General features: G+C 42.3%; 4 protein-coding genes across 10 annotated transcripts in view; 2 read left to right on the top strand and 2 right to left on the bottom strand.

Moving 5' to 3' along the window:
• Positions 1-7,183: 7,183 nt before the first annotated feature.
• NDUFS8 (NADH:ubiquinone oxidoreductase core subunit S8) lies at positions 7,184-14,381 on the bottom strand. Of its 2 annotated transcripts, none has more exons than XM_020806053.3 (7): positions 14,243-14,381; positions 13,070-13,133; positions 10,299-10,361; positions 9,860-9,949; positions 8,390-8,562; positions 7,580-7,708; positions 7,184-7,397 (listed from the first exon to the last, which is right to left on the bottom strand). In XM_020806053.3, the coding sequence occupies exons 2-7, from the start codon at positions 13,107-13,109 to the stop codon at positions 7,266-7,268; spliced, it is 627 nt and encodes a 208-aa protein (XP_020661712.2). In that variant the 5' UTR covers positions 13,110-13,133; positions 14,243-14,381; the 3' UTR covers positions 7,184-7,265. The 2 variants fall into 2 exon arrangements, with proteins under 2 accessions (XP_020661712.2, XP_072841477.1); XM_072985376.2 differs by lacking the exon at positions 14,243-14,381 and adding an exon at positions 13,963-14,222.
• A 3,841-nt stretch (positions 14,382-18,222) lies between these two features.
• On the bottom strand, positions 18,223-88,536 carry ALDH3B1 (aldehyde dehydrogenase 3 family member B1). Its single transcript, XM_072985369.2, has 12 exons — positions 88,382-88,536; positions 87,298-87,388; positions 47,049-47,535; positions 37,737-37,899; positions 37,478-37,588; positions 33,602-33,722; positions 33,346-33,431; positions 31,781-31,862; positions 28,964-29,350; positions 27,545-27,711; positions 21,661-21,760; positions 18,223-19,557 (listed from the first exon to the last, which is right to left on the bottom strand). The coding sequence occupies exons 3-12, from the start codon at positions 47,255-47,257 to the stop codon at positions 19,364-19,366; spliced, it is 1,620 nt and encodes a 539-aa protein (XP_072841470.2). The 5' UTR covers positions 47,258-47,535; positions 87,298-87,388; positions 88,382-88,536; the 3' UTR covers positions 18,223-19,363.
• Positions 87,448-101,435, top strand: UNC93B1 (unc-93B1 regulator of TLR signaling). 3 transcript variants are annotated; one of them, XM_072985367.2, is made up of 12 exons: positions 88,093-88,229; positions 88,713-88,819; positions 91,200-91,341; positions 95,320-95,473; positions 95,725-95,886; positions 96,177-96,306; positions 96,522-96,615; positions 96,818-96,942; positions 98,645-98,827; positions 98,921-99,194; positions 100,231-100,349; positions 100,701-101,435. In XM_072985367.2, exons 1-12 carry the CDS (start codon positions 88,220-88,222, stop codon positions 101,010-101,012), a joined length of 1,812 nt encoding a protein of 603 aa, XP_072841468.1. In that variant the 5' UTR covers positions 88,093-88,219; the 3' UTR covers positions 101,013-101,435. The 3 variants fall into 3 exon arrangements, with proteins under 3 accessions (XP_078239612.1, XP_072841468.1, XP_072841467.1); XM_078383486.1 differs by lacking the exon at positions 91,200-91,341 and having other exon boundaries at positions 87,448-88,229; XM_072985366.2 differs by lacking the exon at positions 88,093-88,229 and having other exon boundaries at positions 88,548-88,819.
• A 10,500-nt stretch (positions 101,436-111,935) lies between these two features.
• Positions 111,936-121,673, top strand: part of MAX (MYC associated transcriptional regulator X) — a 23,139-nt gene continuing 13,401 nt past the window's right edge. For 2 of the 4 annotated variants that reach the window (XM_072985373.2, XM_072985372.2), the window contains exons 1-2: positions 111,936-112,119; positions 112,434-112,460. In XM_072985373.2, coding sequence (XP_072841474.1) covers positions 112,084-112,119; positions 112,434-112,460 — 63 coding nt within the window. In that variant the 5' untranslated portion in view covers positions 111,936-112,083. The remainder of the gene's footprint in view (positions 112,120-112,433; positions 112,461-121,673) is intronic. The other 2 variants (XM_020806010.3, XM_020806008.3) reach the window with 1 other exon arrangement.

The raw sequence follows: 121,673 nt of genomic DNA, 5'->3' as shown, positions 1-121,673 counted from the left end.
CTACACAAGTTTACATTTTGAAGCTACTATCAGAACCCTGCAATTATGTGAGAAGAAGAGTGATTAGGAACATAGTGGGTTTTTTTTAAATTTATTTATTTTTGACAACTAAGAATAAGGTAAGGAATATAGAAGGTAAAAAAGGGGATATGGGGGGAAGGAGGGGAAGAACACAAAATGTACAATCATCCAATCTATTCATGTTGCAATATCAAATCAACTTTCTACCTTCCTACAATTTGATTGTCCTACAGTTACATCTTAGTAGGAACATAGTTGTTAAGGCACAGGATGCACCCTGAATTCTCAGAAGAGCTCAAACAGCACAAATCATCTCCATTCACTTTCAGCTCATTGGAATCTAGCATGACCTAATGGCAGATGTGCACACACACACACATTATTTTGAAGATCTGAAGCTAAATGCATGCAGCAAAACTGGGATAAAGCTAGCCTGGTATATTTATATACAAAAAGCCTGGAAAGGACCCCTGCTTTACAAGAATGGGGTAGCCCCAACTGATGAAGCATATTAGCCCCTTTACATGGTGTTCAGGTGAGCAGAGGTGAGAGTTAAGCACCTGTGTAGCTCAAGTAAAGGGACAGTCAATCCTCCTATCCTTTTGTTCTTTCTTAACTTTACGTACTTTCCAAGTACTGTAAATAAGTCACAATTACAAGAGCAGAAACCCAACAGGACTGCTCAAGGCCGTTCAATATATTCTACAGAACTCATCAAATTATATAGATGTGGAACAGCATTCAAGATTTGAAGAACTCATTAATCAAGTTGGTGGGAAATTAGGGGAAAGCACAAAAAATTCATGTACAGTATGTCTCTCCAGGGACATTCACAAGTCTCTGGGGCCAGGAACCGTGCCCGAGTCCCTATTTTAAAAGCAGTTCTCTTCCTGAGAAAAAAAGGTAGGGGTGGGTGAGTTGCATCTTGAGTCCGAGTCACTGGAAAAGAAAATGAGTCAAGTCACTGGTGTAAGTTTAGTCCAACTTCACAGCGAGTCCCCATCCTTGTGCTTCTCCATAGTTGTAAGATGTAGAATGTAGTCTTAGTGAAGAGGTGCCAAAGCTTTATAGCTGTACATTGACAGCTTGTGAGATACAGTACAGTTAATGGTTTCTCTCCAACCGTTGCAGAACAAGAGCTAAGGGCAACTGCTCATTTGTCTCCTACAAAGATCAAAGGCTTTTCCCTTGCTTTAGAGTAGAAACATCACATGTCCCATCTAAATTTGATTTCCCAACTCAGCTGATAAAGACTGAAATTAGTCATTAGAAAGACAAGGCGTTTTCAATAGTCATGGAAAATTAACTGATGATTTATTTGCATAGTAAGGATGGCACTTTGTGTGTAGATATTTTTGTAGACAATGCTGGAGAAAGGCTAGTAGTCATTGTACAGTATATGGTGGAAGTAATGGCATGCAGAAATGCAGTCATGAGGTCCTGAAAGCAAAACTATCTGCTAAGTAGGAAGTTGAAATTCAGAACTTCCAAGTCACATTCTCAGACACAGCTAGACACTGAAATGTTGGTGTGGAGAATCAACTTATAGATGAGATGGTGGCAATTGGTGTTTGAATTTGCATAAATAGCAGGAACTGCTTAAACCAAAGGAATACCAACTGTTTATACTTAATATGAAAATAACTGTAGAACAGGGCAAATTTTAAGCTGACTCTTGAAAAATTAGCTGGGGATTGGAAGAATCTTTTTTGAAAATCTTTTTAGGGAATAGGAGTGAACGTAGTTCTTATTATGTAGAGATGGAACAGAATGTTGCATCCTATAGGAGAACAAGCCAAAATACTGCAGTTATATACCTTGGAAACATCTGGACTACAGCAATGTGTTTGTGTTATACACTAATGCTAGAAAGCCTCCAAGTCAAGATGGGACAAGCTGGAATGTTTAATGTCCAAGGAAAACCTGTAATAGGTATAACCAAACTCTAGTTGAGTGAAGAAAAGTAGTGGGACAAGAATCTCTCTGGATACAAAACTGGATATCAAGGGGCAAAATGTGATATGGGTTGCATCACGATGTAGTCAAGAGAGGGTACTGTCCAAAAATTTAGAAGTCCTCCCAAGAGAGGCTTCTACAGCAATTCCTCTAGGAGGCCATAACAACTCCACCAAAGTACTCTTGCCCTGCTCTACGCATGAATTCAGAGGATCCTTCCTTGATAATAGCAAGAGACATATCTTATTAATAACAACTGTTATGCAGGAAGCTGTATTCAACTTACAGTGACACTTCAAGAGCTTTCTGGATATGAAGTACTCAGTGGTGCCTCGCTTAATGAGTGCACCATACAACGAAATCGCATAGCGATCCCTTTTTTGGGATCACTAATGCGATCGCTCAACGAGTTTTAGATAGGGCGAAACTCGCTCTACGAAGGTCGGTAAGCGGTTCGCTTACTGACCTTCACTTTGCGACCTGCCGATCAGCTGTTCGGTGGGTCCAAAATGGCCGCCGGAAGCCCCAAAATGGCCGTGCGCAGCGTTTTCGCGCCCTCGTTAAGCGAGGGGAGGGCGCGAAAATGGCTGCCGGCCATCCTCGAACATCGCTGAACGGTGAGTAAAGGAGCCTTTTGGAACGCATTAAACGATGTTTAATGCGTTCCAATAGCTTTTCCTGCCCTGTTCAGCGATGTGTGTTTTTTTAATTATTATTTTTATTTTCAAAACTATTGGGTAATGGGGAAGGAATACAAAAGGCAAAGGGCAGTGGGGGGATGGAAAGGGGATTTTGAGAATAAGAAAACATCAAATGCATAATCATTCAATCTTTCATATCAAGTATATAAACATCTAATCTATTCATGTTCTAATAAAGGTTCATCTTCTTTTTCTTCTTCTTCTTTTGACTATTTTGTCTATGTATTAACCTCTTTAGCTTTCAACTTATACGTGTAATACAGCTTAAATCTATGTTAGCGATGTTTTGTTATAGCGAAGGTTAATCCGGAACGGATTAACCTCGCTATGCGAGGCACCACTTTACCCAGAAGTGGATTGATTATTCATCCCTCCTTCTGTTGGTGCTTTGGGACCACAGTTTGCCGAAGGCTATACACGAGTGACAGGGCATGTAACTCCATCAGCCATACACACTCCAGGTGATCCCACCTGACTCCTTGTGGGAAGCATAACAGGGATTTCAAAACTCAGCCTCTGGCTCTGCAGGCATATGCTTCAACCAAGCTATACCAGATCAAATATGAGTTTTACTCCTCTTGCATATACTGGATCAATGCACGTCATAACAAAGAGGTAAAAATTCTCAGTATCTTAAAATTACAGATGTATGGAACAAGTGACCATAGTACTGGCCAAAGGGGAGAGAGAAACAGACTCAATCATTAAAAAACAAACATGAATTTGTGTAAGGTGCATTACTGAGTCAAAAGGAAGCATTGGCCAAAATCTCCTTGCATAGCTACAAAAATGGCACAACTTTTAGAGGCAAAGTGCCCTAAGAAATCACAAGAGACATCAGTAGTATGAGTGACACAACTCAGTACACAACAGATGATATCCATAGTGATTTCATAACTTAAACACAATTTGTCTTCAGAAGTTACACCAGTGTTATCAAGGAAGAGGATTCATACTTGTGACATTAATGTAGCCAAAATGAATATACAGTTATGTGAATAAGAAAGTACATTCTCTTTGAATTCTATGGTTTTATGTATCAGGACATAATAAAAAATTATCATGTTTTTAGTAGGATAATTAGGTAAAATACAACCTCAGATGAACAACATATATACCATGTCATGACTTATTTTACAAAAATGAAGGCAAAACTAAGCATATCCCTTACTGCTTCCATAGGAATTAAGAGGCTAAGTAGCAGCCAGGTTTGCGTTAGGGGCTGTTTGGTTAGGGGCTGCTAACCAAATACCCTTGAGTAACTGATAATCAGTAAGTGTGACCACCTCTATAAAATCCAAAGTTTTAGCACTTTACTGGTTTGGAGCATTCAGGTGTGTGCTAACAAAATGCCAAGGCAAATCAGCAATGATTGCAGAGTAGCAATTGTTGCTGCCTGTCAATCTGAGAAGGGTTATAAGGCAATTTCCAAACAATTTAAAGTCCGTCTTTCTACAATGGTGATGATTATTTACAAGCGGAAAACATTCAAAACAGTTGCCAATCTTCCCAGGTCCATCTCAAGGTAGGCTGGGCAATGCTCAGGTGAACTGCAAAACCCCCAAAAGTTACATCTCAGATTCAAAAGGTCTTAGTTAGCATGTAAAATGTTAAAGTCCATGACAGTACAAGTAGAAAAAGACTGAACAAGTATGGTTTGTTTGTAAGAGTTGCCAGGAGAAAGCCTCTTCTCTCTAAAAAGGAAATGGCAGCATGGCTTAGGTTTGCCAAGTTGTATCTGAACAAAGCTGAAGACTTCTGGAACGTAGTCACGTGGCCAGCGTGACTAGACACAGAATGTCGTTACCTTCCCAAAGTAGTGTTACCTATTTATCTACTCACATTTTTGCATTTTGCATGCTTTCAAACTGCTAGGTTGGTGGGAGCTGGGACAAGTGAGGGGGGCTCACTCCGTTGCGTGGATTCGATCTTATGACTGCAGGTTTTCTGACTGCACAACAGAGGCTTCTGTGGTTTAACCCGCAGCACCACCACATCCCCTTGGTGGTTACTCAAAAGCAATTTTAACAGCAAATTTAACTAGAAAAATAAATCTGATCAGAAAAAGGACCATGAAGTCCAAGAGGTCACCAGAATAGCTGCCGGGTAATGCCAACAGAACTTAAAGAAAAGAAGCTTTTTAGACTTCATCCTCCTCTTTTATGCTGGAGCGTTTTATGCACGTTAACCCAAATTGGTTTGGACATTACTCTGATTGCAGCTCAGATACTATTTATTTTTTATTTATTTAAAATATTTTTATCCCACTTTTCTTCTCAAAACGACCCATACTATACATGTGAATATATGTACAGCCACAACAGTGTTCTTTGGAGACGAATTGCGTGTTTGCAAGTGTCTTCCTCTCCAGCTCAAAATCCCCAGCAGTTTGACTTCTTCTTTTCCCACCCTCAGATATTAGTTCAAGCAAGACTGATTTAGTCACACTAAAATATATATAGGAAGGGAATACACAGGTGTTGACAAAACCTAACTAAAGGGAACCAAGAAGTACAGACTCATTATCTTAAAAGGAAGTCTCCTCTGTCTAGCTCTTTTTGTCTAGAATATGATGGCTTTGCTACATACCCCACCCTTTCAAGTTTCTCCCTCCAGTCTATCTTCAGTGAAGTTATCTTTTGTGTACCAAACAAAATGGGCATACCAGGAAGAGAGCAACTGTTTAGAAAAATAACTGTGAGCTTTGCAGTTTACTAGAGTTCATGAACTATATGAACATGATTGAAGCCTCCCTAAAGCCTTTGTACAACTGACAAACCGCAGTCACTCCTGTGACTCAGGGTTATAGGAAGCTGCCTTATACTAAGTCAGGCCATTGGTCCATCTATTCCACTCTTATCGACTAGGAACATCACCCTAAAGTTTCAGGCAAGATTCCTTCCTCACTCTACTTGGAGGTCCCTAGTGTTGCGTGGTGGTTTCCCATCCAGGTACTATAACCAGGCCCCATCCTGCTTAGCTTCTATGATCAGAGTAGATCAGGCATGTTCAGGGTGCTATGGCTATAGGCACCACATCTGCAGGAACCAGTACTGTAGTCAGAAAAATCATCACTATAAACAAAGTTTTATCTTTCTAGTAAGAACTTACTGTTGGTAAGAGTTTAAAATAAAAGTATCCTGAGACATGCATACAATGTTTCTTCTTTCATCAGAAATCCTTTATTCTGATCTTCCTCGTTCCCGCTCTAATTCATTATCTTGTTTTCTGAGAGCAGATGCTTTGAACTCCAAAGAAAGGAGATAAGCACTATATCCCTTTAGAACCAGTGACTTCTAGCACTCTGTAACTTTCCACAGTGTAGAACAAATAGTCTGTTAAAGCAGCTAATAAACATCAAACCCTGGTATAACACAAGAGCGACTGATAGACTATGGTTTCAAGTGTCAACACAGCTACTCACATTCTAAAGAAATTAACTCTATCACATCTTTTATTGTGGAGCTGTTCCTCTTTTAAGGATGCTTACATTGTCAGAATTCAGAGACAGTGCAGCCAGTCTCCAGAAAGACCTCCTGGTATCTCCAGTGAATAACTGAATAGCATGACCAACATGAAGATATCATCTTGCCTGCTGAATCAAGAGGTGGATTTTGTGTGATCCAACAGAAGACAGCATGCAAGAGGCAGATAACCAATCTCCCCTCTGGTGGGCCTTGAGTGGTTAGACAGCTAAAGAAGAGGAGCTCTGCCAATGTATCAAACCAGGACTTCTGCAGAACCTGAATGCAAGTCTCTCCATGTCAGATATATTATACACAAACGTACACACACATACTGCTGAGCAAAACTTTCACTGCAGAATATACAAGATTCTTACCTTGTTTCCAAGGAATGCTTATCATAGTGCTGAAGCAGCTCTTTCAGCTCTATTCAAAGCCAATTTAAACATTCTGGAAGAAAAGCTACGTGGCAAAACTTTCTCATGGCCATATCAACAATAACTGCAAGTGTGTGAACGAGGTGGTGGTGAAGGCTTGCATCTTTGAGATGCCAAAAATATACTATATGAACATTACTGTATCTATGAAAAAGCTTAGCTTTCTCCACAGCAATCCAGCTTTGCATTGATATCATATTTTTGATACTTTCTAAATCCATACCTTCTAAATAGTATTAATCCTGGGAAGACACTAATATTTTGCTGACTCTTCAAACTGATTCTCTAGCAGAAGACAATAAAGGAGGAATTAGATCTGCAGAAGTCCTCTTCATAAAAAGCCTAATCAACAAAAAGAAGAAACAGAAGAACAAATCTGGGTTCTTAAGTCTCTCTCCCTCTAATGGTCACATCTTCCCAGACTTAGCAGCCTCATATTGTAAGACTAGATGTGTGGCATTAGAAGAAGAAAAGGATGGGGGGGAGGATACTTGCTTCCACCTTCTCTCTACTCACAAACACACAACTACATCCTACAATAACCCAAGGATTTCTGTACATTACTACTTCATTCTCAAAACACAGCAAAAACCAAAAAGAAACAATGAGTGCATGCCCTTTATTGCAGGCTTGGTTTCAGTTCAGCTGGCTGGTGAGAATGTGGGATGGGTGAAATAAGTATTCCATCATCGGTACAAATAGTCAGCTTGTATGTTAGCAGCAATCTCTGCTTCCCACTTGTCACCATTATTGAGCAGCTTCTCTTTGTTGTACAGAAGTTCTTCGTGTGTCTCAGTTGAATATTCAAAATTGGGACCCTGAAGAACACAAGCAAAATATGTAGTCAGATCAAGTCTTCCACATACTTTTCACACCAAAAACTAGACACTTTGCTCATTTTTTGCTCATTTTCTTTTTCAGTAGCTCCATCTTCCAGATACAAATCTAGAATTGGCAGACAAAACGGTATCCTGTTACTGAAAATATCCATTCCATTCACCTCCACAATGGCGTCAACAGGACAGGCTTCCTGGCAGAATCCGCAATAGATGCACTTGGTCATGTCAATGTCATAACGCGTAGTCCTACGGCTGCCGTCAGCACGGGGCTCAGCCTCAATAGTAATTGCCTGCAAGAAAGAAAAAGACATTCTCTCACTAGCAGGTGGCATCCTAGAAGTTCTGGCTTCATAAACCTGGATAATCCATGCTGAAGCAGAGGAACAGCAAAACCACATTCGTCAATGCTGAAGTGAAAGCAATCTTTTGTTTGGAAAAAGGAGGGCTTGGGAACTGGACACACTGATTTAACAGAACTACAAAGACTAGAATGGAGCAGTAAGTGAGGAGGTCACAAGGCTACAGAGGAGAAGAGTTCATCAACAAGAACTGAACCCTTCCCCGTCCCAAGGGAGAGGGCCATTCCAAGGAATGGATAGGAAGGCAGAACAGAACTAAGAATCTCCCCACAACAATACAACTCGTGCTGGAGCTTGGTACCAAACAGAAACAAAATACTGCACTAAACAACTGCATATGGACAGCAGCTTGCAGATCAGTTCAGAAGACATGCACTCTCACTGCTCAGGAGGAAAGTCCTATGGAGAGTCCAACCCAAGCAGGGCTGCACCGAGAAATGTTATTTGGGCCACAGTGAACTTCACTAACCCCAGAGAAGCAAATGAGAATGTGCCTCTCAGGTGATATGCCAGCGTCCAACTTTCACTTCCGGTATGCACTACTTGGAGAAATGTCTGCCAGAAAGATACTATATCAGGGAGGAAGGAAACAAGTGACCATAAGGGCCTCACCTGAGCAGGGCATACTGCTTCACACAGCTTGCAGGCAATGCATCGCTCCTCTCCAGATGGGTATCTGCGCAGGGCATGTTCCCCACGGAAGCGGGGACTCAGGGGACCCTTCTCAAAAGGGTAGTTGATAGTGGCAGTCTCCTTAAATATGTAGCTTACAGCCACAGTGAAACCTGTGAGTAGGGAAGAAAAAGCAAAAAAAAAAATTTGTTTAAATGCTTAATTTATTCCTTCCCAGGTTCATAATAGGTAAGTAATAGAAAGAAGCCAAGTCAAGGATACCATTGTCCAAAATAATATCCAGATAGAGTCAGAGTTGAGCAGATTTAATATCACAGCTTTTTAGTACCATGCTACAAATTTGCTAATTGTCTGTTATCCTAGTACTATAAACATCAATTACAACCAAATTATGAAGTTAACATATATGCCCCTCTCGGTCACCAGCAGTAAAATATAGCCTGCATATATTCCCCTCTTGGTCACCATTTGTGTTTTTCTCTGGCTTCTGTCCAGGCTAAGGTGGAACTATAGCAGTTGCCTTCTTGACAATTTTTTTGTTGCCCAAGTTTTAAGAAACATTTAACTGCACATATATAACTAATATAGCATTATATAATGGCTGCTGGTTCAGAATCTTTTAGAGAGAAACTGGTCAAAAGAGCCAAGAGAATTGTTCCTGTCCATTTTTAAAAGGTTCCTGGAATATTTCTGCAGTGGCAGATGAAGAACAACAGAGGCAAAGAACTCTGGCTACTAAGTAGACTGCTAGTAGAGTATGGTATCCTATTTACTGTGGGTGGAGGGCAACGCTCCACGCAGTGTGCTTCCGAACTCTTCACCAACACTGCCTCTTCCTCCCTCTATACACAATGGTGAGGGAGGGGCTACCAGTTTTGCCTCCTCCACCATGGCTATGGCAGGGGGCTGTATACAGTGCACACTTTTGCTCGTGCAAGTGATGCAAGGCAGCGGCATTAACTGAATGAGACCTTTGAGTGGTTCTGAAGAGATTGTCCATTTTGTTGTCACTGCAGCATGATCTATGCTGATGTAACCTTGCACATGCTCTGAAAAAGCCTCCTGCTTTACATGCAACAGACTGCTGCACAAGTGGAAGGGGATGACAGGCTTCTAGCCCATAATTAAGAAATAAAGCAGCAGCAGGAAGGGGTCAGCAGGATAATGGAGTACACAGTCAACTGCCTGTATTGCTATTTCCAAGAATATTGCAGGACATAAGATAAAAATGGCACTCAAAAATGTTATGTGTGGCCAGCCATAGCGTACCCTTTATCATGGTTTGGGAGAGAAGCAAGAATAAGAGAAGCCTGTCAACTTTCTCTGGGTAATTCAGTCTATGGCTTATCTATTGCATTCTCCCCCTTCATACTCACTCAGGCCACCTACTCAGTGTCCCTCTTTGCCCAAGCACTGCAGTCATTACCCTGATCGCACCAGTGCCCTCACCTCGGATAAGTTCTGTCCAGAGGAGGGTCTCTGCAGCCTTGTCAGTCGCCGACTTAAAGTCTGTTGGTTCCTCCTTTAGGTTTACATATTCTTAAGCAAAAAAGAAAAATATGAGTTTTTGCTATCTAGAAATCTCAAGATTCAATTCTACAATAGAAAATTACTGTAATGAAAAGCTCCTAATTAAAGACATCAATGAAAAGCCCAATAAGCAACTGGCAACCAGTACAGGTCTTTCAGCAGCAGGGTCATAGGATTATGATATGATGCACCAGTTAGCAGCCCAGCTGTTGCATATTGCACCAACTGAGGACCCCTCTCCAAGGGAAGCCCCATATAGATTCTGTTGCAATAACCAAGGTGCAATATAACTCAGGCATGGGTTATTGGTGCTAAGTCTAGTTGACTCAGACTTACTTAGAATTAATTTTGTACTTACTGTAGGAAGCTACAGGGGTTGTGTTGCTGAGGCATCGGGCAAGGTTCAGGCACACTGGAGCCCCTGAAGAGTAACAGGGAAAAAATGGTGCAACATGCCAGAGAGAAGCACACAAAAAAGTCACACAGTGAACACAGACATCTGACCCATGACATCCTGCCAGTTTCTTGAATCTTGACTTGAATTCATCCCAAGAGCAGCCTAAAGCATTAACCTGCCAACCATAGGGAACAAGAAACAGCATGCAACTGAATGCATGAGCCGCTCAGAGTGGTCGCATAGACCAGATGGGCAGGATACAAATCAAACAAACAAACAAACAAACAAACAAACAAACAAGGTAAGGAACCTTTCCCAGTATGGTCAATAGGAGCTGTAACCAGAACATTTGGAGGATGCTTGACAGAAATTTTGATACAAATAAATAAATGGGCTGCTAGGCAAATGAGCATGCATGCACACACTCACATGCACGCACACACAGAACATTGAAAATCAAGGAAGGACAAAATTCTCCATCCCTCTTTTGCCAGACCCAAGCAGAATAGAAATATATCCAAGAATAGCAAAAAAAAAAAAAAAATTATTGTAAAACTGTTCTGGAGGATCCATACCAAACAATTAATATGAGGGACTACTACACACCATCCAAAAGTACACTAAACTCTTTGAAGGAAGTGCGGCCAGCATAGCCGGGGAATGGAAGGTGGTGCACAGCCTTGAGTATAAAATGGAAGAGAGAAGAGCCCTATGTCCAAGACATATCTATCAGTAGGACACAGCCCCATGTTAAATCAGATCCCCAGCAACTCTGTGACAGAGATAAGAGACTAGTGCAAATTGAGAGTCTTATCTGCCCAACTCTCTTTCAAAGTCACATAGGCTGATGACCTGCACTTTGTTGAAATTAAGGCAAAGCGTGCTGCTTATATACCACCCCATGGTGCTTTAAGCACTCTCTAGGCAGTTTACAAGTTAATTACGCAGGCTACACATCCCCCCCCCGCCCAGCGAGCCAGATACTAATTTTACTGACCTTGGAAGGATAGAAGGCTGAGTCAACCTGGAGCCGGCTACCTAGGATTGAACCCCAGGTTGTGAGCACAGTTTTGGCTGCAGTACAGCAGTTTAACCACTGTGCCACAAGGCTCTTTAGTAATTCCATAATTTAACTTAATACTTTTTATCTCTTCTGAATCTCACATTATTTAGCTTCCTAGGATCTAACAATATGAGAAATAATCACAATAAAAATCCCATATCCTCTTTCTCTACACTATGCATATTTTGCACACCCCTTATCAGGTTCTCACATTTACACACACAAGTTAGAATGAAACAATGAAACTGTGAAAGCAAGAAGAACATCCTGATAACAAGAAGAAATGCCTTTTATGTAGGTGATTGTTATGAATTAGCCAAAGCATTTCAGTGGTGACTATGAGAACAGTATTGGGAAAGTATTACAAACAAACTCCAAATTCATTTTTCTAACCTTGCATAAGGCAAGTGGCTTCCATAATGCAAAATACAGACAAAATTCAATAATTCAGTTTCCTCTGTCATCCCTAAGTTGAACAAGCAGGTGTCAACTAGGACACTGAAGAAGTACTCTAAAATACTGTTTCAAAACAATGATAACTCCATATGTCCCTTTTCAGGAACTGTTCAAAGTTCATCCAAAAGATTTCAAACTCTATTGCCCCTAGTCAACAGACAAATTTCAACCTGTTTTTTCCAACACCCCCAAACAACTGGAAGCATCTATTACTGTACTGTATAGGCTCCTCTCTGAATAAAAATAATTCCATCGTGGATTCATATCTTAGATTCCATAGGAAAGAAAACCTGTGAGTGTGGTGGAACAAAGCTTGCAAAGAAAGATGCATCTTTACTGCAGGCAGATGCAAACAACAAAAAGTATACAATCATAACAAGCAGTCCATTCCTAGCCAGCAAAGAATGACTCCCTGCTATAACTTTTGAGGGTGCCCCCCCACAACTTACACTTAGCATGCCTATACACTTTCTAGTAAGACCTGCCTCTCAGTTGCAAAATCACTACCTAATTTGATTGCATCTCTTCCATGCTAAACCATCTGCTCAGAATAATGATCTAGAGAGGGCCTTCCAATATGAAACCTCATCCTGTACATGGGCCCTCTGAAGTTGGTACCATCTGGTTCAACAAGTGTCCCTCCCAAACTGGCATGCATAGGCTACTAGCCTTCTCACTTCCTTTTTCATATTATCATTTAATATTCTGGGGGCTCTTTGAAGGGCTACAGAAAGAGTTTGATAGCTCAGTGGTTTAGGCATCTGGCTGTGGAGCCAGAGGTTGGGAGTTCAATTCCTCACTGTGCCTTCTTGAGAGAGACAACTCAATCCATAGGGTTCCTTCGAGCTCTGTAATTCTAAGATTATTATTGTTGTTTAATGTGTTACAATTTTTATTTATTTAAACATCACATAAATCATCCACTTTTCTAAGATGCTATTCAAGCTTTATGGAGCAGCCAGTACTTGAATCCGAATCTTCCGCATATGAAGTGTCCATGTTATAATGACTACCATCTTTCAGCATAAAATGCATTTTAAAAGCCTTCATCCTAAGCCTCAGAAATACAATTTAGGATATTCCCCTTTCACAAAGAGCAGCTGAAAAGTAACAACTTGTGATGGACCTGCAAAGGAAGCCCTTAAACTGAATTTCAACCAGAAAACAGGTGAAGGACAATACTGAACCCAGCTGTGTTTTTGCTGCAGTCTACCTGTTCGGGAAGCTTGCCGTACGATCCACAGGATACGCATTTTCAATTTGAAACCAGGCTCCCTCTGTAAAAGAAAACAGTAACAATAATAAAATGCTGCTAGCTCCATTGGTTTTGCTATAAAAGTAAAAAAGCAGCATTGAAACTGATCAGCGAAACCATCATAAAACAACATGCAAACTTTCAAGTTCATCATACCTCAATCAGGCTGGATATTAAGAAAAATAAAAACAGAGACTGGGGAAGGATATTGTTTGCTATGATGAAAAAATCTGCAATTTGTAATAATCATGACGACAATAATCACCATCATGAGAGTCAGTGTGGTGTTGGGGACAGACTTGATGGAATAGGACTCCAGAGACCTGCGCTCAAATCCCTGCTTACAAAGGGGAAACTCACTGGGAAGTAGCAATCGCAAACCAATCCTTGAATATCTCACATACCTCAGAAACGCCATAAGTTGCAAGCAAAATAACAGCATAAAAACATGACATACAGTACTTATGATTCCTTAAACTGGAGTAAACCTTGCCGTACTGAATACAGTGGGCCTTATTGCTCATTGTACACAAACACGTATAAATGACAGCAAAGCTTTGCACCTTAGCTCTATTTAACCGATAGAAAGGAAATGTTAAAAAGCGACTTCAAGTTATCCCAAAAAATTTTCCGAAGAAATCGTGGCTGGTCCATCAGCGACTCCCTGGACAGCGGCACCAGCCCACACTCCTTCTAGTGTCCCACCCACCCCCAGACCTAAGCGAACACATATGCAGACATCGCAGGATCCTATCAAAATGTATGCTGGAGATTGCCTTGCGGGGCGCTTACATTCAGCGATGCCACCAAGGGAACAACAACGTGTGATGAAGGGAAACTCAAGGACCAACCTGACCCCACTGCTGAAGGAGCAACAACGCGCAAGCGCACATTCAACCACCTCTCCTCGCTCGGCTTCAAAACCCTCGGATGCGCTTGCGCTGCCAGCGCTCCCCCTTCGTCTAACGCATGCGCAGTTCTACGTCCTCTGAAACCCTCGTGAAGGTCTCGGAGATGAGACGCCGGTTCCAGCCTCTGCCCTTGCGCGGAAAGACTTCCCGAGCGTCCGGAGAAACGCCTGCGTACCCAACATGGCGTCACCCCGAATCCAGAAGGACAAAAAAGACTCACCCGCTGAAAAGCGTAACAGGAGGGCACCGCTCTGCTCCGAGCCGCCGGCGAGCGGGAGGGAGGGAGGGATCAAACGCTGCTAAAGCTGAATGGTCATTGGTTGGCGTTGTCCCACTTTTTCCTCTGATGGGATAGAGCGGCAGGAAAGGGCGGGATGTTTTGGGGGAAAGGGTGGGGTGTGAATGGCTGACATTGACAGTAGCAGTCGATGATTGGTTATGAGGGGGGCTTCGATTTCACGGTGATTGGCTCAAAACATTTGCCGGCGAGAATGTGGGGGGGGGGGTTTCCTGTGAAAGGCGCTCCTAGTTATGCTCTTCTCTTTCTTGGGGGTCGGTGGGAGTCTTAAGACTGGTAAAACGTGGGGCGCGGCTAAACACAAGCCCCCTCAACGCTGTTGTTGTTTTGTGCTGGCCCTCCGCATGGAGTGGACGGTTAGGGGCTGTCCTGCTCGTGTTCCTGCTTTGGTTCCTGCTAAGTGGGGTTGACTCCTGGGCGTCTGAATGAGCCACCACAGACTTAGTAATAGGAAGCCTTCTTGAAGCCCCCTAACAAGGTCGCATGGCACGTTGCTCTCCAGAGGGGGTTACTTTACACGTCAAACTGAGAGTCCTCAAGTGTTGGGTCATGTCCGCACGAGTAAACTGGAGGGAGAGCGTTCAGACGACACCCCCGCTTTCAGTGAATGGCAGAGAGAGTATGAATACGCCCTGGGAATATGATACCCAGTGAAGGGTAGTAGCGGATAGAGTGATGGTCTTGTTAGGGGGCCAGGATGAAAGCTTTTTTTAACAAGCAATATTATGCTTCATTCTTATATTTTCTATGATAGATTTTTCTGTAATAAGTCTTAAGCATTGTATGGGCTATGTAGTCTGTAATCAAAATACCTTGTAACCTTTGTAACAGAACTCTAACAAACTCATGTAACTTTCCATGCTATAAGATTACATTTAGAACATCTTTCTGCATTCCTGCATACCACAATTGCCTTGATCCTTGCCAGACCAGCAATAAGAGAAATCAACATAATGAGATAAGAGGGGAAAAAGGAAAATATCTCTTCAGACATTTAGGCAACATTTTTGCACACCCTGGGTACATTCTGACTTTAGGTCAAGGGAACCTGGGGGCACAACACATATTTACGCATAACCAATGGTTGGAGTTAATTGCCATTTTTAGTCCAATTAGAAGCAGGATCCAAACTTGGGGTTCAGGGAACCAATAAGGGAATGTTTTGCTTTATTGCTCTTTGTGTAAAACTCTGTAAAATCCATATGCAATTTCTAATCGGGGCTCTTCTCTGCATTTAAGATGAAGAGTCCAGCTGCACTTTCTAAATAAAGATTGGCTTTAGTATCAGCTGTGCGTCTTAGCCTGTTTTCCTTGCTGGAGATTCCGAACTTTAATTTCAAAGGTAACAGTCGTGGAAATGCGGGAGCAAGGGTGGGGTGGCGGGTTAACATGGCCAATCCAGCTGCAAGTGTCTCAGTTTCTGAGAGCAATGTTTCCTAACCTGGGAGTCACGACGTGTATTGAGGGGGGTTGCGGGTCACCTTACATGTGTTGTAGCCCACTAAATAATTTCTTCCTTGCCCTTTTGGAGCAGAATATTAAAGTTAGTCTGTATGTATGTGAAACAAGTCCTTTAGGGTAGTGGTCCCCAACCTTGGGCCTCCAGATGTTCTTGGACTACAACTCCAAGAAGCCTTCACCACCTCTGCTAGCAGGATTTCTGGGAGTGGAACATCTGGAGGCCCACGGTTGGGGACCACTGCTTTAGGGGAGAAAGAAGCCTCTACTTTCTGAGAAGAGATGACTTTTCCCCATTAAAATGCTTTTTATGCAGACATGGTGAAGGGTGTGTGTGTCGCAAGTTACTTGGCTATTATACAAGGGGGTTGCAACTTGGAAAAAATTGGGAACCACAGCCTAGAGGAACAGTCCCCACTCACGTGATAAGCCCAAGCTTCTGTTTCTTTGTTAGGCCACTGTTCACTTTCTTTAATGGGGCAGTTGGAGCTTTCTGTTTGTCACCATCATGGATTGATACCAGGGCACCATGTTTCCCATTTTTCACAGGAGAAACTGAGTTTATGATGATGCTCATTAAAGCCTGCTTCAGTAAATGGTGATTTACTATTATAAATAGTAACTGCCATCGATAAATGGCTAATTCTCTACCACTCTCCTTTTTCTCCATCCCATGATCCTCCAGGAAAAACAGTGGGGAAGTGTACACCAGATATGAGAATGAGTAAATTGAAGCAAGGTAGCAAGAGTAATGGGCAGGAGGATAAAGAGTTAGGTGGAAAATAGACCTGAATCTTCTTGGTGTTCACATAAGGTTTGTGTAACATGCCACAGGTCATTGCAGCTAACTGATGAGGTGCTGGGTGTCTCTCAGTTGTGTGCCTCGCTATACATCTGATTGTGCAACTAAGATGTACCTGAGTAAGATATAGGGAAAGGTTCCCCTTGACATTTTTAGTCCAGTTGTCTGACTCTAGGGGGCGGCGTTCATCCCGCTTTTCAAGCCATAGAGCCAGCGCCTGTCCGAAGACAGTTTCCCTTGTCACGTGGCCAGCGTTTTACCTTCCCACCGAGATGGTACAGTACTTATTTATCTACTTGCATTTACATGCTTTTGAACTGCTAGGTTGGCGAGGAGCTGGGATAAAGCGATGGGAGCTCACTCTGTTGCGTGGATTCGATCTTACAACTGCTGGTCTTCTGACCCTGCAGTACAGGCTTCTGCGGTTTAGCCCACAGTGCCACCACATCACTATATGTACCTGAGTAATTAGCAGCAATTAGCCAGACCAAGTTATACAGACCTTGCGTGAACACTAGTAAGATTCCCACCATTGTATGAATCCGTGGGAGCAGTAAATTGCAGAAGGACATGGAAACTTAAGAAAGGAGCGTCTTGACACTAAAAGTGAAATGAAGCGTTACAGTTGATCATGAATAGATAAGGGCACTAAAAAAACACCATCTACTTTTGCCTGATTTCACCCTAGTCTGTCATTATGTTTCAGGACAGTCTGTTTTTAACTGTTTTGACTGTGTGGCAGCAGCATAAGGCACTTTACTGTTTCTATCAGATGGTGCATTTCATGAACGAAAAAAGTAAATCTCAGGATTTTTCTGCAGAACTTGATTGCATACCAAGAAACGGGGGTTAATTCTCCATAGAGTACACGAGGTAATTAGTGTATGATCAGTCCTCTGTGAATGTTGTGTGATTAATGGGGTGACTTAGCAGCAGTACGGGTATTGGTTCAAGTCTTCCAAACTAGTATGGCTTTTCATTTTTTCCACTGCAGCTGGCTTGCCTCTGCAAAGTGTCCATACAAAGGCAATTAAATAGAAAGGCAACAACTAGCTATGCTGGAAGGTTCCCAGTACTTTGTTTCTGTATAGCCAGATATCCTGTGCAGTGTGGTCCAATGTGCATGTTCATTTGGAAGTAAGTCCCAGTGCATCTAGTGGGGTTTGTTCCCAACACATGAATAGTCAAGTTTGCATGGGGGAAAATGTTAGTTTATTAAAATACCTTTATACATACTCTATATTGCAGCATTTGGCTCTTCCTCATCCCACTTTGGGACGTTTGCCCAAGTCTTCCACCTCACTCTCTTCCTCTGCCTTCCAATGGACCACCCCCACCTCCAGCTCTTCCTCAGCTTCTCCTTTATCCTCCTTTTGGTGGGGGTTTCCTTTGGCAGGCTTTTCTCCACCTTTCTAATTTTCCCACCACTGGCTCTCTCTAGTCTCTTGGTCCTAGCGGAGAGTTCACTCAGGTTATGCCCTAGAGAAGGGATCTACCCTGTGCCTGCCAGATATCCTTGGCAGGACAGTGGTATGTGGGAACAGACCCTTCCTAAGTGCCCAAACTCATTTGCTCACAACCATGCAATGCACTCTGTTGACTAATAACACTACATAAATGATAAATAATATACACCAGGAAGTGCTAGACTATAATGCAAGATCTTTATTACAGAAGGAAAACACTGACTGGCAAAACACAGGATTGCACAGGAAATGTCAGTAAGTCAGCAATCTTAACAAATTGCTAGAAACTCCCTTTGAATTGATAGGACTTACTTCTGAGTAAACACAACTAAGATTGCATAGTGTAGAGGTTATTGTTATGTCAAGGAATCTAGCAATGCATGATCCACTTAGGGGGACATCTCATCCCACCTTTTCAGATCAAAGAACTGCCCTTACGTATGGAGTTAAGAATATGACTACTGTACAGAAGCTGATATTGGAAGAATTGCTATTTGCTAAAAAGGGCATGTTGGAGAGACAGGTCAACTGCATCACTGATAAACAGTCTGTATGTTATTTGATATAGGTATGTTTTTTTGAATTGGTTTAACCTCAATATATTCAGCCATGAATAGTTTCATCACTCTTTAGAGTCCATTCAGTACCCTGCATTTCTTGCACTGATGAGGGAGATCACTCTAGTGTACAGGTAGAGCACTTTTAATCAGTCTTTACAAAAATATTCTAAAACTACAAAAATATAGTGCTCATGGACATTAAATCAGAATTCACTTCATAAAACTGTTAAGAGGGTAATTAAGCTCTGGGCAGAAGCCACCTGTTCAGTTAAATTAAAGTAGGTGGTTCTAAGTGTAGGAACAGTGTGTGTGTGTTCTGCAGCCAACCTCTTGGCAAAGAGTTACAGAGCAACACAAAATTGTTCTGATAAAACTACCCAATCACAGCAGAGGAACATGTGTCCATCCATATGTTACTGGACCCCAGTAACCCTCATCCCCAGGCAGAACAGCCAGTGCTGAAGGATGATGGGAACACATTCATTAAAGGTTAGATGGACACACATTCCCTGCTTTTGATCTAAATTTTCAGCATAGGTGGGTACTGTCATGGTTTATGGTAAAGAGAGCAAGACATGGGGTGAGGAACTAAAATTATGAAGCACGTCTTTTTCAGAAGGAAGAATTCTTTGAAGGGCTTTCTAAGAAGTATGTCAAGATCCCAGGGTCAACACATAAAGAAACAAGCCTCCTCCTCAGCAGGCCTGCTCTTCATAGCTGCTCCTGGACCACAAGAGGCCTGCGCAAGGCAAAAGGCTCACATCAGTGAGCACATGCCCTTGCGCTTGACCTCAAGAGCAGACAGGAGCCGCCCCAGGTTGCGCTCAGCATAGGGTGGGTAGCGGATGGTGTTGAGTACCTCCAGGCCGATGAAGCGTGATAGGCAGCCACGATGGTGAGTGAAGGTGTCAAAGCTGAACTTGCCGTGGTATTTGCCAAAGCCACTGCATCCTACCAACGTAAGAAGAAAAATGCAAATTAAAAACATGCTCACTGCTCAGATCATTCAGCTTGCCACACAGCCTGCGCAGCCCTTCTCTTTATTCTTTTCATCCAGGGAGATTTGCAGGCATGCCCATACAACCTCTCTCTTCACATTGGTGTTTACATTGGTGATGTAAGCGTGGCCAGCAAACTGTAAGATTTATCAAATAAATGCCTTTTTTTACAAACTCAAGCATAGACTTGTTGCGTCAGTCATTTATTAAGTACTCTGTGCTGTGGGTGTTTGGTTTCAGTCTTGCTGGTCCTTATCAGGATGTGTTCTTACCAGCTGAATTACGAGGGATATGGATTTTTCAAAGAGCTGGACAAGTCTGTACCATACTCTGCATTGTATCCCTCTTTAGGGCTTGACCTCTAGGACCTGTCATTGTCAAGTGGTACTTGCTTCTCCCACAGTAATCTTTATGATGTTGGTGCAGATGCTACATTAGGAAACCTGGCCCCATTAGGCCTGAAGCATGAAACAGAAAAATAAGACAGCGACTCCGAAATAGTTCTCCACACAAGCCACGACCCCACATACCCTTTCAAGCAGCAAATTATTTGAAGGCTTCCACAATAGTGGATACATTGTTGTGAGAAGACAGAGGGAGATAACTCAAACCTGTTACTGTGACAGTCTTCCATCTGCAACAATTTTGGTCTACTTGGTGCCAGCTCTAAATTTTAAAAATGGAGGCAACTCCTGATCTGAGCTAGTATAGCTCAGTGGGTTGGAGTGTGTTGCCAGGAGTTTGAATGACCAAATTCCCCCAGAGCATTTATGGCTGATGGGATTGCCTGCTTTGCCCCCTTGGACAGGGAGCATAATCCCACAGCAATTCCAGAAGGAGGGAGAAGTACACCATGTCTGAGTTCTTTCTGTCCATAAAACATTGGGAGGGTCACCCTAAGTTGGAATCAATTTGATGGCACATGATTATCAAATATTATTTCTGTTCCTCCTCTTTAATCATGGCATTAACTGACAGAGGGACAACTACACTGACCATTGACCCTACAATCTGCAATGGCTTAGGTGCAGAAAAAATTATTCATTTAATTTATTTATTTAAAATATTTCTATGCTGCCTTTCTTCCCAAAAGTACCCAAGGTGGCATAGAAATATTTTAAATAAATAAATAAAATGAATTCTTCTGTACCTAACCCATTGCAAATTGTAGGGTCACCAAAAGGACCCAATGTGAATTAAAACCCAGTGACTACACAACCTAAATCTCAGTGTTGGGAAGCCCAATGTGGAATCATCTCTTTTTAGTGAGGAATAATCTTTTTTGTTGTTTAGCCAACAGGGGAGGTTTAAATGTGTTCCAATTGGGTTGAAATTGTTTTGGTCTGCTTTCTGCCCTGTGTGACTCCCTGATCGAAAGGCAAAGGGGTGCTCGCAGGTGTGATTCCCCTCAACCAAGCACCTGCTGTACGCAAACAGAGTGGTTTTTTAAAAAAAGTCTTCAAGGCAACACTGAAACACCAATTTTCTAGATCACTTGAAAAAAGGTATTTTTTTTTTTAAAAAAAGAGATGGAAATTGACAATTGGCACCTTGTCAAAGCAGCCCCTGCTGTGCAAACATGGCTCTCTGCCTCTGCCCCTGCTGATTCCTATGGATCGATTGATATCTGGACAGCTCTAGCTATTTTACCCTCAAAACCCTGACTTATGTAGATCACAGTGGATCCGAGCGTACGTATTTTTTCCGCTGTGTAGTCAACACTCTCAGCCAGAAAATTGCACCAAGGGAGCTCTTAGCCTACTGTACTGAGCAGAAGAACCTGCCAAAAGATCTCCTCATAAGTATGTAAATTAGTCTGCAGCCTGACATGACCCAAGGGAGCGCTTCCTTACAATTACTCCATTCATTGCCTGTGATCTGTAAACATGCCAAGAATTGTATAGAACAGAACTTTACAAAGAACTTGGCTTGTCCCTGGAAATTCTGAATCACAGCTGATGCAGATGATACAACCTTGCATATTACGAGACTGGGAGGAAAGATAAACACAAAAAGAGAAGAAAAAGATAGTAAAAGGATAGAAACCTAGTCTTACCAATGCCACCAAATGGTAGAGAGGGCAGTACTGTGTGCATCAAGGTATCATTGCCACAAAAGCCACCACTGCTGGTACAAGCCAATACATGGTTCACAACCTATAAAGTTTAAAGAAGAACAAAAGATGATCAGGAGCCGTGATTTCCCCACTCTCCCACCCCCCCTCCCAAAAAATCTAAGAGTTTCCATTTTGTAACGTGGGATGATATGATGTAGTTATTCCCAGGAATATCCTTCTAACAATGTCTATTCTACAGAACATGATGCTTCAGAATAAAAGAAAATAAAGAGTGAGGATGGTGGGATCCTTTACCAGCAATACCTAGTCATTTGTATTTCCAAGCTCGCTCACATACCCAAAGCACTTGAAAAGAGGATGGTGTGTTTGTTTCAGATTTTGGTGGGACGGGGAGGAAGAGGTGGACAAAATGATGTGGCATATTAAAGTTCACAAAGAAACAAATTTGATAATATTTTTGTTGTTGTTTAGTCATTAAGTCATGTCCGACTCTTCATGACCCCATGGACCAGAGCACACCAGGCCCTCCTCTCTTCCACTGCCTCCCAGAGTTGGGTCAAATTCATGTTGGTACCTTCAATGACACAGTCCAGCCATCTCGTCCTCTGTTGTCCTCTTCTCCTCTTGCCCTCACACTTTCCTAACATCAGGGTCTTTTCCAGGGAGTCTTCTCTTCTCATGAGATGGCCAAAATATTGGGGCCTCAGCTTCAGGATCTGTCCTTCCAGTGAGCACTCAGGGTTGATTTCCTTTAGAATTGATAGGTTTGTTCTCTTTGCAGTCCAGGGGACTCTCAAGAGTCTCCTCCAGCACCACAATTCAAAAGCATAAATTCTTAGGCGGTCAGTCTTCTTTATGGCCCAGCTCTCACTTCCATACATCACTACTGGAAAAACCATAGCTTTGATTATGCGGATCGTTGTCGGCAAGGTGATGCCTCTGCTTTTTAAGATGCTGTCTAGGTTTGTCATCTCTTTCCTCCCAAGAAGCAGGCGTCTTTTAATTCCATGGCTGCTGTCTCCATCTACAGTGATCATGGAGCCCAAGAAAGTAAAATCTGTCACTGCCTCCATATCTCCCTCTTCTATGTCCCAGGAGGTGATAGGACCAGTGGCCATGATCTTAGTTTTTTTGATGTTGAGCTTCAGACCATTTTCTGCACTCTCCTCTTTCACCCTCATTAAGAGTTTCTTTAATTCCTCCTCACTTTCTCCCATCAGACTGGTATCATCTACATATCCGAGGTTGTTGATATTTCTTCCAGCAATCTTAATTCTGGTTTGGGATTTATCCAGCGTGCCTTTCTCATTATGTATTCTGAATATAAATACGCAGGGAGACAATATACAACCTTGTTGTATTTCTTTCCCAATTTTGAACCAATCAGTTGTTCCATATCCAGTTCTAACTGTTGCTTCCTGTCCCACATATATATTTCTCAGGAGGTAGATAAGGTGATCAGGCACTCCCATTTCTTTAAGAACTTGCCATAGTTTGTTGTGGTGCAAACAGTCAAAGGCTTTCACATAGTCAGTGAAGCAGAAGTAGATGTTTTTCTGGAACTCTCTGGCTTTCTCCATAATCCAGCGCATGTTAGCAATTTGGTCTCTAGTTCCTCTGCCCCTTCGAAATCCAGCTTGTACTTCTGGGAGATCTCAGTCCACATACTGCTGAAGCCTACCTTGTAGGATTTTGAGCATAACCTTGCTAGTGTGTGAAATGAGTGCAATTGTATGCTAGTTAGAGCATTCTCTTTTTTTAAAAAAATATTTTTCAATTTCTAAAACAAAAACAAATAAAAGAATGCAAAATACTCACTATTACAATCTAAACCACAGTGCACCCCCATACTCATGGGACCCCTTGGAGCAATACTTTTAATACAAACCTCTTTTCCAAAATTGTATTGATTGTTGTTTAGAGGCTTTCCCCTTTCCTTTCACTAATACAAATTCAATAAATCTACCCCAAGTAGCATAAAAATATTTGAAATTATTTCACCTGTAACTTCCCCCATCTCCTTTGCATTTTGTTTCTCTTCTCTGCTATTTATAAGGCCTTGTTGGACAGCCACTTTGCTTTCTTGCATTTCCTTTCTTTGGGATGGTTTTTGTTGCTGCCTCCTGGACAATGTTACGAGCCTCTGTCCAAAGTTCTTTAGGCACTCTGTCCACCAAATCAAATTCCTTAAATCTGTTCTTCACTTCCACTGTGTATTCATAAGGGATTTGGTTTAGATTATACCTGATTAGCCCAGTGGTTTTTCCTACTTTCTCCAGTTTAAGCTTGAGTTTTGCTATAAGAAGCTGATGATCAGAGCCACCATCAGATCCAGGTCTTCTTTTTGCTTACTGCATAGAGCTTCACCATCTTTGGCAGCAGAGAATATAATCAATCTGATTTCAGTATTGCCCATCTGGTGATGTCCATGTGTAGAGTCACTTCTTGTATTGTTGGAAAAGAGTGTTTGTGATGACCAGCTTGTTCTCTTGATAAAACTCTATTAGCCTTTGCCCTGATGCGTTTTGAACTCCAAGGCAAACTTACCTGTTGTTCCTTTTACCTCTTGACTCCCTACTTTAGCATTCCAGTCCCCTATAATGACAAGAACATCTTTCTTTGATGTCAGTTCTAGCAGGTGTTCTAAGTCTTCATAGAATTGGTCAGTTTCAGCCTCTTCAGCATCGGTAGCTGGTGTATAAACATGGATTACTGTGATGTTGAAAGGTCTGCCTTGGATTTGTATTGAAATCATTCTATCATTTTTGAGATTGTATCCCAGCTTTTCCCATTCTTTTGTTGACTATGAGGGCTACTGCATTTCTTCTACAGGATTCTTGCCCACAATAATAGATATGATAATCATCTGAGTTGAATTCACCCATTCCTGTCCATTTTAGTTCACTGATGCCCAGGATGTCAATGTTTATTTTTGCCATCTCCTGTTTGACCACCTCCAGCTTCCCAAGGTTCATAGATCTTACATTCCAGGTTCCTATGCAGTATTTTTCTTTGCAGCATTGGACTTTCCTTTCACTTCCAGGCACGTCCACAGCTGAGTGTCTTTTCAGCTTTGGCCCAACCACTTCATTAGCTCTGGAGCTACTCGTACTTGTCCTCCGCTCTTCCTCAGTAGCATGTTGGACACCTTCCAACCTGAGTGGCTCATCTTCCGGCATCATATCTTTTAGCTTTTTGTTTCTCTCCATGGAGTTTTCTTGGCAAAGATACTGGAGTGGCATTGCCAATTCCTACTCCAGGTGGATTGCATTTAGTCGGAACTCTCCACTATGACCTCTCTGTCTTGGGTGTCCCTGCATGGCATATTCCATAGCTTCTCTGAATTACTCAAGCCCCTTCACCACGACAAAGCAGCAATTCATGAAGGGGTGATAATCTTTAAAATGCCACAATATTGTTTTTTCTTTTCTTCTCTCCCTGTTTTCTTTCCTTGTCTTTTTCCCCCTTTAGCTAGTTTTCCCAAAGCTAAGTGGATAAGTTATCCAAACCAAAATGATACTCACTGAAATGGTACTACCATGACATCACCCTTATTAAAATGATGAGAAAATGTAAAGTTCATGTGAAATCAAATAATTCACATTAGCAAAAACAAAAAGATGATTCTCTAATACTTCTGATTGTCTCCCACTGACATATCAACAACAAAGGTTCCTGCCTACCTTAAGTAATCTTCTAGTAGACTCTTAAAAGACAATCCTTTATATATTATTGTGTACACACACCCTGGGTTCTGTTCCTCTAAAAATGTGTAAATGCTTGAGTTACACAGAACTCTGCATCTAGCAGTATTCTGTATAAATTAAGAGCTGCACCTAAAAATATTTTAGGTCCAGCAAATAGGTATTAATTAACATATTTTGCATCTCAAAACTCAAATCAAAGGTCCAGTCCTAAACACATGTATTGCATTACCAAATGAGGAAGTTTTCAACTAAATGTTTCTTAAATCGGTCAGTTACTTTCCCTTGTATAATTGCATCTGTCTTTGCATTCATGTAGTTCTTTCTAAAAAAAAAAAATAGCACCTAAAGCAGGGCTGTTACAATGCTTCTGCTGGAGGTATCAATTCTGCAGCCAATCAGCCCTGCCCAGACTGGAAATGAAAGTGAGCCATTTCTTCCAATGTTCTGCACTGTCTCTGGATCCTCAATGAGGGAGGTGGTGAAAGATGAAATATGTGAAACTCTTTCACATATCAAAGATGGCTCAGATTACAGTACATATATGAAAAGTACTCCTACTCATGATGACCAGAGCCAGAAAGAGTCATATATGCCTTGGTTCTTACATTTTGAAGCTATGAGATTAAGTAGTAAAGATAATTTACGGTACGAATGAGCATAGATTCATTTCCAGACCTTAGAGGTTGCGCCCCTCACATTATCCCCACCATACGTTCTTTTCTCACATAAATGGGTTTTAAAATTGAAAATGCCCCTTGTGCCCTCTAGTGGCCACAAATATATTTTTTAAAACTTTGCCCCACCCCATTGCCTCACTTAGGAGACAAAGGAACTCTTTGAACATTTCCCCTCAATATTTTGGCCGTGTGTTTGTGTATGTGTGTGTGTGTGTGTTGAGTGCCAGCAGGCCTTAAGGGTTTTGGCAGACGTCTTTTCATTCATGGGGCGGTTCCACGTTGCCCGTTTCCATTGCACAGATACATTGGTGGAAGCTAAAGGAGATACAGAGAATATGTGTATATGGAGCTGATGCAGTGTATCAACATCACATATTCCCAGAGGCTGAATTCTTTTAAAAATGTCATGCGATATGGGCTTTTGGCAGATAATTTGGAAAACCTCTGGGCAAACAGGTTTATAAAGGAGGTTATGGTCACAATTTGATGAGTGCTACGTCAGCACCATCTACTGGCCACTGTTTGCAGGTGAGGCAGAAACGTCTTAATCTGGGAGGTAATTTGATTAACCAAATTTTCTCCAACTGGATCATTCTAAACTTGTCACTTTGGGGTCTGGTATATACTGTAATTTGAGACAATCCTGGCATCCGTATGCTAGGATCAGGTGGTTTCAGGACAGAAAACCACACTGTACCTCAAGGAAACCTATTTAGGCTGTCCCTCCCTTTAAAGGGAAAGAAAAGGGAGGAATCTTTCAATTTTGTTCTAATTATTTTCCAATAGCATGCTCTGAATTGGCTTGCCAATCAACCAGTTCATTGATGGATTACAACAGACTTTTTAAAAAAACACACAAACCTTTGCATCCTCTTCTGTCTCCCTCTCCACAGGAGGAAGCTTTCAATTTGTTAATAACAGATTAGATCCTGTAGCAGCTAAGCAAAGTGACAGCCAGCCATCTGCTTTGGTTTGATCAATCACACATTCCAGTGCAGAACCAAAACCAACCAATCCTACCCACACTAACAGGAAAAAAATAATGCCTGGCAGGGACCAACAATGCCATGTGGTCACTGGAAAAAGGAGTAGATGATGATCACCCCATTCCTAAAGTGGGCCAAACCGTGAGACAAAGTTTCATCTTGTCACACCCTAAGTCACCTCAAGCAGAAAGCAAACAGATACCAAGGACTTCCATACAAATCATCAAAGCGCTTTGATTCCTGCTTTCCCCCTCCATTTTTTGTGAAGCACTTTCCTCACAAGAAAGTGGAAGGGGAAAGCAGGAATCAAAGTGCTTTGATTCCCTTCCCCTCCTTACTTCTGTGTATAAGAGAACAATACATTTTTATCTATATATTTTAGACAAAAGTATTGTCTTATACACTGAAAAACACAGTAAGCCAAACCAATAATAACAGCATGCGAGTGGCAGTATCATAGGCACTGTTCATGCCTATGACTCTGAAAACATACCTTGCAATTACAGGAGAAGGCATAGACGGCCAGTGGGCGGTCCCTGCAGTTTATGAATCGGATGGCCTCGTGTACGTCATCCACAGTGATAATAGGCAAGATGGGCCCAAAGATCTCCTCTTGCATGACAGGCTCCCATTCCTTTACATCAGCTAACACTGTTGGGGCTGTGGGCAAAAGATCACAGTAAGATAGGTTATACTTGTACACCCTACCCATACAACCATGATCTTTGTTTTCTCTATGGCTATCAATGCAGAGGTCCACCAATGCATCACATTCTGTCTAAAGTGTCTCTCCTGCCATACTCACTCATCATTACTGTGCTGGGAATGGGGGGGCACACTTATAGCACAATGTGGAAAGTTCTTTTAAAAAAAGGAGTCCCATTACTTCTTACTGTGCTTGAAAAAGAACTGTAACTCATTGCAGTGTTGAGAAAGTACCTCATTACTTTGCTTGCTTGTTATTTTGCATTAATTTTTTCAAACCCTTAGGATTGATAATCCTGTCGTCAACAGAGTGATAGACTAGGACTCAGGAGACCTGGGTGTAAATTCCTGCTTAGTTATGGAGAGAAGCTGGTAAAACCACTCCTTGAATATTTCATAGACTTTGAAAACCCTACTAGGTAGGTTGAATGTGACTTCATGACATGCAGCATGTACAAAATGAGAAAACATCTCTCAAAATGGCCCATAAAAGGTTAACTAGAAAACATTACTTGTTACTCCAGTGAAGTACAGTGGTGCCCCACTAGATGCGTAACCCGCATGACGTTGAAATCGCTTGACGATGACTTTTTTGTGATGGCAAATGCAATCACAAAACGATGTTTCCGACGGGGGATGTTCACTTTATGTTGATTAGGTCCTTGCTTCGCAAACCGTTTGTTTGCAAAACAATGATTTTTCCAGCTCTGCAAAATGGCTTCCCTTCGCAAAATGGCTGGCTTCCCTTCGCAAAATGGCTGTTTTCCGGACAGAAGCTTCGCAAAACAGTGATTTTAAACAGCTGATCGGCGGTTCTCTATGGGTGATCTTCACTGGACAATGAGGTATTTCCCCATTGGAACGCATTAAACGGTTTTCAATGAATTCCAATGGGTTTTTTCACATGATGACATTTCGTTGTACAGCGGTTTTAACGAACGGATTATTGTCGTCATGTGGGGCACCACTGTACCTTCATTCCTACTTGTTGCATTACTTCTGAAATGTAACTTTGTTATACCCTCATTGCCCCCATCCCAATAAATGGTTTTGATAAATACATTACTTGCAACGTTTTTCCTTCTTTGGAAGGCCATGTATTCGCCATCTGTGATCTAAATCCCCACTTAGCACACTTCCTAAGTAACAGGATTTCCTTGTCTTTCTGCCCACATCCCAACTTCTGGATATCAGTGCACTGGCTCACCAATGTAACGATCACACTCATCTGTCTCTCCACCGATGGCCACCCGACCACACTCCAGCAAGGCTCGGACACGTTGAAATTCCTTGTCGTTGATCATGCGCCCGAAGTCAGGAGAATCTCTGGGGTTGCAGCCGTAGAACTCACGGATGGCCTGGCGCAGGCAGGGCATGAGCCTCTCCTGTGTTTCAATGGTACAGATCACGTAGTCTGGTGCAATGCAAGTTTGGCCAGCATTGAAAAACTTTCCCCATACTATCCGGTTGGCAGCATTCTGGAAACTGCAGCACTGGTCCACATAGCAAGGATTTTTGCCCCCTAGTTCCAGAGTCAGCGGTGTCAGGTTTTGGGTGGCTGCACACATGATGATCTTTCCCACACGAGGACTCCCTGTAGAAGTACAGCAAGAGCTGAGGCATTCACGGAGAGGGACACAGCCTGCTTCACCCCAACCCTCCCACCCCACCCCAGTTGTGCATCAAAGAGATATTAAATCTGTGTTCATGAAAGAATTATAGACCAACACACACACACACACACACAGAGAGAGAGAGAGAGAGAGAGAGAGAGAGAGAGAGAGAGAGCTGCCTTAATTCATTCAGATTATCAGCATCTAGTCATTGCTTACACAGGAACATAGAAAACTGCTTTGTACTAAATCAAATCAGTGGTCCATCTTGTCCAGTACTGACTGCTCTGAGCATGAGGCAACTCTCTGAGGGTTCAGGCAAGATTCTTTCCTGGCAGTACCAAGGCATGCTGGAGTCTTTCTGTGTGCAGAGCATATGGTCCATATGAGCCCTTCCTCAATACAGTACCTATTGTTTTCTGATATTCTCCCACTGAAGTACTAATGAGACATTACCTTACTTAGCTTCTAAACTTATGTGTCTTCAGGATGGTATGGTACTCTTACACTGTACTAATACTTTTGTTTCCAATTATTGGCAGTACAATCCCTCTCCGGTAGATTTTATGCATCACAGTGGTGCTCTTTTCATATATGCAAATGCTTTGGTGGACAGTCTTAGGTCATGACTGTTAGATGACATGACATGATCTTTCATTTGACTGAAAGATACATTTGCTGGGATGTTCAAAAGTAAAATCTAAAACTATTGATTTAGAACTGTTTAAATTAATTTTTTCTACAAGAATATATGTACGTAGGAGGAAATGGCAAACCTGTTCAAATGTCTTTAATTTCAGGTTGGTTAAAAACAATCTAAAAAAGTACAGTGCTAAGAAAACTGACTTATTTTTATAAGAATATTCAGGGGGACATTTCAATAGAACATACTAACACATTTCTTGAAATATTATCTCTTTTATGCATTTTTCAAAGAATCATTTTCAAGATGGAAGTACAGATTTTTTTAATATGCTGAAATACTGATTGTGTTTATTTTTTATTTTAGCTTGTTTTCTATTTTCTCTCTTTTTGATCATTTGTGAACAATAAATATTACATTTTAAGTGCTTATCTTTCCAGTGGGTTGCTATATGTCTGTTGTAACAAAAATAACAAAGAGCTCTGTGGCAATGTAAAGACTAACAGGTCATTAAACATATGTTTTCAAAGAGTAGAGCCTACCACAGCATCTGATGAAACAGGCAGCGGTCCATGAAAGCTTACACCTGATTAAACTGATGTGATAAGACTTCTTTGATTTTCCCCCTACTTGTTGCTAATTATGAGAGTTCAATAGCAATGTACAGTATATTTGAGTGATTTGTTTCTCTCCTGGATTTATCTATAATATAAGATTATAATAAAAATATTAAGTTTAATGGAAATGAAATACTGTTCACTTTGGAAAGTAAACTAGCATGTTTATATTTTGATCTATTAAACTTCTAAGATTAAGGCTTTGTGGGGGGCAGATGAAACACACACACACACACACACACAAATATACAGACAGGACATATAATGTTCTAGAAGAGACAACTGGGGTGAGAAAAGACAGAGTTTCTGAGTTCACTTGAACCTTGAAGGCCTAATACCCAAACACCTGGAATCTTGTAAAACTTCCTTCTTGTTCCTAAAACAGTACTGAACATTGAGAATACTGTATATCTTCAACCTCTACCACCATGAGCACTATGAAATTACCCTTTTGTGGAAAAGGAGACAAGAGATTCAGGATATTGTATTCCACACTGCATAATGCAATATGCCTACAGAAATTTTCAGAATACAGTACATATAGACGTGCATGTGCTCCATGCAATATTAGGTACACATAAGCATAGAAATATTAAGAACAAGGCAACCAAAGCCAGGGAACTTAATGGGGCTTGAAGATTGGCATGGGTTTGGCTTGCTGGTCACTTTCTAAAATAAGATGTAACTACATTGAAGCCCCCTTATAATTAGCACCATAAACCATCATCCCAGGTACCATTGATCCCATATTTCCTGACCATCAGTCATACTGACTGGAGTTTATAGGATTTGTAATCTAAAGTATGTGAAGAAACAAGGTTGCCTACACTGACTAGGCCTTGACCGTTAAGTCACACCAGCCCATCCAGGTATAATAGAAAGAGAGCTGCACTGGACGTGGGATTCAAACCCAGCTCCAACCAGGGCACTACTGAGTTGCTATCAGCCTTAGTATCTTCAGATAAAGGATATTTAATAAATAAAACATCCTATCTAGAAAATCTGAACGATTAATTATTTCACAGTTATAGGTGCATATATAAAGTTCAAAGCACTCTGTTTTACAATGACCTTATTAATTTTTATTATGTATGTTTTCTTATATAAGATTATTCTATAACAACAATGCAAATTTTAAAAGAAGAGTTCACCTGTAAAAAAGATGTAATCAAATTTGTTCTCCAGCAATTTAGTTGTCTCTTCAGGGCCACCTGTTACCACAGCAAAAGTTTCCTGTGAAATAATGAAGGAAGTTAATTTCCTGTCAGATTCTAAGAAAAAGCTCTTTGGAGTACACGATGGGGCAGAGAAATAGGAGGTGAAGAAAAGACCAACACACCTTGGCCTACCTCTTCTTCTTTCTAAGGGTCTACCTTCTCCCCTACAGTTTCCAGTTTTAAAAAAACAGCAAGACTAGACTTCTACAGTGGACCCTTGACTTACAGACAGCTTGACTTACAGACTTTTTGAGTTACAGACTTCTCTGGCCGCAAAATTTAGGTTTGACTTGCAGCCTGAGAATTGACTTACAGACCAGAAAAAAACCAAAATGGAACAAAAACGGCCTGTTACGGGATTAATCGGTTTTCAATGCACTGTAGGTCAATGGAGACTTGACTTACAGACTTTTTGACTTGAGAACTGCCTTCCAATACGGATTAAGTTCTCAAGTCAAGACCCCACTGTACTGCATTAAAGTCTCGTCAGCCCTTTAGAGCACTCTCACATTTTAGAAAGAAAGAGAACACAATGCCAGTATTATATCTAAGATAACAGGAGGGATCGACTGATGGTCCAGAGATGGTCTCCACCCTGTTTTTAAAGGCACCCCTGTACATCAGTGGGCTACAGCCTTTCCCCCTCTTTTCCCCTGAAATCAGAAGTGACCAAAAAATTATTTCCACTTTTTAGCAGGAGGAAGGAAATATTTTGGGCTTCAAACAAGTGTGGCCAGGTGAACAATATAATAGTCTTAAATGCCCAGGAGCACATCCTGAAGGCTTCTGGTAGCACAACTGGTCATGTTTAGGACATTTTTTTTCCACTAGGAGCCTGGAGAGGAGCTGCACAATTCCCACCCCAATCTTTAAAAAAAACCCAAAAAGTAAATTGCTGCATCCCAGAACAAAATCTTCTCTACACATAATTTGCCTATCACTAATTTTTTTTTGCAGAATTTCATCAAGGAAGTGAGACAGACTTTTAAACTCCAGAAAAATGAATTGGTGACCAGTACTTGAATTCACTGTGGTTTAAAAGGCCTACTTCATCTTTAAACACACTAAATGGACTTAAAATGTGTTTGTGCGGAACAATTTTTCCATAAACATTCTTGTGCATGTGAACCAGCTCCAGGGGTCAGATGTACATCCAAAACTGCAGAGCTCCCTCCCTGCCCACCACCAGCTTCCTCATGTGACAAGAGATCAGTGCTGACCTCTACACATCTCATCTCTTTTTTTTAAATTCCACCACATAGCAAGTCTCTGTGGCACCTTAAAGACTAAGCCATTTATTGAAGCATGAGCTATGGTGGACAACAGCCCACTTCATTAAATGCCTGAAGGAATTAGCCTGATGTTTAGGTACACACAGATTTTTATACAGTACCCATAGATGAAGGAGGGTGGGTTGTGGAAAGTGAGGTTGGGGGGAGATGAGCCCTTGTGATGAAAAAAAAAAAAAGCAAGGCAGTCAACCTCACAAGGGAACTCACCGGATCAAGATAGCAAGGCAGTGCGTCAGCGAGAAGCCTCTCTGTGCAGGTGCTTAGCTCTGAAGGTTTGAGAATCACACAATTCCCTGATGAGAGAGAAGAACACATTGCCCTAATAAGAGAGAGAAATTCATGCCAGTCCTGGAACCGATCAGGCCACAAGAGGTACGGTCAAAAGACCAGCAAGGGAAATGGATGTTGGGACTGATTTTGCAGTAGCGTCTTAGATGGCAACTCTCAGGGGCTTCTCACTCACCAGCTGCAATGGCCCCCACCAGAGGCACTAAGGAGAGGTTGATGGGGTAGTTATAGGTTGAAATGATGAGCACAACACCGAAGGGGTCCTTGCGGATGAAGGCACAGTCCATTGTGGTGGCCTACAAGGAGAGGAACGTAGAAGACAGTCCATGGTAGAAATGAAAACTTTTCTTTCACTTGAAATTACAGGTCCATTCACATTTTACTTTTCCTTTAATAAATGATTCCCCCCACTCTCTTTCAGCCCCTTTCCCAAAGATTCTGCAAGGTCCCAACAACGCTGGAAATGAAAAGTTATACAGTACTGCTGTCATGCCACATGTGCTTGTATTCTTGTATTTATACATTTGAGTGATCAAGAAAACAGAAATATCAAAATATTACAGCAAGACATTTAGACTTCTGCCTTCTTGTAGATGTTTGCCTTCTTCAAGCAGCCTGTACCCAAGGTAGCCACTATGGAATAAAGAAGATGTAACGTTCCTAAGAGGATGAATGATGATGATAGGAGTTCCTTTCCAGGCTGAGGTCATGTGATGCTGGGGTGTGGATCGATATATCTATAAGTTCTCTCCTGTTTCCAGCATTCCTCAGCCTGGTTGTGTTTCCTTTCTAATAAGGAGCAGACAAATCAGATAGGCTGTGATGTTCTCATTTGAAGTGAGTTGCCACTACAGTATTTTGTTTGTGTTTTGGTCCCAGTTGCAGACTTACGGTTTCTAAAACATGTACAGCGGTTGTTATATTAGGGTGAGACAACATTGCAGCTCACTTCATGGTTTGCATTTGTGTCAGAGGTGATACAGTTAAAATCAATTTCCCAATGGCTACAGGACATAAAGCTGAGCATGGGCATCTTTTTCAATGGGCATTTGTCCCTTTTTGTTCAGCCAGAAGGGGGGGTGGCTTATTTTGTACCAATTCAACTGGCATCTCTTTTCTACATTTTCTGACACACATGACAGTCTATCTTGCACCGAAGAAGTGTCACAGGCATGTCATACAATAACATCTTTAGTGGGATATTAAAGCAGAACAATTTCCCCTCAAATGAGCATGTTCTGTCTCCTTTTTTCCACTATGCTAGTCAAATTTAGTGCTGTATCAGATAAGAACTACATCACTTAAAAAACTAAATTAAAAAACAAAGAAGAGGATGAAGGGAAGGGAAAGAGGGAGTTATTAATATAGTAGGGCTGTGTTCTTGATGAAAACGGAATTGATTGGGAAGTACGGCATGGATTTTTAAAATGAGATAATCATATGTGTGAATGATGGCAGCAATTGCAGCAATGGAATTTAACAGGGATCTGGTTTTAAAAACTTCAAAGCAAATTAGGTGTTCCTCCCTGTGTAATCACACCCTTACCTATACACTGGAGACAACATCCTGTGCATTTGCATTCAGTGATACTCATTATATTGTATGACCTGTGACTAGTGTTCTGTTTAATTTAATTAAATCCTGTCTCTCCGAATGCTCTTAAAATTGACTTTCTTCCTGAGAAAAACGCGAGTAATACAACACTTAGACCAAGAGGGCAATACAAGGTTCCAGTCCTGACTGATGAGATTTAGATAGTGATGCATACGCATACACAAACACACACACAAAGAGAGATGCTGTCATTGTCCATAACTATGACATTTATACAGATAAACAGATTTATAAGCTAAGACATGGTACCATTAGTCTTCTTCTTTTTAAAGCTCAGCTGGGATAATCAGTATCTACATGAGGCAGATCTGATATAAAAAGGAGTGTTCATATTTCAAACTAAGATTTGGAGGGGCAGAGCACACTGTCCCTTAGGTGAAATGCACGTATGAAATTTAAACATGTTTTCACAGATAACACTACTTGTAAAAGCATTTTTCATCTCTCTTGGCTCATTTATGTGCAATGAGAACACAGTTAATTAAGGATAGAAAAGTAATAAAAATGCATGGATGATGATGATGATGCTATTTTAACTGAATATACGTTATAGACATTGGGGCTCTTCCAGATAGGTGTTTACCTGTATTTGCTGCTTCCTGTAATTTCAGAAGAGTGACTGCTAATTATGGGGATCTGTGTCCTGAGTTAAGCTCCTTGAATATCCAGCTGAAGTCTCTCTAACCATCCTCTCCGGAGCTCAATTTTTTTTGTTTTGTTCTGTTTTATTTTATCCTCTCACTGCTGCCATTGTTGAGGGAACCCAACCAAAGCTACCACCACCAACCTAGGCAGCTGCAGTGCCCCACTGGGGGTTACTAAAAGAAGAAAATGCATTCCTTTTACATTAATTTGCTTTTCCTTTTTTTAAATGGGAAACGGGGGATTTCAAAGGTATAATAGGAAGATATGGTGACCTCCGTGGATACCTCTACCATACATCCCTATCTCATGTCACTGAGAAGAAAATGAAGCATCACATTCTCTGCTCTTAAACTCAGTCTATCTTTTGATAGCAGTGCTTTTGATAAATTTTTGGTTCTGCTGCTTGAATGGGCAGATTTGCTTCATTTGGAGCTAAGGCAAAGCAGTGCCAGCTCTGGATTTCTGTCATCCAGTAGGGCAGGAAATGCCCTTTTCTACAGTACCTGCCTATGCCTCAGCAGGGAGAGGAGCCCTGCCCAATCCGGGGTCATTTTCTGCCTGCAGCCCCATCCTCACTTGGGGACCCTTCAGCTCACATGCTCACGTCTTCTTCACTCAACAGCCCAGATCATGCCTCTCAGGCAAGGAAACACCCTCTCACTGCTTCTGTTGCCACTTCCTCTCCTAGAGAGATGTGAGGCAGGTGGCGGCCTACGGTGCGCAGAAGGAGGCCTCTCCACCAGCCACACTCCCCCAGCAGCCATCATTGTTGCCGTAGTCCCAGGCGCTCAGGCCAACACTGTAGAGACCCTTCTAATGCCCTCTGCATTCAATTTCACAGTCAGGATATTTTTAGAAGAAAAAGGAAAGGCACGTTTCAAACTGGAAGGAAAAGTGACCAAGGGGTGGAAAGCAAATCTCCACCCAAAAAAACAACTGGTTTCTTCCTCATACTGGGATAATGAGCAACGTAATTTGGATGACGGTATAAATCTTGGTAAGATCTGCATATCAGGAAACACAAGGGGGTTATGAATGCCCCATCGGGAAAAGCCCATTGTAGGTATTATATTCACATTACCAAAAAATGAGAAAATGCTTTGAAGAGAAGGATGGGCTCCAGATGTTCTTGAACTGCAACTCCCACCACCATTCATCATTGGCTTTTCTAGATGCAGGGGCAGTTCAGCAGCTGGAGGGCTATAAATCGCTCACCACTGGTTTGAAAGCACACTGCTTAAATGGATTTAAACTGGGATTTTAAAAAAATAATTTTACTAATGCAGTTGAAAGCCAAGGTAGCGCACATTAGATAAGGTGCTGAAGACAAAGCACTGGAAGCTATAGTTTGAGACCCATAGGAGTACCTTTGCAAACCTGTTATTATGTGCTATCGGATTGCTTCCAATTCATGACAACTCTATGAATTAATGACCTCCAAAGTTCCTACCATTAATAGTCATGCTCAGTTTGTAAACTACAGGCTGTGGCTTCCTTTATTGAATCAATCTATCTCATAGTTGGTCTTCCTCTTGTCTTATTGCTGTCTTATTTTTTTCTAGACTTATTTTCTTTTCTAGAGCCTCTATTTCTCGAGTTAGTCATTTTAGTTTCAAGTTGACAGTTCAAGCTCTATTTGATCTAAAGACACAATAAAACCAAACCAGCTGAATACTTCAGCCCTTCAAAACAAGCACAGATGAAAGCACGGCCCCTCCTGACCTTCCTCTTGTTAAACACAGAGTTATCCTTTCCCTCATTTCCTCCTTTCTCAGCTCTGTACCTCCTTACCATGTTCTTGGACACGGATTCATCCTTCATCCAATAGCTCAGGTTGTTGAGGGCATTGTTCACCTCATTCTGCACGATAGAAATCTCAGAGAGCTCTGACTCAAAAACAGGCTGTGAATAAGAAAGAAAAGGGGAGAAAATGTATCAGTGATGTCTACACCCAGCGTGATCCACACCCTTCCACCTCTGAAGTGGCTCCCCTGCCCTGGACGAGATCTGAAGTTTCTGTCAGAACCTCTGGCTGGACAGCCACCCTTACTTTGCGTAGGTCTTCATGCAGGGCGTGCAGGATGTCTGTCTTCCTCTCCTCCACGAAGCGACTCAGCCCCTCCAGCTGCTCTTTCCGATACTCCATAGGACGTGTCTTTCCTGTTAGCCAGGTAGCACGCAAGCAATCCACAAGACCAGCATAAGGGTTCATGCTGAAGAGAAAGGAGATGCTCAAATATCTAAAATGCAGAAGACCCGCCCATCCTCCCACCCACAAACAAGCACAGAACATGATATAATTGCCCATAACTGCATTATCTTTTTTAAAAACGGCTTTGTCTTTTTAAAATTGTATTGGCCACTATGCGCCTTACTCAGTGCTCAGCAACTGTGGGAAAAGATTCACCAAATACTTTCCCCCTCTTCAAACCAAAACTTCTCCCATTATTTTTCTAGGAACAGTGTCCCATCATGTTGGAACACAAAATGGAGCAGGGCTATTCCTCTGGCCCTACTTGCTGAAATATCACATTCTTGAATGTTTTTCTCTCTGTTGTCCCTGGCAGGAGTGCCGGTGTTTTGCAGCAGAAGGAAAGGAAAGGCAAATAATTCCACCCCCTCTAATGGAAGACACACAACGCCCCCACTGCTTTTCTCTTTGTTCCTTATCCCTTTTTAAATTGCCTCCAAATGGAAACTTTTGTTTTTACTGTAAATTCATCTAGGAGCATGCTTTTGTTGTTGGAGAAGGAGAAGTAAATAAATAAATAAATAAGTAAAGTAAAATAAATTAAAATAAGTAAAATAAATAAACAAGTAAAGAAATAAATGCTTCAAATAAATCAAATAATTACGATCATGTTTTCCTCTCATTTAGTAATACTCGGACAGTACGCCAGCATTTTCCTTCACAACTTTTATCAACAACTAAAACAACAGCATAGAAAACACTGAAAGTCAGGCGGGGGGGGGGACATCCTAACCAGCAAATGGGAGGGAGGATAGACTGAATGGAAGAGGACACAGAAACACAGTAAAATTATAAAAAAATTAAATTTTCATCCAGTCATCTCTTGCTGTTTGTTTCCTCTTCACAAACTGGGAGGAGGTAACAAGTGGAGTACCTCAGGGTTCAGTCAGTGCTATTCAATATTTTTATTAATGATGTGGATCAGGGGATACAGAGAGTGCTAACCAAATTTGCAGATGACACAAAATTGGGAGGAATAGCTAACACTCTGGAAGACAGAAATAAAATTCAAAATGACCTAGATAGGCTTGAACACTGGGCTGAAAAGAACAGAATGAAATTGAACAGGGATAAGTACAAAGTACTACACCTAGGAAAAAGAAACCAAACACACAGTTACAAGATGGGGGATACCTGGCTCAGCAATAGTATTTATTTATTTATTTTATTTTTATTTATTTATTTAATTTATATGCCGCCCACTCTACCCAAAGGTCCCTGGGCGGCTCACAACAATTAAAATTCAATGCAATAAAATAAAATAATTAAAATACAGTTAAAATACAATTAAAATACAATTAAAAATACAATTAAAATTGCCATCATTAAGACCCACAGTTAATGTTATTTCAATTAAAAGCCTTCTGGAACAGGAAGGTTTTGACCTGGCGTCGAAATATCATCAGTGTCGGCGCCAGGCGAATTTCAGTTGGGAGGGCGTTCCATAGTCTGGGGGCAGCTGCCGAGAAGGCCCTTTGTCTACAAGCCATCCCTCTTACCTCCTTGAGGGATGGCTCTTTCAAAAGGGCCCCCTGGCTAGATCTTAACAGCCTGGTAGGCTCATATGGAAGGAGGCGGTCCTTCAAGTATCCAGGGCCCAAGCCGTTTAGGGCTTTATATGTCAAAACAAGCACTTTGAATTGGGCCCGGACAGCAACTGGTAACCAGTGTAAATTATACAGAATCGGCTTGATGTGCTCTCTGGCGGCCCCACCACTCACCAGCCGCGCAGCTCGATTCTGGACCAGTTGCAGTCGCCGGACCGTCTTCAAAGGCAGCCCCACGTAGAGCGCATTGCAATAATCAATACGAGATGTTACCAGTGCATGTGTAACTGTCATGAGACTCCGCTCGTCCAGGTAGGGCCGTAGCTGGTATAGTTTCCGCAGCTGGAGGAAGGCGCCCCTGGCCACCGAGTCCACCTGGGCTTCCAGTGTTAGACTGGGGTCCAGGAGCACCCCCAAGCTGCGGACCCTGTCCCTTAGGGGGAGTGTAACCCCATTCAGGACAGGGAAGTGGCCCTCCAACCTGTCCGGCGAAGCACCCACTAACAGCACTTCCGTCTTGTCTGGATTGAGTTTCAATTTATTAACCCTCATCCAGTCCATTATCAGGTCCAGACACGAGTTCAGCACAGAAACCGCCTCACCTGGATTGGTGGAAAACGAGAGGTAGAGCTGAGTGTCGTCAGCATATTGCTGACTCCTCAGCCCAAACCTCCTGATGACCTCTCCCAGCGGTTTCATGTAGATGTTAAACAGCATGGGGGACAGTATCGAGCCCTGAGGAACCCCATGACATAACTGCCATGGGGCAGAGCAACTGTCCCCCAGCACCACCCTCTGGATACGGTCAGCTAGGAAGGAGCGGAACCACCATAAAACAGTGCCCCCAACTCCTAACCCAGCCAGCCTATCCAGAAGGACACCATGGTCGATGGTGTCGAAAGCCGCTGAGAGGTCCAGGAGTATCAACAGGGTCACACTCCCCCTGTCTCTCTCCCGGCAAAGGTCATCATACAGGGCGACCAAGGCTGTCTCTGTACTAAAACCCGGCCTGAAACCCGATTGAAATGGATCCAGAAAATCCGTTTCATCCAGCAGCGCCTGGAGTTGCCCGGCCACAACCCGCTCCAACACCTTGCCCAAATAAGGGAGGTTCGCCACTGGTCGGTAGTTAATCACCAGCCTTGGATCCAGGTTAGGCTTTTTAAGGAGTGGTCGAATTACCGCCTCTTTCAAGGCGGTAGGGACCACTCCCTCTCTCAGAGAGGCGTTCACGGCCTCCTGGACCCAAGTGCGAACCCCCCTGGCAGATCTTCCAATTAGCCAAGATGGGCAAGGGTCGAGCGGCGTGGTGGTAGAACAGACAGATCCAAGCACCCTGTCCACATCCTCGGGTCTCAACAATTGAAACTCATCCATTAAAGTTTGACCTAAGCACGGCCCACTGGACACATCTTCCGATTTTGCAGTAACAGTGGAGTCCAGCCCACTGCGAATCTGAGCGATTTTTTCCTCAAAATGAATAGCAAACTCATCACAGCGAGCTGATGAGCAGTCCGGGACCTCCACCGGGTTTCCCGGTTGAAGAAGATCCCGGACCACCCGAAACAGCTCTGCTGGACGACATTCTGAGGAAGCAATACGGCTGGAGAAATATTGCCGTTTCGCCAGCCGTATTGCCACGAAATAGGCCTGATAATGGGCTCTAAGTCGTGTTCGATCGGATTCCCAGCGGGACTTCCTCCACCTGCGCTCTAGCCGTCTCCCCTCTTGCTTCATCGCCCGCAGTTCAGAAGTATACCAGGGAGCTGTCTGGGCTCGGCGAGCAGGGAGAGGGCGCTTAGGCGCAATCGTGTCAACCGCCCGGGTCATCTCCCTATTCCATAGGGTGACCTGAGCTTCGACAGGAGCGCCAACCATATCAGACGGATACTCCCCCAGAGCATTCAGGAAACCATCCGGATCCATTAGTCTCCGGGGGTGGATCATCTTAATCGATCCCCCACCCTTGCAGAGGGAAGAAGAAGCTAATAGACTAAATTTGACCAGGAAGTGGTCTGACCATGACAATGGGGTCACGACCAGCCCCTCCACATCCAAACCACCACCTTCCAGTCCCGTTGTGAAAACCAGGTCCAAGGTGTGGCCCTTCTCATGTGTCGGGCCGATGACACATTGAGACAGCCCCATGGTTGTCATGGCGGCCATGAAGTCCTGAGCTGCCCCAGTCAAGGCAGCCTCAGCATGGATGTTGAGGTCCCCCAGCACCAGCAGCCTGGGAGTCCTCAACACCAGGTCCGAGACTGCCTCCGTCAGCTCAGGTAGGGAGACTGTTGGTACGCAGCAGGGTGGGCAGTACACCAACAGAATCCCTAATCTGTCTCGTGAGCCCAACACACAATACAGGCCCTCAAGACCTCCTCTCAAAGGGATAGGAAGCCTGGTCAAGGAGATAGAACTCCTATAGACTATAGCAACTCCCCCTCCCCGACCCTCTGAGCGACACTGGTGCTGGACTGAGTACCCAGGAGGACACAGCTGGGAGAGGGGGACACCACCTTCCTCTCCCACCCAGGTCTCAGTAATGCACGCCAGGTCAGCCCCCTCATCCAGAATTACATCATGGATGAGGGCAGTTTTGTTTTGTACTGACCTGGCGTTCATCAGCAGCACTGTGTGGCTCGAGGGTTTGCTGATATGGTCACCTGATACCATTTGGTTGGAGGTAGGACTAGAAGAGGGGATAGATGTAAGATATCTAACCTCTCTTCTCCTACGCGGGCATGTTCTACCCCCACCACCATTCCTTCCCCTACCCAGCACCACCTCAATGGCTGCCCCCTCCAACGCCCTCCCCCCTTCCTGTTCCATCAGGTCCACTGTGGGTCTCTATGCAACCTGATGGCAATTAGTAATACTAACAATAATGAGCAAGAAGGATCTTGTAGTCATTGTAGATCACAAGCTGAATATGAGCCAACAGTGTGATGTGACTACAAAAAAGGCAAATGCTGTTTTAGGCTGAATTAACAGAAGTATAGTCTCCAAATCCCATGAGGTACCAGTTCCTCAGCATTGGTTAGACCTTGTGTTGAGTACTGTGTCCAGGATTAGACCTTGTGTTGAGTACTGTGTCCAGTTCTAGACAAAGTACTTCAAGAAGGAAGGCAACAAATTGTAACAAGTTCAAAGGAGGGCAACAAGGATGATCAGGGGGCTGGAAACCAAGCCTTATGAGAAAAGATTGAAATAGGGCATGTTTAGCCTTGAGAAAAGAAGACTGGGGGGAGATATGATTGGACTTTTCAAATACTTGAAAAGCTATCATACAGAGAAGGGGCAGGATCTATTCTCAATCATCCCAGAATGCAGAACATGCAGCAATGAGCTCAAGTTACAGGAAGGCAGATTTCAGTTGAATATGAGGAAAAACATCCTGTTAGAGCAGTACAGCAATGGAACCAATTACCTCGCGAGGTGGAAAGTGCACCAACACTGGAGGCATTCAAGAGAAATTTAGACAACCACCTGACAGATATCCGTTGATTTGTATTGCTGCACTGAGTAGGGGTTTGGACTCAGTGGCCTTATAGGACACTTCAGACTTCATGATTCTATGGGTTCTACATACGATTTTGTTTCCCTCTCTTACAACAAAGGCATTTATGATTTAGTACATATTAAAGCAAAGCAAAGCGTGCTGCTTATATTACCATTAATTTCTCACCTATTTGCACTACACATCCCATCAATCTTCAGGTTGCTTTTAAATATATTTTGACACTGGTTTTATTTACAGTTTTCAATACTGTACCTGTTTAATTTATTTTAAATATTGTATACTTACTGTTTTTAGCTTTTAAATATTGTCTTTTTAATGATATAAGTCACCTTGGGTCCTTTTAAGGAGAAAGGTGGAGTAAAATATTCTAAACAAACAAATAAATGTGAACACACCTATTCCCATATTAACCAAGCCAAATAACCAACATGCATAATCATCCATTTGGGTACCATAGGCATGCTTCTGAAGGATGCTAACAGTGCCCTCTTTTAGAACAGTGAGTGTGGCAGATGAATGCTAAAGAAAGAAAGAAAGGATGAACCCTAAAGGATGCAGTCAGATATATGCTGCATATACAGTATATCCAAAGGTATGTGAACAAGCATCCAAGTGGAGAATCACTTTGGCTTGTTTTGCATGTGGTATGAGGATTAGAGCTACTGAGAAAGATGTAGGAAGTGACACAAGACTTTAAATAGAATAGGAAGGGCTGGTAGAGAGATGCATGGAAGAAAGATTCAATCTGTGTGATCTTCTTGGGCAGAAAGTTTAGCCAGGAAAGGAAAAGCTTGTAGCCCTCGAAATGTTGTTGGCCTTCAGCTTCCTTCATCCCATGGAAGCTGGCATTCAATATTTGGGGTTGTTACCGAGCAGCCCCTGAACAGAACCCGGTGACTGCAAATCAACCAGTGTTCATATGAGATCCAGAGGTGGGCAGCGGTGCAGTCCAAGACGCTTGCTTGTTGTTTTTTTCCCGAGCGCAGCCAGTTCGATCCCTCCCTATTAGGTGCGCAAGCCTGGACTGACCGGCGTCGCAGGCCGAAATGCATCTGGAAACGGGACATTCCGTCGATGGCATCTCTCCATGAGCCACTTACACCACGAGCCCTTCTCACGACCAAAGCAATACACGATCCACCCGATTTCTTTCTAAATGTCACCTTTAAAAAGCAAAGCCTCTCCCCCTCAGGACCTCTCGCTCCTTCCCTTAGCCTCCGAGACCACCTCAGGCACCAGAGCATTTACGATTTGCTCCTTCGTCGCGTTGAGGCTGGGCATCAGCAGGGCACGCCGTTTGGAGTCCGTACATCCTGCGGTGGAGGTCTCCCTTTGCCGCGCATCTGCCGCCCGCACCCTCTGGCGCAGGCAGAAGAGCGGCGATTCTGGCCCCGCAAAGGGAAAAAGCAAGGGGGAAGTTCCCCACCCAGTCCCTCGCCTCCCTTCCAGCCAGCTGTTCCCAATAAAATCGAATCGGGCCAGTCCGGAAATTGGGGGAGGGGGGGAGAAAAGGAACGTGCTCGGGATCTGAAGAGCGGTGGATCGGGTAGATTGCGAACAATTGCACCGGGCACCGGAATCCCGTTGAACTGGATTTCGTGGTTTGAGGATTACGTTTCCTGCAGATTATTGGTCGAGTCTCCTGAAAACGAACTCCTTGCAAAGAATCCCCCTCCCCCGCATCCCAAGAAAAAGTTTCTTGTTGATTTGCAGCGTTTACTTTTTTTTCTTCTTTGAAATGACGATGATTCTCCTACAGGGCGTCCAGCATGTGGATTCCCCAGCCAGCTTTCAGTGCTCGTCTATACAACGGGGCTCATTCCACTTGGGATACATTCTGCCTCTTCAAAGGACCTCGCGGCTGTTGGCAAGGGCTGAACCTTTCCCTAAATAAATCCACCACAGAGATCACATAAGCAAAGAACTGTGGAGCTAGAAAGGACCCTAAAAGAGTCGATCCCTCCGATAAAGCAGGAAGTCTACAAACCGATGGAAGCAATGCAGCTACCGGTATATGCCAATGGCCTGCCAGAACTTGGGGAAATTTCTTTGTTTTGTACAACTTCCAGAATTCCCCCAGCCAGCTCTGGATCATGCATCTAGAGCAGTGGACCCCTGCCTTGGGTAACCCAGGTGTTTCTGGACTGCAACTCCCAGAAACCCCAGCCAGCACAGCTGGTAATGAAGGCTTCTGGGAAGTGCAGTCCAAGAACACCTGGGGTTACCCAGGGTTAGGAAGCACTGATCTACAGAAATATTCTGCTGACCCAGGCTACACTTATGCAGCATAGTCATTCAGTTCACTGCAGGATTTGTCTCCATTCACAAGAGTTTCCATGAACCAATGGTGAGGCCTTCACCTGTTCTTGTTACATGCCATCAGGTCACCTCCTAACTGTGGCCACCCTATGAATGAGCAATCTCCAAAATTCCAGACCTCAACAGCTCTGCTCAGCTTTTGTGAATTCAAGCCCGTGGCTTCCTTTAGGGAGTCAATCCATCCCGTACTTGGTCTTCCTATTTTCTTGCTACCTTCAACCTTGTGTAGCACTGTTGTCTTTTCCAGGGAATCCTGCCTTCTCATGATGTGCCCAAGGTTTCATCATTTGTGCCTCCAGAGATAGTTCAGGCTTGATTAGCTCTAGGACCCACTTGTTTGTCTTTCTGGCAGTCCAGAGTATCTGCAAAGTTCTCCTCCATCACTGTGTTTCAAACAAATCATTTTTTCCCTGTCAGCTTTTTTTAATGTCCATCTTTCACACCTGTATAGAGTGATCAGGAACACAATGGTGTGGACAGTCTTGGCTTTGGTCTCCGGGAACACATCCTTACCCTTGATGATATTTTCTCCACCTGTTGCTGGGCTAAAAATGTGACAGTCCCATACCAGACAGAACTGATGGGCATGGCAATCCAAGAACAGCTGGATGCTTTGTCCCCTGCTGGCCTAAACTGACTACTGGATTCTTCATGGTGGGTGAAGAAGCACAGCCACATGTGGCAAAATGTTTTTGCTAGAAGTGATGCCACTGTCTGGGACAGAAAGTAGCATGGATAAAGCTGTCTGGATAAAGATGAAGCCAGGAATAAGAGGAAAGCTAATGACTGGGACAGAAGAATAGGAGAAAGTGGAAAGATGCTCTGCAAGTCATAGGGCCCCTGGACCAGCCCCACCTTCCTTGGCCCCAAATATATACATACATTACAGACCTCTGAGCATTTGGCAAGCATGGATTGCAAATGTTTTTTTCCAAACCACAACATTAAAAACATTCACTTTTTTAAAAAGGTAAGATTTCCCAGGAAGGAAAGTCAAGTTTGGGGCTTACGTGGTGCTTGGCATGAATCAGCTTTGCCCGGCCCGGCCCTGAATCTATTACTGCTTTACTAGTCATTTCTTCTGAAAGCATTTAAATAGAATTCTAATACCCCCATCCTAAATAGGCTTTCTCAAACGTCCTACTGTTCCTGTGATGTTTAGAATTACACCCTCAGTATGACAAAGTGCTTCTACAATTTCTTGCTTGTCTTGTTACATCAGTCATTATTATTCTCATTTTACAGGTGCCAAACAAAGCCTGATAGAAAATTATTTCCCGAGGACTCCGATTCACTGAGCACCCAGCTGAGCAGTTGGGTTGCTCCTTTCTGGCAAAGCCTCTGTGACTTTTGCACAACAGGAAAAAGTAAGGACAAACAACTGTTCCAAGGGCAAACATGCCATCAAGGAAGACAGCTGTTGCATTCTTGCCTGTTATGCCACTGTCACAGGCACAGAGCTTTTCCTAGGATGAGAAAAAGTTGGCTATACTAACTCAGATCTAAAAACAGCACTGGGAGAAGAACCAGCCTGCGTAGCCTTGGGCAAGGAGCATCATCACAGGGTGCGCCCAGAAGAAGGAAATGGGAAACCAGTTCTGATTACTCTAGACCTAGGAAATCCTGGAAAGAGTTGCCATAAATTACAATTGACTTGATAGCACATGATTCTTATTGAGTGCCAAAGTTTCTTCCCAGACCGTTCACACAATATCAATTCCTTACCTAGAAAAGGGATATTCCTGCTTGTCTTGGCTATGACTGGGAACGTCTTGGAGTTTGTGTTGTTGTCTTGTATTTTGTTGCCCTCCAGGGATAATTTGTATGCCGTCACTGTGGTGGGAAGGTTCTTGCTGCTTCTGTCTTACACTTTGTTGTTTTCCAGATGTGGCATTCTGTGGGCCTTCGCCTGCAAGGGGAACGTCGTGGAGCATGTGTTGTCTTGTATTCTGTTGCCCTCCAGGGATAATTTGTATGCCATCGCTGTGGTGGGAAGGTTCTTGCAGCTTCTGTCTTACGCTTTCTTGTTTTCCAGATGTGGCATTCTGTGAGCCTATGCCTGCAGGGAGAACATGTTGGAGTTTCTGTTGCTGTATTTCCAGCCCTGCAGAAGCTACATTAAGGTTGTCTTCACATTGATCGGGTTCTTCCTGAAGCTTTTGGTGTCTTAGGTCCCATTTTCCTGTGAAGACGCTCTGCACTATTTCTCCAGCTAGAAAAATATAAGAAAATAATTAATTCCCCTGTGCTCTTTGGCCCTTAGAAACACTTTATGTTTGAGTAGAGTACTCAAACATAGACCACACTGACCTTTGTTTTCTCTACAAGCTAAAAATAACGACACGGTGGCAGGAGTGGGAAATCTTTGGCCCTCAAGGTGTTTTTAACTCTTAGAAGCCCCAGCCAGCATGATCAGTTGAAGGGGTTATGGCCATTGTAGTCCAAAACTCCTGGAGGACCAACAACTCCCCACCTCATCTAGGAGGGAATCTTTCCTGTTCTTGCATAGTGCTGTTTCTGGTGCATCTGAACTTGCTTCTTTGCCTGTGCATTCAATGCAACTCCAAATCCTGCACAGAAGAAAGGAAAGTCTGCCCATCCATGTCCTTCCACCATTCACCTGTCATAGTATGATCCACTTGAGTGAGCCTTAATATTTTCAGTGCAAAAAGAACCAACATGTTATGGGAAGATTTCAGTAGAACAACCTACAAGGGATTCAGTTACCCTGCAATGGTGAGGCTGAGTACAAGAACTGAGGCAAACTTATCAGAAGACCTTCTTTACCAGCAGAATGTTGCAATTAGAGATGGGCATGAAACAAAAAATGAACCAGGAGATTCATCAAAATTGCTAATTTGTTGGGATTAATTCAGGTTCATCCCTATCTTTTCCTGCTGCTGCTGCCTCCTCTTCCTTAGCTGGCGCCACCATCTTAAGAGCCATCTGCGCTTGTCCCCGCTTCTCAGTTGGTAATCAGGGACATGTGCAGATAGCCCCCAGCCGGATGACAGGTTGGCTAACTAAAAATAAATAAAGAATATATAAATGTTTGTTTGTATAGATGGCTCAGGGCCAGCTGATAGCCTGAGTAACTAAAAATAAATAAATAAATATATTATTATTGGAGGGACGTGGTGGCGCTGCGGGCTAAACCGCAGAAGCCTGTGCTGCAGGGTCAGAAGACCAAGCAGTCGTAAGATTGAATCCACGTGACGGAGTGAGCGCCCGTTGCTTGTCCCAGCTCCCGCCAACCTAGCGGTTCAAAAGCATGCAAATGCGAGTAGATAAATAGGGACCACCTCATTGGGAAGGTAACAGTGTTCCGTGTCTAAGTCGCACTGGCCATGTGATCACGGAAGATTGTCTTCAGACAAAAAACGCTGGCTCTATGGCTTGGAAATGGGGATGAGCACCGCCCTCTAGAGTCGAACACAACTGGACAAAAATTGTCAAGGGGAACCTTTGCCTTTATTATTATTATTATTATTATTATTATTATTATTATTATTATTATTATTATTATTATTATTATTATTATTATTATTATTATTATTATTATTATTATTATTATTATTATTATTAGTTAGCCAGCCAGGGGCCATCTGTGCATGTCCCCGCCTCCCAGCTGAGAGGCAGGAACATGTGTAGAGATCATCTGGCTTGCTGGAGTGGCAACTTCTCAAGATGGTCATGCCCATGGTGGTGGAGGAGGATGTAGTGACAGAAAAAGGTAGGGAGGCAATGGAGCAGTGGAAAGGGGGTGGGAGGCAAGCTGTGGGGATGAGGAGCAAGCCATGTTATTGTTGTTATTTTAGACAGCCCTGGGGCTGTCTAAAAAAAATCCCAAATGAACCAATTACTTGATTCGTCGTTTGTTCAAGAAAAATCATAACATCGTAGTTCATGGTTTGTGGACTTCCGTGAACCACAAGTCAAGATGAACTGCACTGTTGGTGGTTCATGCCGATCTCTAGCTGAAATCTGTTCTCTCTTTGTGTTGTTTATATAATCGAACCAAAGTTAATTGTAGCCAAGGGACAGGGCTAGCAAGTAAACCAGGGCATTGTTACCACTCTGTGCAGAACACTTCTTTTCTGCATTCAGGGCCAGCCCTACCATTAGGTAAATTGAGACAACTGCCTCTGGTGGCAGGTGCTGGGAGGTGGCAGTGGCAGCCTCTCTATTCTCTTGAGCCATTCCCATTTGTTGGAAGACACTTTGATGATGTTTTTACCCATATTCCTTTTCTCCGAAAGATCAAACCTATATGGCCATTCTACGCAATCAAAGGCCTTGACTGTGTTCAAAATAGTGTGTTGCCATTTTCCATTTTTCTTTACTGGCCACATATATAACATTCAGAACTCTGCAAATAGCATTGCACATTTGTCTTCCTGGCATAAAATCATATTGATCTGTATGAATGTATTTAGTGACAAAGCTGCTTAATCTTTGTGATCCTGATTTTGCAAATTTATTAGCCTATAAGACAAAGGAAGCATTGGATCTTTTTCTGATTTTAATATTTTTTATTATCCTGGTCGTTCACCATGTCTCTGGTATTTTTCCCCCTTCTAAGATTGAACTGAATAATTCTAGAAGATGTTCTATGACATCTTCGCAAATTTTATAAAAGTCAGCTGTGAATCCATCACAGCCTGGTGATTTTCCTTTCTTAAGCTTTTTAATAACTGAATTTATATCCTCCATTGTTATTGGGGAGTTAATTTGATCTTCGTAGTTCTCTGAAATTTTGTTGATTTGTAAGGAGTTTATAAATTTCTTGGTATTTATATCCAGTATTATTTCTGATTTATACAAACTTTTATAATAGTCCATAAATGTAGTATAACTATTTGTTGCTGTGAGTTTACTATGTTTAGAATGTTAAAATATTTAGTAAGTAAGATGAATAGTTAATTGTATTATCTGTTTGTAATGTGATGGATTGTCTAAAACAGAGTTTTGTTTTTAAAAAAATCATTGGGAGACAGAGCTCTATTTGTCAGCCAAGATATCTTCCACCTGGTAAAATTGGCCGCTGGGATACTTCCCTGCAATCATTATTGAAGTAAGATTTGTTTGGCAGTCCAGTCAGGGTGTGGTTCACACAGGCATATAGCTTGTATTTTGGACCACTTGTGGAGCAGTCTGGTGTGAGATTTCCTGATGCTTACACAACCTACACAGAATAGCACTCCAGCCCAAGCGGGATCTTTCTGTGCCCAGTCTGCACCCAAGCTGGACCTTTTTGATCCAGCAGCAGGGCTAATACTTTTGGGGACCAGGGTGGAGTAGTTCTCAGATAGATTGCATTCCAGTGCAATCAGATAAAGTTCAGCTTTCTTGCCATTTGATCATGCCCTCATTTTGTGTTTTTATCCTGAGGAAATTGCAGCTTTGGGGCAGCAATACAGCACACAGGAGTATAGGAAATGTTCAGAGAAAGCCAGATATGTTTCCCTGATAGCCTAGAACAGTTATTGACTTGAGATCAGAGCAGCACTAGCCTATCAGTTCTCCATTTTTCAAAATGGAGTAGAGGTGTACTGAATAAATAATTAAGAGAGCATAAAATATAATAAGCAAGTAGTAAAAGGTCAAATAGGAGGGAATGTATAAGAAGTAAAGTCTAAATGACTGTGTGTTCTGTGCTGTCAAGTCAGAAACAACTTATAGCAACCCTAACAGGGTTTTCAAGATAAGTAAGATGTTTAAGGAGTGCTTTTACCAATTCCACTCCTCTAATGGGTTTCCATGGCTGAGTGGGGATTTGAACCCTGTTCTCCAGAGTCACTGTATCCACTACACCAGCGGTGCCCAATGTTTTGGGGGCCGTGGACTGGCTGGGTGGAGTGAGCTTCATGCACCCCCCCCGTGAGCATGACACAACCACTGCGGGCACAACATCCCCCTGCGTGAGCGCAACACGCCCATCGCCATGGACCAAGGGTTGACTACCCCTGCACTACATCACACTGGGAGTCACTAAATGACTGTGCAAGGAACCATCTGAGTTGCAGGTGGCAAAAGGAAGGAAGGAAGGAAAAGAAAAGAAAAGGAAGGAAAAGAAAAGAAAAAGAAAAAAGGATTTTCCTATATTCTGGTTCTTTTAATATCAATTTTTGCTCTTTGAGGTGTTTTCTTAAAAGATTAGCATGAGATTCTTTCCAAAACATGTCCTCCTCCATGACAATATAATGAAAACTCTGGAACCTGACTTAGGGTATCTTCATCACAGCTCTTAAAAAAAAGGATGATGGAAACAGGTGAGTTTGTTATTTTCCCCATCCCATCCTCTGTTGACTCCGAGGCTGGAAACATGACTTTGCTGGCTAGAGATGTTGGGAATGGTAGGTAGGTAGGTAGGTAGGTAGGTAGGTAGGTAGGTAGGTAGGTAGGTAGGTAGGTAGGTAGGTAGGTAGGTAGGTCGGTCGGTCGGTCGGTCGGTCGGTCGGTCGGTCGGTCGGTCGGTCGGTCGGTCGGTCGGTCGGTCGGTCGGTAGAAAGAAAGAAAGAAAGAAAGAAAGAGAAAGAAAGAAAGAAAGAAAGAAAGAAAAAGAAAGAAAGATGTAGCATAATCAATCTGAGGTTGACCTATCCTGCATATTTTTATTTTGTGCTTGGGCATTCCAAGTGTGTTTGCATTTGTCTGCCAATTGGTTTTGTTTCTACAAGGACTGTGGCTGTCTTGTTTACTGGTTGCTACCTCATATCAAAAGCAGTTCCTGAAATGCCTAGGCTTCACTGAAATACCTTGCATGAGTAAGCATGCCAAGCTAATGACAGCTGACATGTAATCTATCATCTGTTCCTCCTCCCTCTTGCAGCACATTAGAATATGTAGCTTGATGTATGACTCTGTGGCTCTAATGTAACTGGGTTACTGGCTGATTTCAGAGACTCCCCTCTTCTATAAGTGATTTTTTTTTCTATAGGCATAAAAATGAACATGCAAAGGACTCTTAATGGAAGGAAAGAAATAGCCTCCTACTTGATGATAATGGGGAAATGGTGGGACCTTAGTAAACTCCTGGGTGTGGTGTGATGGATAGAGCAATGGACTAGCCCACTGGAGACCAGGATTCAGATCCCTGCTTGGCTGTGGAAACTCACTGGGAGCTTGGAACCAATAAAACTACTCCTTAAATATCTCACCTGAAAGCCCCATTAGGGCTGCTATAAATCAGTTCTCATTTGATAGCATATGGCTATCTAGTAAACTCTCAGGAATTTAATGGTTGTTGTGGGTTTTTCGGGCTCTTTGGTTCTGAAGGTTGTTCTTCCTAACATTTCGTTAGTCTCTGTGGCCGGCATCTTCAGAGGACAGCAACCTGTGCTCAGGAATTTGCTTGTGAAGCAGACTGAAGGTGAGCAATGAGTGTCTTAACTGTGTGTTTAGTAGATAAAGAACCTGTAACTTTATGCGTCACATGGATGTTATCCTTCTCACATTTTCAGATCATTGCAAATCTCTCTGCCCTAGAACTGGCCAAACCAGTTGGATGGGACGAAGCACGAACAGATAAAAGAACAGCATGGTTAGGAGAAGCTAGATTTCTCTCTTGACTCTGGGACTGGCTAATGTTTAGGACAAAATGTAATTATCCCTTGGATGTTGCACTTTTCTGAATTTATCAGTACAAATCTTGGTTCAGAAAAATATACGTTAAATTAGTCTTTTAGGACAGAATACATACTTTTAGAAAAGTATGTTTGATTAAAATACAAGTTTACCAAACATAATTTTCAGGAATACATGGAGAATCATATATACAAATGTTTGTGAGAACTTGGAGGGAGACAGCTTTCACTTTGATAACGGCCATGGGGTGGGTGGATGGAACTGCCTTAAGGATGAACATTTGTGAACCTGATGTGGGCTGGAGACTGTTCTGTCCATCCATACCTCTGTGCCCTTTTTGTGAATTTCCACAGGTATTTGGTTGGCTGGTGTTAGAAAAAAAAATCATACCACCAAAAAGATTTTAATGTAGCCCTGCAAGGGAGCTGTCACATATAAATACAAAGTTTGCTACCTGAGAGAGCCTTTTGACTGGAAATGGCAAGGCTAGCATCTAGAACATCCTGCCTGCAGACCAGTGAATGGCTGGGCTGTGGTTCCAAAGTGGAAAAGATAATGTGTAAAAGGAGAGGGGAAAGGGGGCTGTTCGAGACCAGCAATGCAGCTGAAGGAAAAGGACATTTTTTTTAACCAGCCTGGCTGTATAAACATCCAGTCATCTAAGGAAGAGAGAGAAATGTGTACGGCCAACAGCTAGACAGATGAGGAAGAAATAATGTGAATGGCCTGATAATCTTCCACTTTGAGCGCAACCACACACACACTTATCTATACCACACCCTGGCACTTAAATCACTGTCATTGCTCACACAGAAATGCTTAATTATCCCAGATAAGCGAGTCTCAAGTGCTTACACATGGCATAGCTTTGGTTTTCCTCTCATCTTTATCTGTCACTATCACAGCCTCTGTCAGCCACTATTAATCAGCACGACAGAAAGCAAATATCCTAACATTTCATAACACACAAGTGTTGTGTATACAAATACATACAACACATAGAGAGGTCTAGCCTATAGCTTAGGCATTCAAATCCCTTCCTTTTGAAAAATGTTTCGCAAATTAAAAAAAACCATTGAATTAACAAGATACTGTACGCACTGACAAGATCCAGTAATCTACAGCATGAAACTCCAAGAAAAAATATTTTTTAAAAAACTACAAATACAAATTGCATTGCAATTGTAGTCCTTACCAGTGCAACAGGGGGCAGGCAAATAAATGAGCAGAGGATTCGCTCCCATGCATACTCTGCTCTGGCCATGGTCAGTTGTGTTATCTGGACATATCTGACAACTGTCCCAAAGGACAAACCAATATAAGCAATCTCACAAGCCAAAGACAAGACTAAAATAATGTGCGTGGAAATGCTACCAGACAAATGACGTAAGAAGATTCTCTAACAAATAAGCCCTGCTAGCCAAAAAGTTGCTATATACTAATGCCAAGAGATTTAATCTATTTATGATTAGTGTTAACGTCGTGCAGTTGACAAAATAACAAAAGTAATAGTGAGGAATACATCATAAACAGCAGAATAAAGACCCATCTAGTCACTGCCTGTGAGTCAGAGGCTCCCATACATTTTCATGTGTTACAATCAATTTGGCAAGTGTTAACCAGGCTGCCATTATCATACATCCAGTTTTGCCCTCAGGCTCCTGCCTTTTAATGATCCACTGCTTGCTTTCAAGTTCGTTTAAAACAGATTTATGTGACAGCAAAGTGTTTTGTGCAGATGTATGTGAACTGCTTGGGAGGGCTTTGCCTAGAAAAGCAGAACGGCAATGTTTGAAATAATACTGAAATGGAAGTAAATACATAAAAGGAACATGTTCCTAAGTCAAGTGCACTCAAGCCAAAGGGCCTGTAAGAAAGGGTGTTCTCTGTCTTCGGTTCTCCAAATCTTTGGGGACTCCAGTTGTCAGAAGCACCATCTAGTGAGGCTGATGGTCAGGGGTTCTGGGAGGTGAAAGCTGAAACACCCAGAGAACCAAAAGCTTTAACACAATTCCGGTTACCAAGCAATATGTTATTGGCCCCGTTGACAGTTTCAGAACCATTAATGAATATTTAGATGTCATCATTGTCATAGATGAATTTGTATTAGTATCAGTCATATTACTATTGATGGTTGAGCTGTTTTTGACATGATGTTAGACTGATGAATGGTTGATCAAGCTACTAAAAACAGGTCCCTAATACAAATTCAAAATCTAAAATTTTAGTTGAAGTTAGTAATTCTAAATTTGTTGCAAAAGTACTGTACTTCAGAATAAACTAGTATTAGCCAATTCTTAAGGGGAAAATGCATTCATTCCTATTCTGCCAGAACAAAGGCAAAATTTACCAGCATTTATGATCCATTTCTGTTCTCTTTAAATGATCTTTAAGAAATTGGTTAAGAAAAAAAAATCCATTTCTCTACCAAAACTCGAGGGGGAATAGCAATTGAAAGCTTCCAGCCAGGAAGCACTTGCCATGGACTCGAGATAGGAACTACCACAGCACTAAACTCCATCCCCCAGTAGAAAACAATGCTAAAAATAAACCATGTTTTCAATGGGGGGCAAAAAGAACTAGGAAACAACTGGAAAGGTCCAGGACAAGAGGAATATTGTGTGAATGATGGGGGAAATAGTGGGGAAAATAATCAGTCTGGAAGCTTTGTTAACAATCACTTGTTAAAAGTAATTTGTTCCTCATACCCATTTTGATATTTGAAAGGTAATTCATTGCTGCCACTCACTAGGTTCCCTTGACATTTAGTCCAGTCACGTCTGACTCCAGGGTGCAGTGCTCATCCCCATCTCCAAGCCATAGAGCCAGTGTTTGTCCGTAGAGTTTCTGTGGTCATGTGACCAGCGCGACTAGACATGGAACGCCATTACCATCCCACCGTGGTGGTACCTATTTATCTACTCGCATTTACATGCTTTCGAACTGCTAGGTTGGCAGGATGTTACTCACTACAGTGTCATAAAAACTACTCAGTGCATTGATTGTTGTGTTACTCATTACTTTCCTGTTACCTTTTCATATGTTGTCTTTATACACCTGTATAATGTTTTAAAGGATGTTTAAACACCCTTAGGACCTCAAAGCCCCCTTTAATAGTAATTTCCAAAAGTAGCAGTTACATGTTATACAAGTAAAGGAACTATGTTCATGCACATTACTTTTCTTTTAATTTAAATTTCACTACAGCCTTGTTAGAAATCAAAAAGATAACTTGTTGTGTTACTGATAACTTGTTGCTTCCAGGTTCTTATCTCTTTTTTTGCACCAGTGCCCTTTGCCAGCAGGAGACCCTCGACTGAAGCTGCTCTTAACAGTATGTTTTCCCAGAACCTCTTCTTACCGAGAATGAGTTTGCAGAGTATGTTCACTGGTAACAGCATTTCATAAACTGGCTTCAGCTTGACACAGCTGGGATCTTTAGCCTTTCAGACCTCTCCTCCCCTTATACAGTTTTGTAAAATATCCCTATTATTGTTCTTTTTGTTATCATTATGATTTCAATTTATTAGAGATATCTCTCTAAAAAGATACAAGCACCTTACATCAAAATATTTTAAAGTTCAAATAAGAATAAAATCAATCTGTCTATTGTAGTATTGTAATATTAAAAAATAATATTAAAATATTATTGCAATAATATTCACACCCTCCTGCAAGGACAACAACATCATAAACCCTAACTGTAATGCAGTCAAAACTGAGCTCACGACCCAGGGTTCAATCCCAGGTAGCCAGATCAAGGTTCACTCAGCCTTCCAGCCTTCCAAGGTTGGTAAAATTAGTACCCAACTTGCTGGGGGTGGGGGCAATGTGTAGCTGCATAATTAAATTGTAAACCACCCAGAGAGGGCTTTAAGTGCTATGGGGTGGTATATAAGCAACACGGTTTACCCATCATATCCCAGCTGGGAGTTAGCAAGACATCTTAACTTGACCCAAAAAGAATATATCTGGGGCCAGGGGGGCTTTGTTTGGAAAAGCTTTCCACAGCCAGAGGGCCACAACCGAAAAACCTGTTCGAAAAATCAATAGACAGATCCCTTTGCATCTAAATACATTCCTGTGTTCCTGCCCTATGCAAAGAGCCTTTTAATCTACTGTACCATCCATGTCAATTAACTCCCACCATTACCAGTTCCTTCAACATGCAGCCAACCTGAAAACAAAATTCATCTGAAGGTTGGAATGTAAGTTGATTAAACAAATATATACACTGTCTTGACTCCAAACATTTTGTTGCTGCCATTGAGTCAGATTTCTTGCTTTCTTTGCACTTCATCCCTGACCTTAACATTTCCTTAGCTATTCATTTGAGTCCACCCTTACAGTTCAAGCCCACAACAGCACGTCCGTTGTATGATGCTTTTTGGTCCTTATATACATTCTGCAGAGGAGAAGTTGAAGGTACCATACAGCAACTTCCAGTGAGTTTCAGGGCTCAGACAAGGATTTGAATTATGTACTTTCCAGATCAAACAACATAGCATAAATATACTACCCACTGCTTTTCTGTTACTCGTTCTCCACCCAACATCTCAATAGTCGTTGCCTATACTCAGGCAATCCTATATCCCTCTGAATCTCATCTTACATCTACAGTGAGAATTTTCTCCAGTCCCCTGGACCTATGATTGAGCTGCCACCGCAAGAGTAAGAGCTGAATTTGAGAAAGTTTCCTTTCTGGATTATGAGTTCCAGAATCCTTCAGCCCAGTTTAGCCAATTTTTAAAAAAGGAACTCTCCAAGCTCTCAATTAGATATCCTTCATCTGGCTTTCTTGTTTAGTACCTCTTTCCATTGCTGTATTCCTCAGCCTCTGCTTCTGCTTATTTTCAGATGGTTGGCTGGCTCTGGATGCAACTGATGGGAGGAAGTCCTGACACCTTATTTGTTTCTTGATATATGCCTTTGAGTCAGCACATCGTTGCTGCTTTGTTTTCCTTGAACCTCATACCTAGCAGTGGTGATTGGGTGCTGGCTGAAACCACCCACTAGCTGATTGGACCTGAAGAAATTGGGGTGGGGCATCTTCTAAAACCACAATGATAAGAAGGAGACATTGAGAGCAAAGGATATGACTGTGATGGTGAGGATAACCCATATAGGGCACGTGAAGGTTGAGTAGTCCTCATGGAACTGTGAGGATCAAGCAAAAAAAAAAAAAAAAAAAAAACAGGATCATTCAATGAGGCCAAAGAAGACTCTAAAATCTGGAGTAGGCAGCTTTTCCAAATACATTATTTATTTGCAAGAGGATAGTGAGTAGAATATATGAGAAGAACAAACACCAGTTTGGAGCATGGAGGTGTTCATGGAGAAGAATGTGTCTCTTTCTGTCAGCCTCTGCTTTGGAAATTCTCCTCTCCCTGACACCTAAGCTCCAAAATGCAACTCAACTCACTAGATGTAATGCGAAAACATGCTGCAGCAGATAATCCCTCTGGCATGTGGAGATTCTTGATTAACGTTTTAGAGCTACATGCCACACTTCATCATAATCATGCACATGAGGCAGGAACTTTATGTATCCAATCACCCACCCCTAGCTGCAACACCTCAGCAGATGATTAAACTGTTGGGAAGTGCAATCATCTTTCCATGTGTAATTATGAGACAGTTTTCACAGAGTCCACATCTTCGTGACAAGCACTCTTAATGGCACATCTGCTGGAGACCGCCAGCAGGGCTGGAAAGCCTGTGGCACATTTACTGCATAAGTAGCTTGTGGCTCCACCATGTGCAGCCACAAAAATGTCTGTTAAAAGCTTTTTCAGAAGTGCTGAAAGTATGCTGATGACACCCAGCTCTACATCTCCTTTTTTCCTACAACATTGGATGTTGTTCCATCCCTTCAGCGCTGTCTGGATGCTGTACTGGGATGGATGCAGGCCAATTATCTGAGGCTGAACCCGGACAAGACAGAGGCCCTGAGGGTAGGATGGCCCAGACATTGGTGGTTTGGGAAAGTCCCTCACTTTCAGGGGGGTGACTCCCACCACAAAGACTGAGGTTCGCAGCTTGGGGGTACATCTTGATCCGGCGCTTACCGTGGAAACTGAGGTAGTGTCGGTGGTCCGCACCACCTACTTCCATCTTTGGCGGATCACCCAGCTGCATCCTTGTCTTGATGTCAGGTCCCTCACCACTCTGGTCCATGCGCTTGTAGTCTCAAGATTAGACTACTGTAATGCACTCTACGTGGGGCTAGCTTTGAGATTGATGCAAAAGCTTCAAATGGTGCAGAATGCAGTGGCCAGACTTCTTACTGGGGTGAGAAAATATCAACATATCTCCCCCACTCTGGTGGCCTTGCGTTGGCTACCTGTTTGTTTCTGCATTGATTTCAAAGGATTAATGATGACATATAAAGCCCTAAACTGCTTAGGATCTCAATATCTGGGGGAATGCCTTCTCCCACCTAGATTTACCCGTATCACTCACTCTAGCCAGGAGGGGCGGTTGGGGGGCCATAACGCTGAGGGAGGCCTGAAGAGAAAGAACAAGAAACTGGGCCTTCTCGGCAATGGCCCCTCACCTTTGGAACAGTCTCCCTTCAGATATCTGTCTAGCTCCCTCGCTGGACGCTTTTAAGAGCCAACTTAAGACCTGGCTCTTCAGACAGGTCTTCCCTCCTGTCGATACCTAACTTATTTTGCCATCTTCTAGTGTAGTAATATCGTTGTTTTATTTTATTTTAATACCATTGTTAGCTGCCCAAAGTAGATGTTGGTCTAAATGGGCAGGATATAAATTAAATAAATAATAATAAATAAAATACAAATAAGAAGTTTATGGGATAGCATATAATGGCTGTTGGGTCTCACAACACTGACAACAGCAGAATTGTGGGTTTCTTCCAGAGGCATGAGTCCTAAGGCTATTATGTCCTTGTTCTTTCACTGTAAGTTACAGGTGTGACTGTACTTGGCTTTTTTATGTTGGAAGGGAAATGATGTTTTCCTCATGTGTTCTTCCCATAAGGTGCCTTCTTACTCCCATTTTTCGTAGTCTTTGCCTAGTATTCATATACATGCATATTTTTTTAAATAATTAAACAAAACTTTATTTTAGACAATCCATCACATTACAAACAGATAATACTATTCATCTTACTTATTAAATATCTTAACATTCTAAAGACCAGCTAGTCACACCATTTAACAAAGTTACACTTAATCTCGAATCCCCACTACTACTCCCCATTCCATCCTAAAAAGTTACCAACCAACAATCTGAGCAATCTGGATTATTTCCTAAATCATGTGACTTCTTATTTAATTCATTAGTGTATTTTAATAAAGGTTTCCAAGTTTTAAAAAATTGACTGTGCTTTATTTCTCCTCTGTACATTCTGGTCTTATTGGTCAATTTCTCCATCAAGAGCTTTTGCCATATCCTGTTCAAAAATGTCTGTAATGAAAGATCTTGAGCATGTATTCAGCTTTTAGCAATCTCACACCTTGCCATCTCTGTAATATTTGCAATTAGGTCTTTATTAAGTAGCTTCTCATTCCCCCCTGTAAGTGCTGAAAATAATAGAAATTTTTCATTCTTGATTTTTTTTATTAGTCAGTATTTCTGTCCAATTGATTACATCATGCCAAAATAATTATAGTTTTGGGCAAAAAAGCCATATGTGTTCCAAAGTTCCCTTTCGTCCACATTTTCTCCAGCACTTATCTGATACAGTATATCCCTGTTGATTTTATGTAGCTTCGTAGCGTATAGATGCCATCTGTGAACAACTTTCAGAACTGTTTCTTTTGTTTTAGCTGATCTTGATTTACTGTCCAAGCCTCCTCAGGTATATTAATATTTAAATTCGTTTCCCAGGATGCTTTGGCTCCTCTGCCCTTACCATGTTCTTTCTTAGTAATACATCCAACTATTAATGAGGTCAATCCTATCCTTTTATATATATATATTTTTTGTACAGTATACAGCATTGTTCAAATTCCATGAATGGTCTTATAGGGCCAGATTTTTTATATAACTGCATCACAAATCTCCTTCTTTGTTTTATTTGTAGCCAACTGGTTCTTATTCGCTTTGCTTTCTCTTCTGTTTGTCTAAGAGCAATTGGTTCCCCAGATTAAAATAAATCCTTAATTCCATATATTCTAATTTGTTTCCAGTGTTCAAATTGCAGATATTTCTCATGAGGTTTAAAGTTTGGGTGATCCAACAGAGGACATAAGGGGAATATTGGGGAAGAAAAAGTTTTCTTATGTTTTTGCTATATCCTATATGCTTCAAAAATAAAAAGATTCTGTATCTGTTCTCCCTTTTTTTTACTAACCCCCCACAAATTGACAAATAAATTCATGCTTCGTCAGTTCATGGAGGAGCTTCATGCTTCTTCAACGACTCGCCAAAATGGTGATTTGTCCCCATCTCTAGTGGTATCCCTAATCCTCCTTTTGCCCCTTATCCATATTTAATTTTAAAATTTTATCTTCTTTCCCTTTCCCACAATAAACTTTTCTAAATTTCCTTGCCATAATTTATATATATATAAGTTTTAACTAAGACTATTCTCCCTAACATTGACAAATTCAAACTGGCCCACCTTACAATTTTTTCTTTTGCCAATTTGAATAGGGTTTTTAAAATAATTCCTATAAATTAATTGATTTAATGTTTTTGTTACCCATATTCCTAAATATTGAAAAGTCAAATAACATAACCCTAAATGAGACACATTTAAAATTTCATTCTGTTCTACTATATTGTCAGCATAAAGATTTATTTTGTGATTTCTGTTTTTAAGCATCAGTCCATTAATATTTCTGCTTTCTCTTATTCTTGCTGCAAGGGGTTCCATTGTTAAAGCAAACAGAATTGGGACAAGGGGTCTTGTTCCTCTGAAAAGAGTAAATTTCTTAGATTCTAACTTGTTAATAAACACTGTGCCGCCTGTCCCTATATATAAATCCTTTAACACTTTAATGAAGTTTTTACACATATTCATACTCTCCAAAAGATCAAACTTGTATCACAAGTATTGATGAAAAAAAAATCTTTTGATCCTGACTTTGCAACCCTATTGGCCTATAAGACAAAGGGAGCATTGGCTCTTTTTCTGATTTTAATATTGTTATTGTCCTGGTCATTCACCATGACTCAGGTATTTCTCCCCCTTCCAAGATTGAATTGAATAACTTTAGAAGATGTTCTATGACATCTTCTTCCCAAATTTTATAAAAGTCAGCTGTGAATCCATCACAGCGTGGTGATTTTCCTTTCTTAAGATATTTAATAACTGATTTTATGTCCTCTGTTGTTATTGTGGAGTTAAATTGATCATTGTGTTTCTCTGAAAGGAGGAGAAGATACATAGAACCATAGAATCATTATAGGGTAGGAAGGGATCTTGGAGGTCTTCTAGTTCAACCCCCTCCCCAAGGCAGGAGACCTCATACCATCCCAGACCTCATACCATCCCAGACAGATAGCTGTCCAATCTTTTCTTGAAAACCTCCAGCGATGGGGCACCCACAACATCGGGAGGCAAGCTGTTCCACTGCTTAATGGTTCTCACCATCAGGAAATTCCTCATTTTCAGGTTGGATCTCCCTCTGATGGATTTCCACCCATTGGTTCTTGTCCTATCCTCAGGCGTAATGGAGAATAAATCAATGCCCTCTTCCCTGTGGCAACCCTTCAGATATTGAAAGACTGCTATCATGTCTCCCCTCAGTCTTTTCTTAATTAAGCTAAACATAACTGTAGCGGGCCACTCTCAAGCCTCTACCAATACAGACCTCCAAGAGTGCTCACTACTATTCTTCACTTGCTGCCACCAACCTATCCTTAGTACTCACAAAGGACAAGTTTTTCTTTCAAACAAATAAAGTGTTTATTGATTTGTACAAAATAAAAAGGGTGAATCACAGGTAATAAATCAAGTTGTTAATCACGTTTCTCAATTACTAGATCACACAGACTTTTCCCTCACTGACTATCTCTCTCAAATCTATCTCACTCTCTCAATCAACTTCTCTCATCTATTCAAACTCTCCAAAAAAACTCTCCTCACACATCACACACACACACCTTATATAATCCAGCACCTCCCCCTTCTGCACCACCCTCCGTCCTCTCATTGGCTGAGGTTCCCCTGCCCAGCTGTGACGGACAGGTGAGAGCAGGGCTGAACGCTACAATAACTAGTTCTTTTCATCATTCTTCATTGGCTTTAGCCTCCAGTCCCCTAATATCTTTGTTGCTCTTCTCTGATCCCCTTTAAGGGCCTTAGCATCTGTTTTTGTATTGTAGGGATCAGAACTGGACACAGCACTTCAAGTGTGGCCTCACCAGTGTGTTATAGAGTGGTACTACCACTTCCCGTGATCTTGATGCTATCCCCTGGTGATGCAGCCTAGGACTGTGTTGGCTTTCTTGGCCGCTATAGCACACTGCTGACTTGTCCTTAGGCGGTGGTCCACCAGGACACCTAAGACCCTCTCACAGGTACTACTGTCAAGCCAGGTACCACCTATCCTATACCTATAGATCTGGTTTCTCTTGCTTAAGTGGAGGACCTTACTTTTCCCGTCACTGAACTACATCTTATTGGAAAGGCTCAATACTCAAGTTTGTCTAGATCCTTCTGAATGTTGAATGTTGAAGGTTGAATGACTCACCAGAAGAAGAATAAAAAAGAGATTATAAAACATTCAATGTTAGGAGATCAGTACGCTGCAAATGGAACAAACAAAGCCAGAGGGCTGGGAATAATTTTTACGAAGAATTCCAAAATTGAAGTGAATGGTCTGATGGGAGACACTGATGGCAGATTCATCATAGTGAAAGGAAAATCGGAAAATAAATTATTACCCATAGGCTCTTATTATGCTCCTAATAAAAGTCAAGCAAAAGTTATGAAGAATCTCTTAAGAGAGGTTAAAATATTTGCACGGGGAGAAATTTGGGTGGATACAAATTGTATTTTAAATAAAATATATACATCAAAAAACAGAATGGTCTCAAATGAGGGTATCAAAGTTAGGAAGTTAATAAAAAGATCAGGACTAAATGATAGATAGAGATATTTAAACTCTAGAATAAGAGAATTCACATATTTTTTAAAAAGTATACTACTTATTCAAGAATAGATCCTTTTTTATTTCAGAGAGTTTGGTTCCAATTTTGGATAGAATGTAATTTACCCAAGTGACATCTTCTGATCATGTGCCAATAAAACATTCTTGGGTTGACAAAATAAAGGACAAATCTAGAATTTGGAGACTAAGCTCCAACATATGTTTAAACACAGAAATTACTGGAATAATAAAGAAAGATAAATAATTTTAATGAAATTAACAACAGAGGAGAAACTAAGGTAGCATTGGTATGGGATACCCTAAAGACTTATTTACAAGCAAAAATCATTATGGAAGCCTTTAGATCAGGAGTCTCCAAACTTTTGACCATGAGGGCCACACCAGATATTTCCAACATTTTTGAGAGCTGATGGTACGGGTATGTGCACCACCTATTTTCTGCATAATTGGTCCCTTCAGACAATTTTTTCATGGTTCAAATAAAAGCATCTTAAATCAGCAGACAACACAGTAGGAAATACGTTGTATGCAGTGTGGTATAGTGGCCAGATCAATAGACTAGGATTCAGGAGACTTGGGTCTGAATTCCCACTCAGCTACAGAAACTCATGAGGAGGTGCTGACAACACCACTCCTTAAATATCTCAGTTACCTTGAAAACTTTGTGAATTGATGGCACATAGTCCTGTATACACATTGAATGTACTGCATCATTTTCTAGCCTGCCAAGTGTCCCCACTATTTCTTCCACAAAATGCTTCCAGACAAATCCATTTTACAGTTATTTCAACTTTCCCTCCGTAACCGATTTATTTGCACTAAGAAAAAAGATGTTAGGAAAAGTTTAAAAAAAAAACCACCAACAACAACCAAAAACCAAAATAAGACAGGAGAGTTTAACATGGGAAACCATGATGGCTGACCCCCATCCCCAAATTAAGTGACAATGTAAATTTGATTGTACAGTAATGTGCTGCCTCATCAGGAAGGATCTGCCAAATCTCAGAAGAGCAAAAAAGACAGAATAACAAGGAAATGTTCTTTAATGTTGCTTGCTAGGCGCCCTCCATCGTGAAGCACCCTAAGCTGCTTACCTGTAAAACCTGCCCAGATAAAGAAATGAAGTACTAATTGTCACTGGCACTAATGTATCTGGCAGCCGTTAGGTTATATTTATTATTTTGTGGCTTTGCAGTGCAATATCCTGATAACATCAGAATAATAAGTTCCTAACCCATTCCTCTAGGGTATGAACCAATCCCTAGGCTTTAAGCGTTGTGTAGTACGGTAAGTTCAACTGAGCTGGCCATGCACATCCTAGCCATGCTGCTTGGGTCCATTGTAGCTTCCCACCTTCCACAGTCTGGAAAGAATTTCAAAACAGCCTCTTAATCTCACTCTCTTTTTGTGTTTCTTTTAAAAGCTATATATTGCACCCGTTCTCTGTTGAGCTCTAACTTATAACAAATATATGTTTGCCCATTAAAGGATCTCTCTATGTCAGAGGAGGGAATGATCCAGACCACATGTAATCTATGTAGCCCCATGACCATTCTTAAATACTGTAACCATCACCTCCACCAGGTCCTGCTAAAAAACCACACTGCTTTAAGTGCACTGCAGCAGTTTGCTGCTGAAATTCAATGGCAAGCAGCTTGCTTTAAATGTCTTCTGATCCCTGTTGCTCTTAGGTACAAACTGAGGGGACAGAATTAACCCATCAACCTGCTGAAGTTACTCACTCCACTGTGTAGCGTGAAGCAAAAAGATGCCACAGAGCAAGAAAAATAATTGAAATTGGTAAAAAAAAAAGTAACTATAATAACTGGAACAAATAGCCATTTGAGCATGGGTGGCTTGTGACCAAGCAGGGGATGACAAAGTCCCCATCTAGTTGGCAGTGAGTTGCCCCCAGCCTCGGTCCATGAATGACCCCTGAACATAAGGCCACTTCGTCCCTTTCTGAAAGTTTGTTCTTGAAAACATAAGATGGACTTTCCTGGAAAATTCAAAGAGATTGTACTTTCTTTTTCACATGATTGCATATCTTTGTGGGGATGTTCATTTTGTATCTGTCTTTTCTGCCACTAAATTTAAGTTATATAATTTGTGTAACACAGAAGTTTGGGAGGTAAGGAGGAAGTACCCTACATGATATATGCAAAGTGATTCAAAGAACTAAAAAAAAATGACAGAAGAAGATGTGGATATTTCACAGCCTGAAAATTAATTAAAGCACACAATGAAATGCATAGGTTAGTCTTAAAGATGTCACAATACATTGGTGTTTTTGCATGTTCTTACTTTTTAATAATAATTTGTTCTCACTCATTATAATGTGCAAAGTTAATATTTTGTTATAACTTGCTGTAACTGTTTGTTAGTTTTTCATGACTTTCTGTTATTTTTTTAGTACGGTACTAAATGCTGGAAGAAAACCTGTCTTTAAAAATGCCTTTAAATACTCTTAAAAAGAACTTCTGAAAGTAACTAGAACACACTTCTTGTTTTTCCATTCACACTGACAATTGCTTTGTGTTTGGGTGAGAAATGGTTAACTACTGAAAAAAGGAGTCAGCTTCTGGGATTTTCCCTTGCGTGGTGAATAGCAGTGATCAGAAGAAGGTATCCTGTAGACCATCTTGACTGCTGCCATTGGCATTGTCAACATTCAGGCTGCCCTTTGCTATGTAAATCTTGGCATCCTTTTTCCTGCTGGCAACACTGCCATGATATTGTGGAACAATATTGGGCCATTTCCTGGAGTTTTAAATTGAGGACAGAAATACAATATCCTATTTTCATAAATTGGAGGTTTTCTAAAGAACTGAGTCAATAAAAGGCAGAGTGCAAAAGTAGGATGCACTTGGACATTCCAACTCTGGCTTTGTATTTGCTGAGACAATATGGTAGGAATTTAGGCCATGTGGTCCTCTGGGTCTGCTGCCTCAAAAAGATGATTAATGAGGTAAGAAATGATCATTGAGCTGCTGCTAAGAATTATTTAATATGGAACCTGGAAAAGCCAAATCACCTGAAACAGAGAAGCTGCTTGGTATGCGCATGGCAGCTTACTGGAGTTTGGGGTTAGCCTCATCCTGAGGATTAAAATGACTCATTATAATCCAAATGTTATTTGTTTGATGTGTTTTCCAACTCCTGTCTCTTCCGTCCTTGTAATAAAGTTGTTATTGTTATTTTTCTGTATCCTCTGAGTGGAACCATGTATGACGTTCATTTGGCATCAAGATTTTCTCTGCCTTCCCAACGACCCTGCAGAAACCAGAGCAGCTGGCAAGGAACTGTTGTTTGAGATGAAAGTTTGCATCAGGAATAGATGCTTATCTCTTTTTCTGCCAGAGTCATGCTTTTTATCTCATGAGGTAAAAGATAACTGGCCTGCAGCAGCTTTAGGTAAAAAAAAAAAAAAAAATCAAATAACTAATAATTAAATATATTCTACTAGAGACCACTATGGAAGGGGGAAAGATATGCTTTTTGTGTGATAAACCCATGTTGGATTTCAACACAGAAAACTCTTGCCCTGAACCAAAACCTTTGTTTCACAAATGGCATTGGTAAAAGTGGGTATGGCAAATACTCAATGGATAAGGGGAATACACATACTCAGTCTGTAATGTGGTAGGAACTAAGGCTAACACGTGTGTGGAAGTCATATCTTCTGACTGGAGCACATTCACCCGCATTCCAGATTTCAGGGGCCTGCTTGTGATTGCTCATCAGGAAGGGAAATAAAGCCAAAGGATGCTTCCAGCTTCACTATGTATAGGAATATTTCCTCCTTAAAACAGGTGGGTATTACTGGTGGGTCAGATGGTGATATCCACCCCCCACCACCACCCCACCACCCCATGCTTTCGCATCAATTTTTCCATCTTTTTTTTCCTTTTCCACAAAAGAGACTGTTAAGGAGGAAACAGCAGAAGGGCCCCACAATGTATTTTAATGAGCAGTCTTAGCAAGCTTCCCTCTGAAAGCAGCTTCTCTTTCTGTATTGCGCCTTCACAAGTCGTCACTATCTCAGTCGACAGCAACAAAAGTAGTCTCTGGAGTCAGTGAAAATAAACAGAGGCAAGAGAAGAAATGACAAGCAACATTATGTTCTGAATTATGAGAGAAAAAAGTGATGAACTCTCATTTTCTTGTTTGGTAGCTAGAATTATTTATCTTCCCAATTGATTGACAATAAAATGATGATTGTACGCTGTCAAGTCAATTCTGACTTATGGTGATCCTTTTTGGGATTTTCTAGGTAGAAAGTGCTCAAAAGTGGTTTACCATTCCCTTCTTCTGGGGCACCCTGGAGCTGGGCAGATCACTCAAGGCCACATAGGTTGGCTTTTCTAGTTCGCATAGTGTGGAATTGAACTCCCAGCCTCTGGCTCCACAGCCAGAAGCCTAACTCACTGAGCTAGCTATCTGGCCAGCTACCAACTGATGTCCGGGGAGAATTTCCTTGCAAGGATACCACTTGTCTGTCTTCTTTTCTACCAGTCCCCATCTGGAGCAATGCTTCCTGCATCCAAGACTGAATTGTGATGAGGTCTAGTTCAAATTAAATCTAGTGTGATTGCAATTAATATTTTGTTTTGGAAATATGTGTGGGGTTCATCCCCACCACATATATCCTTTAGGAGAATACAGCTATCATTGATGAGGGAAGATACAGTGTGAGGATCCGAGCATGTTGAAGTTAGTGTTGCTCCACTTGCAGTTTCAGCAGTCGGAGATCTTTGATCCATTTCTAGGGGCCAAATGAAACAATCTAGAACTGAAAATTGGGAAGAAGTGTTTCAAGAGGAAACAACATAATTCTGCACTAGCCACCTCTCATTCCCCTGATGTCTCACTCAAGCCCTTTAAAAAAACAACCCTTCAGTGCAAGATGGCCATAACTGGAGTCAGATGGCATGTTTAGCTTTCCACACTCTCAGAGTCTAACCGATAGAGATGTTTCTGCTTATGGCTTTGAAGACAGTATCTTCCAAAGACAATGCCCTTCTTAATCTTTTATAGATTCTTTCTCTTCTACGATGTGTCGATTGATCAGAGCTAACATTGATTAAGGAATAGCTATGCTATTTTGTAGTCCAAAATTGCGAAAGGAATTTCTCCAAGCTCTGGAAACAACCCTGGCAGACCTACAGGTCCAGGCTACTCCTGTCTTCAAGGCTACCTCTGTTTCAACTGTTGGGCTTTACTCATAGAGACACCTGACTGGCACCCAGTGGGTCAGCCTTGAACATGGAATCCCTTTATTCACCCACTGGCTTGTTATTGCATTTGCTTCCCCACACAGCCAATGCTTTGCACCACCAGTGTACCATTGTTTTATATTAGCAGTGCAGTGATATATTCTACCTGGTACTATGTAGGTCTCAAACTATTGGCGTTTTCACACGCACATAGCTTATTCTTACCAGTGGCAGCAGTCCTGGGTCTCAGAAAGAGGTCCCTCCCATAACCTGCTATCTCTGAATTTAAACATGGATCTGGAGGGACTGAATCTGCATGTAATGCATATGTTCTAGCTTTGAAATATGGTTCCCTCTTCATAGTCGCCTTCTGTCCTCTCCCTTTGGACCTTTATTCCAGAGAAGAGTGTGCAGGCTTCATATAGAATTCCAGATAAGGCCAATATTTCAGTGCTATATCAGTTACTTGCTAAAATCAATCATATTTTTCAAAGCACAGTGTAACTATTTTACATGGCAGATCCTTTCGTGAAAATGTGTGAACTGGATCCACCCTTGTTCTGTCAACAGATGACACAGTAGTCATACAGTAATTAACATACATTACTTTGATCGTCTCCTTTGTTCCAACAGCTGATAATTATATTTTGAATCCTTAATTCTTATTCTCTCTGTGGAAGTTTCAAGGATGTCACTGCATTTTCTAAACATTAAGTGATGTAAGAACATAATTGGCCATCTTTCCATTCCAATGCAAATCTTTGTCCCCTTTAAATATTCCAGATCTAGTAACTGGAGTCCCCTTGAAATGCTATTAGATTATTCTGTTGCATGCCATCTTCTTGGGGGGGGATATCCTTTTCAAAGGATCTAGATCAGTGGTTCCTAACTTTGGGTCTCTAAATGTTCTTAGACTAAAACTCCCAGAAGACTTCACCACTAGGTGTGCTAGCCAGGATTTCTGGGAGTTGTAGTCCAAAAACACCTGGGGACCCATGGTTGGGAACCACTGCTCTAGGAGACATATCTTTTTCCACAGCAAGATCGCCTCTTACTTTGAGCCATACTGAGGAAACAGCAGCGTATGGTGGAGACAGAGTGTGTGTTTCTTTTCTTTATTTGTATGATAATATATAACTTGCCCTTATAATGCAAATGCATCAAATAGGGAGATTTACAGCAATTACAAGATTGCCGTAAACTGGGAGAAAGGCTGTGAATGCTCTCCTGAAATTCTTGACTAAAGGACAGGATGCAAAGGTGTCAATTAAAACAAGATAAATAACACCACATAATGGAAGTATCATCTCATACCTGTTCAGCAGCACTGCTACATGTGAATGCTTAATATTTTGTCAACTCTGCTGCCCTAACATGGTTGCCCCCACCCCCAGCAGTGTCCTTCACTTTGAAGGGAGGCATTCATTCTACCAGAGAGGTAAATTTCCTGCATGGAAAGGAGAAGCTAATCTAGCCAGCTAGGACCCACCCACCAGCCTGTATTCAAGACTACTGTGCTAAAAAGAAAAAAACTTTTATTTTTATAGAGAAAAGTATTTATTCCATTTTAAGACTCTCAAAACTGAATTACTACTTCATAATATTATTTAAACACGTGTGCATGTGGAATATTCATATTTAATAGTGGGATTTTTATACAGATATCCTGTTTCTGTGCCCCATAATTATAAAATTAACTAAAATGTTACAGTTACCACCCAGAAGCACTGAGGTTATATCTGATAAAGTCAGATCATAATATAGTTTAGTTATACTTTAGCTATTGAGGGGGAAGCATTATAAAAAATCTAGCTGTTTGTAACTTATCACTTCCAAGTTGTGATAGTTCGGCAGTTAGTATGGCAGATGTGATCTCCTTCAAGTTGCCAAGGAATATTTCCATTAGTAGAAGCTAACAAATAGGAGCTTACAGTTACCAACAGGGAATTCAGTGGTGACTTTACTCCAGTAATCCTTTGAGAGAAGTACACACAATATGTGGCTCACAGGAATGCAAGGGACTGGAGATGCTCTCCCTTGTAAATTTTCTGTGATCTCCATTTTGTATAACACACATCTGTATTGGGAACATTCAAATAATTCAAACTTAAAATTTGATAGTTTCAATTACTGTTATGTTGCTGGATCTCAAAAAAAAAAATGTGAAGTTTAACCTCCACATTATCTTGGAATCCCTCACCACTTAACATTTTGCACCTTACAGAAACTGCATTGTGTCCCTTTCTGTTGGTGACACATGCATCATGAACAGGCAGAATGTTGATGGACATTCCATAAGAGCATAGCTATGGTTGGGAAAGGGGTGGAGAGGAGATGTAATAGTCATTAACCATTGGTCATCATTATTATCACACAAAAGCAAATCCAACCCCGTGTTAATTTCCATAGGCTATTGAACCATAGCTATTGAACAAGTCATCTGTTTACCTTTGTTTTCTTACTGAACAGCTCCATCCTGTACTTTCAGATGCAATATTACGAGCACAAGCACTGGTAAACGCAACACATAGTGACCCCTATTTCTGCATTGTTAGGTAGCTGCTGGTGGCTAATCAATATAAATACACTCCCATCATAGAGAAATGCATGCAAATTCACACCCAGCTGAGCATTATCAGAATGTCTCAATTATAAGGCACTATTATTGGATTGCCAATTCCTGCAGTTTTATGACTCATGAATCTGGATGTTGTACAATGATCATTAAAATACCTACCATTCCGCCACCAAGAGACCGCTTCAGACCGCTTCAGTTTCCAAACATCAAGTTTTAGATTTTAAAATTATTTTTAAGTTGGGAAAGGGAGAAAACACAATTTAATCCCTACCTAACTTTGAAATGCTCTCCAGTCTCATGAATTGACTATAGCTTCACCAGTGTAATCAGCAAGGAGGGCTGATTCAGCTACATGGGCATCCAAAACACTGCACCCATAGCTGCACCCTTCTCACCTGGGGGCCAACCAGGCACACAGGTGGCAGCTTATCCTCTGAGGAACCTACCTGCCAAGCTTCAGTTTCCCCTCTGTGGAAAAAGTAGCACCCAGACTGGTGGCACCCAGACTGCCAGGGGGGGTCTCTCATTTAGGCAGTGGATGCTTGTCCTTTAGAGTCAGCGGTTATCCCTCAGTGACTCCATACCTTGGTCCTCCCCTGTCTTTCCCTCCTTCAGAGTTTTAAATCTCACAGTCTTGTGGCAGGGGAAGAAGGAGGAAAGCAGCAGCCACAGGTAAAAAATTTTCTTATTTGAAGACAAGGTGTATTTTTCTGTTTCTCAACTGAGCTATGGAGGGAATGGAGGTGGGGGACACTGCAGCAGGATCTGAGCGAATGGCTGCATCTACATCTAGGGGCAGGGGAATGTGTCAATGTTTGCATGGGTATGAAAGCCCTCTCTTGCACTGGCCCTGTGTGTTACCTTCGTCTCCATCCACTGCTAGCTGCTGAACCTTCCAGTCAATCAACCACAATGAGCACAAGCCACTACTCAGTTTAATTAAGTCTGTTTCAATGGAACGAGACATATTTAGGCTAACATGGCTAGAGCAATTTTGATCTTATTTGGGGGCTCTGATTAAAGCTTGTTTTCTGGTGGCTACCAGAGGCCAGTCCCAAAACAGGTTCCAAGCTCATCCTTGGAAAGCTACATTATTGTCATCTTGTACAAATTACAAGTACATAATGTAGGTGTGTTGCTTAAGGCACTCTGAAAGACATTTACAGTGGTGCCTCACTAGACGATGATAATCCATTCCACTGAAATCGCTGTTTAGCAAAATCATCGTCTAGCGAAAAGCATTTCCCCATTGGAATGCATTGAAACCTGTTTAATGCGTTCCAATGGGAGAGAATCGTCGTTTTCTAGCGAAGATTGGCCATAAGAAAGCTGCTTTGCGAACCACCAATCAGCTGTTTAAAAAGCTGTCTTGCGAAGCTTAGGTCCCAAAAATACCCATTTTGCGAGCGCGGAGGGAGCTGTCAAAATCGTTGTCTAGCGAAAATTAGTTTGCGAAGCAGGGACCAAACATTGTCCAGTGAAATTCCCCCATAGGAATCACTGTTTTGCGAATCGCTATAGCGATCACAAAAAGTCAATGTCTAGCGAAAAAACTGTCATGCGGGGTAACTGTCTAGCGAGGCACCACTGTATTAGGATGCTTTGCCTGGTTACGATACAGAATGCTCAGGAGGCCAAGTCCAGAATTTTTATTTTATTTTAGTAGAAGTGCTAATAAATTGTTTTTCATGCCCGCAAGGGTTCCTAAACTAATATACAAGGACATCAATGTATGAAGGCAACAGAAAAAAGCAATTAAAAAACCCACCCAACATATATAAAAGCTAAACACCTGAAAAAACAGTAGACTTAACGGCTTTCAACTCCTACCTCTAGCAGCACTTGCCTGCAAAGAGAGTCTGACACTGGCAACAGGCCTGGCTAGTTTCCTGAGGGCCATGTTCCATGTTCCACACAGAACCTCCTGTACCAACCAGGTAAAAAGACACACATGAAGCCATGCCCGTAAACATCCAGGATGGATGTTGGGACATTTTTGGTCCTTTAGAAAGAGAAAACAACACACCTAAATCCTGAATGGAGGCTAGACCTTCCCAACAGAAAGGCTAAATAGATTGGCCTCCTTCACTTGCTGGCTGGAAGAATGGTTGCGATAGGGACAGGGGCACCCCACCTGAAATTTCAGGGTCATGTACCCCTCCATCCCAGTCACACCGATAATATATCTTCTCCAGATACTCATACTGGGCAGGGCTAGCTTGCCAGCTTCCGTTTTCTACAGCCTTTTAAAATTATCAGTGCCCAAAGGTTTGTTGTGTCCCTATAAAGAATATGGAGGGTGTTAGAAACGAGAAGTTGGGTGGCATCAAAACCATCCTGTGCCTTCCTTTTATGTTTGAAAATATTTAAGGAAAAATTTAAAAAAGAGGGTGTGAGAATGAGATTGAAAGAACAAAGGGTTTAAAAAAAGCTTTATTCCTAGTATAATTCCAAGCAAAGAGGGGGATTGGCAAGTTACGATTTGCGGTCGAGTTTGACTTAAAAGTCACACCAACGACTCGACTCAGACTTGACTCAGGTCTTTTTTTTAAAAAAAGACTCAAACTCAACTCATGACTTGGAACCATTTTTTTGTTTGAGTTGCATTTTAAGTCCCTACCTGGTCTTGCCGCTGCCCTGCTGTGGCGCCCAGCTTCCCTTCCCGGAAGTGGCTGCTGCCTCTGCTCATGCACCCACCACCCACCTGATAGGCCAACACATGTGCAGAGACCGTGGCCAGCTCTAGGAAGGGAAGCCGCGCATGCACTGGCCTATCAATTGGGCAGTGCTTGCGCAATCCAAGTCTATAGGTCCCAGTCCCAAGCCTTGAGTCCTGGGTCCCAAGTCTGAGTCTCTAGTCATTTGGCCCCGGGGGTGGGGAGGCAGGGCAAAGAACTTGAGACTCAGATTCAAGGCTTGGGATTCAGGACCTGGACCCAAAATTTGGACTCGGACTTGGGATTCAGACCCAAAAACTTGCCAACGTCCCTGATTCCAAGCATTCTAGTTTATGTGGTGAAGGGGTCCAGTTAAGACCTACAATATATAATATATAGATATGCACCTGTCTTAGCCTAACTGTAGCCATCTTGGTGCTTTGCTGCATGATTAAGTTTCTGCTTATTAGACAAAAACATAAAGAAAAGAAAGGCTGCCTGCATTCTGTTGCTTGAAAGTAACTGGTCCAATGAAGATTTTGTCCTTGAACTGATAAGAGATTTCAGTGTCTGACACAGAGCCCAGGAAGGATGAATTATGGCCCGTTGCCTAGGCACCTGTAGCCTTCCTTTTCCCCTTCCTTCTCCACACCCCTTCACCTCCCTCTTTTCAGGTTGAACTTATAAAAATGTGTACTCTATAATAAGGGGCCACACTTCTTCTCAGCATGTTTTCTGCATGTGAAGTTTGCACCTATTTGCTTGCTTTCAGTTGAAAATAAACAAATATCTATTGGATCTCTCTGTCTCTGGCTGATTGACTACTGTATTTGTTGTTTAGTCATTAAGTCGTGTCCGACTCTTCGTGACCCCATAGACCAGAGCACGCCAGGCCCTCCTATCTTCCATTGCCTCCTGGAGTTTGGTCAAATTCATGTTGATAGTTTTGGTGACACTGTCCAATCATCTCGTCCTCTGCCGTCCCCTTCTCTTTCCTTCACACTTTCCCAACATCAAGGTCTTTTCCAAAGAGTCTTCTCTTCTCATGAGATGGCCAAAGTATTGGAGCCTCAGCTTCAGGATCTGTCCTTTCAGTGAGCACTCAGGGTTGATTTCCTTTAAAATGGATAGGTTTGTTCTCCTTGCAGTCCAGGGGACTCTCAAGAGTCTCCTCCAGCACCACAATTCAAAAGCATCAATTCTTCGGCGGTCAGTCTTCTTTACGGTCCAGCTCTCACTTCCATACATCACTACTGGAAAAACCATAGCTCTGACTATGCGTACCTTTGTTGGCAAGGTGATGTCTCTACTTTTTAAGATGCTGTCGAGGTTTATCATCTCTTTCCTCCCAAGAAGTGTCATGAGTGCAGCTGAAGACCTGGAACCAGAAGGGTTAACTGAGGCTGAGGAGAATGCTGAGCAATCAGAAACACCTGAATCGCCTTCAGATTCTCCTTCTCCAGCAGACAAGCTTCGGGTCAGGCTTCGGGGAAGACTTATGGCAAAAAGGTCAGAGGATCACTCGAAGGCTGTCCACAGAAACATTCATTCAACCAGCCCTGACCACTGACAGGATGGAAAGGTTTCCAGCAGCTCAAGGGGCTGTTTTACTATAAAAACAGCTCCTAGTCAGCTGTGGAAGCAACAAGTCAAAACTTCTGGGTTGCATCCACGCTCCTACAACCTTGAACTGTGTTTCCTGGATTCCTGACTCTGACTTTGGATTATGTTGTGTGTTTGATTCTGGACTCTGACCTTGGACTACATTGTGTGTTTGACTCTGGACTCTGACCTTGGACTACGTTCTGTGAGTTGGTTTGGTATTTTGATATTGGCTTTGCATTCCTAATATTCCTGACTTTGGACTGGCTTATCAGACCTTAGCTGTTGTAACCCCTGGGAATGTGACAAGAAGCAGACGTCTTTTAATTTCGTGGCTGCTGTCCCCATCTGCAGCAATCATGGAGCTCAAGAAAGTAAAATCTGTCACTGCCTCCATATATTTTAGTACCCTGGGATGTAAACCATCCAGTCAAGGAGACTTGAACTCATTCAAAGCAGCTAGGTGTTCTTTTACCACTTCCTTACCTTTTTTGAACTGCTTCCCTCTCCTGTCTCCCACAGTGCTGCTTTTGACAGGGTGGACCAATTTTTCCTTTTGTGTAAAGAAAGAAGGAAAGAAAGAAACAGTTCCGCTTTCTCCCTGTTGTCTGTCACCTTCTTGTCATCTTCTCCCACTAGTGGACCAACCAATTCCTTGACTTTCCTCTTGCTCCTTACATGTTGAAATAAACCTTTTTTTGTTATTTTTGGCATTTGCTGCAATTCTTAGCTCATTCTGAGCCTTAGCCTTCCTGACTTCATCCTTGCAGATTCGAGCTATTTACTGGTACTCTGTTCTAGTTATGAACCCCCTTTTCAGGTTTTTATACTTACCTTTTCTGTCCCTTAGCTTGCCAGAGAGCTCTGTGTGCATTCATGCCAGTCTTGTCTCTTGTTTTTCTTTCTCTGTGGTACTGTTTTGGTTGGGCCTTTATTATCCTGCGTTTCAGGGTTTCCCAAGCATCTGAACTGTTTTTGCCTTTAGGATTTCCATCCATGGAATCCTTCCTATTACATTTCTCGGTTTGTCAAAGACAGCTCTCTTAAAATCTAGAACATTAGTCTGACTTGGTACAGTTACCCTTGCCTGCATGATGGTGAATTCAGCACTGGTTAGGCCTCACCTTGAGTATTGTGTCGAGTTCTGGACACTGCACTTCAAGAAGGATGCTAACAAATTGGAACAAGTTCAGAGGAGGGCGACAGGATGATCAGGGGGCTGGAAACCAAGCCTTATGAAGAAAGGCTGAAAGAATTGAGCTTGAGAATATAAGACTGAGGGGCGATATGATAGCACTTATCAAATATTTGAAAAGCTGTCATACAGAGAAGGGGCAAGATCTGTTCTTGATCATCCCAGAGTGCAGGACATGCAGCAACGGGCTCAGGTTAACGGAAGCTAGATTTTGGTTGAATATCAGGAAAAACTTCCTAACTGTTAGAGCAGTTCGACAGTGGAACCAGTTACCTCAGGAGCTTGTGAGTGCTTCAACACTGGAGGCCTTCAAGAAAAACTTAGATAATCACCTGGCAGATATGCTTTGATTGTATTCTAGCACTGAGCAGGGGGTTGGACTTGATGGCCTTGTTCGCCCCTTCCAACTTCACTTTTCTATGATTATTTCTATGAATTCTGATACAGTATGTCACAGTCTCTCCTTCACAGGAGTGAGAGGTGGTAGGAAGAAGGCCCTTTGTCTGCCAGCCGCTGCAAATGAGGCTTCACCATCATCTCCTGGAGAGAAAAAGAGTCGAGGTGGCGGCAACAGCAACACTGGTCCCTCACTGCCTCTTTCCCCTGCCTGCCCATTCTAAATTTCTCTGGGATCTGGTAACAGAAGCAGAGGGGAGACATTTTATTTAGTGTTCAGTATATTATCCTTAAAGATTGAAATCCTGGAAGCATATCGTTTTCCTTCCTTCCTTCCTTCCTTCCTTCCTTCCTACCTTCCTACCTTCCTATTTAATCCATATATATCTCTATAAATATTGTAATGGGAAGCTGGTGGCTCAGAACTTCCAAACATCTGAGAAATGTACCCCCAAAGACTTTCTTTAGCTGAGAGCCATGTAACTGTGCAGCTTCCAAAAGGAAAAGCTGTATGAAAAGGCAATACGATTTTTACTAGCACAATAAATACTGTTCTCCCCCCCCCCCAATCCATCAAAGTTCCTACAAATATCGAAGTTGAAGATGTACATTTTTTAAAAATTAAAGCTAACATTTGCAAAACTATTTTCAACACTTGCAATGATGGAAATAAGCTTCATGAAATGTTGTCTACATGTGTTACAGAAGCTTAGAATAGGAAAGTAAACAAAATGCCAGTTTTATTGTCAATTCAAATGTCATGGTTGTGAAGATTTTCCCTTGCAATTTTTTTTAATATTTAAAAATCTTAGCTTTCTTGGGGCGGGGGGAGCTATACTGGCTGTGGCACCTTAAAATCTTAAAATCTTGTGGCACCTTAAAATCTTACAAGTTCAATGTAGTAGGAATTTTCCTGCAGTTCATGAGTGTTTATGCTAGTTAAAACTTGTTAATATTTAAGGTGCCTGGTGACTCTTGATTATTTCAGCTGAGTTCCCAGAACCCTTGCTTCTCTTAATCCTTTCAAGGCTGGGCCAAAATAAAATTCCCTTGAAATTAAATTTATTATATTTCTGCCCAAAGCCTACAGGATTATACAATTATAATTATAGCCATCTAATTATGAACAACCCTTTGGGTGCTGTCGTTTGATTCAGATTTTTTTTACTTTGACTCAAATCTTACATGTTTTGTTTAGCAAACAGTGTGCATTTTGCACTGGTTCCTTGTCTCCACACACACACAAACCCCTTGGACTGGTCTTGTGAAGTTTTGTATTTTGATGTCATTTTATTAAATTGACTGCTTTTATGCGATAAATATCTTTTAAAAATAAACACATCAGAGAGAAAACGAGAAAAGAAATAGAATTTTAAAAACAAAATCAGGTTCCAAAACAGAGGATGAGCCCAAAGGGGCATTCTCTTGTCTCAAAAAGGCAGACCACAGCATCTGTTGCTTATTTGCACTTTTTCCTGTACTGTTACCCAACAAGGATAACTCTCCATTAACAATGGGGATTGTTGAATTGCTCACCTACTAGATGTTGGTGAAGAAACTTTTTGCAGGCTTGAGCTTTCCTAGCCTTTGACTAACCTAATTACGTGTATTCAGCATTGTGTTTAAAACGAATCCACATCTCTCACAGGCAGATCTTAATACCTTAATTGCTAAAGTGGGATCCTGGATCTAGTCTTTAACTTTAAGTGGTTTAAAGGATGATGAAAAACAAAGGCCACAGCTAGTCATACATAGGAAATCCCACCCCCCAAAAAAGCGTTGCAGGAGAAAGAAAAGGCAAGATGTTCACTAGTGAGCTGGCATCTTCCGCACAGCTGCAGGTGTCATTCCAGAGTTGAATTCATCAAATATGCACATTTAGTGACAATTCTATATATCACCAGTACTGAATAAACTGCCCATTCCTGTGATCAGTTATTTAGGAAAATTTCAAGTATGTTTACCCATCAATAACAAGTGAGTCATCCCAACATGCACTTTAAATAGTCCCTCATCTTTGGACACAGATGTGGCAACAAACCATTGGTTTTGTTAGTCCTTACTAGGTTGCCCCTTGTTGTTGTTGTTCTTGTTTTCATTGTTGAAATTTTATATTTTTCTTGGCAAACCATAAGAAGAGCCTGAATGTGTCAACAAGCTAGAATCAAGGAGGCCCCACAGGCTTCCAGATAGATGGCTCCTAGTGCTACTCATCAAAGCAGACTTTGTAAAAAAATAAATAATAATTTTTAAAAATTGTAAACTTTTTGGACCACAGCTCCCATAATCTTTCTGATTAGGCTATTCTAGGCTATTCTGGGGTTTCCATCTAAAATGTATTTGTCCCCCTAAACTCTGATTTGAAAAACAACAACATTCTACAGCCATTTCAGTTTTTCTTAATGGCTGAGAGTGGAAAGGATTCTTTGTCATCTAGTTTCATTGTCTTTTAATATTATAGCTTGGCATTGTGTAGTTACTTTTTGTTGAATGAGTAGTGTGGGAGGCTCGCTGCCAAACTGGGACCAGTCAGAATTACAGACACACACAAACATAGGCAGTGGCTGAAATCCTATTGTGTAGTAACACAAACAGCGCAACTGTTGGAACTCAATTGATACAGGTTAAAGAATCTTTGTAGATACAACCTGTTGCATACTGAGTTGTGCTACTTGGTGGGCAACTGATAAGTCCCATGGAGATTTCCTAATTTATGACAACTAGCCCTTAAAGTTGTACTGTTTGCATACCTGCACAACAGGATTACAACATGTGCCTGTTAATTAAAAATTGGGATGAAAGCTTCATCTGGTGTCAACAGATTTCTTCCATCATGAACAGCAGGCACATGGGACTGTTTTACTACATTGACAAAAATTATTTATACAAACTATATACAGTATACTGGACAGATGGAAATGACCTCCGAAAGGTTGGGAATTTTGCCAGATAATGAATGGCTGGTTACTATGCAAATGACAATAATAACAGGATTCCAGCAGGTACACGAGCACATTAATCAGATGGAAGATCTTATCAAAGGGAAATCAGCAGACGTAAAACAACAGTTGAATGAAACGGCCCTAACACCAATACAATTCACACGGAAAGCTATGCCAGGTACTATAGATGAGAATAAGAGTTACTCTGTGAGCTACTCAGCTATAATAGACAGAAAAGGTGATGTTAAAAATCAGACTACTGTCCTGCACTCAATTTTATTTTCCCAAAACAGGAAGAAAATAGAGTTACAGAAACAAGAGAAGGGTACTGAGAAAATATGAGAGGTGCTAGAAATGGAGATTTTTCCAGGCAGGCTGATTGCACGTATAAGACAGAAGGATATTGAAAGAGGGGATGTATTTTATAATTGGTCTCAATTTCCTGATAGAGTTGGAATAACTTAGATTTAAATTTAAACATGAATGTAAGATGATACTTAGAGGATAACCAGATAGTATGTGTATATATATACATATATGTGTGTGTGTGTGTATGTATATTATATAAAACGAATATAAAGTTGTTTTTTGGCATTGAAAAATGAATAGACCTGATGCATGTATACTTAATATGAATAGATTGGATAATTGTATACTCTGTGTTCTCCTATCTTCAAAACCCTTTTCCCATCCCTTACACTTCCTTTTACCTTTTGTATTCCCTACCCTATTCCCAGTAGTTTAAAAAAAAAAAAAAAAAAAAAGGAGGAGAGATAATGAAATTGATGTAGAATTATTTTGGTCCCAACTTGTTTCTTTTAATATATAACTAATATATTGTTGCATTTTATATGTATCCTTGTTGAATATTTTTGATTACTTTTAATATATTATGAGAAAAATATTAATACAACATTTCTGTATATTACAACATTCTGCCATGAATAAAATAAATAACCAAATACTCATTCCAGTGGCTAGATTAAGTAAAAGGGGCCAGCATAATTTTCTCCTGTCAGATATTTCTGAAGTGCCAACATGATACCAGATACAATGCAAGAAGCTGGAATGATGATACTGTAATTCAGAAACACAATCCTGTATTAATGGAGCCTACTTCCAGATAAGTAGGCCGTGCGGTGCTGTGTGTTAAACCGCAGAAGCCTCTGTGCTTCAAGGTCAGAAGAGCAGCCATCGTAAGATCGAATCCACGTGATGGAGTGAGCTCCTGTCGCTTGTCCCAGCTCCTGCCAACCTAGCAGTTCAAAAGCATGTAAATGCAAGTAGATAATTAGGTACCACTTTGGTGGGAAGAGAACAGTGTTTTGTGTCTATTCGCGCTGGCCACGTGACCACAGAAACTGACTACGGACTAACGCTGGCTCTACGGCTTGAGATGGGGATGAGCACCACACCCTAAAGTCGGACATGATTGGACTAAATGTCAAGGGGAACCTTTACCTTTACCTTACTTTCAAATAAACATGATGAGTAGTCCAATTTAAGAGAGACCAGGATTCCATTTCATGCACCTCCTTGGCAGGGGGAAGAACCACTTCCACACAGGCCAGTCCCATTCTGCTTCCTGTTAACAGGAAGATAAGAGTCCACGTGAGGTGGATGTGATGATGGACTGGAGGTAACCACATAATCATGCTTGTCTTCCAACCTCTTTTGTCTTAGTGATGCCAGGTTGGATCACATGGAAGGAAGTAGCTCTCATGCCTTTAGAGGTAATGTATGAGTTACTCAGGCCGAATACAGTGAATGTTACAAGGGCTTGAAAAAACTGTGACAAAGATGGGGCTACCATAACATTTTTTGTGGCATGAACTCCTTGATAACAGCTTTGGAGAACATAGCAAACATGCTGAATGAAGTTATATATGTAGATCTATATGTGGCCTTGAAATGGTGGGAAAAGACAGAGGGGATAGGTGACGGTACCTATGCTGCCCCTTCCATAGCCATTCTGCTACACTACCCTCCTTGTCCTGAGGTGGGTGAGCCTAGGGAAGAGTTAGCTGGATTACGGAAACTGATGGAGACCATATTACTCTCAAGCACTCCACTTAATCCTTGCAGTATCTCCAGTGAGTCTAAAAAATCCATACGGCAAGGCACTCAGAAAACTTGCTAACCTTGGAAGATAGAGAGATGCCACCACACCTACTCAACAAACATCCACATCCTGGCTGCTTGGGCATGACAAGACTCGGTCTTACTACCACCGACCTTCCGTGCCAAAGCTCCAGACAATTGCTTGAAAGGATTTTTTATATTTTATTAAAAGAAAAGGGTTAAAAGGACAAAAGTTTTAAAATGTTACCAAAAACATTGCACAAGATGCTTGTAGTGAAATACAGAGACAGTCTCAGGCACTTTAAATGAAACACACCAGGGAAAAAAAGGCTAAATGTATATGCCTAATACTTATACCTTAGCAGGGTGGTAGCTTGGAATCAGGACATACCCTTTTCTGGTACTGCTTCCTAGAACAGCAAGCAGACAGTGGGTGAGCAAAATCTTCCCCTACCCTTAGAGGCAAACAAAGCTCTCTAACTAGTTTTCCTAATCTCTTTTATACGAATAAATAAAGCTACTACACACCTGTCACAATCAACCTCTTAATTCCCTTTCATGTTGGCTCAAAAAAGGGCATATTTTTCTTTCTTTTTGGCAGCCTTTTCAATGCATCTATTGTTTGCTGAAGCCGCAGTTCTTGCTTCTCCACCTTGTATCTTCTGCAAGTGTGAGGTCCCTGCCTTTGCCTTTTACCCAGACAGGTGGCACAAAGTGGCAATGATGGGGTGGAAATTGTGACTTGGGTAGGACTAGATTGTGGTGAGATCTCATTCTGGAACATATCACTGAAGGAAAATGCTTGAGAAGCAAATGCTTGCCTTCTGCCTCCATAAAAAGATATGATCACCTCACGCTTTCTAAAACAAAGTATGCAGGACTGAAAAAGAAAGTCTGAGTGTATTCAGAAATGGAAGTTAAAGGGGAACTGGAACCATGAATGTCATGCAGAGGAAATGAAACTGGGAGAATATGAAGTGCACAATTCTAGTCACACATGCAAGGGGGGGTTAGGCTGAGATCCAAAATGCATCTAGTTGTCATTGTACAGTGTGGCCACAACATTCCTCACAGACAAAGCTCACTCCAGATGACTATGGGGTATGCCATACAGGTACCACTGCATCAGATTTCAACTCACAAGACGAAGTATTCCTCTTCCTGAAGCAGCTGCGAGGGCAGGGCAAACTGAAGCCTCACTACTTCCACAAATATGATGCCATTCTAGCATATTTGGGCAACATAGCTGTATGAAAGTGAGAAATCTGCCTTTTCATTTCAAAGGAACCATTTCTGTGTCCTTTGTTTTAAAATAAAAAAGTCAGCTTTTTCTGCTTTTCCCACTTTTGGTGGCACAGGCTGAGCAGCACAGATTCAAATCCAGCAGCAGGGGATCATAGGGGTGGGTGAAAAAGAGGCCTTCCTGTGGTTCTTGTGCTGCGTGTTGCCCACCCCCCGCCTTAGGGGCAGTTTTACCTGAAGCTCGAGGTAACAGAAATCAGTGCTGGAAAAAATCCAGGCGGAATGTTAGTTCAAACTTTTCAATGAAGAAAAATCCCATGAACTACCACTGTGTTATGAATCTTGATAGATAAGAATTTGTGTATTCCCGTTGTGGTGTGTAGAGGACAGAGTGATGGATGAGGACGCTGGAGAACAGGGTTCGAATCCCCACTCAGTCATAGAAACTCACTGGTGGAGTTGAACTGGCAAAACCACTCCTTAAGTATCTCACTTGCCTTGAAAGCCCTGTTAGGATCACTACAAGCTGGTTCCAGATTGACAGCACAAAACACACACACAAACATACAAGAACTTGGTCCACAGGAGCTTAAATTATAGTAACAAAACTCCCCCTGCCAACTTCTACAGTCTGTCTGTCCTCCTTCTTCTCTATAAAACAATCTGGGAGCTGAGAGAAAGAGGAGATGCTGTATTTGGAAAAACTGCAAATGTGTTTGTTTTGGTTTTTAAATCTGTGCCTTTTGTGAGCTGCCATAAGTCCCAGTTTTGGGAGAGTGGTATAAATAAATGAGAACAAAAGGATTAATAGACTCGAGGAACAGCATCGGTTCCCAGGCCAGACCCAGCATGAGAACTCTCTCTTTACCTTTAGGAAATGGATCTCCAGCTTTATATACTCTTTATCACTGGCCAAGCCTGGAAATACTGCAACCCCAGGATTGGCTGGGAGGTTCTCCTGTAAGACTTGCAGTTTAAGGGAATTAACTTTTTCAAGCTCTGACTGGCGGCTACTATACCAGGCCGCATGTTGTTCTGAGATCTGTTTCTGTGGTCAGCAAGGGAAGACTGGAAGGAGGAACTTGACTGCTGGTGGACCAGGGGACTTTCAAAGAAGGGGAAGGAAATGGGGGTGAAGGGTTGGTACTCTTCCCACTCATCAGCTGCAACCCAGCTTCTTTACCCCATGCAGAACAAAACTAAATGGTTTGGTGCATATCTTCTGGGGTCCCAGGGCACTCCCAGAAGAAGGAGAATATAAACCACTTCTGAATACCGAGGATGTGGGGTGGGGGACCAGGATATGTGTGTGTGTGTGTGTGTGCGCGCACGCACGCACACATGTGTGCGAGAGAGAGAGAGAGAGAGATGCCAATGTTATACTTGTACACCATCTGAAAGCAAGGGTGGATGATACCTCTATGATACTACTTAAAAAAAACCATAATCATAATTTTTGTTCCCTGTTCCCACTAGACTGAAACTTAGTTTATGTTTCTGACTGTTAGTCGTCTCATAAATGTATCATCAACCTTTGCCTTCTTAAGAGCTTGATTCTGATACCAATTACAAACTCCCAGCTTCTACATGTATTCATTTTTTTTACTGACCTTTGTCTTCTATGCCCACCTAGGATGTGCAATCCATTAATCTGGGCCAAAAACAAATGCTAGGGATAGCCGGTGAATAGAAGAGGAAAATCATTAACTGTTGTAAAAGTTTGGGAGTCACAGTGGGAGTTTCTCTCTATATGTAGGTTTTGCTTCTATGAATTAGCTTTATTTCTTTGGTGATTGAAGCACTCCTTTGAAATCCAGTTTCACAGACCTGAACACACTGTGTGGGTCACTGATCTGTAACATTAACAGGCTTTCTCCCCTAATTATGGTTTGTCTCCAGTTTGTCTCTGGCCTTAGCGTTAGGCACTTAGTGGACAAACTGGGTCTTCTCCTTAATGTTCTGAATAGCAAAACCTGTTCAAATGCTGTACACTGCATTATCTACCAAAACATGAATGGAAGCTGAAGGGAGTAGGAAAAGAGGAAGACTAAATGTATGATAGATCGACTAAAGGAAGCCATGGTCTTCAGCAACGTTCCTTATAAGCCTCATGGCTGTGCAGTGCTGCATCAGGACCGCACAGCTAAGCCAGTGTTGCTGCTCCTTTGCTTCCAGTTGCAGCCGGAACCCTGAGCAAGCAGAGCAGGGCTAGCAAAAAAAATTAAGAGGTAACATTGGTCTTCAGCATGTAAGACCTGAGCAGAGCTATTAATGGTAGCACCATCTGAAGACCATTCACTCATAGGATTGCCTTCAGTTGGAAATAATTTGACAGAACATACCAGCACCACCGCTCAGTGGCACCGCCGGTCAGTGTTGTAAGATCAATTTGCCTTGATCCTGCTTTGAGGATCACATATCTTCCTGCTCTTTGCCCACCCTCACTTTATGATTTCAGCTAACCAGAGTGCAACAGAGGCTGATCTTCTCAGAGCTATTTAACATGTATATGGTGCCATCTGGTGTGTCATTAAGGACTTGGAGTGAGGTGTGTCAGCAGGAAGTATGTGCCTTCAGATAAAGGTGTAAATACAAACTGCATCAGAGATATTTGTGCATTTCTGAACCAGCCACGAGGCAGAGCAACAACCCTGAACTAAACTGCGCAGAACCCTCACAGATCCCTCGTACTGCGCATGGAATTCACACTTTGCAATTAGAAGTGTGGAAAGAGAAAGAAAAACTAAGGAAGACAAAGAAGAATATGCTCTTCATTCAGAAATGAACCTTCCTTGGTTATCCTGCTGGGAAGTCATTGATCATTGCCATCTCATGGCTGCAACTCTGCTAATTTCAGATCCAGGGAACACGAAGGGCAGGGGAAGAGGGAAAGGACAGAAAATGTAGACAAGCAGACTCTCCACATTGTATGTTAAGAAGCACTGAAAGAAGACCATAGCCATTCCTCTCTTAAAGTCTTTCACTCATTTCTTTCCCAGTGGTTGTCTTGTGAAATCATTTGGGACTGGTGGCTGGGGAAAAAATAAGAGAAATAAAAATAAACAAAGCAGCCAGTTCTCCAGACTGCTACTGATGTTCTTCTGTTTTGCCTGCACTGTTCAATGCATATGCAGGGGTGTAAAGGTGTTGACACCAATCGGTTTGCCTTTTATTTGGGCACAGAGTGAGTCGTGGTGGGGTTCTGCATATTCCTGGTCAACAGTATGGCACTGACATCCAGCTGTTTTTCTCTCTCTACTCCAGCATCCTGTTTCCTAAAGCGGGCAGCCGTGGAAAGCCCACAAGAAGGTCATGGAGCCATCATTCCCCAGCTGAAAGGTACGCTGCCTCTGGACCTAGAGATTTCTAATTAGCTACTTTTATACTTACAGTGTGCAGAATCCTCTAGACTGCATAGCCAGTATCAATGATGGTGGCAGGATTCTGCAAGTTGTCACCCAAAAGGGAACATTTCCAAGCTCTAGAACAGGCAAACATGCAAACACACACCTGAATTGTGTTGACAAATCTTATTGGGAATCTCTTACCTGCCTACTTTAGAGTTCTCACCTAATCAAATGACTCTCAGTCAGTTAACACCAAGCATTTGGGTCAATGACATGATTCTCTTAAATTTGTGTATGATTCAATACACAATACAAAATGTCCAGCTCCTGCAAACTGAAGCCCGCACTTTCCTTTAGTGACTCAATCCATATCGTGTTTGGTCTTCCTCTTTTCCTGCTCCCTTCAACCTTTCCCAGCATTACTGTATTGCCTTTTCCAGGGAATCCTGCCTTCTCTGCCCAAAGTTGGACAGCTTCAGTTTCATCATCTTTGTCTCCGGATATCGTTCAGGCTTGATTTGATCTAGGACTCCCTTGTTTGTCTTTCTGGTTAATCCAGGGTATCTGCAAAACTCTCTTTCTGCCCCATATTGTAGCTATTATAAACAGGTGTATATTGCAAGTACTGCCTCTAAAAATCTGCCTAACCAATCAAGATTAACTTTCAATCAAACAAAAACCCTAGATATAGCCCTACTTTAGTAATACCTGTATTTGTGTACCTCTATATTTGCCCGTGTTGCACATGCAGCCCCCCCCCCCCCCGCCGTCCGCTAAATTACTCTCCCAGCACTCTGCCTATCTCTTTAAGAGCTCTCCTCTTGCCTCGCCCCACCTCACTCCCCATCCCGGTAGAGCCCGGAAAAGTGAAGTGAATCTTCTGCTCTTTTCAGAGCGGACTGATCGCAAAAGCAACCATTTCATAGCACAAGGAATAGCAGAGGACGTGCGACCCCGAACCTGCCATGGAACCAGGTACGCATCCCCGCATGGGAAGGCTTATGCTACGGTAGGGCACGATCCTCGCTCTTTCCCCCCGAACTCTCGCCTTTCGCGTAGGCTTCTCGGGAACTCTAGCACGGCTCTTTTGACCAAGCATGTACAGTAGCTACTTTCAGGTATCCGACCGAAGTCACGATGAAACTTTCATGTTAATATATTCGATTGCTTGTCCGTTTATGGGTTGCCCGGCTCCTCACCGCTTCGATTTCGGCCCTAGAAAGTCCCGGGGGCGGGGGGGGGCGGTGTCCGTAAGGCGAAATTGGAGCGATCGGTCCTTCTAAAGAGGAAGGATGGGTTAAAACAATATTCTAAATAAATAATAAAATTAATAAATGGAACCCGCAAGCCTGTGGTGACGGGGTCTGTAGCAGGCAGTTCTCCCCCTTTCTGACTGCGGTGATTGCGAAGGCCGGAGAATGGTCTCTTTCGTTTCCCCTTTGCGATGTTTGCTCGCAGGCTGGGGCGGCAACGTGTACGAAGAGGCGGAGGCGAACCGGGTGGGCGCCGCCAACCGAGAGCTGGAAGACGTCAACGAGCCTCCTCTGAACGGACCAGAGGTTCAAGTAAGACACACACAACATCAACACACACACACACACACACACACACACACACACACACACACACACACACACACACACACACACACACACACACACACACACACACCCCTCCAGGAATGGGTTTATGAGCCACGGAAAATGCCTGTTAAGTAGCGTGTATGTGAGCGTTACTCTCTTTGTAAAAGGCTGTTTTTAGATTATTTTTGAATCCCTAAGAATACTGTAAAGCAAAACCTCAGATCCACAGGTGGGCAGTAATAATTATGAGGGTCAAATCCACAAAATGTTCACACTTTTAAACTGTCCAGAATCCTTCACCAGGTTAAATGTTAGTTTGTGTTTAAAAAATAAATAAATAAAAACGCGGAAGGAAAGAGAAAAAACTCCAGACCCTCAAATTTTGAGGGGCAGGCAGTCTTGTGTAAACCACTAAGATCTGCAATCAGGCTTATAACGTATATTGTGATTTTAGTTTCTATACGTTTTTATTAAAACTTTATTGGTTAGGCATCCTTCAGTCTCGAAAGACTATGATAACATGCTCTGTATGGGGGACTTGGAACAGCATCTAGTGCAGTCAGAAAAGCCAGGGGTCATTGTCCGTACATTCCAGGTGCCCAGCTTTAGGGCAGAAGTTTTCTTACGATGGTTGCATGGTGCATGGTTATCGATCTGCTTGTCAGCTTTCACCCTAAACCCCACGCACCCTGTGAAGTTAACAGACCGTGGTGAGGTAGCATCTTACTGGCTGGGGACTGCCCAGCTTAAGGCGGGTGGTATCTACCTAGTGAGGTGCAATGACCTCTCCCACCATCAGAAGTAGACCCTGGCGTCATGCTCTATGCCAGACCTGGGCAAAGTGCGGCCCGAGGGCCACATACGGTCCACGAGCCGCTCCTGTCCGGCCCGCAGATAGTTTTGAACATCAAAACCATTTATAGCTTTTTGTCTAAAGTTGATCAGTTGCTTATCTTTAACATATCACAAAAAAACCTCTTTAGTATTTGTGAAGATTAACAAGTTTAAAATAAAAACAATCATAACAACACTGTTTCATTTTATTTTTAAGTAAAGTTGGTTCGGCCCCGGGAACAAAGTTCAGATTTTTCATGTGGCCCCCCTATAGAAATTTATTGCCCACCCTGGTCTACGCCAATTGAGGAAAGACTTATAACCGGTAACTGTTACTTCCCATGTTGTTTTGACGCTGTATGCAAAGCTGGAGTGTCCTCTCCAGAGCACGAAGGCTGGGTAAAATAATATGGAGGATAGGCTGTTACCCAAGCAGCAAATCCCCCCTCTCCATGTCGCTGAAATAGTCCAGTGGGAAGGCAAGAGCCAACAGAAGTGGTTCCAGCGACGTCACAGGAGTTGCCAGAACCACACAAAGTGCCTCCGGGGCTCCAGCTCCGGATTTTGCCTCGAGGTTAACTCCTGAAGCCTTTCCCATAAGTGGATATAGCCACAAGGCGGTGGAGGTTTGAAATCGGAGTTTTCCTTCTCCTAGATGGGCTGCTTTCCAGGGCTGACAAGCCCCACCTACCCGGCCTTTATACTTTATAACTTTGTATAAATAAAATTTTATTTTTATAATTTAGAGTCTTGTTTTCTGCTAATTTCCTAAAACTATCAAAGTGATGGATCCAAATCTCCCTTCGTTTCGTTTCTTTTCTTTTTTAAGCTTATGAGGAACAAGAGCAGTTCATGGTTTTAACAAAGGAGATCATTTCACTTCAAGTACCAGCCTGCCTAATCGAAAAATAGGTTGCTGGGTTGTAAAAATTGCAATGGCATAATGTACACTGAGTGGCTTAGGACACTTTGAAATGTATGGTGCCTCAGTAGATTGAGGCAGGGTGGACATTCCTCTTTCATCTCGGTACTCAGTTAACTTTGTGAGCATTTAAAAGGCTTTGTTTTATTTTAGGCAAAAAAAATATAAAAGAACAAATAAAGAAGATGAAAAAATTGTGGCATCTTAAAGACTGTTATATCTTAATGTGAGCTTTTGTGGACAAGTCCCCTTCCTCAGACACCTTGACTTGTTTTGTTGTATTTATTTACTTTATTTTGACTGGATGAGAGTTCCAGTTCAAGTATCACTCTACTATAGGAACTTTTTGTAGCCTCTGGTGTGAAGGGAAAGCAAGCAAAATACGAACAAAGTCAGCTTTGCCCTTTGTAGCAATGCTCTACCATTGGAAACAAAACCACAAGTATTTAAATTGTGCATTTCTCTTGAGTATTTTTTTTAAAAAAAAGATCATACACATACCTTGCCCCCTGGAGCAATGGTACAGTATCTTGTTTCTCTGGGGAATGTGTGTCATGCAAGCCTCTGTGTCTTGATGATCTGTCAACCCCATCTTCCTCTCTCCAGCCGGAGGACTTTGTGGGTGCTCAAGGTGAGTACAATGAAGAGGAAGAAGAGCGCAAGTACTTCCGACGGAAACGTCTTGGGGTCATCAAGAACCTTGTGGCAGCCAGCACTGGAGGGATGCTGACCTATGGGGTCTTTCTCGGTAAGCTATGCCTGTTGTTCTCTTCAGCCTTTCCTCCTACTGACCCATAGCTCAATCTGCATAAGATTCTTATCTATATGGGCGTTTATGTTGTGAGCACACTGGAGCCTCTATTCTCTCAGGCCTCCAGGAGGTGCTCACTCTTCTTCTCAAGTTGCTGCCACCAGGTATTGCTATTTCAATACCAAATATTCACTGAGACAGTTGTTCCTTTGAAAATTAAACTTGTTTATTTGATCAGTAATAAATAATATGTAAATCACAAGTTGATAATCAATCTCTCTCACTCACTGAACTCACTAATACACAGAACCCTACTCTCACTGGCTCACAGCCTCACAATCTCACTGACTCCAGAACTCTCCAACTCTACATCTCCCTCTCATACTCCATACACCCCCCTTTATATACAAGCCCCTCCCTCTTTAGCACCACCTTCTGTTCACTCATTGGCTCCTTTTCCACTGCTCAGCTGTGACGGACAGGTGAGGGCAGGGCTGAACGCTATAGCATCATACCTTTAAGGCAGAGGTGCACAACTTTGGCTTCCGTGATGTTTTTGGCTTACAACCCCTATCGACCTTAGCCAATATAGCCAGTTGCTGAGGGGTTACAGGAGTTGTGGTCCAGAAAACATCAGGAGGGCCATTGGTGCCCAGCCCTGCTGCCAAGAGGGAGGGAACTTGGTGGTCCTCCAGAGGCAAAATGCCGCCTGTTCTCTGCCAAGCAGAGAAGGAATGGAATGGCCTGTTTCTCTTCAGCCACAGTGCTCTTGCTTTCTGTGCTGGTCATGGAGGAAGTGAGCCTGCCTGCCTGCCACTCCCTCATAAGGAAGTTCAACGAGCCTTATTTTTCTTTGCTTGGTGGACTGAAGGTTTAGTAGTATCAAAGCACAAAGAAGAAGAAGAAGGATAATTAGAGCTGGACAGTGATGTGCTGATCTCCACATCACACTGCAGTGTGGAGATTGTAGACTGCTAAAACACCAGGAAAATGGCATATATAGGACCCTGGCAAAGGACATTTCAAAGGCATAGTTGTGGAATCTGGGCAGCGAAAGAGGATCTGTGAGCTCAGGAAGAAACAGAATGAAAATTCTTGTTCAGGAATGTCAAGATCTGGCCCGAGGGGTTGGATTGTGGGCTGTACACAAGGGTTTTGCATTAAGCACCAGAACACTTTGGTCAAGCACGCCTGCCAGTTTTTTGGTCCTTGTCTTATCAACTACTACTTCAGTCCTATAACAGCTATTTGCTTTCCTGTTGGGTTAACCACAACTATTTTCTCCTTATCTATACACAAAACAAGGGTGCAAGGCTAAAGTTGCCTTTCCTTTTGCCTGAAACCTTACTAATACAAAGCTTCTGTTCATACTTCCCCAAAAATCTGGGTCTGGAGTGCCAAGTCTGTTTCAGTGAAAGTTTATTTCTTTGTTCCACCGAAGCTGAGAATATGGAAGTAAAACCTCACCGGAAGAGCCTTGATTTAATATGATAATATGAAATGAATCTGCTCTGTCTTACTCACCTCTTTTTAAAATTAGAAAAGTACTGTTTCATAGATGGAAAGGAGCACAAATCCTTTATTTGGGATGATAAATAGCTAATTTTGCTTCATGACATGAAAATTAGATCTCATGGTATTGCATAAATTTTTACAATGATGTTTTGCCATCCTTCAGTAAGCTCATTTGTCATTTTTATTATGAGAGCTTTGGATAAGAATAGTGCTCCTGGTAAAGCTGACATTTTAACTGCTGTGATTTTACTGAGTCAAACTGAATTTAATTTTTCCCATTTTAAACATGGTCTTAATTGTGTTATTACTCAGGAATAGCATATTTTGTGATATATTATATCTTAATGCAAATGCCAGGGTATTTTATGTTGTCTGATCTGGTGGACCTGAAATTTGTCCAACTCTTTTGCTAAATGTATTCGCGAAGGCTTTCACAGCCGGGATCTAATGGTTGTTCTGGGTTTTTCGGGATCTTTGGCCGTGTTCTGAAGGTTGTTCTTCCTAACGTTTTGCCAGTCTCTGTGGCCGGCATCTTCAGAAGACAGCACAATTTGCTGTCCTCTGAAGATGCCGGCCACAGAGACTGGCAAAACGTTAGGAAGAACAACCTTCAGAACACGGCCAAAGATCCCGAAAAACCCACAAGAACCATCCTTTGCTAAAATTGTAGTTTTAGAAGTATATATATATTGTACATCAGGTGTACTGTATCAATATAAAAATATTTGCCATGTAGTCCCACCCTTATGTCCGAGAAAATAGACTTGATCCACAAAAACTCACATTAAAATATAACAGTTAATTTTTAAGGTGCCACAACATCTTTGTCTTCTTTAATGTTTATTTTTCTTTTGATTTTGCCTAATTTTCTTTTTTTTTAAATTATTTTTATTTTTTTTAACTGCAACATAAAATACATAAATCAAAATACAAATCAACTGTGTTCCCCTCCACCCTGGTCAGGATCTAATTTTCATAAGTTGTTATTGAAATATATGCCCAGTACCATTAATTTCTTAAAGTTACTCTCTAGCCCAGTTTCTCTGTGGGGAAGCAACTGCCACAATTCTTGTAACAGACAGTTCTACCTGACAAGCTAGCTATATTATATCCAGTCAGTGCAAAAATTACACAATCTCCAGTTATTTGACAAAACAACAGTGCCTGTGGGCTTGACACTGTGTAGACTTCCAAAAGTAGTACAGTACATTTGAAAGTGGTTTTATGCTTTCACAGGGTTGGTATAGCTCAGTGAGCAGTTGTGTGGCTACCAAGCAGGGCCCAGGATTTCAAATCTCTCTCTGCCCGCTGGTCAAGATCACCTAAACGAACGGGGTTACATCCATATACAATGGTATCTCACTTAATGACGATAATCCGTTCCAGGAAAATCGTCGTTAAGCAAAAACATCATAAAGCAAAAATAAAAACCCCATTGAAACGCATTGAAATCCGTTCAGTGCGTTTCAATGGAGTAAAAACTCACCGCCGAGCGAAGATCCTCCATACGGCGGCCATTTTTGCTGCTTGTATAGCGAGGAATCTGTCCCTAAACACAGTGGGGAGCCATTTTAATCACCTGGTGGCCATTTTGAAACCGCCAATCAGCTGTTCAAAAAACATTGTTTTGTGAAGAATCGGTTCCTGAAGCAGGGAACCGATCATCGCAAAGTGAAATTCCCCCATTCAGACCATCGTTTTGCGATCGCAATTGTGATCGCAAAAAGATTGTTGCTAAGTGGTTTCGTCGTAATGTGGGGCAATCGTAAAGCGAGGCACCACTGTAGATTCTTTGGCACAGTGGTTAAACTGTAGTACTGCAGTCAAGCTTCTGCTCACGATCTGAGTTTGATCCCAATGGGCTCCAGTAGCTTGCTTAGATTGGGTTCACCTTCTGTCCTCCCAAGGTCATTAAAATTGAGCACCTGGGGTGGGGCAAGTTGTTTGCACAATTATGTTATAAATGTCCCAGAGAATGCTTTAGCACTATAGAGTGGTATATAAATCAAAACAACAACATGCCCTGCCACTTATCCAGCATTGCTGAGGCTTTATGGTCCCAGGGCACCATCAGAAGGGAGGGCTGGTAGATTACTTCTGAGTAGCTCATATATAGAAAACACTGAGAGTGTTTCCATAAATCAGAAATGATTTCATGGCACATTATTATTACTATTCGTGTCTTCACTCATTTGCCCCTGCTTGGTTCCTTGGCTTCATACCCAAAAGGTTGGGTCTCAGTCTGCCATGGAGTTCCTTGAGAAAAGTAGACAGATGGGTCCTACCCTGCAGAAGTCAGTTTTGTTGCTGAGCTATGGCTGTCCCCTGCAGTCTTGGGCACAAACTTTGAGGATTCCTTGCTTCTTTTGAGGAGGTGAAACAGTGCCTTTGCTTGGAATAAGACCTGGAAGGTTCTGCACGACCCATTACCCTTTGTGATTCTGTGGTATCTCTTCATAGGCCTGCTGCAAATGCAGCTCATCCTGCACTATGATGAGACCTATCGGGAGGTGAAATACAGCAACCTGGAGCTGCAGAATATCGACAACAGGATGTTGATGGGCATCAATGTCACACCAATTGCTGCACTGCTCTATACTCCGTTACTCATCAGGTGCTGCTCTTACTCTGTCCTTTCAAGCACCTGTTCTCTAAGAGTGAATTCTTGATGCCCCTTTAGGGACTGGAAGACTTTTCATATTTGTGGCCTATGAACCCTAAGCTGGAATGGAAATATCCCCTTTTGGAAAGGAAAACTTAGAACAATCTTCCCTCAGGTCACCGGCACTTAAATGACCCTTATTTCGAAAGAACTGGGCATTTGCACAAGCAAAGAACCCAAGCATTCTCTGTACATCTTTCCAGATTCTTTGGCACCAAGTGGATGCTGTTCTTGGCAGTGGGCATTTACGCACTCTTTGTCTCCACCAACTACTGGGAGCGCTACTATACCTTGGTGCCATCAGCTGTGGCCATTGGGGTTGCCATTGTTCCTCTCTGGGCCTCCATGGGCAACTACATCACACGGTGAGCCGGGTGGAGTGGGATTGCTTAGCTGAAATGGTGGGTCCTGCTTGTTTGAGTCTTCAAAGCAGAGGTAAGCAGAGTGCAGACCTCCAGATGTTGTTGGACTGGAACTCCCAGTGTCCCTTACCATGGACTGTCCTGGCTAAGGCTGATGGGAGTTGCAATTCACCCATGTCAATTGAGCTGCGCTTCACCCAACCCTGCTGTAAATGATCTTCTGACCATAGCAAGCAGTGATCTGGAGCTAGCAGGCCATCTGATTGGCTTTTCTGTATTACTTTTTCCAACAGGATGGCACAGAAATACTATGAATTTGCAAACTATAAGATGGAGCATGTCCAGAACCAGAAACGGGCCCCACGTGGAGCTTACAACTCCTACATCATTGTCTTCCAAACTGTTTTCTATGGCTTTTTCTATGTGAGTATTCTGCTGAGAGAATTGTTGTTGATTTGGAGGAAGGAGGTGAAGCAAAGGAGATGGGTGTGGGATTTCCACATGGTGCTTCTTTTTGTAACCTGTCTGAGACCAGAAGCTCTTGAGAGAAGCTCCTGCCTCCATGGTATAGGCTGAATTTCTGTCTTTTTCCTCCTCACAGTTTATGTTTGCATTCTCTTCCCACTTCTCTTCTCCAGCTGAGTTTTGTGTGGGCCCAGTTCCCCATGTTTTTCTTCCTGACACAGTATCTCTATGACTTGAACCACACACTATGCAACGTGCAACATTGTGGTGAGTACCTTGGCAGATGCCCCTTGTGCAACTTAAATGGGGCTTATGATCATTCTCCATTTAGAAGCCTTAATCTCCTTAGCTTCTCAAAGGGGTTCCATAGTTCCATGATTCCCACAGATGTGGCCCCCGCTGCTTGGAGTGGTCTCTCATCTGGGCCCCTCCTAAGGCCATGATCTTTGAGATGCTGTTTCCTTTCCAGGCACCAACAGCCATGGAATCCTCACAGGGTTCAACACCACCGTCCTACAGAAATTGCCACGTAGCAGTGAGCTCATCACAGTGGAGAGTGTGCTCATGGGAGTGGCCTTCTTCTCCATGCTCTTGGTATGAACTGCTGTGGCAAGCGCAAAGGCATAACAACTGTGGGGAAAATACTACATTCTGCAATGCAGACTTCTCACTCTGTAACAATGGACTGTTCACACTATTGGCAATGGTACCTCATTTGAATCATGTTACAGTAGTGCCCCGCTTGATGATGATAATGTGTTCCAGCAAAATCGCTAAGTGAAATCGTCGTCAAGAGAAAAAAAATACCCATTGAAATGCATTGAAAACCGGTCAATGCATTCCAATGGGGGAAATACCTGATCCTGCAGCGAAGATCCTCCATAGGGTGGCCATTTTCCACTCCCTATCGTGCGAAATGAGGTCAGCAAAACAGCGGGGAGCTATTTTGAGAGCCACCAATCAGCTGTTTTTAAATCGTTGTTAAGTGAAAAATCGGTTCCCAAAGCAGGGAACCGATCGTCGTGAAGCGAAAAAAAACCATGCAAACATCATTTTGCAATCGCTATAGCGATCGCAAAATACTCATTGTCAAGCGATTTCATCATCTAACAGGGTAATCGTCAAGCAGGGCACCACTGTATTTGCTTTGCATGGGATCTGTCTTGATCCACTGTCACATGGCTGAAATCTAGGTGACCTGAGGAAGGTTGATAGGCTGAAGTATAACCACTCGGGACATGTATTTTGGATTTTTGGGACTACAGTTCCCATAATTCTTATTTCTGAGAGTCTTGTAGTTTTCAGACCCTACAGACACCTAAAATGTGCTCACCAGGAGAGAAGGTCCAACTGGCTGGCTTCATACCACAGAAGGGCCTAGCTTCAGCTCCCCTGATGGTTGCTGGGAAGCTTCCTTTTCAAACAAAAAGTTAGGCCTGTGGACGGCATGAGGCTTGCCAGCTCATCTAGATTTTACCTAGGTGCATGTGAGTGCATCAGCCACATATATGTTTTGGTGTATAGGATAAGGATTTGTTAAACCTTAGCTGCATTTGAGTAGGTGAATCTTCTCTAGAAGCACTGCAAATACAAACAATCATATTTGAATTGTTCCTTAATGTTGTAGTAGGGAAATAGTGAGAATCTAAGGAAACTGTGAAGGAAAGAGGAGAAGGGGACAGCAGAGGACAAGATGGTTGGACAGTGTCCCCGAAGCGACCAACATGAATTTATCCAAACTCCAGGAGGCAGTGGAAGATAGGAGGGCCTGGCGTGCTCTGGTTCATGGGGTCATGAAGAGTCGGACATGACTAAATGACTAAACAACAACAACAACAACAACTAGTATAATGACAGTTGAATAAGACAACTATAGTAATCCATAAGAGAAACAGCAGATGGTGTGCATGTGTGTGGAATGCTCAATGTCTCTGTTCTGCCTTACACAACGTAGCAATGATTTTCATTATTAGTTTACATTTATATCTCACCATTCTTCCAGTTAGCTCAAGGTATGTGGTTGCTCTCCTTCCTGCTTTATCCTCACAGCAGCCACCCTGTGAGATAAATCAGGCATCTGGAGGACCCCACATCTCCCACGCCAGTGGAGGATGACTTCACTTAGTCAATGCTGTGAAGTTGCCTGCTTGTGTGTTTTGGTTCCCTCCATCACTGGCTGCCACTGGCGAGTATGGAGAAAACAACAAGTTTTGTCTAAAACATGGAAGGGAGTAAAGTGCATGCCTGCACTTGCGCCCTGTTCCTGATGTCTCTGTGTGGCTTTCTGTTTCTGCAGGTGCTGATTTTCTGTGGCTCAGCCTATCGCCCCACAGAAGAGATTGATTTACGTAGTATTGGCTGGGGCAACATCTTTCAACTGCCTTTCAAGCACATGCGAGACTACCGCTTGCGCCACCTCTTCCTCTTCTTCATATACAGTGGCTTTGAAGTGCTCTTTGTCTGCACTGGTTTTGCACTGGTATGTTTATACCTCCAAGGCTTGCAGGCGGGAAGGAGGTGGGTACACAACTGGGTCACAGTAGCTGATGCTTCCTTTCTCTACACTTCCCAGAGCTATGGTGTCTGTTCCATTGGCTTGGAACGTTTGGCGTACATCCTCATTGCTTATGGACTCTCGTCTGCTGTTTTCTGCACTCTGGGTCTCTCTATGCTATGGCTGCCTCGCCAGGTGCCACTGGTGGCTGGAGCTTGTGTCCATGCCATCCTATTGATTGCCCTCTTCTGCTGGGAACCAAAGGCGAAGAGCTTAACTGAAGAATATGTATTCTACGTAGTGGCTGCGCTCTGGGGTCTTGGCAGTGCCCTCAATAAGACAGGCCTCAGCTGTGAGTAACAGAATTCCCATTTTCTGTCAAGATCCCTGCCCTTTCTATAGACCTTTGTTCCCATCCTGCTTTATGCTGAGGTTCATATCACAGGTAAAGGTAAATATGTTCCTACTTTTACAAAAAAAATTCCCTCCGGATACACAATTCCTCTAGATTTGCAAATGAGCCCCTTGTTTATCACCCAGTGATCAACTGCAATTTGCAAAATAATGAGCAACACAAGTTCATGCTAGGACAAATGGGTATCTTTTACATCTTAAGGGTGCTCTACTTCTAGCAACATGGTAACTGCATTATTTTGTCCAGTCTTGAATTCCTGCTGCAGCCGCTGCAGTCCTTTCCATTTACAAGAAGAGGAACAAAAAATGGACCAAGATCCACTGGTCTATCTTTGTATGATCTGTAGCAGAACTCCCAATGATGTCTGGCTCCTGAATATTTAACAAAAGCAATAAATGAAAAAGGGTTCCTCCGGCTCAAATTTGGCTGCTGAAATAAAGAATGCTTGGGTTGACATCAGGAGTAGGGTTTGTGGGTGAAAATAATAGTAATCTTTGACCAAAAACTAAATTCCTAGACCAGGTATGTGCTCAGAGGTGCCCCTAAACTATTATCTTTCCTTTCGGTCCAGCCAATGAGCTTGAGTTCCTGGCAAGAGTTATCCCCTACCCTAGACTATGACGTACATCAAAACCTAGTGGACTAGCTCCATAGTAACAGCAGTTCCTCAAGAGATGTGAGGGATGCTGCTTTCTTGAAAAGGAACTCTTTGTTTCCCAATGCTTGCATGACACAGAGTGGCTTTTGCAGGCTCTCTTACCTCTTTTAACTGCATCATTGATAATGAAGTTAAATAGGAACTGTTAAAAAGATATTTCTACAGTGTTTCACACATTAGGGAAATTTGTTTATAGACTGTATTCTTCCATCATCCCCCTCTTATAATCTTTGTAACACTTCTGTACTAAATTAGTAACAGAAGCAAGAAAGGGTATTCAGTCTGTACCTACCTGCTTCCATTTCTTCCCTGCAGCACTCCTGGGGATGCTTTATGAAGACAAAGAGCGACAGGACTTCGTATTTACCATCTACCACTGGTGGCAAGCCCTAGCCATTTTTGTTGTTTATCTGTGGTCTGGCTTGCCCATGAAGGTAAGGGTGAAGCTCCATTGAGGGGGATTCTCGCATTCTGGAGGGCAAGCCATTTTTTCTGAGTTTGTTTGAAGAAATCAGGCAGGGTGTGAAAAATAAAATTAAGAAGCCTAGAGTTTCTCTGGCTCATGAATAAAGAGGAAGCGCTTATAAGGCCAGTAATAACATGATCTTGAAGGCAAGAGAAGAAAGTTAGATGTCAAGCAGCCATTTTTGTCTACTCCCAAATGTGGCCTAAATAACAGCTCCCATTTCTTAAGACAAGTTCCTAGACTTTGAGATTATTATTTTGCCTTTTCTATTTTATCTCTTTTCCTTCTTAACTAATGGACTTTTTTTCCCCCCTTCCAGGCTAAGTTATCCATCTTGCTCCTTACTCTGGTAACTGCAGTATTATCCTATCTGTGGATGGAACGTAAAATATCCCAACTTATTCCACATCGCCTCCCCAAGATTCCCAGGCCATGCCACAAGGTCCGAGGCTACCGTTATCTAGAAGAGGAGAACTCGGATGAGTCTGGCTCAGAAAAAGAGGAAGAAAGGGAGGGAGACTCTTCAGAGGGGGAGCTGGATGGGGAAGAGCCTCATGATCAGCGGGATCAACCTCGTTGCCAGAACAGATGTGCATATGAGCAGGCCCAGGAAGAGGATAATATTGGCTAGTTCCTGCCCTTGTCCCACTCTTTGGGCACTAGCCCTGCCCTTCTGCTCAAGTCTTGACTTGAGATTCAGGTGCCTTAAGTTTTAGCCTTTCTCCAGGACTAAACTCATCTGCTATCAACCTGACATGATTCACCTTTGTTTTGATAACAAAGGACCCTGTGAGTGTTTTCTTCTATAGCCCTCCATTCACCATATTTAGGTACTTTTGAATCTCCAGAGAACATGGAGAAAAGAAACACACTTGGTGGCAAAGGTTATAGGCTCCCCCCTTGCCTAGTTCTCTGTTTTTAATTCTGGGAAATAACAGACCCATAGATGTTTTACAATGCAACCTTCTTGAAGGTGGAGAGAATAATCAAGTATATAGCCTTTATTATTGTTCTTTACAAGGAACTGGCAATAAAATTTCATTATATTTTCATACATCTTTTACCATGACTCTGTGGTGATACTGATGTGTGCTATTAAGACAGCTCTGTTGTTGCTTTCTCTTTCTCCTTGTAGAACAGTTTGCTAGTACATTCCATGAGGCCCTTGTAAGAAACTTTGACCCAACTCATTTGACACTTAAGGTTTACATGACAGCTGAGAATAAAACCAAATCATGAGCTAGAGAAAGCCCCAGTAGCAGCTGTTAATAGCAGACATTCAACACTACAGTCGTGCTCCGCTTACGATTACCCCCATTTAACGATGAATCCGCTTCACGATGTTTTTGCGATCGCAAAAGCAATCGCAAAGCAATGTTCAAATGGGTTTTTTTCGCTTAGCAATGATTAGTTCCCTGCTTCGAGAACCGATTTTTCACTAAACAGTGTTTTTTCAACAGCTGATTGGCAGTTTTCAAAATGGCTGCCGGCTCTCAAAATGCCCCTCCGCTGTTTTTAGGAGGCATTTTTTGCAAGACAGGCACCGGAAAATGGTCACCCTGTGGAGGATCTTCACTTTACGATGAGGTATTTCGCCCATTAGAACGCATTAGCTGGTTTCTAATGCATTCTAATGGGCTTTTTAATTTCGCTTGACAAGGATTTCGTTTAACAGCGATTTCAGCGGCACGGATTATCCTCGTCAAGCAAGGCACCACTGTAGTTTCAAAATGAACAGCTCCTTGGCACTTCCCATTTACTTATTTAAGTGGTATTTCAAGATTTAAAGGACATTATATGGCCAGGTGGGCAGAAGATAGGCAACGACTCTGGGTGATCTAAAGTGAATGAGAAATGATTTCTTATTCTTAACTTTTAAATAACAGCATCAACAAAACGAAACTTGCTGCTTTCAAATTACACTACTGAGCCTGAAATGAATGTCTAGGTAACCAAGAGTGGATTTCTGTGCACAAGGGTTGTGGGCTCCGCTCAGTCCTGATTGTATATCTTTGATACTTGACTCTGAATAATAGATCCTGGGATTCAAAAACAAAGTAGATCTATCAAGTCTACAGTTAGTAGGGTAGGTGGGCACAGAATATAGGACACAATATTGATATTGATCAATGGTTCCAAATACGGAAAAATAACATAAATCTCACAAAATCAGTAAATTTCAAGGAGAACATATATAAGATGTTTTATAGGTAGCATACGACTCTGGAAAGATTTATACATAGGTGTCAAATGTTTGTTGGAAGTGTGAAGCACAAGAGGGAGGCTTTTATCATATGTGGTGGACTTGTAGAGTAGCGAAACAGTATTGGATAGCAGTACAAACTCTGTTACAAAAAATACTGCTTTGTAATGTTCCACTAACCCCAGAATAGTTTTTACTGAGCATTATACCAGTCAGTATAGATAAGACAACCTAGTTATATATATAGTCACTGCAGCCAGAATTCTTTATGGGAAGAATTGGAAGAAATAGGAGATACCGAAACAAGAGGAACTCATTGAGAAGATATAGAAAGTGGCAGCAATGGATATTCTATCAAAAGTGTTGAAAGACTGTCCAATACAAAAGGTTACTGAATGATGGGATTTATTATATAAATGGCTCGAGTCACCAGACAGTGCTTGAGTAACATAGAATTAAACTAAGATGTAACTGTAAGTTGAAACCTGGAGGGCGATCAAATTGTAGAAAGGCGGAAAGTTGACTTGATATCGCAACATGAACAGATTGGATGACAGTACATTTTGTGTTCTCCTTCCCCCCCCCCGGATCCCCCTCTACCTTCTGTACTCCTTACCTTATCCCTAGTTGTTAAAATTTAAAAAAAAAAAGTCTACAGCTAGCAGGGGAAAATTTGGGAGGATAGCAGGTGGGAGACCTCGCAGAACCCAATAAAATTTTGTGAATAAGGGAGGTGATGCTCAATAAAAGTCTCATTTGGAATTATCCAGAAGTTGCAAATCTATGCAGCTGGGTGTACTAATTGGTCAGTGGGCGTACACCTGAGTAGGACGGTATAGGTTATGCTTCATGACTGACATGGCAAGCAGGTGACTCTTGATCAAAAACATTTTAAAAATTAAAAGATTTTTGGTGTAGCTCAAGCAAATCTAGCATGGATGCCTTTCTTGTTCTATTTCTACATAGCAAGCAGTCTGTGTCTTGTTTCACCAACGTAAAAGATGTGTATTTAAGTTGGCTTCATACAGTTTAACCATCTTGTGCTCGGAACTGGACTGGTGAAAGAATAGTATCTGCAACCTTTTAATAGTTCATTCTGAGTAAACAGAATCTGTTTTGTGCTATCAAGTTGCCTCTGACAATGGTGTTCCTATGAGTAAGTGCTCTCCAAAATGTCTTCCTTAGAGATGGGGATGGAATGCTAAAATGGCAGTTCATGAACCACAAATTTCCTCAGTGGCTATCTTAAAAACTGCCCCGTTGCCTCCTTATCTTGGCTGCTACTGCCATCTTTGAAAAGGGCAGCCTTGTTTCCCTTAGAGCCAGTTCCAATGTCGTAAGGGAAACTGCCACCACTTTTGCAAAGGGCATCTGCAGCTTACATTAAGGCTGGATCTGATGCGCTAAAGAAAGCCGCCGCCACCATCTTTGCAATGATGGTGGTGGCAGCAGCAGCCAAGGTAAGGTGGCAACAGGAACAGTGGGAAGGGTGTGGGGCCTAGCCTAGCCCACTGCCTATGGGCCTGCCAATCAGCTATTTGGCGGGGCCATAAGCAGAGAGAGAAGGCCATAGGCAGAAAGGGAAGGCTAGGCTGCCCGGCTGCCTAGTCTTCCCTCTCTGGCTATGGAGGATGAATAAAAAATGGGTAGATATTCATCTCTTCATATTCGAAGAAATCTCCAGAACTTGTTAGCACCCTGAGGCAGTCAACCTGCCCCAAATTATTTATTTCCAACAAATTTACAGGCAGGTGGTACAACTTCAATTGTCCAGATGCCCAAGGACACAAATTATCAAGTAATGTAGTAACCTTCACATGCATGTCTAAGGAATTCCCACAGAAAGTGCCTAGCGAACAATCCTGGCAATACAAGCAGGTTAGCCCGGGTGCAATACCAACCCCCCTTGTCTCCCCACTTTGTGCATCTGGAGAAGCAAGGAGGGGGATGCTTGCTATCTCATATCCACTAACCTATTTCTTTCTCCTATCTTCAAAATCCCCACCGTTCCTTTTTTTTTTTTTTTTTTTGCACATGCAGCCAAGTGCACAGCTTCTGAGCCATGACCTCCATTAAATGTTATCTTTCCTCTCCTACTTTCCCTATTTCCTTATTTCTCCAAAGTTCCCCAAAAGCAGGCAACATTCCAAAAGCATAATGGAGTCTGTAGACATTTATTTTCCCAGCCCTGGGCCAATGTGAGGGCGCAGGTAAGGGTGAGGTTAGCTTTAAGGCAAGGGCAGAAGGGTGGCAGAGTTCAAACACGGACTCATAATGAGCCGTGGCTCCAGGCTTATCCAGAACCAAAGCCAGTGCCCTCCCCTTTGTCTCCAGTACCATCGCTGCAGCATAGGACACACGGACTGTTACCGGCACTCCCAAAGAAAATTAGCGTGCCTCCTTTGTGAGAACAGCAGCTGCCACAACTTGTAAACATGAGGGCCAGCCCTTGGTCACGGTCCAACAACTTTTGAGAGGTAAGCTACAGGCCTTCGCCAGTTGCCAACCCTCTGTGTGTGTGGACCCCCAGTGCCATGCTGTCTCACTCATGAACAAATAATTGTCCGTTCTGTGTCAGGCAGAAGAGTAGCCTCAGCTTTCAAGAGCTGGAAAGCCTTGGGAGTCTTTTCCTTTCCACTCTGTCCCCTAGCCTCATAGAGGATGCCAAAACAGAAAAATTTGAAATCCAGATATTTTTCTTTCCAGAATCTCACCATGCCTAGGAATGTACACCAGCCCCGTTTAGTATCTGGGAGGGGAACCTGGGAAATAATAATAATAATAATAAAAACTCACCTCTGTCCTTGCAACTTGCTCTTTGTCCTTCGTCCCAAAAAGTTGAGGAGGTCAATAGAGGCTCTCAAACACGTACCAACAATCCACATACTGCATCTTTCATTCCCCTGCATGTTTCTGTGGGATTCCATAGTCAGCAATTTTTCCTAGTTTCTCAAGGGCTCTTCTTCTGTCTCAAAGCCAAGAAACCTGGCTGCCTCTTTTGTGTGGAACTGAATTCACCCTCAACTCCCCCCCTTCTGAGGCTGCTACTGGGGAGAAGGAGGAGGAGGAAGTGAGCCTTGTGGCGCAGTGGTTAAAACGCTGTACTGCAGCTAAAACTGTGCTCACGACCTGGGGTTCAAATCCCAGGTAGCCGGCTCAAGGTTGACTCAGCCTTCCATCCTTCCGAGGTCGGTAAAATGAGTACCCAGCTTGCTGGGGGGGGGGGGCAATGTGTAGCCTGTATAATTAAAAATTGTAAACCGCCCGGTGAGTGCTTGTAGCGCTATGGGGCGGTATATAAGTCCAATAAATAAATAAGTCCCGATGTTTCTCCTGTTGTTGAATGAGGCAAGGTTTTTTTTTTCTCTTCTTTCTCACTTGCTTTGTCTTTCTCATGTCTTTCTCTGTTTCCTTATCTTTCTTAGGACCTGCCACTAAAACTTTATACTTGCAGGTCGGTGGGAGGGCTACATAATCCATAGAACCATACAGGATTTTGTTGATCTCAGAGGGACTAATTTTAAGTTTCCCTTTTTTTCCTTCTTTTTTGTTTGTTTGTTTTTTTTTCCCTCGGGCTGCGCTGCTACTGAAGGGCTGCTACTGAAGTAAAACAGCCTACACATCTCAGATGACCAGGTCTCTGAGTGCACGTTTGGAAAAATTTATCTTTCGGCCTTGCAGGAAGTGAGGGCTAAGAGCCACACTTTCGTGCATAATTTAAATGATGCACCTCTTTTTGAACCCAGATATCCTGCCCACCAGGCTTTTCCAATTATCTTTCACACGACTTTGCGGCCTCCCACTATCATCGTGCCCTACTGCAGGTGCCCCTCCTGGCGGCGGCGGCTCAGTAGGTTTTAACCCTTTGCTTGGCCAAGCCTATTTTTTACTATTCCTTTTCTGAGAACCCGGGAGTCGCACTTCCCTTCTTTCCCTCTTTGCAAACACTCTGCTCATCCGCGCGCATCCAATCAAGCCCTGTCCTTCCGTACACTGGCTTTCACCCCAAGAACGTAGGTGCCGAAACCTAGTTCAGGGATGGGGCGTCTTCACGGAGGAGAGAATAGCTGTCACACCACACTTTCCTGGGTCCTTAGGAGTTCCATGAAACGCATTCCATGAAACTCTCTGGGAATCCGCAGACTCCCCTTCGGAAAACTTCAATGGAGCTTCAGGAGGTTTAACGAAAAGCGTCTAGAAACGCCCTTCTGGCACTCACCGTAGAAAACAGCTAGTGGGCCCATATCTGGGTATTTAATAATCTGTTTTCCCCCGTTGTGGACTCTATGTCACCGGAGATTGCCCGCATTCTCCACCAGATGTTAGCACCCAATTTTAGGTTTCAGTTGGTTTCAGTTCTCCGGCAGGGAATAACAGATAAAGATAGTGCATCAATCAGACTATATGTGAGTCACTTTTTATTAAACATATAGCTGGACCTCATCTTAAAAGACAGATCGGGGCCCCATCATGCATGTGGTACAGCATTTTATAAGATTCTTACACAAAATGCAATAAGCACAGCATCCCCTTATTGGTCTCCTGAACCTTATAGGTGCCTGTTAGATCATCCTATTGGCCATGGTAGATGTGAGAAATGCAGATGGAGACAGCAGCCCTGAAATTAAAAGGCGCCTTCTTCTTGGGAGGAAAGCGATGACAAATCTGGACAGCATCTTGAAAAGCAGAGACATCACCTTGCCAACAAAAGTCCGAATAGTCAAAGCTATGGTTTTTCCTGTCGTGATGTATGGATGTGAGAGCTGGACCATAAAGAAAGCAGACCGCCGAAGAATTGATGCCTTTGAATTGTGGTGCTGGAGGAGGCTCTTGAGAATCCCCTGGACTGCAAGGAGAACAAACCTATCAGTTCTAAAGGAAATCAACCCTGAATGCTCACTGGAAGGACAGATCCTGAAGCTGAGGCTCCAGTACTTTGGCCATCTCATGAGAAGAAAAGAGTCCTTGGAAAAAACCTTGATGTTAGGAAGGTGTGATGGCAAGAGGAGAAGGGGACGACCGAGGATGAGATGGCTGGACAGTGTCTGCGAAGCAACCAACATGAACCTGACACAACTCCGGGAGGCAGTAGAAGACAGGAGGGCCTGGCGTGCTCTGGTCCATGGGGTCACGAAGAGTCGGACACGACTAAACGACTAAACACACAAACACAGATGTGAGGAAAAAAAAATTCAAATTGCATCCCAGGGTTAGTGGCTGCCAAGTTTGTGAATGTGTGAACCATTGTGCAGCTTATCTTTAAATATGTTAATGACTTACAGTCTTTGCCCTGAATGTGCTGTGAATTTGTTATTCTGAGTTGGCCTTGAAGGGGGGGGGGGCGTTCTCACAAAGCTGTGTGATAATATAGGAATGTTTGTGAGCGCCAAGCGGGAAAAGCCAGGAGATTCAATACTTTGAGATGAAATGAGGATGCAAAATACATTGACTATAGAGAATACATATAAATACAGATACAAAAATGCATATAGAATATCATTACAGTAAGGAAATAGTAGGAAATCATATTTGCCCCCTATCAAACTGACAAATACAAAAGGACAAATATTCTACATATCAGCGATTTCTCACAAATAACTTGATTTTTTTTTTATTTGTCCCTGTGTCCTGTCCTCAACAGCCCAGCTTAGCTCTTGGAAACCAAAGCCTGTGGGTTCCGGGAGTCAGTATATCTCGTATTTGGTTTTCCTTATTTCCTGCTGCCTTTCAGCCTTCAAAACATTGACTTTTCCACAGAATCTTGCCTTCTTGTGATCTGCCCAAAGGTGGGCAACCTCAGTTCCAATGTTTTTTACTCTAGATAGTTGAGACTTGATTTGATCTAGGACCCACTTGTTCACCTTTCTGGCAGTCCAGAGTATCTTTAAAAGCTCTTGTCCAGCACATTTCAAATGAATCCATATTTTTCCTGACAGCTTTATTAACTGTCCAGCTTTTACACCCATACATGGACATACAAGCATATGGATGGTCTTGGTCTCCAGTTACAATGTTTTCTAATGCCTTCATTGCTGCCCTTCTGATCCTCCTGATTTATTGGTTGCAGACTCCATTATGATTGATGATTGAACCAAAGTATATAAAATATTCAATTTCTTCATTGTCAACATTAAAGTTGTGTAGTTCTCATGTAGTCACAATTTTTTCTTTTTAATATTCATCTGCAGTCCTGCTTTGGTGTTTTCTTCTTTCACTTTCATCAGAAGTCATTTAAAATCATTGCTGCTTTCTGCCAGGGAGATAGTGTTGTCTGTATACCTTAAATTATTAATATTTCTACCATCAATTTTCACTCCTCCATCTGAATCTAGTTTAGCTGTCCATATGATATGTTATTATTTAAATTAAAATATTTCTATGCTGTCTTCCTTCTGAAGGATCCAGTGTGGTTTATAGCATTAAAAGAAACAAAAGTTAAAATTCCTTTTGGTCAACCAATCTGTTACCCGCTAAAGGGGGTTACAAGCTCCGGCGAAGGACAACAGACCACGATGTACCCAACCAGCTGTTATTTATGCCAATTTATTAAGATACACAGCTAGGGCCCAATCTCTTAAAGCAGAGAAGAGCCTCGATATTGATTTGAATCAGAATTATATAGGGTTTTACACAAAGAGCCATAAAGAGAAGTATTACGATTGGTGCCTTGAACCCATACCTTTCAATCCTGCCTGTTATTGGCCAAAGATATTTTGTAAGTTCAATCTATTGGTCCCATTTGAATTTCTCATGTAGTATCTCGTGTCCCTTTAACCTAAAGGTCATCTTACACCCCAAAAAGAGTCAACGTGTCTCCTCTGAGCATGTCTAGATTTCCCTTATCTCTATTTGTATGTTTATGTAACTTTTGTCTGCCTTCCTGGGCCTCGATATACAGTGGACCCTTGACTTACAGACGGCTTGACTTACAGACTTTTTGAGTTACAGACTTCTCTGGCCGCAAAATTTAGGTTTGACTTGCAGACTGAGATTTGATTTACAGACCAGAAAAAAACCAAAATGGAACAAAAATGGCTTGTTACGGGATTAATCGGTTTTCAATGCACTGTAGGTCAATGGAGACTTGACTTACAGACTTTTTGACTTGAGAACCGCCTTCCAATACGGATTAAGTTCTCAAGTCAAGACCCCACTGTATGGCCTTCAGAGAAACAATTCTCCTACGTGTGTTAAACTGCAGATGGCTATAGCTTCCTCCCCCCTCATTCCGATGGCCCGTCCATCTCCTGAATTGTCTTCACAACAACCCTTGTTGATGAAATAGATCCTCTAATTGTTATGGGAAACGAAACCCAAATACTCTCTTCTTGGAGACATTATCTCTTTCCTCAGAGGCCAGGAAGGCCATTGAAGACCTGATGAACTTAAGCCTGCTTTGATATGCAAGAATGTGAAATGCTAGGTGTAAATCTTTTTGGTTCAAAGGTAGATCTTTTTGCTCAAAGGTCAAGAGTTCCCAGGTTGAATTAAAGGCACCCAGAAAAGAGATATACATACACATATAGATATAAATGTATACTAGAATAATCAATAAATGCAAGGATTAAACCATAGTACATTACAAAATAGCATAATCAATGTAGGAAATAGTGTTATTCAAAGTACTCTGCTTGTGTTACATTATAATTCAATAAGGCCCTGGTCTCAAATCCTTCAAAGGAAAGCCTGCCTGAAGAGAAAGGTCTTTGTCTGCTTATAGAAGGACAGCAAAGATGGGACCAGCCTAGTCTCCCATAGGAGGGAGTTCCAGAGTTTGTTTTGCATACAGATTGAGCAGATAGGTATAAAAACACATCTTGAGTGGAGTCAGAAAAAGCTGATCGAGTAGTATTTGTACATTGCAATGGAGCCATTATAAAAAGAACACTATTCTGCAAGTTGGGGGATTGTAGCATGATGTAAAATATATGGTCCTATAGACATCACTGGCCTGCATCTCCCATTATCCCTTACTGGGATAATGGAATGTGCTATGCTGTCTTGGCTTGGTGGGACCTGCAATCCATCAGTGAGCTCTACCCATTCCCCATGTTGGCATAAAGGAATCCGCTAAAGTCATGCAACACAGGTGAGACCTGAGATATGCTGTCATAACCACAGCTTCTGGTAGTAGAACTTCCTGGTGACTAGCAGAAGGCTCTTCCAGCTGAGCTGGTTTGACAAAGATAGGAAAAACACACTTATGCCAAATCCTTCATTCTTTCTTCCTCAGCCATGCCCCTGTTGCTGGCAGTACTCTACACCAACTCACAACCTGTTATAATTTCCTTCCCACTGATTTCCGTAGGAGAAATGAAAGATACAGTAATAGGCACGAATTTGTTGACCCACCCAAGCTGCCACAAGAAGGCATAAGATATGGTGTGACTCAGCACCAAGCCACCACTGGCTACGCCCGATGGGGCCGGGGAAGGGGCACTGGTGCTTTGGCAGCTATAGTCCAAGCAAGTCATGTAGTTAGCCTGGGTGGGGAGGGAAAAAAAACTTGCACGCAAATAAGTAATAAATACAAAACAAGCAAAAAACAAAAACCACCGCGGTGCCTTTAAGATAAAACAGGTTTGGGTCAGTATGCGCTTTCAGGGATTACAATCCACAAACCCTCGACAGAAGCCGTACGATATTAAGGCCACAGATTCGTATCCACGGTGCACGTGGCCTCAGGAGCGGAGACTTAAAAAAAAAAAACAACCCGGACAGTCGCCCTCTCGACGAAGCAAAAGGGCTTTGCTCACACAGCCCGGCCTCCGGATTGCCCCAGAACTGGAACGTACTGGCAATTGCTTACACTTCTCTGGTTAGGATGCGAGCGGAAACTTAGTGCTGTGTTCATTTACTTTATTGGAACAATCTTGCTTAGTTTCTATAACTAACAGAGAAACGCTGTTGACGCGATTTGCTCTCTTTCCGCCAAGAATGCTGCTATTTGCAACTTTTTAAAAAAACCCGGGAGGGAGTCGGGGAAAAAGAAGGACGCCTAAACCGATGGCACCACTCGTCTCCCATCCACGTGTCCTCTCCTCAGGCTGCCGGGAAGTGGAGCCCTTCCGTTTTCCTCCAGACTACAACCTCTCACTATACACGGCGGCCCCAAAGCGCAAGCGCAGGCAGTGACCTCAAAGCACCTCTTGTTTCCTAGAGGCTTTCGGGAACGATAGTTCGGAGGGGCGCGTAGTCCAGGGTCCGCTGCAGCAAAGCGAACTTCCTTTCCCAGCAAGCTTTGCGAGGCGAGGGGGGCCGAGGCGAGGGTGGACGGAGGATGTGCGCGCGGGGAGAGGGGGAGGAGGATCAGTTGTCACGTGCAGTGCGAGGTGCGTGTGCGGCTGATGCTGTGGAAAGGAGGAGGAGGAGGAGGTGGCTGGTGCTGCTCTGGCTACGCTGAGCGGGGGCTGTTGTTGTCGCTCTCGGCGGCTCGGCCCGCAGCGCCTGCCACGAAGGCCCCGGAGCGGCCCGGGCGGGCGACGGCACCCTCGGCAGCATGAGCGATAACGATGACATCGAGGTGGAGAGCGACGTGAGTTTCACGCGGCTCTCCCTCAACCCCCTTTCCCCACCACCCCCACATTCCGTCCCGGGGCCTGGCCGGCCTCCTTCCCTGCCGCCCTCGTCCCGGCCCTGGGCCGCCCAGTAACCACCACCACCACCACCCCGCAACCCCGGCCTGCCTCCCTTTCCTCCCCATCCACCTATCCACCCACCCCCCGGTCGGTCGGTCGGTCGGTCGGTGCGTGTGTCAGACGGTGGCAACGGCGGCGGGCGGGGCTGAGCGGCGCTGACAGTAACGCGTGTCTCTCTCTCTCTCTCTCTCTGTCTCTCTCTCACTTGCAGGAAGAGGAGCCGAGGTTTCAGTCTGCGGTACGTCTCTCTGCCTTTTCGTTCGCTTGAGCCCCTCCGCCCCGTCCTCGCCCTTTCCCTCCATTCCCCACTTCCCGCCTCCCCCCCCCCTCAGGCAGAGAGAGCGGCCCGCAGCCACAGAACATAACATGAAATAAAAGTATCAGAGCAGAAAAGCCCTGCGAGAGGCGGGTGGGTTGGCTAGGAGGGTGTGGGGGGTGCGAGAGAAGAAGGGTTCGCCTGGCGATGGCCCAGGGCTTGGCCTGGCCTGGCCTGAAGGGGGAGGAAGAGAGGGGGAGGGGGGGGAAAGGAAGGGCCGCTTGTGTCTTGGGGGGGGGGGGACAGAGAGAGAGAGAGAGAGCCACAGGCGCCTGTTCGGGTGAGATTGGGGGTGGGAGGCTTATCTCGGTCTGGTACAGCCTGTCTGGCCGGTACTTGGTGTGGGCTTTGTGGGCATTGGGATTAGAAGGAGAAAAGGAAATACAAAGTTCGGAAGTATTCTGAGTTGGAGGGGGGTGTGGGGTAAAGCCCGGGACTCAATAGGTGAGAGTGGTCTTGTGTGCACGTTTTGTAAATATTTGGGGGAGGAGCCAAAACCACACACGATAGAGTGCTCCTCCATTCACCATTTCTCCCGGGAGCTTACCTCCCTAAACGTACTTTAATGGAAATCTTGACTGATGAGGGGATCGGCAACTTTGAAGGGATGGTGGGGGGGCAGTTCCCCCCCCCCGGAGGAAATAGAGACTATAAACCAGTGGTGGTGAACCTTTTAGAGCCCAAGTGCCCAAACTGCAACACAAAATCAACTTATTTATTTCGAGGTGCCAATGCTGCAATTAAAACCCAAATGCTGAGGTTTTAGTTTAGAAAAAAAAACTGCTCCTACACTGCAAGGGTTAAATGCTTGTGTTTTTTCTTCCTATGGGTAGTATTAACAAAGAAATACTTCCTGGTCCCCTAATCCCCCATTGGGCTAGACTGGTAATGGGTGCCATTGCACCCCTCTGCTGGACCACTGCACCAGCAGAGGGGAGTGCTAAAATCTGGGATTAGAGTACGGGTAAGTAATTCTCTATGGCGACTTATAGCTCGTGTGCCCACAGAGAGGGCTCTGTGTGCCAGCTGTGGCATGCGTGCCATAGGTTCACCATCACTGCTGTAAACTGTTGATGTGGGGCTGTGTCAGAAGAAAGTAGGACACTATCAATGGAGTACTAAGGAGGTGTTTGGTTCTCATTTTAGGATCTTAATATTTTGCACTTTATCAATAAATGTGGCAGAAAGTGTTCAGCTTACAAACAGCATCTGGTGTGGAGAGCTTTTAGTTTGTAACATGCTAAGTACTACTGCTGAACTGGCCAAAAAGCTCTGGATGATCAAATACACTCTCTCTCCGCCAGAGTAATGAGGGAGAAGCTAGGAGTTCTCTTATTTTGTTGTGTAATCTCCTTAGTGGATTATTGTGGAAAAGCTGGCAGCAACAGAAAACTTCCACAAAGCATCTTGCTTTGACTTTTGTTCGGTTGCTGAATGTTTAATACATAGAGATGTGCTTCTTTGCATCTGTAGTTCTTTATAGTAACAAGAATTTCAAGTATTACTTCTGTGATACCCAGCTTTCTTTGTGGTCATGAAGAATGGCTCCTGATTCCACAAAGTGCTGTTTGTGTGTATGTGTGTGTGTGTTGCCTTTGTCTATTGGAAAGTTTTTTGCAATGTAGCAAGGCAATTGGCACAAGGAAATGCTTTTCTTTCTTTTTGCCTTTTGTTGGTATTCATGGATGCTGCACTGCTACAGTTTTGGTTCTGTTCCTAGAAACTTGTGAACTGTGTGGTACTTGCAGCAATGGCCTGGTAATGAATGAGGAATAATAGTTTTACTTGTTCAGTGTAGATAAAAGTGAAGTGTAAATGGGATTTCTATATGGCTAGCTTTTAAGAAACAGGGTGAAATAATTTAAAATTAAAACTGTTAAAGTTGCCTAAAAAACAGACCAACTTGAACCAACTTTACTACTGCATTTTGAAACCAATGTACTTTACAACAAAAATCTGCATGGTATTTGCTATAACAAAATAGTTGATTTGAAATTGAAGAAATCTTTTTTTCTCTCTCCAAAAGATAGACATAAGTCTAAAGTTTTTGCAAGCCATGTGCCTTTTATGTCTGCTTGGAACCAGAAACAGGTTTTGTTGGAATCTCTTTATGGATAGTAAATTAGGTAAGGAACTGGAGTTGAATATGAAGAAGACAAAAATCATTACTGTAGAAGAAATGTACAACTTGAATGTTGACAATAAAGAAATTGAAATTGTTAAAGACTTTTTTATAATTGTTAAAAACTTTTATAGTCATCAATCTAAGTGGAGGCTGCAGTCAAGAAATCTGAAGTAGACTTCTTGGAAGAGCAGCAGTAAAGGACCTAGAAAAGGTCATCAAGTGTAAAGATGTATCACTGGAGACCAAGATGATCCACACTGTTGTATTCCCAGTCACCATGTATGGGTGTGAAGGAAGACTGGACAGTGAAGAAAGCTGACAAGAAAATTTGATTGATTTAAAATATGGCACCAGAGGAGAGCTTTGTAAATATTCTGGACTGCCAGAAAGAGGAACAAATGGATTCTAGATCAAGTCATACCTGAACTATTTCTGGAGGCAAAAAGGGCAAAACTGAGGCTTTCATACTGTAGGCAAATGATGAGAAGATTTGCTGAAAAAGATAAAAATACTGAGGAAAATTGAAGGCAAAAGGAAAGGGGGTGGACCAAATATGAGATGGGTTGACTCCATCAAGGAGGCAGCATCTTGAGTTTACAGGAGCTGAGCAAGGCTGTTACTGGTGGGACATGTTAGAGCTCACTCATTCGTATGCTCACTGTAGATCGGAAACAATTAGGATACTAAGCTAGATCATCAATTTGAAGACCAAAGTTGTGCATAACTGTTTGGTTATTGATTTTATTGAACGAGCAGGATTACTGTGAAAGTAAAATGCATAGACCACAAGTATTTAGGATGTTGTACAAGTGAAGATTGTTGGTAGTAATTAAACAGTGCCTAAACGTTTCTAAGAATTGTGCAAATATTGTGTAAACAGAAAAGCTCATTTCATTTGCAGTAAAGTGCTCTGTAGTCAATCTCCAGAGTTCATAGAAAACTGACATGATAACATATATTAATAAGGCTTGGCATTGAGCTATATATACTCTTTGGGCTGAAATTTTTTCTCTCTCTACAACATTTGTCTTCCTTTGTGTCATTTAGAAGAATACAGATTTTAACCACTGTTGTGTTTGCTAGGTGATCATGATTGAGATGTTATAATGAATTTTTTTATCCTTTGTATTGCTTTTATCTGTAAACAGATTTCAAAATTTCTTAGATTATTTATTTTTAAATCACGTGTTTTTATTATTTATGAAAAGAAGTGTTTTAAATATGCTTGACTTATTCATTTTACCTGTCTTTGTCATAAGAATGTTAAGTTTGTCTTAATGTGTACACAGTTTAACAACCAAGATATATGACGCTGTTCCTCCATAATTTTATTAAACAGAAAACCTACTTTGGAGGAGAATTCTGTTCCTCTTGTGAAATAAGCAACTATTGACACTCAAAGAAAGAAGCAAAATCCTTTCTCTTTCACTCTAGTTTATGCACTTAGTAACAGGAAGTCTATAAAACTGTTGGCACTTCCTTTAAAATAAGGCTGGATTGAAAGCTCTGGCGTATGGTGGTGCACAGAGAACTGCTAGTAGATTGACTAGAGTTGAATAGCCTGGAAAAATTACCATTATGTTTTCAAATTTTTGTATGTCTAGTAATAATTAAATTTAAGATGACAAAAGGGAGGGAGGTTTTGTTTTGTGCAAACAGATACGTTTGTGTATTTTAATTTCATTTGTATGAGCTTCACATTTTGAGAAACCACTTGGGCTAGTATTTTGCATTCTTTATCCTAACAGTCTCCCCAACATCCTGTGTGATCTGTATTTTTTTATTCTCACCTGATATTAAGGGCAAGTCCATGTCCATTGGTAGAACCTGTACTTATTTAAGCTCTGTTTCTGTAAGGAAACATGTAAGATTTCATTCATTTGCCTTTTTAATGTGTTTTGTTTCTATATTGTCAGTACAGTAGTTATCTGTGTTCAGAGAAAAAGCCCTATTGCATTTCAGCAGTGGAACAGGCAAGCTGATGTGCATGTGTGCATATCATGAAATGTCTGGGTGAGTTGAGTACTAAGGGCGGGTGGGCAGAAGAAAAATCCAGATCTACTGGTAGATCTCTCACTAGTATTAAAGTTACAGCAGCAAATAATTTCTTATTGTTCATCTGAAATGAAAGCTTGGAGTGGAACAACTGAGCTCTGTTCAGTTCTGGTACAAAGCAAATTCTCAGCTCTGTTGAATCCACTCAGAGCCACTCAGTTGTGAGTTGATTTTGTGTGTGTGTGTTAGTGGGTCTGAGTTACTGTGAAAAACAGAATATGTGTGGAAAACCTGAGGCCTGGGTCTTAAAGAATATTTTGGGTTTAGTGTGTCTTGCCTTGTGGTGAGAATCTGTGGCCCTAGATGTTGCTGAACTGCAACTCCTATAACGCTTTACAGTTGGCTTTTCTGGCTGGGGTTGATGGGAACTGGAGCCAAATATGTTGAGAACCTTGGGTTCTCTGTGCGGCATGTGAGGTCAGTAGCCAGCTCTGAATATTAAATTAAGCATGTGAAGTTTTCAACAGGTAGCTCTGGTATTTGGAGTTCTGTTTACTGGAAGTGACAGATGCAAAGTTACTTGTGCCCTTGTTGTATATGCTTCAAAACTATCAGCATAGTCTGGGGATGCCTATAAGAACTGCTTCTTTAACAAATATGTGCAGTTTGAAAGAAACTAGGATACTTTAAGGTCACCAACTGCCCATCACTAGGAGATAAGCCTTTTTAGCTGCCAGAAGCCGAACCATAATGACATCTTTAGAATGCAGTGCTATGGACATATTTCGAAAAGAAGGCAATGTCCCAGTGATTGGCACAATGTAGCCTATTGGTTGCAGCCCTGTTTTGCCTGCTTACTGTTTAAATAAAAGGGTGAGGCCCCTCAAAAATATTTTTAAACTTATGAGTTAAATTCTGTAGTTCCTAGTTGAATAATCCTATATCCATACAATCTCACACACTATGATCATTACCTGGGAGTCTCTATTAGGACAGAGAAATGTTGCTTTCTTTCCCTTTCTCAGCTCTCTTTCCTTGCCTAGAGCTGAGATTTTCCTGCACAGTTAAATGGCTTGAATGTAGTTGATGAGGTACTAATGGAGAGTAGCATGGCAGTGGGCCACCTTCCTCTTATGAATGGAGGCCAGTGTTTTCATGCTATTCTTATTCAGCATTTAGCATGGCTTGTGCCATCCAGAATTCATTGGATTAGATCCGACAGTCGTTTGCAAATGCATTTCTTTGCAAATGCATTTCACTTGCTTTGAATCCTTGACAGTAAGACAATATAGTAGAGCCAGGTGCTACATCCACTGTTAACAGAATCTGTTCTTATTAAAAAGTTTCTTTAAAAAACGTTTGAGGACCAGGAGGTTTTTACATACTGCAGTATTTATGTCACCACTGCTGTAGAATTGTAGTACCTTATCAGGCTGAGTTGAAGAAGAGAGAACTATCTCCTGTGTTTGCTGGAAGAAAGGAGGGGAAAATTGCTAACAATATATTACTGTTTCCTTTGCAGTCGATGAAGCTAGCTAGTGAAACAGGCTTTTGGCAATTTAAGATGCAGTAACTAACTTGAACTGTTTAGAGTATATTAGCACTCCAAGGCTGGCATCAAGATTTCTAACAGTATTAGTGAAGTAAGACCCAAGAACCATGTCAGTTAGGTAACATGCTGTAATCTTTTCTTACTTAGATTTCCTATTTATTCCACCAGCCCTTTCAGAAGAACACACATGACCAAGTTTTACTTGGACTGTTTAAAAATTGAGACTAGTATTATTGTATTCTTGATGTTTCCTTGTATTCTTATGTCAAAAAGTGGCCTGTTTGCAACCAACGTTTACTTGAGTTGCATAGTTACACTCCTGTCACATTTAATTTCAGTATGGGAAATGACCAATGCTTTTGTCACTAATGATATCCCTTGCAGTACTTTAATTGCAGTCATTCATATTCAAGTGTACTGAACTACCTTTTTTGTATGTTCTCTGAATGCAAATGTATCACCAGTGTGTGTTTGTTTTCCTTTGGTCAGCTTGTGCAGTCCTTTATACATAGCCACTTGGTTTGTATTAATTTTTTAGATGCTTATTAAATGTATGAGTTTTAGATTCCGTATCCTTAAATAGCATAATTTGATACTTTTATCAATATAAGGTTAGGGTTGTACATTTAGGATAGCCGGTTTGTCTTCTATTCAGAACACAATTTTTTCATTTAGACATCACCTAACAACTCTAATCACTAACTTGTATCTTTTTTCTGGCATGGCTGCAAAATGTTGTTGAGTTCAGAAAAATCTTGGATATGACATGTCATTCTGTTCTCTCACTAAATCTTCAGCTTGTTGCTGTAGGTCAGTTTCAGGCTAGAGATGGTAGAAGAGAGTACATGTGGATTGGGGGTTTAAAACACTTTCTGTTCACTGCAATTTGACATCTTTTATTTCAATACACAAGGTTTAACATGTGTAGATGCACTGATAATTATTATCTTCCATACCATTATTGGTACCTTATGACTTTAATCTGATCCCAATTGGCTAAACCTAGTCGTTGTCGTCTGGTCATTTAGTCGTGTCCGACTCTTTGTGACCCCATGGGCCAGAGCATGCCAGGCCCTCCTATCTTCCACTGCCTCCAGTAGTTGTGTCAAATTCATCTTGGTTGCTTCGATGACACTGTCCAACCATCTCATCCTCTGTCGTCCCCTTCTCCTCTTGCCTTCACACTTTCCCAACATCAGGGTCTTTTCCAGGGAGTCTTCTCTTCTCAAGAGATGGCCAAGGTACTGGAATCTCAGTTTCAGGATCTGTCCTTCCAGTGAGCACTCAGGGTTAATTTCCTTTAAAATGGATAGGTTTGTTCTCTTTGCAGTCCAGGGGACTCTCAAGAGTCTCCTCACCACAGTTTAAAAGCATCAATTCTTCGGCAGTTGGCCTTCTTTATGATCCAGCTCTCATTTCCATATATCACTACTGGAAAAACCATAGCTTTGACTATGCAGACCTTTGTTGGCAAGGTGATGTCTCTGCTTTTTAAGATGCTGTCAAGGTTTGTCATGGCTTTCCTCCCAAAAAGCAGGCGTCTTTTAATTTCGTGGCTGCTATCTCCATCTGCAGTGATCATAGAACCCAAGAAAGTAAAATCTGTCACTGCCTCCATATCTTCCCCTTCTATTTCCCAGGAGGTGATGGGACCAGTGGCCATGATCTTAGTGTTTTTTTTTTTTTTTTTTTTTTTTTTTGATGTTGAGTTTCAGACCGTTTTTTGCGCTCTCCTCTTTCACCCTCATTGCAAGGTTCTTTAATTTCTCCTCACTTTCTGCCATCAGAGTGTTATCATCTGCATATCGGAGGTTGTTGATATTTCTTCCGGCAATCTTAATTCCGGCTTGGGATTCCTCCAGTCCAGCCTTCTGCATGATACATTCTGCATATAAGTTAAATAAGCAGGGAGACAATATACAGCCTTGTCGTACTCCTTTCCCAATTTTGAACCAATCAGTTGTTCCATGACCAGTTCTAACTGTTGCTTCCTGTCCCACATATAGGTTTCTCAGTAGATAGATAAGGTGGTCAGGCACTCCCATTTCTTTAAGGACTTGGCATAGTTTGCTGTGGTCCACACAATCAAAGGCTTTTGCATAGTCAATGAAGCAGAAGTAGATATTTTTCTGGAACTCTCTGGCTTTCTCCATAATCCAGCGCAGGTTAGCAATTTGGTCTCTAGTTCCTCTGCCCCTTCGGAATCCAGTTTGTGCTAAACCTAGTACATTTACTAAATTAACACCCCAATTCCCAGATGGAGGTCTCAGGTTTTCTGTGTTGTCCCCACTCCCTGGCCAAGCAGATACATGTCCATTTCAAAGAAAGGCCAAATGGGAAGGTGTGTTTGTGCATGGTCTGCGTCTCTTTCTTTGAAGAACTGGATATCCAACCCACAGCTACCTCAGCAATAACTTTAAAACAGCCTAATGCAATCTGCATCTCTCCTAATGTACATCTAAAAAAGACATGTCTGGTAAAATCCATCTTGTCATGAACTTTGGGACTTTAAATTCTTCACAGTGGTACATACCTGATGTACTGGATGGTCTTGGTTCTTCAAAGGTCACATATTGTATGATGATTTATTATTTTTTAGTGGTCTATAAAGGTATTGCCTACACTTGCGTTTGTATTTTGTATTGGCCACACAATTCCTTTTTTATCTCAGTAGTATCTCCCAGCTACTCTTGTGTCTGTTGGTCTAGGTCTTTCTGTCTCTCCTTCTCCTTGGCTGGAATTATCAGGCTTCTCCACATGGTCCAAGACAGTGAACAACCCAGTGGACTTCTTAGAAGCTCATTTAGAAAGAGAGTTGGCTCATTTCATCAATCTTGAAGGATGTAGGTGCAGGAGAACTGCTTTGAATTTGGAGTTAAGTTGCACCCAAAGTGCCTGTTTACATCTGACAGCTAGTCCTTGCTCTCTGTGTTAGCTGTGTGTGGGATGGTTGCCAAATTTGTGTGACTAGAGGTTGCCTTTACATTTGAAAGGTGAGGTTTTATTAATAATAATTTGATTTCAGCGGTGTCACCTGAATTGTCGTTACATGGCTGTGAGTTGTGGAGTAGTCAGTAAGTAAAGGGGTGAAAAAGAAAAAGTCAGAGATGGTGCAGACAGTTTGCTCAGAAAGATTAAGCTTGTTTGTCTCATTGAAATCCCAGCTGTTTTAGGAAGCTTTTTCTAAAATATAATAACAAAAAATCCTGACATACTTGTCTGTTTATTTATTTGATTTATACCCCGCCCATCTGGCCTATAAGACCACTCTAGGCGGCTACTTGAATATTCTCAGTGAAACAGAAAGGAATTTAACCAGAAACCTGGGTTTTAGAACTGTAAGAGATTTTTTGGCTTAAGAGATGTTTTAATGAGAAATGTGGGGATGAAACTTATAATTTAATCTTCTATTGCATTGTCTCTGGCTTTAAGTGACATGGATCCACAGAGTGAGGGATAAAAA

This window comes from Pogona vitticeps, chromosome 1, assembly GCF_051106095.1.
Source record: "Pogona vitticeps strain Pit_001003342236 chromosome 1, PviZW2.1, whole genome shotgun sequence".
Lineage (NCBI taxonomy): Eukaryota > Metazoa > Chordata > Lepidosauria > Squamata > Agamidae > Pogona > Pogona vitticeps.
The sequence above is the reverse complement of the archived record's forward strand: the minus strand, read 5'-3'. Positions and strand labels throughout refer to the sequence as shown.

What these genes read in the sequence shown, in the direction of transcription:
- ALDH3B1 (XM_072985369.2), bottom strand. Translation starts at nt 47,257, where the DNA reads ATGCTCCACGACGTTCCCCTTGCAGGCGAAGGCCCACAGAATGCCACA. An exon ending in TGCATGAAGACCTACGCAAA is followed by an intron (nt 37,589 to 37,736) that starts GTAAGGGTGGCT and finishes TCTTATTCACAG; the next exon opens with CCTGTTTTTGAGTCAGAGCT. An exon ending in GGTGGGGGCCATTGCAGCTG is followed by an intron (nt 33,432 to 33,601) that starts GTGAGTGAGAAG and finishes CTCTCTCATCAG; the next exon opens with GGAATTGTGTGATTCTCAAA.
- NDUFS8 (XM_072985376.2), bottom strand. Translation starts at nt 14,004, where the DNA reads ATGTGCGCTTGCGCGTTGTTGCTCCTTCAGCAGTGGGGTCAG. An exon ending in CTGGACAGAACTTATCCGAG is followed by an intron (nt 8,563 to 9,859) that starts GTGAGGGCACTG and finishes CCCTACTCACAG; the next exon opens with GTTTCACTGTGGCTGTAAGC. An exon ending in AAGCAGTATGCCCTGCTCAG is followed by an intron (nt 7,709 to 8,389) that starts GTGAGGCCCTTA and finishes TCTTTCTTGCAG; the next exon opens with GCAATTACTATTGAGGCTGA.
- UNC93B1 (XM_078383486.1), top strand. Translation starts at nt 88,000, where the DNA reads ATGCAGCCCCCCCCCCCCCCGCCGTCCGCTAAATTACTCTCCCAGCAC. An exon ending in TGAACGGACCAGAGGTTCAA is followed by an intron (nt 88,820 to 95,319) that starts GTAAGACACACA and finishes ATCTCTTCATAG; the next exon opens with GCCTGCTGCAAATGCAGCTC. An exon ending in TATACTCCGTTACTCATCAG is followed by an intron (nt 95,474 to 95,724) that starts GTGCTGCTCTTA and finishes ACATCTTTCCAG; the next exon opens with ATTCTTTGGCACCAAGTGGA.